Genomic DNA, 130,425 nt, shown 5'->3' with positions numbered 1-130,425 from the left:
AGAGTGGTCGCCTCTTTGCCTGGGCCGATGGCATCCATCTCCTCCATACCCAAGCCCTGCTTTACCGAATCCTCTACAGTGTCACCAAAGCAATAGCAATCAAAAGCGGCCAACCAAGGGAAGAAGTAGGCGCTGAAACTGTCGACAATGACCGAGTCGATGCCTGGACAAAAGCACACCGTTCAGAAAGGATCTTCTACTTCGAAAATGAGGGAATAGTCGAATATGGGCTGTACATGCCACCAGCCTCTCTCAACCGGAAATGGCTTGATGAATTCAAGACAAAGTTTACACAGCAACTACAATGGTCAAAAGATCATTTGAGGAGCCTTTGGCTTGATCCATTCTATTTCCAGCAATGCGTCGATGAGCAATTTCAGCAGCACTACGGACACGTATCCGAGCAACCCCAGACCTCCGTCCACCATGTTCCGAAGAAAGCAGCAATGGCGGTGTCATACCAGGGCGAACTTCCTCATTTTTTGGCACGCGACATTGACGCAAAGAAGAGTCTGATCAATGACATCATCAGACGCGTCGTTCAGTGGGCTCTATACGAAGTCGAAATGTGGCAATGCCTGGTCAGCAAAATCGATGCCTTGTGGAACCTTGCTCGTGCCAGCGGAGTTAACCTTTGGTGCTCAGAAGGTTCCCAGCGTCTAGAAATACCAGACGATCAACCTAAAGTGAAGGAGGCCTGGGTCGACTTGGGCTTCCATGCACGTTGGTTTGTGGAGCGTCGAATAAACCACGTCGTCGGCCATGGCGGCTTGTTTGCCAGCGAAACAACCCGGCATCTCTTTCGTCGAGATACTAGCTGGCCGAATTTGCAAGTAGTCAAGGATGATTGGGACCTACCCAAGCAGTATGCCGGTACCAAGATAAACTTCACTGTAAGGAACCGCGAGTCGGCAGCACACGGGGACGCAATGGACATTGACAATAACGACATGAACGAACCTAATATCGAAATGTTGGATAGTCCAACCTGGTGGTCAATCAAGAATGTCCACACCGGACTTGCGAGCAACTTCAACATTGGGACCATTGGCTTACCGAAGCTCATCCGGGCCTTGCGCACGAAGCTTTATGAGCGACACACAGCACTCGGGGCTCAGACGACAGTCACAAGAGACTATGAAGCTATACACTTGACGGGCCTACTCTGCCATCACATGCAACTTGTACATCCATTCGGACAAGATCTCCTGGATGCCAATGGTCGCAGCACGCGGCGCCGTGAAAGTCCAGTAGGCCCCTTTCTCATTGGTTTTGACGACGTGCCATTCGAGGATCTTGTGCAAGAGGAGACGCTGAGATACACACAATGGTTGCTCGGGGTCGTCTACAAACCGCATGGAGACAAAGACTACGGCCGGCATTCGTTGCTAGCTCAGTTGTGGGTGAAGAGCTTTTGGCAAGAACTCTGCAACGGGCTTGTAAAGTCGACCAAAGAGTTAGAGTGGGAGGACTCAGAGGAGTCGAAGGAGTCGAAGGGTTCGAAGGAGTTCAAGAAGTCAAAGAAGAAAACGAGCCCTGCGGGCGGTGGTAGGGGTGGCGGCGGTATCGTGAGGCACGGGAGTAAGAGGAGCAAAGTCAGCAAAAATGCCGCGACGCCAAGGTATTGTCGACCAGCCGGTGTTCAACGATATCTCGCTGCCGAACCCCCTGGCAAAGTCGACTTGGAACTGAAACGGCCTTGGTACGATTGCAAGAAGATCTGCGGAGAGATTATGACTGTCGCGCCCCCGAACCACTGCGAACCTTCCCATTGGGACTCTCGTCTACCCAAGCTCGTAGTGGTGTCGACTCCTGAGGATAAAGAGGCAGAAAACAGGGACGAGACGGACAAGGTCACGATAAGCAGGTCAGTTTGGTCGACCATAGAAAGTATTTGGAACCACGGTGAAGGGTCCGTCGTCAAGAGGAACGTGTTTGAGCTCTTTAGCGCGTTCAACTTTTCCCGCCAGACCCAGGAGGGATCTCGCGAGAAGTTCAGCTGGACGCCCCATTCCGCGTTCCCGGAACCGGCTGGAGCGAATGGGGAGCCCGAAGCGGCAAGTATCACGATTCACTTGCCGCACGGTGCCAACGCAAACATGAGAAACCAACAGCTTCGGTGGCTTCGAGAGGCATTCGCCAATATGGGCATCACGGAAGATACTATCAAGAAGTACTACTATTGCCAAGGTAAATTTGCAGCTATGTGGTTTGGAATTTGAACAAGGGAAAGAGAGGGCGAAATCCAAGGCGTCGTGCCATGGGAACTTTGGATATCTTGAGTTTTATGAGTTACCTCGCGCATGGGGGTAGACTAACGATGGAGTATTTGTTTTTCGACCAAGACTGACGTCCTCTCAATTTTGCTACTATTTGATACTGTCATGTTGAATCTATTGAATTCCCTCCCAAGACAAGCCTCTCGTGCATCACCAGGTGACGGACGGCCCTTGCCTTTGTTGCAAACTTTGACTATCCCGATCCCATCCCATCAGTACGGTGGACCTCAAATCACCCTCGCCGGTCCCTCAGTCGTCACACCGCCAGACCGGCCCAACTCGTTCCCAACATCTCTGTTATCCTCCCCCGTCCCCGCCGCAGAATCACCGCCAACGCTGCCCCGTACGGCGGTGGTACTCCGTCCTCTGCGCGGTCCCAGATCGACGGGCACGAGGACGCGCCGCTTGACGAAGCGCATGTACAGGAGGAAGCAGAAGAATAGGAATGCAACGACCATGTAGAAGGTAAGGATGCCTACCAGGGCGTTTACGCTCGAGTCGCTTGCCATTTTTGGTGTGGTTTTGTTGGAGCTTGTGATGCTGATGAAGATGTTGGTTTCAATGTCTGAGGGCCTTGATAGCACTGGTTGAGTGGTGGATGTTTCGATGGTGACTTTCATGGCCAGTTGATAGTCGCCTTCTTTTATACAAGTCGAGGTGGTCTCGTTAGGTTACGTTCATCACGGCCAAAGGCGCTTGTCTTGATCGGTGGAAGTAGTGAATCAGCAAGCCCACGCAGCCAACCCGGCGATGGACTGTACCCAAGGCAGTCGCGTCAAGATGCGACATCTCGACGGGCAGCATACATGTCGAGCGCCGTGAATCATTCTACATCACACGGCGAGGAGTAAGGACCGACTTTCTTAAAGATGTCAAGCGATTATGATTATCAGGAGACTATCCCATATGTGACAATACCGAAAACCCAGATCCCGAAGCCATCAAAAGCAAAGCGAAGGGTATAATGCTATGTGCAGCCCACCAGAATGTTGTATCCCCGTTACCTGATTCCCCGAGAACCGACCTGTCCCGGTCTGTACCATACCAAAGACACCTGTGAAACCTGTGAAACCCGTGTATTCTCCGTCGCCCTGTCCGCACATTGTCCGTTCCAATTCCCTCCTCCTCTTCGACCGTCTTCTAGAAAGTCTTACATGATTTGACTGGCCCCAGTCCAAGTTCTCCCCCGTTCTATCCCAACCCCTTTCCCCTTCGCGCCAGTAAAGATAAATGCATAGATAATATGAGATGTATGGGAGGTAGAGAGAGAGAAGGAGAAGGAGAAAGATAATGAAAGCGTTGTATAGGATATGTTGGGTGTTGTGTTGTGTTGTGTTCTGTGAGGGAGGGTTCAGAGCAAGGAGTGTCGTTGCAGCGCGAGTGATGTGATTGTAGCGATGTGGAGGTGATTGTCGTGTATGGTTGAGATTGCCGAGACGTGGTCCAGATAAGCGACGTCAGGTGCCCCGGCGGGCCGCGTGAATGTTGCTAGCAAGACACCGAGGGGGTTTGAAGAGGCGGAAAAAGTCGTATTGGTTATAATGCCGAGTCGTTGGTGGGGTAGTAGTGGGCGGTCCTCTATGGGGGAAAGATGAGCGAAATGCAACCGAGTCTATCACCAAACGAGCCGTAGACAAACACCGTTGTATCCTTTCTATGTGGGCAGTGGGCAGCTCGAACTGCAGTCATTTCCTGAAACAAGTATGAGAGTGTCTCGGGCAAGGAGGCAGACAGATTGGTGGTGTGGGAAATCGACGCCAAGGTGGTGAGCCAGCCCCAGGCCGCGAGAGTACGCGTCGTTAGCAGCGTCGCGGTCGGAGTTGCATCAGTCCGCGCCCCCGTCTTTGCCGATCTTGGGGTCAGTAGCGAAAGTGCGCAGTGGAGGGTCGGACGGGCTGCGTGGAAATAAACTCAGCCGCGCCACCCGCGTTTGCGAAGCGAGTCGAGAGCCAAGGCATGCCATGAATGCTGTGACGGTGGGGGCTGCTACTGATCTTTGCCCGGGAAACAGATATCCTGGCCAGGAATATGCTTCCTTGTCTTTTTCGTGACAGATGAGCCGGCTCGCTCTTGGTCGTTGATTTAGGGGCGCTTGCTTAGACTTGGAGGCCATGTGAATGGCTCGGGTGAGCCCTTGAAACCCATGTATGGAACACGGGAACGCCAATGCACGACCGAAGAGGCCCGGCGGGAAGGCAAGCGAGTGGTCGAAGACAAGCCGGTTGAAAGACGGGTCTGGAGAAGACAGAGTAGTGTCTGGCATTTTGGAGCAGGCGGATAAGGCGCGGTGTCGTTCGGTAGCTCCTTGACGCAGATGATGTACGTCATGCAGGCCGGACGGATACAGGCGACCCCTCCAAGAGACGATCACCAGATACACCCCCAACCCATCATGCACCAAGGAAAGAGCTACTGATTGGCGACGTTGATGGTCGAGGCTCGGATCCGTTATCCAAGTGCAGGCGGACAAACGCGGCGGTGATAGGTGGTCTAGAATCGTCCCGTCATGGATGATAGACAAGAGTGTGACCAGAGAGGCAAAGTAGGCGCCGCTTGCCCCTGCACTGTTTGCACGTCGTGACAATGCGGTGAAGGTCTAGAGAGGGGTTCATCCATACTGAAAGCTGTCGAAAAAGAGGGAAACATCGAAAGCTTCCCCGCCTCCCAGAGCATACATAGAGGCAGACTGAGAGAGAGAGACGGGGTGATAGGCTCCCAGCTGAGATGGCGAAGGAGGGGGGAGAGAGAGGGAGGGTTGAGGATGGTGCGTCGGAGGAAAAGTGGCTCGTAATCCCCAAGGACGATGCCGGGGAGTGGAGCTGGCGGTGCCGGTCGCTGAGCGGGGCAGAGGTGATTCGCCGACTCCATCTAAATCGGGAAAAGTGGATTCGATTCCGGAAGCCTCCATTGGTCTGCGCCACAGCAGCTGACAGCACCTCCGGGGTCTCCACCCATCCACACCAAAAGTCCTACTCGGTAGTAGTGTAGATGCTCATGCTCATGCTCAAGCACCGCACTGCTCCCAGTGACAGTCAACCCGGGACCAAGACGAGGAGTGCGACGGACAGATGCAAGTGTGTGACCGGGGGGGGGGGGCTGCACGACGCGCCGCCGCGTGGCGCGCGGGCCGCGGAGGGGGGGCGGGGGGGGGGGGGGGGGGGGGGGGGGGGGGGGGGGGGGGGGGGGGGGGGGGGGGGGGGGGGGGGGGGGGGGGGATAAACCCGTGGACCCCTACACCACACCTCCATCTTCCTCGTGCAGCCTGTCCAAAGCCGCAGCCTAGCCATCCCCAATCAAGTCAACGACGTACGACTTGCTCTCCGACGACATCTCTTGATGCTTCCCTTCCCTTTGTCCAGCCCTGCTCTTGTTCCCGTGTTTCGCTCACGCGGTTGCCCTGTGTCTCCAAGCCCCTCCCGTACCCCTCGACCCTGGTCCCAAAGTAGTGACTCACTCCATCAATTCTTGACCAGACTTGTTGTGTTGCTTCCGGGACATCACGCTTGTGCCTCACCAGACGCGAAGCACCTTGCCTCCTCGGCCAGGTCGTCGTCGCTCACCTGGCCCGCCGCCTGTCAGGCACCCTCGCTCCCACCTAGGCGCCTCCGCGGCGTCAAGCCCGTTGCGCCCCGTCCCCGTATCCGCCACCACCGTATACTTGGTGACTTGGGGTGTGGTGCGCAGTCATGGACTGATACTGCTCTGCATAGGTAGTTGGTGCATGCATCGCTGGTATCGTAGGATCCCACCGTCCAGGAGCTGAAGGCGGTGTATGCTGGTTTCCCAGCGGTGTCTGGAGCCCGCCGCCGTATGAATGGCTCGTCATCGACCGACTATCATAGCTGCTGACAGCTGGTAGAGGTGCAGCGAGGCGTAGTCCAGATTGCCGCGGCGACACTGATGTGAGTGCGGGAGAAAGGTTGCGCGGTGGTCCTGTGGAATACGCAGGCCAGCTATGCGTGCTGCCGGTGATCGACCGCGGTGAGGTCAACCCTTCGTGGTGGTGGACTTGCGATGGAACGCCATAGGCACTGACATGGTCTGATGCAACAGTTGGGGCTGGCGGCGTCGGGAGCGGCGGGGGATACGCGTTGACCGGTGTGGGCGTCAAGAGGTGCGAGGCTGGAAGAGTCGATGAGGGGCTAGCGCTGTATTTGCCAATGATCTTCTTCAGCGCCGATTCCAAAATCTTCCACGGGAAAACTTTGACGTCCTTCTCAATGTTCCTCGGCTTCGGGTTCGGGAATCCCATGATGATCTTGAAGAATTCCTCCGAGTCGGCCTTGGCCTTGCTGACTGTCAAAGGCCTGAAGCCCTCGAGGTTGCGGCGGATGCGGTTCTTCTCCTCCACAGTGAACCTGGCTGGAGCAACGACAAGCTGTTCCAAGAGGTAGATAGTGTCCACAGACGTGACGTAACACTCGTTCTTCTCTGCCCACCAGATGCAGCTGATGCAAATACTGTTGGGTGGTCTCTCATTGACATTGACGGGTCGGAAGGTTGCCGTGAGCGTCGGTCCTGTCTGTTTCTTGCTGAACATGACGATGCGTCTTCGGTTGGACCACTCCTCGGGAGACCATTCGGTAGACATGGTATCGAGCTTGCCAACAATCTTTAGTTGAGCCTTGTTGGAATAAGATCCCCAGTGGTTGTAACCAGACTGCTGTCCGCCTCCCGGAGAGCTTGGGATCGAGCTGGTCCTGACAAGCAGAGGCATCGTGGCAGATGGCATCGGTAGCGGCGTCAAGCTAGGACGCGAGATCTGCGTGTGCGTGATGGGGGGGCCGGGCGTTCGTCCGTATGCCTGCCATCCGGCCATCGGCGGCCGCAACGGCGGGGGCACCGCTCGGGCGTAATGCTGCTCCGGGAAGGAGTCGGTTCGGTAAGCACTGAGCATGTTGGTATTGTTGTTGTCTTGCGAGAATGAGTTTCCATAGGGAGACTGGGCAGGCTGTTGCGGAGCTGTTGCAAAGTCGTACGTATTTGTACTGGCTTCGTTGCCGAGCTGAGTGCTTGCTGACCTGGGGGACTGATGTTGCTGTTCAGGTGACTTTGACATCTTCCTCGTGATGTTGTCTGAGCTAGCACCTGGGCCTGCTTCGTGATATACAAATTGACCCGCTGCCGCCTTGAACACTTCTTCGCCGTTCTCTGTTTCAATCAGGACCAAAACTGGCACGTTTTCGCTGGCACAGCTGGTGACCACAAATGACGGTGCATCGGCCGAGACAATGAACATGTAGCCGTTGCTGTCCTGAGATTCTTTGGTGGGTTGTGCCTGCACCTTGTTCGCGCCGAAAACGAGGGAGTAGAAAGGCGCCACGGTGAGGAGATCGTATGGCGAGTTGATCTTGACCTGCACTTTGGTGCCCGCCATTCCAGAACTTGGTTGACATGATACCACCGATGGACCTACACTGACAGACATGTACGAGCCCACCGCACTGTTGGCGGCAAAAGCTTCCTGGTTCATCTGGGCTGCGGTGAGCTGGCCTGCACCGCCGTGCTGCGCAGGGTAGGCTTGCGCTCCATATTGCTGATACCCGGCATCCTGATACCCACGGGACGAATCATACCCTGCAAGACACACGTTCGTGTTAGCCATAGCACTCCAACTGGGTGGATTGCGCCAAAACGCTCATGGGAACCGAAAAGATCACACAAAGTCCATCAAGCTCGCCTTGACTACAGAGAAAAAAAAACGTACCGTGGATTGGGCCTGGCTGTTGCTTCCCGTAGTGGGACATGGGGAGGAGACCGCCCGGCGGGGAGTCGCCCCGAAGGTCTCCGTTGGCCCTTGCGACTGCCTCTTCGTACTTGAGAGTCACCGTTTCTGGCGAGTCAAGGCCTTCCTCGCCGATGATTATTGGCCTTTGCGGGTGGAAGTCGGGCTGTTCTCGGTGAGGTACCCCTCGTCAGCTTTACCGCGCTCTTCAAGATAGCACGAGGCGTTGTCGAGTGATGCGGCCAACAACGTCTCGGGGGTGGCTCAACTCCACGTTGAGATTGAAAGTTTTGACTCACCTCGAAATGCTTGTAGGAAGCACACTCAAACTTCGCAGCAGACATTCAAGCTGTAGAAGAGGGTGCACTTGGGAAAGGATGCGTGATCTGGTGTCGGGGAAATGCAAACCACTGTTTCGGGAGCAGTGTTGCAACGACAGGAAAAGAGACTATGGCCTTGTGGGACCGTCGAGGGACAAAGGGAGGAAGGGAGAGATATGTCTTGAGATTGCTGTGATTAGAGTCCGGGCGAGTTTTGTTGAACAGGGCAAGGACAAGTGCGAGGGAAGGGAGAATTCCTAGTAGAGGAACGTCAGTCTCAGGATATTCTCCCGGCAGGATTGGTTTGAGACACCGTACTCAGATATGTGGATGGCGTATCCGAGCTGGCTGGTGGCGCTAGGAATTTGAGAAGATCGGCTGCTGTGATTATTGTGGAGGTTCGACGCGACTGGAATCGAGGAGCGAGCTGTAGAGGTCGGGCCGGGTGATGATACCAGGTTGAGAAGAGCGAAGCAAGTTGGAGAAATGGAGAAAGCGGGAAGGCTGAGAAGATACCCAGGAGCGGCAATCTTAAACCAAGCTCAGCTCTTTGAGGGCAGATGTTGCGCGAAGTGAACTCAGACCGATGCACCTGTCATTGGTCGCCGTGGCGCTGGCAAACCGAAATCTGAGATCAAGTTTCGGGACGACCCAAGAATTCCAACGCGTTGGTAACCGACTGAAAGATGCCGTGCTGGGACTGTTCATTGGCACGCAAGTCAGCCTGAATGCTCCCAAGGTGGAGCGTTGATGCTCCTTCGCAAGAACTGCTGGCTGGGGACGGCAAGATGCAGCGAGTGGCATGACGGCTTCTTGCTGGAGTTCGTGGCCATGCAACAGCTTGCAGGCAGAGGAAGGGATCACGTACTCAACCGTCTAGGCCGGGGTGTTCGCCAGTATTGTGTCCAATCAGGGCTAGAGGTTGTTGACAAACAGACTGAATCCGTTCACTATGCCAGAGACGTGGAGCTGAACCGTGCTTCGTTCGTTGGTCCTGTAGGCTGATGGCGAACCTGTTCGTGAGAACAAGAGAGTTAGAAACAGGCGTCCTTTGAAGGAAACAAGCTCAAAGATGCTGCAGCACTCGTGCGTTTCTTCGGCGAGAAGAGCAGTAGATTTGCGAGCGAGGTCCACCAAGCCAGAAGTGCCCGAATATCGGCTGTGAGGTTACTCACCGGGCATGAACGGGGTAGGCGAAGACAGAAATGGGGAAACTAGAAAGAGAGTAGGAGATGGGGAGTAAGAGGGAGAGACGAGACTGGGACTCAGAAAGTCAGACTCTGTCGCTGATTTTGTGGCGGGGGTGAAGGAGGTAGATGAGGAATGTTGACGAGGTACGGGGCAGTGGTGTTGCATTTCTCGCATACCCAGGTCTGTCTGATGGAGAGAGAGAGATAGCAAAGCCAGTCTGTCTCCCTGCAGGCCAGGTACGGTACGTGTGTTATGAGTGTTGAAGGGAAGACGACGACGACGAGTCTGTGGCGACAGAGAGGTTCGGCCGGACAGATCCACACGGGAGGGAACAGGGACCTTGGGAAGATGGATATTGCTTTTGGTCTGCTTGCCGCACTAACAGGAAGCTCACGTACCAATAGCTCCGTCTTGGGGATCCCGACTACCCTCCCTTACAGTAGTACCCCTCGTCGTTTCTTTTGGAAGAGGGCTCTGCGTCCTTCCCTAGCCAGTGGAGATAATCTGGTCCACGAGTAGCTTTTGGCGGAGGAGGAAGAAGCGGGCAAGGAGGGACTCAAGACCGGGTGGCATTTGTGGGGATGAGGGGAGGGGGGTGTGTATGGTAAGGGTACCTAGGTATCCGTACAGGAAGCAACCTGAACGTGGTTATGGATTCTTGTAGAGGACTGGCAAGGCTGGGCAGGGATAGGGACCACCGTTGGAGATGCGAGGTTCCAGTTGTCTTATGAGCAACAAGGTCTCATTCATCTGAAGAGAAAAGGGTGGGGAGCAGGAGTCAGTTGTTCATTGAGGAAGGGTGTTGCGCGTGTTTGAGTGGCTGTAGGTATTCGTGGATGGTGATGATGATGTATAGGAACCGCTTCAGCTGGCAAGAGTTGGCATGCAGTTGGGAGGAGAGACTTGCTTCATAGAGAATTTGGGGGTGTGGCAAGGGAATAAGGCTGTCGCTCAAGTTGGTGAATGGACTGCCCTTTTCTTGCTACCCAGACACCGTGGATAGGTAGCGTGGTAGCTTAACCAACTTGTAGCCCAAAGGCAAGACACGGGGCTGTAGTGTCAAAAGTGAGAAGCAAAAGAAGAGCGAAAGGTCTCTCATGCAGGGAGACTGAAGGGGAGAGACCGTTCGTAATAGGGAAAGAAGGAAACGGCCGTTGCAGGAAGAAGAAGGGGAATGACAAATGACAGGGAACATCGGGAAGCTCAGGGCGAGGGGCCTGGATCCATAGATGGGTAAGAAGAGGGCAGAAAAAGAGAGAAAGACTGAGATTGAGGACAGGAAAAAGGAATTATGGAGGGGACTTACTCGTCAAGATCGACCGTGATGAGCGGCAGCGCAGGAGAGGCAGTACCAGGGGATTGCTAGGTAAGTAAGGTACCTTACGTACAGATGATGTACAGCACAACCAAAAGACTCGCAAGAACAGGTGTTTCTATCCGCAGAGAGGTTTTGCGGTGTTGGTAGGCTTGGCGGGAAACATATAAGCAGTGAGGCGATCACCGCTTGTCACTTGTTGCTCGCGATATTGGAAAGATGCACGCTTATTAGGGCGGGAGAAGCTTCAGATTGACTTTTGCGTTCGGACAATAGAGGTACTGAGAAGAGAGGAAGCGAGAAAGAAAAGAGTGTGTGTGAGTGTGTGTGTGTGTGAGAGTGAGTGCGTGAAGGCGTGAGTGAGAGACAGACTGCGGGAGGGGGGTATCGTAGAAGAGAGTGAGAGTGAGAGTGTGAGAGAGGCTTGAGGCGTGTGTCGATCAACCGTAGATGGGATTTGATGTCTGCGAACCACGGATTAGCGTACTGTGATTGGCCATAGCTCCTGTGAGCAGCTGCAGCAAACCCAATGAGCGGGAGGGTTGGGATGAACGAGAGGAATGGCTATAGACCGACTGTGGCATGTGGCCAGGGTTAGGATGGACCGGGGCTCATCTAACGGCATGGAGGGGTGCGGTAATAGTGTGTGCAATCGGGATACAAGCGGCACGCTCCAGTGTCACTGGATCTGGCTTGGGATACTACCGACCGGCTGAGCCCTTGCATGCGTCCGTCCGCACCCCCTCAACCACCGGAGACCTTGCACAAGACCTGTCAGGCAATGTACAAGTGCGAATATACACACGAGGGATACCCCAGGCTAAACCAACCCGTCATCCAATACAAACCCTGTGTGCTCGTGCCTTTTGAAAACAGGGGGGGGGGGGGGGGGTTTGGGGGGGAATAGGGGGGGGGGCGGGGAGAGGGGGGAAAGTGGGGGGGGGAGGGCCCCGCGAGGTGGGAGAGGGGGGGGGGGGGGGGGGGCATTTGGGGGGAAATGACGGGGGGGCCAGACGAGAGGAGAAGATATGAGAGTGGCAGTCCTCCGTACAGTGAGAGAGAGAGTGTGTGTGTGTGTGTGTGCGAGAACTCAGAAGTGCATGAAGCAAGGTTGGTGAGCCCATGCCACAGATAGCGTAGCTGAAAGAGGGCACATTTTGCTAACATGGCACCATCATCATGGACACCTACCAAGGAAAGGCACGGGAGCCGGTGGAAGATCAGGTGTGGGGAAAAAAAATGGAGGAGATCGGGAGATCCGCATGGAGGGATGCAGCAAACCTGGCTATAGAGAGATGAGACTTACATCTGATTCAAAACTCAGAGTGAGATCCAGGGACCGGACCGGCTTAGACCTGATGTCTCTCACGATCGTCTTTGAGATAGGTATCTGGTCTGCGGCCTGCCCACCTCTAGCTAAGTATATCCGTAGATAGCGTACGATCAGCGTGCTTTCTGGAGGCTGAAATCCAATGTGCCAATGTCTGCGCCGGTCGAGCGTACAACAGCCAACAGCAGGGCCTGGGAGCGTTGGGTTTGGCCGGTGTCGTCCGCGGCCGAGATGAAAGCCGACGGAGATCTATGGAGATCTTGAGCCCAGCAAGGTATAATACTCCTAGGTATCCGTATCCGTACAGCAGGTACACTACTGGTACGGTACTGCTTCGCCTCGACCGAAAAAAGGTCGTTGGGGGTCAAATTACTCGTCGGTGTCGCTTCGGCTGCTCGGGCTTCCGGGGCGCATCTGCCAAATGACGATCTCTGATGCCGCTGCGGAGTGGGCGCAAATTGTCCCGACTGGGAGTGCTGTCAAAAAAAAAAAAAAAAAAAAAAAAGTCGCGATAAACGGTGAGGTACGGAGTACTCGGTAATGTGAAGAAACCCAGACAGAATTGCTTTGCACCCCCTGAATATGCTTATTTCTTCCTTCGCCTTGGTCTCAGAGGGTCGATCAATAACGCGTGATACTCTCTACCGGTAGCCTGTATTAGACAATCAAGAACTAATCAAGGGTGCTGGTGAAGATGGGGGTTCAAGCAAGGCTTGCGCTCTTCTCTGTTGCCGTATGGGTAGGTAAGTACACTTACGACACTGCCTCTCCTCTGAGCTGAGGTCTGCCTCTGCCTGTTGCCTGTACGCGAGCGTCAAGAAGACGCCGTGGAGTTTCTGTGCCTCACCGGGGGAGGGGGGGTTGAATCTCGGAGCTTTCCTGCCCTGCCCCTGGCATTTGCTGCCCTGCCCTGCTCGTTTCTTTCTCGATGTTTCCTGTCACCACTAATTGGTCAGCCCAATTGCTAATAGTGCAGGTGAAGCACTCGGCCCCGGGGGCGATCAGTGGATTCATCCTCCCGCTGGAGAATAGCGTGATTGTAACCTCGGCGGTGACAGAGAGGACTGTCGGGTCAAGTCGTTGTTTGAAAATGAGGGGAGCGTGTGCTGGAGACTTGACGACACTGATCATGTCAAGAATTGGTTGGCGATGCGCAGATGCACAAGGCATCGAAAGAGGTAGAGGCGGCGCCGTGTTGCTGCCATCTCAACCTCTTGCTTCAACCTTGGCTTCTTGATCTTCTCCCACTGCAGCCCATCGCAGCCCAGCCAAGCATGTTTGCAGGGCCAAGCCGGGGTTTCTCTGCCTTCAGTGGTGTGTTGACACTCGGGCTCCCCTCCATGTTCCCTACGCATACACTACTTGACTACCGCACTACACCCCCTTGCAGCCAGAAGGAGGCAGCAATGCTGCACTAGAGGCTAGAGACGGGATGATCGACGGCGGGAAGCAAGCCAGGCGACGACGCCTGTCGGATGGTCCAATAAAGCTAGGCGGCTTTGCAGACCCGGGCAGTCGACTGAGATCAAATCCCCGTCATTTCTGCCCGAGCAGGGCCCCCCAGCGCAGCTGAACGAACGCCCTGGTCGATATGCCTCCACAAGGACCCAAGTGCGTGAGTATGTATGTGTGCGTGTGTGCGTGCGTGTGGAGGGAAATGTTTGGGGGTTCCGACCAGAGCTGTCACCGAGGAGATCATCTAGTGAGCTGTACTGCCTAGGCCACTCTGTCGGTCGACGCTGATGAGGTTCAAATCTGGGCGAATCGAAACCCAAAACTCACCCATCTTGTTGTGATCCGTCTCGGACTACGAGCCAGCACTGTGTGTGTTTCCCAGGACTCGAAAAGCCATGGCAGTCTCCCGTGTAAGCCTTGACGGCGGGGGGCGGGACGGGTTGGCGCCATGACCGGCCATTTTATTGCTTGGGTAGAGCAGCGCAGTCAAAGATGGCTGGCTCAGCCGCCGGGGGAACGTGGAAGGGGTCCAGAAAAGAGAGTTCAAGACTCACGGCACAGAATTGGCAAGGCCTGGCGTGGCCTGGCGGCGTGGGCCTGTGAATTGGCGGCCGTCTTGTACGGGAATAGGCGGATCTGTGTCTGGCTATCTGCCCGCCTCCGCACGTCAACTCAACTTCTTTCCGTAGCGCCCGTGTCTCGCTGTCATGTCAGGCACAGACTTACTGTTCACAACCCAATTCCCCTCCCCGTTGGATGGGCCTTCTTCACGAGGTGCCTAGTGGGCTGGCTTGGTGGACTTGCCGCTGTCGGTTCGTTCCTAGTGGTTGTCGGAGAGTCAACAAGCGTGAGACTCGTGTCTGAGACGACTGCACCTAATTCCAATTGACGGGCGGTAGCTTGGGGTGAGATGGGAAAGGCGGGCGATGCCGCAAAGTGAAATGCGATGGGTCGATGACAGCCAGCAGGGGGGTGTGGGAGTTGTCGACGATGACGATGACCGATACCAGTTGGTGATGAAATCAGGACGGGTTGGGCTCCAGCAAATAGAGATTCCAGTGACCGTGACTAGTGTCGAATGGTTGGCTCGCAGTGGGCAGGCGATGAGATGGCTCAACGTCGACGATAGCCTGGGAACGGTTGCGGTCTTATATTCAACGTGGGTGGTTTTGGAAAGGTTGGTGGCTTCCCGCCGCGGCGTCCTCGCTAGACTCGGTCCAACATGGCAAAGATACAAATCGATGTCTTTTCGAACACGTTGGTGTAGCAAAGTACGAGCTCAGAGCGAGTACCGACGAACGAGCAGATGGCTGCATTCGCGGGCGACGCGAGAAAATGGCACACGGCCGCTGTCTACAGGCTCGAAGCAATAAGTGCCTGGCCTTGGTTGCAATTCTTTCGGTTGTCGTTGGTGCTTGCTTGGCTTACTTGGGTCCATGGGGTTTGTGTTACCAGCCCGACAGTCGGCCAGACGACATCTCGAGAGCGACCGTTCCGGAAGTGGAGCGGGCAGCCATTTGCCCATACTGTGTTGGGTGCAGTCACGGCCCCCATCCATGCCATTGGCACTGAAAACTAGCATCACAAAAGTGAGGACGTCCCAGTCCTGAGGTCCGGGGAGCGATGTGTGCATTCGTGAGGCAAGTCACACAACCTAACACTGCACAGGCACGCATCTAGCGGCCAGCAGCGGGTGTTACAGGAATTGATCTGGCGAGTTGCTCCTGCAGAAGACACAGTCGGCGACTCTCTTCAAGTTGAGTTGAAGAGATATTGAACGATAGGCGGCAAAGAAGGTGGCTACAATGACCCCCTCACAAAGCTTGGCTCGAGGCGCCCCTGGGTTGGTCGCCAGGACTAGGGTGACGACGAAGATGGTAATTCGTGACGGTAAGGCGACGACTGACACCGGTAGTGTGCAGAGTAGCGCAAGTGAGGCGGATAGGGCTCGTCTGACGGTCAAAGTTTGAGAGGGCCAACTCGAGTTGCCAAGATGGAGGCGACAGGACCATCAAGGCGAGGGTTCCTTCAGGCTTCAGGGGGCCAGGAGTCATGCCGTTGCCATGTTTGATGGACAGCATGACGGGCGAGCGAAGCTGGGCTAGCAATTGCAAGGCTAGGTACGGAGTAGGTATCGGGGCGTATGATTCGTACGTATGCGTACTTGATAGCGTACGTTTGGTCAGATAGACCAGGTTCAAAGCCTCGTGGGATCATTCCATTGCCCCCTTTGGAAAGACTCGGGTGTTTGGAGAAGACTGGATCGACGGCTAAAGGAGGATTACAAGGAGAACCCTTGTTGCAGATCTCGCAGACAGGCGGTGCGGCGGTGGTGAGCGGTAAGCACCCAATCTCTGGCTCGCGAATGCTGTTGCTGTGAGGTTGTGGGCGACATTGAAGGGGGCGGAGGGGGCGGAGGGGGGCGCCGAGGTAGCTACACCTACTTACTGCGTAGTGGCAGACAAGGCGGCGGCAGATGTAGGTACTCGGTAAGGTAGAAGCATGACAATTAGAGACGCATACGGCCGTGATGGCGGGGACCGTGAGGGAGGTAGGCGTGGTAGTTAGATGGTAGCGGAGCGTTGGAGTCTCAGTCTCAGTCTTCCATGTTGGTAAGTAAAGTGGTGAGAGGATTGAGGAAGAGGAAGAGGAAGAGGAGGAGCAGGAGGAAATGGTCCCATGGAATGAGCCACCATCCATGCCGTCTGTGTTGTGTCCCGTCTAAGGTACCTTATCGTCCATCTCGCTACCTTAGTGCGCGCGGGAGGAGAGCGACGGCGGGCGGGAAGGAGGAGGACAGACCTCTTCCAAGAATGGACGGACCTGCCCTGACCTGCCCTGACCTGAGGAACAAACTCGATGTACCTACCTTACCTGCCTTACACATGGAAGTCACGTCGGAGGCCGGGCCTTCCCTCCAGCCTCTAGGCACCTCTGTATCTCCCTCACTTCCATTCCCAGCAGTAAGGCAGGAACCCTGTCACCGATCTTTCCTTTCACGCCTTCCACATCTTCCATCTGAGAGCAACTGAGCCATCAAACATACCTTACACAGTACCTTAAGGTAGGTACGGAGTAGATAAGTAACCTACCTAAGGTACTCCGTAATGTACCTAAGGTAGGGAACCTAAGTAAGGTACCTGGCTTACCTAAGGTAGGTAAAGTCCCGGCCGCACCAACACCGCCCCCAAAGCCCCGACGTGGATAGCGCAAGGCAAGGGCCGCTGTCAGTCTGGTCCCGGCGGATTTCCAGCAGACATCAGGCGAGGTTCAGCGACCATGTGCCCTAGACTGCCATGGCGGCGCTGACTGTGCCGATAGTAACTCGCCTCCGTCCACTACCTACCTTGGGTAAAGTACGTAACGGACTGCTCTCTGCCTTACCTTGAGCTAAAGTAGGTAAGGAACAAAAGGTGAGAACAGTACCTTACCTACCCGTACCTGCTCAAGGCCGGTAAGGAAGGCACTCAGCGAATCCCTACCTACCCAAGGTACCTACCTAAGTAAGGTAGTAGTGAACCAAGACGTATCGATGTATGTACATTGCGAGGGTAAGGTAGGTAGTCATCTATGGAAGCGCGGGCAGGCACGCCATACGACGGCTTCCCGGTCTTTCCTCCCTGCCTCACTCCCTTCCTTCCTCGAATCTCTTCACCTTTCCACGCCATGGAAGGAAAAGGCCATGTGTCTAAACAGCCAAGGTACCTTAGATACTTCTCTCAAGGGCAGGAGGATCCCAAGTCAGGGTACCTGCCCAGTAAGATCTCGCACTTTTACATCCATGTGCCTCAGGTTACTTACTTCTGTGAAAAGTTGTCCGAAAACTATCTTCCTCCCTCACGGCCACCCTCAACCCAATATCGTCCTCCACCATAACCACCACGAGCAGCAACGCATCATCACCGCCACAAGTCCAACATCTGATGATTTCTTCCCCCGCTTCTGCCGCTAACACTTTCTTATTCCTTCATCGAGTCCCGTCCTGCAGGTCCCGGAGAGTAGGGTCCCCCCTGACATTTCCTCCTCACTTCTCGCCATCCTTTTGCGGCTTGCCCTCCAGTCGCCTCATCAAGCAAGCAACCAACAAGCTTCAACCATCAAGCTTTACCTTGGGCACTCTCCTCTCTGTTCATCTCCCTCTGCTGCTGCTGCGCCGCAACCTGCATTCTCCCTCGCCTGCTAGGGAGCGTGCCTCGCTAGTGTGGGAGCCAACGAGCCAACGAGCCAGCGAGCCATTCTCTGCAGCCCGCCGTTTCGATCCTCTTCCACATCCGACTTGCTGCTCATCCGCCTCCGCTTCGGCTACACTTGCACTTTGCTTGCTGGAAAAAGCATTCATCCCGAATTCGCCAAAACACCACGAGCCTCGACTCCCTCTAGAGTCTAGAGCGTCCTCCACGGGTACTCCACGAGGTCGACATGCCCCTCGTTAGTCTACCTCGCATCGAGGCGCCCAGCTAATCCCTCGGGTACTACTCTGTACAGGGCCATCCATGGACGGATCCTCCCGGACCCGTTGTTATCGTCATCATCTCGACTCCATCACGCTGTTCTCGTCGCTCTCTTCACCTCCCAATCCTCCCTGGCTCGCCATCTCTCACTCCATCCTACAACGCGAAGCCGCATGCGTGCTCCCTACTTACCCATGCACACCATGCGACAACGCTACCTAACACGCCGTCTTCTTCGTCTACTGGTAGGTATTCTATACAGTAAGTTAAGGTAGGCAGAGTCTGCGTCTGCTTCTGCTTATGCTTATTGACCTGCCCCAAGGGCTATTTGTACGTATCTCGCCCAACACAGTCGGCCGCCTTACGGAGTATTCCTAGGGCAAATACAATGCCGGCACCATTCGCCTACGGCCGTAACCATCGACCTCGGGCGCCTCCCTCTACTCGTTTAGATAGCGCCATCCACTTGCCATGCCTAGCAGGCTCAACACCATCATTAGCAACATTGGATGGAAGCGGACGAGACGCAGGCCACAGGCTCTGCCGTTCATGCTCCGGTCGGCCAACTGTCCGTTCATCATGGCACATCCGCCTGATGCCAATACGCTTGCGGGTGCGGTTGCGGTTGCGGTTACGGGTGCGGTTACGGGTGTGGCAGGTGTCCAATCATGGCATCACACCTTGGCTCCGACTTTGGCTCGCTTGGCTTGTCTCTCGCCACGACATTTACCATGGCCCTGGAAAGCGTGGTCTTCTTCTACCTTAGTCCAGCCAATCTCGCGCGACACACACAAGCCCACCTTGCCTGCCCTCTCACCGACGGTCTCTCGCTTGTTACCGTTTTACCACTTCATCTTTGGTGCAACTTTGCCCACTTGTGCCCTGGTACAATCTTCCCTAACGCAATCCACCTGCTTCGTCCTTGTCACCATGTCCTATCCGCCCGGCCATGTCTTTGATATGCAAGTCATCCCGCCAGGGTGGGAAGGGGCAGACAATCGGTACCTTGCCTTCATTGCTGCCTCGAGGCCCGCATGTTGCAGATTCGCTTCCGAGAACTAAGGTAGGAAACTCGACATGCTGATTTGCGTGATGCGAGACATTTCTACTCGGGCCCACCTCGTGGCCGTAACGGAAGGCCCAGGACCGTGGATCCAGGACATCATGATGAATATTTCCTTCTATTCTCGACCATATCAGTTGAAGGCCATGGTACGCATGATGTTGTCCGTAGTCCACGGTCACGGCAACGGGGGCGACGCTACGTGAGCACTCGAGGTAATTAGATGAGGCATTCTCTAGGCTTTGGCAAACAGGACAGAGCCGTTGCTTGAGAGCCTAAACGCGAATTAGCGCTCCCCCGAACCTGGCAGCTGAGCCCCTCAAACATGCTACCCATGGGCCATTCCTTACCATGTCTTGGGTTGCGTCATCTGAGATAGCGTTCACCAACAACGATGCCGAACAGGTTCAAGAGAATGGATTGCGACCCTGTTGCTGTCGACCGCCTGTCCGACCACAGGCCAATGTGCGGGAGCGCGTTGCGGCACTGAACGCCCTGTTTGTTGAGACGGGGCTATAGGCATTGGGAGTTACCTAATCCGTTTTCCCAGAAATTCTGTACCTACTCCTTGATTCGCATAGCAAAGTGCCTTGCTGCTGCATGCATAACCATGGATACGCTACATTCCGGTATGGTGAACTTACCAAGTTACCAACTGAGCTCTGGAACGACGTGTTTAGCCGCAAAAGCGTCTCGGCGGGGTGAGGGCGATGATCGCGAGAGAGAGAGAGAGAGAGAGAGAGAAGGTCTCACCTAATAAGATCATGCACCTCCATATTGGCCTTGAAGCAGATCTTGCGCTCACCCTCGCAACACCCTCGTCTGATACGACCGCTTTCTTCAACGCCTGCTACCATCAAACTGCTGTGCAACACCATTCTCCAGTGCGGGAGGCGGCAATGTGGTTGATCGTGCTCGAGACACCATGATTGGTCTGTGTTCCGAGCTGAGCTGGGAGAGAGTCGTGGTTGGTATGCCGAGCATGCGGCCTTGTGCCACAGTCATGTCGTTTGGACAACTCCCTGGGGCTCAAAAGAGAACCTTGCTTGCTCATCCATGGTTACTTTCAGCTCGGTATGTTGGTACAGTCCTCGGCTTGCATACGGATAATGGCTGCTGCCGTGTCTTCACTCTCGCTAATCTACTCCAAGTATGGCCTTGTTACCAGCACAGCAGCCACACACTTCGGCATAACCACGTCTCTGGGTTCTTTCGCGCTGTTGCCAACGCTCTTGGCAGCCTCACAAAAACCTCCAATTCATGCAATGGCGACCTTGTTTGTCACATGACGGCATGTAGAGGTTGAGCAACCCTAAGCGAGAAAGTGAGCCATGGCCTTGATTTTCCTGCTCCTTCAAACTTGTTATTCAAGAGACGGCTGTCATAATCGGTATCTGGGCTCGACGTACCCAACAGCAGAAAGACGTCGGACCTCAAAAAGGCAGTATACAACTTACCTCGATGGGACCGTTTCCTTTACGCCACAGTATGACAGCTTGATCATTACCTCTCATGCGCACTCGGCAAAAGACGTTATACGACGTGTGCCCCGGACTACCTGTGCGACCTTGTTATGCGAGTTCAGCCAATGCACTGATTTGTCCACGAACCAGTCCTTCGGATACTGGTTCGTGGATCGAAGACACCAGGCTCGAAAGACTTGTCTCAACTACCCGCCCCTAACTGCTGGATCTGAGGGGAACTTCGTGCTGCTTGCCGTCGAATAAGGCACATGCCGGGCGCACACCTCAAAAGATCAATACCAACTTTATGCTCAATGACTGCAAGATTCAGGCGCTTCGCCAGCTGTGTTTTGCATATCAGATTGCGTGCGCAATCGATTGTTGGGCAAAGTATCCTATGTATCTTCAAGTCCTCGACTCAATTGACGCTGCAGCATAGCACTGCTTTCTCTGGGCAGCGCCATCTCACATAAACTTTGTTGATGCAGCAATTCCAATTACGACGCGCGACAAGTCCCCGGCAGCATTTGGACTTAGCACTTGACTTGTCGCCTGTCGTACCGGACGAGATTATCCCTGTATTCTGGCTCTAATCGGTAACGGCAGCATCATCTTCTCGACGCGATTCTAGAGCTCGTGGTAGAACCCGTGATTCCAGACGACTTTGAGCGGGCGCCAGGATCGTAGCACGACAGTATGGCACGCAAATGACCTGGTCGCACCGTTCAAGTCTCTGGAAGCTCTGCGGGTTGCCGTCAGCATACCTCATCTCGGTTTGTTTTTCCACGATCCTGCAGCAAGGCGTGTGCAACCAATCAGCAAAAAGAAAGGAACACAAGAGGAACATCTTCTGTGTAGATGCTCGCAAAGATGTGTTGCGTCGCGTTGCGTTTCCGTACTCTATACGGAGTACCGTGACTACCGTACCTCACTCTCGTTTAGACCTGGTCTGGTGACACGACCAAATTTTCTTTTACTCAGGATGACCATGCTGGCAATGCTGGAGTCGCCCCCGACTCCCCGTTCGTGTCATGTCAGTCGGCCAAGAAGAACTTTCCAAGATAATATGAGAAAGTGGAGAGATGTTGGAATAAGAAACGAAGGCGTTTCGTGGCGTTGGGCGTTACTGGACTAGACGTGTCGTGAGGAGCTAATTCAGCGTGGGGATGACCAGCATTCGAATTGTTTTGCGAGTCTATCGACCTATTCTGTCGCCATTTATGTGGCCCAAGACGATGCTAACAGGCTAACCGGATAGCTAGCTCATCTACGAAAGTGTCATTGTCAAACTCTAGGCCTCCCTGTTCGGTAAGTCGTGCCTCTAGCGACGGGACATCATCAAGCCCGTGGTTTACGCAGCCAAGGGTGCCACGGGCAGCCGCAGCGCCAACACGGCTTGGCTCATTGCGTTGGACTGTGGACGCAGTGGGCCAAGGTACGGACACAGTTGATTGCGATATCTTGAGCGACATAGCACTAGCCTGCCGTGCTTCCAGATCTTTCAGGATCCCGGTCGCTTCTTCCCCTCGACTCTTCAGTCTCACTCTCATGTGAATATGGGGGTTCACGAAACCCAATGGCTTGGCTTGGCTTACCCGTGAAGTTGCCGCTCACAATCTCGACTGGGTCTTCCTCTACCGCACACTTTCTGCCATCCACGCGCGGCGTGCCTGGTGCTATTGGTCCCGCGTTGATAGCTCATTAGCCTCACCGGTTTTTGTTTGATTTGCGACCACGTGGGAGGAGTAATGATCGCCAGGACTAGCCCCTCGAGGGCTACGTTTCGCGTTTCCGTCGTGCCCAGAATGGGTCGACCTCCAATGATCCAGAGTGCTTCAAATTCCAGGCCTAGTCGAGCTTACAATCACGCGGGAGAAGCGGGCAAATTGCTCTGGGATGGTCGTCGCTCGAGACTACCTAGACGAACGACCAACCTAGTCAATAGTCCCTCGGGAACGGGTGACCAGCGACGACGACACAGTAGAGATCGACGACAAGCATTACCTTGCCTTGGCTCTTGGGGACGACTCCATCCGATCGGCCCAGAACTGTAAAAGCTAGGGTGCAGGGGGGAGAAAATCTCCCAACTCACCGTTACTTTGGGGAGGGGCGAGCCAAGACGGCGAGCCTGCCAGTACATACTTGTAGAGCATCATCAGGAATAGGCACAATGCGCAGGAGACGAGTTCCCCCTAAGCCGCCCCTGGTGGCATCTGCATGTTCCCGTACACCGACACAGGTTTATGGCAGAGAGCGGTGGGAAGCTGCATCATCTCGAGCAAGTATGTTCATCAGATGATGCAAAGAGCTTGAACATGCGGTCCTTGCTTGCCGCGCTTCACGCATACTCCACCCTCATCGACTGCCGACCTGACCTTGCGGCCGTGTCTGGCTGATGGTTCACTTCCGATGACGGAACAGATGGTTGCCGCTCCTCAATATAGACTGGAGAATCGAGACCAGGAATATCTACCCAAGATCCGTGGTACGGGTCCCCTTGAGCCAGTCTGCCGCCCCAGCTGCTCAGCGCGACATCCGAGGGCGGGGGATACAAAGTCGGACACCAACTCAACACATACGTCTACTCTTTCTTAGATCCAAGGTGGCATGCCTAGCTGAGGCGCAAACCGCGCTCGGTAGCCCTGCCACTGCCTCCCTTCTGGGTGGGGGCTGGATGACACCAAACGAACAACGGGATCTACGGAGTACGCGATGGCGCTTCCTAATTTGACGCGTCCTTCGAACAGACTGAGTCCGGGTAACCTAAATATACTGCACAGTATTACATGCTTTTTCTGGCTTCCTTTTGGCTGCATGACCTGGATGGAGACTCTGCACAACGGTTCGGTCCCAGCACGACGGCTTGGGCGATGTTCTCCAGGGAAGATACGAGTCTGACGACATTGCTGCAAGGCATGCCACTCAATCCCAAACCGCACGACCTTCGTACCTCACCATCGCGCCTTTCCATGCCTGCTAACTCATACGAGGTATCACTGTCCTCTGTAGCGCAATCGGCTCTTTGGTGGTCGAAAAAGTATAGCATGGGTCACCGTGGCTCTCACAACAGCCCTCTGGGCTCTACCACCAATCTCTCGGCCAGGCATGTCACCAACACCCTGCAGGTCTCGATCAGAGTCAGTCTCGCTCGTAAAGGTCCTCTATTGGTCCAACCTCTTATGACCACCTAAGCCCCGAGGGAGTGAGGCGTTCTGCTGTGCCCTCGCGGCGATCCCACTCCTGGTTTCTTTTCTCTCGCTCCTTGTCTCTCCCTCACACCTTCTCCTCATGTACGGATGTACCCGAGAACTGTGACCTTCCACAGAGCAGGGAGTTGATCTTAGACCAACTCGAGGCGTGGTATTTGCGAAGCTCAGTGGGGAGCCCCAGGGGGGGCGTGGGGTGTGAAGAAAGCAGCTACCTTATGTTACTGCAACGCCTCGGGCCACATCTTGCAGCCTCTTTAGTTTGCTTGGCTTCTCAGCAGATCAGACGCTCCTCACATCTGCAAGACCTGTTGACAAATTCTCCTCAGGGTTGTGGCTTTTCTTGGAAAGAGGGGCTGACTCGTTACTTCAGCTGTCGACTGAACGGCCAGGCACTTTTGCGGGTGACACTTGATCAGGGACATCGACTGCAGCTCGTCCGTATTGTGGCTCAACGACATGTACCCCCCTCGAGCGCGATATGGCTCTAGATTGAAAGCCTATGGAAGTATTCTTTCCAGGAAACCTAGCAACAGCCCATGACTTTTTCGTCTCCAGTGACGGCACTTTACTGTGAGATCTTTCCATGGAACGTTTCATGGCTATGATGTTCCCATATCAGGATGCCGATCCGGCTTCATCACCTCCGCGGTTTCCAATCGATCGAAATCGCCAGGGCTGACTGGGCGAGTGGTCGAGGGATGAACATCGACAAACCCGGGGGGGGGTTTACCGCTCACCTCGGCCAACCTTTCATCCTCTGACAACGGAGCTCTCTCCTCTTTCTCTGGAGGCCCCTGGAGGAGGGACGACGTGACGACTTTTGTCCGGGGGCGCTTCGGGATCGAGACACGACATGCTTGAATAGGCGAGTCCGGATGCTCGGCGGATCAGGGGCTCGGATCACGCTCGTCCCACAATACATGTAGGCTGTTCCGTCAAATTGGGTCCAAGGAAGACGCAAGAAAGAAAGCGAGAGAGGGAATAGCTTCCTTGGAGTCTCCGTAGAGTACCATGTTCATTGCACCCCGGATCATATCGACGCGCACTTCGCCTGTTCTTGCCTTGCCTTTCTTGATAATGGCATTGTTCACCACGGTGAATCGGGTCGCAGGGTTACAGGTGAGTTTGGAAAGCGTAGCTCAGAGTCAGGTGAAGAGGGGGTCAACAGAGGCCCCGGACATGATCGGAGTGATATTGGCTCCCTACGCGGGGCTTCTGTGGTCTCTGCTGGATAGTCAGGTTGTCTTGGAAAGGGTGTTGTTTGTTGGGCTTTAGCTTTGGGCTCCTGTCGTATGTCGTAGATGTTGTCTCGCAGCGGCGACGCCTGGAGGCTTGGGTGAGTCCGTATGTGCCGGTCCGAGCCCGATACGACTGCGTCTGTGGCGGAAGTTGAACCAAGGCAATCTCTGTGGACGTTTCTCTTGGTTGGTGTCTGTTGATTTTTGAGGTCATTGTCGTCTGATAAGGGAAGAGCTAGGCTTGATGTTGAAATCGCCGTGAATATCCAAAGGGATTTGGTGTTGCCTTGCATCGTGTAGTAGATGAAGACGTTGCTTACTTACTTCGTCGGGGGAATTCTCACCTCGTGGCCCCTATTTGCAATTTTCTCCTGACCTTGAAGTGAAATTCCAAGTAGTTCATAGATTCTTCACTTGATTTCACTCATTACTGGAAGATATGTTGGCTTTTGAGATTCGATGATGTCACCTGCCAATGAGTTTTGAGGAATAAAGATGATGTTAAATGACCTTCTAGGTTTATCAGAATCCGCTTTCTAATTTCCTCTTCTCGTTTGAAATACTCTTATCCCTCTATAAACGCAATTATATTTCACAGGATTGATGTTCATCTCACATCTTGATCCATTTCCACCTCGATGATCATAATAGAGCGATCGCTGCCGTTTCCAATCATCCAAGTTTTCCTCAGCTTCCACGTTGAAGGTTCCAAGTCACTTCAAAGTTCGTCCTTCACAGCTCTTTGCGTACGGTCATGACTCTTAGCCTTGAAGCCATCTCCAGGTTGCGCGATTCTCCGTAAACGGAATACCTTGGCCGCATGGCTGGGCACCGAAGCCTTCAACACACCTCTGGCCTCGACTTCGCCAATCTTTTGGCCAAACAGCCTCGGGTCCTCCTTCTCCAGACCGAGGGCATAAGGCGTCTCGGTAGCATTATACCATTCGGCATCCCGTAGAATCTTGGCCCGCGCGTCGTGGCTCTCGGCTGCGAATAACGACTCTGCCGTCTCCGTAGGCATCCTATCGGCCCAGAGATCGTGAACAGCCCATTTAGACTTGACCTGCGGCGCCGAGCCACCAGGCCCATCTGCCACGAAGATCTCCGCGAGCGAGGACTGCATTTCAATATCCGCGCCGGCGGCGTTGAGCAAGATGACGACCTGGTCTCCGTTCTCCAACCGCCCACTCCAGACCTGTGCTTCAGCAACGCCAAACTCGTCCGGAACCAGATCCCCTCCGACATCCCTCCTCACCCTCAACGCGCTGCGGCCGTGAGGATCCTGACTGATGGCGATGATGGCCGGGTTGTTGACAATACTTAGCGCCTCGGCGGGCATATCCCGCAGATCGTTGCCGAGCATCAGCGGCGACTTGAGGGCGGCCCAGAGGGCGAAGTGCGCCTTGTACTCCTCGTCCGTCATGCCGCCCTGGCCGACCTCGAGCATGTCGAGGTCGTTCCAGCCGCCGGGGATGCCGCGGTCGGCGAAGGTGGCGACGCGGTTGATGATGAAGAGGACGGAGCAGTGGGTTCCTGGCGCGACGCAGAAGGGGTCCGAGGCCTGGTTGCAACTGCAGAGGTCGTCGGGACGGGTGAAGGCGTCGTAGATGTCGCCTGACATGCGCCATGCGTTTGAGATGGACATTCCCCACTGCTAGAGTGTTAGTAAAACAAATACAGAAGTCATAGACATGTGATGGTAGCGAACTGTGTGAACGTAGTCTTCGCCCCAGTTGCAGAGACTTAGGGCGATGGGGCGGCCCGTTGCGTTGAGGGCATCAGCCATGACTTTGAACCTATTGAAGGAGATTTGCGGTGTTCCCATGCGGCCCATATGGTAGCAATTGTCGTATTTGAGAAAGTCGACGCCCCATGACGCGAAGCTCTGAGCATCGTCGTGTTCATGATCGAGAGAGCCCGCTGCCTTGCGTCAGTATTGTTCATCAAAGCACCATCGTGATAGAAGCGAAAATGAGATACTCACCAAATCTGGCACAAGTCATCTCGCCAGCACTCGAGTACATGCCATATTTGAGTCCCTGGCTGTGAAGATGGTCCGAAACGTATTTCAGTCCGTTAGGAAACTTTACGAGATTTGGCTGGAGCTTTCCCTTGGCATCGCGACCATTCTCATCTTGCCAGCAGTCATCCAGTACTACGTGATTGTAGCCCAGATCACGGAGGCCCAGGCTGACGACACGCTCTGATGTGCCCAGGAGGAGGTCTTCGGAGACGTCGCATGCGAAGGCATTCCAGTTGTTCTGATGATTGTAAGCTGAAGTCAACACTCCCGAGCAGGTTCTTGTAACTTACCCAGCCCATCGGAGGTGTATCGGCCAGTCCATTGCTGAGAGCGGCAACCCGTCCAGCGGTTGCGATCGCGGCCGCAAGACTGAGCGGTTTATATGACATCTTGTATTCAAAGTTCGGACGGCAGAACCGAAAACCGTCTCTACCTCACTCTCAAGACTTTGATAGGAGCGACGAGAACTCAATGTCGGCACCTTCTTATACAGATCATAGCATGGAGAAAAGTGGCATCGTAGATCCATTCAACCCCGCCATCGTGGCCATCGCACGTTCGTTCTCATGCGTCGCTCTCCGACTTACATGATGCCCGTTCCCGCTGCCAAAGTGAGGGGCTTAGAGGGGTCGACATCAGACGGTGAGGTCAAGCCAAGACGAACATGGGGCGGAAAAGTCGTCGAGTTTCCCGCCTCTTCTCCGCAGTGTTGCAGCAACGACCCTCTCGAGTCATGCAGGCGCACCCGTCAGCCAACCGGCCTGGACGCCGATGGGACGAAAATCACCGGCCGGAGAGGAGACATCATCGGAGGCCAAGACGTACCCCGCCACTGGGCAGAAGATGTGTTGGTTGAACGGTGTATTTCTCGGAGTCAGAACATCGCGACTTACCCCTGTCACGAAGATGAGCCGCTTCGGGAGTTGCTTTGCCTGTCACATGTTGCAGCAAACATACTATTCAAGTCCACTGCACTGACATAATTGTCTCCATCACCGGGCCAAGAGTCCGGAAGCGGTTTCCCAGCTACGCTACACAGGTCCGGCACCCCTCACCGGGGGCCCGTCCATCCACAATGACTCCATCGCCTCCCCGTCTCCGCGTTCCTTTTCTTCCATTGGCTCCGCGAACTCAACCAGGAACCTCAACATCCAACGGTCCAGAACGAAACTCGTGTCGATGCTCGTACGTGCCGTCTGATGGAATGCTCTTAGACGGCTGATGGCCCGGTCAGTAGTAGGCCAGTAACACCGTAGCTGCATCAGCAACTCGAAATTTCTCTCCAGGCGCCTCCGAGCCACACTGATATCCGCCTCATCCCCGCTGAACAAGAGTGTGTGAATCTGTACCGTCGACGCAATGACGAGTACATGCGCCGTCATCGTGTACCGCACGTCCGACCCGGCTGTTGTCTGGGCGCGGTAGACCATGTCACATAACCGAGCCGCGTGTTCCTTGCAGCGCTTCGCGTACGAGTCCCTCCTTGCGACAGAGGCTGAGGCAGTGGGGTTGATGGCTGTCGTCGTCGCCGCGCCATAGAGAAACTGGTAATACAAGAGCTGGCCAAAGTGGTAGTAGCCTAGGTAAACGGCCGCAAATGTCCGGCCCTGGCCCCGGGCCGCAAACCAGGCAAAGTTTTCCGGGGTATCACGCATATTCGCCGGGAGTGCGGCAAGCCAGTCTTCCATTCTTATGCTTAGAGACTCAACGCCCTGCTCGAGGACATCCCAGGTAGGATTATCCGCAACGCAACGCTGGTTAAAGTCGTTGACATCCAACAGGATCCTGTTGAGTCTCACCATCTGCGAGAGGAGTTGAGAGCTTTGAGCGGCCGATGCCGTACCCGTTACTCCGGGTCCGCTGCGGCTCAACGAGAGAAACGGTAGATCGTCCATCGGCAAGGGGATATCGGATCTCGCCGGGAGCAGCTTGGGTAACTTCACCGCAGTGGAGGACCACACGTCGATCATGCAGAGCGACCACTAGACTGGGAACCGACCTGTCAGCTTTGAGTTCGTGCCTTGCATAACACAGTTACAGATGAACGTGGCCAACGGGTAAACAATGGGAATAGGAGGCTCAATCATACCCCGTATGTTGATCTCTCGTTCCAAGAGACTGGTAGCCGGTCTTCCTGGCAGGTCCAGCAGCTGCGCCATGCGGCATGCGACGCCGTAGTAGATGTTTTCCGATTCTCCATCGCCATTGGCAGTCAATGCTGCCCCTATCAACACGCAGAGTTGTATCGTTGGGAGAGATACATCACGTAGGTTTAGAAGTGCCTCGGCAGCTCGTATGTAAGCATGGCTTCTGTCTCGGGGGTCAACATCTGCAAACTCCGGGTCGGTTGAGAATCTACGGTATCATTAGAGTTGTGGTTTATCCCATCTCATCGGATCCACTTGTCCTGCCTGGCAGCATACGAAAAGACGCACCTCGCAGATAGCGCGCAGATACCAAAAAGGATGCTGGGGTGCACTCGGTCGCCGAGTGCATCCTCAATGAAACTCGGCCGATGGAAGAGGGAATGGAACTGGTCATGGATGTAGTCAAAGTAGAGTCTGACGAGGTCCAGCCGGACCGGCAGACTGGGCAGTGCGGCGGCGGCATGTGAAGTGGTCTCACAACGGGTGCACCAGCCACCACTTTGAGATGCAGACGATGCACTTTCGGCTGCTGCGCTGTGACTACTTTGCTGATGTACGGATAGGTTCCGCTCTTCTACCAGGCGTTCTTTACGCTGATTCTCTCGTTGCTCATCGTAGCCTCCCTCGGGCGGTCTTTGATCGCATTTGATGCCCCTCTCGTTGCAGTAAACGCAGTCAATGAGGCCCTCGCGAGTTTGACACTTACGCCTGCGGGCCCTAGGTCATTTCTCGTCAGATCACAAGGCGGCATGAAAGTGCCATGAAAGGTCCAAAATGGGACGAGTATGTTACCGGCACGCAGCACAAGCCGAGGGTTTCCGCATGCCAGCGGGGCTGGGAATCCCCTCGGACTGAACACCGCCCTTTGGTTGCGTATATGTCGTGGTCTTGTCCGCAGCAAGAAAAGGAAGCAAAGAAGAGGGGGCGATTGCAAGCAGCAACTAAAAGAAGCGCAATACTCCGTCAGGAATCCCGATTTCTTCCAAAGATGACTAGGGTTGTATCCCACCACGCGGTGGTTACCCGGCCGAGTTGGTTCGACCGGGACTCGAGAGACTCAAGAACCCCCTCCCCTGCCGGGCGGTCTACCACGGATCGGGAAAAGGCGGCGGGAAACGTGCGGAAAAGTCGCTCAAACCTTGCCCTGGACATCTGATCGGTGACACCCACAAGCCGTTCGACGAATGATCGCGTCGCTTTGCTTCCCCAAAAGTCCCGACCGACCCGTTGCTCCTAACCCCAGAGAATTCCCCATGGGACCCTCATATGATACAGCAGACTTTGAACTTGTTGTACGACGTTGGCACGTTGGTTACTCGAAACGTCTGATTGCCAATGTTGTCCCCTTCATCTTCATGGGGTTCTCCGCATTGCCTCGGCATTAAAGTGAAAGTGGTTGGATTAATCTGATGTTGGGATTGGTCTTTCAGAGTTTGGCACTCTCAGAGTCGCCAAGTCCCTCAAGTCGTCCCGTGGTAATGGTAGGTTGCAAACGGCTTCCCCGCCTTCACTTTCTATAAATGCGACCCTGTGTTCCCATGTTGTGGATGGTTCTGTGAATAACCTCATTCGTAGTCGCCTAGGCTTCAGGTGCTCTCTTGCAAGAGTCTTCAGCATGGCTCAGACAAAGACTGTGGGCGCCGAAGCGGTGCCAACCGTCAGCCACCATAATGACAACAACCCTGGTGAGGCCATCACGGCCATGCAGAACGAGCGCCAGATGAGCGTGAGGGACTCGTTTCGCTTCTGGCCTAAAGCGATTCTCTTTTCCTTCATCATCTCTCTAGCCATTATCATGGAGGTATGAGAATCTTGGAGTAGTTCAAAGCAAGAGCGCGACTGACTTCTTCAAGGGCTATGATACCAACCTCATGAGTAACTTTTACGCCTTTCCGGCTTTTATGAAGCGGTACGGCGACCAAGTCGATGCCAATGGCGACCCTCTAGTCTCGGCTCGCTGGCAAACCATCATCAACAACGGCACCCAGGCGGGCTCAATCCTTGGTCTCATCCTCAATGGCATCATCACCGAGTGGATTGGCTACAAGAAAACCATGATTGTCGCCATGGTTGCCATGATCGGGGCCGTGTTCATCCCCTTCTTCTCCAACGGTCTCCCAATGTTCTTGGCTGGAGCCTTGATTCAGGGCATCCCCTGGGGTATCTTCCAAACCCTCGCCGTCACCTACGCGGCTGATATCTGCCCCATGTCACTCAGAGGTTAGTCGTCTGTCTGAGCACATCTGGCTATACTCACCTATTAACTTTAATGGCAGGATACATGACGTCTTGGGTGTATGTTTGATCGAACCCTCTTCCCAAGCAGTCTGTCAGCATTGCTAACAAAGGCCTCCAGAAACATGTGCTGGGTCATCGGCCAGCTGATCAGCAGTGGCATGCTTCGAGGGCTTTTGCAAATCGACAATCAATGGGGATACCGCATTCGTAAGACAACCCAATTGACCTTACCGTTATGAGAAATCATTGACTCGAACTCATCGCAGCATTTGCGATCCAATGGGTCTGGCCCGTACCCATCATCATCGGCACGCTCTTCGCCCCCGAGAGCCCATGGTGGCTTGTCCGCCAAAACCGCCTCGAGGACGCGCGCGAAGCAGTCCGCAAGCTTACCTCTCCAAAGAGTGACATTGACTTTGACCTCGACGCCCACATCGAGATGATGCGTGTGACGAACCAGTTTGAGATCGAGGTCAGTTCGGGCGCTCACTACTGGGACTGCTTCCGCGGTGTCGACCTTCGCCGCACCGAAATTGCGTGCATGGTATGGCTGACGCAGTCTTTCTGCGGCGTGCCGTTCATGGGCTACGGCACGCAGTTCATGATCAACGCCGGCCTCAGTTCCGAGAATGGGTTCACGATGAGTTTGGTCCAGAACTGCATCGGTCTCATTGGTTGTATCATTGCCTGGTACATCATGACTCACATCGGCCGTCGCACTCTGTACCTGGCTGGTCTATCGGCCATGTTTGTGATTCTTGTCGTCATCGGTGGCATCGGTATTCCGCAGGACGCTGCTGGGTTACCAGCGCGGTCATGGGCCGTGGGAGCCCTCATCATCGTGATGCTCTTCTCCTTCCAGCTCAGCGTCGGTCCCTCATGCTATACCTTGGTCGCGGAGATGCCATCTACCCGTCTTCGTGTCAAGACAGTCGCCCTTTCTCGCGCCTTTTACAATTGCGGAGGCTTCATCGTCAACGCGCTGCAGCCAAAGATTGTGGGCAAGAATGACTGGAACTGGGGAGCCAGAGGCGGCTTCTTCTGGGCCGGCATCACTGTGCTTTTCCTTACGTGGACCTTTTTCCGTCTTCCGGAGCCCTTTGGTCTTACATACTCGGAGATTGACTTGCTCTTTGAGCACCGTGTTGGCGCTCGTCACTTTTCGCAAGAGGCGGCTGACTCTCTACGCCCGCAGCTGGAAGAGGTCGCCAACCGTCATGAGAAACTGGCTGCTACGGTGAGCCATCAGGAGGCATAGTCGAATGAGAACTTTGATCACGCTTAATGAACTTATCGTCCTTTGGGCAGGAGCAAATCCTTCCAAGTATTGTTCAGTAAAGAGGCTTAATCAACAATGCTCCAGTCTAATCGATTATTCCTACTAAATCAAATCTCTCATCGTAGCTCACTTTCATGCATGATGTAAAAGTATCTTCGTAAGAAGTCAAAGTCTGCTTCCTGCTATCCACTGACGTGCCATCCTAGGTTATAGCAAGACGGACCCCAGGATAGTTGCACCAATTCATTGTACCACTATGTGCGCACTTTGTCAAAATCTTTGCACCGCAAAGCTTCAAATATATCATAGTAGGATCTGAGGCGTCCTCCAAGGCCCTACAAAGTTGGCCATGCTCAATGAAGACAGCTTAAGGAGCCAGGCTGATGCAGCCGTTGGTGCTGTCCTCCTGGAAGATGCCGCTGTAGACAATGCCCTCATCGATGCCGTCCGGCTGAAAACCATTCTTGGTGATATCGCCCTGACCTCCGACGGGCTTCTTCAAAATACCAAAGTGGTATTGACCTTGACCCTTGATATCGTTGATCTGGGGTTCCCCCTGTGCCTCCAAGTCGTTGTTATCGGTCGAGTAGAATACCTGGACCGTGCTGAACGAAGTGTTAGTATCCTATAACGCACTTCAGGCTCAGAAAGGACTCACTTTGCGGTGAAATCCATGGTCACAGCAAAGTTATGAATGGTGTTCTCCGCGAAGGGAGTGCTGAATAGGACAGTAGGTGCCGGCTTGGTGTTGACATTGCCAAAGAGTTGCAGTGTATCTGGGTCGACCGTTGCGTCGCCGCCGAGGATGGTGCCGGTCTTGAGCACAACTTGATTTGTGCTGAAATCATTACTCTCCAGGAAAGCTAGCTGATACTCGTGCGAGAGATTAAGGGGACGCTGGACATCCTTCGAGAGACTGAAATGCAACGTCTTGATGCCAGTCGTCGACTCATCCGTTCCCGTGTTGGATGATGGGATGAGCTCAGCGCGACGGAAAGCTGTCTGCTTGTTGAAGATTGACTGATCGCTAGTATAGCCGTTAGCTGAACATACCTATGATGATCCGCTGGGGCTGAACCTGACCTGATTGTGACTTCAAGGGGAACGTTGTCGTTGCCGTCGAATGGCGAGCTGGCTTCATTAGGCAATTGCAACACTTTGCTGAAGCTCAAGCCAGCTCCAAAGACATTCTGAGGACTGAAGAGATTGTTCTCAGCATCGAACGCTTCTGCCTCGGTTCCGGTTGCAACTCTGCCGTCAAATTGCAGAGTACATTGCTGAGCCACTGCCACTGAGCCAAACGAGAGAAGAGTGAATGACTCGTAGTACCGCATGATGGAGAAGTGACGTTGGACCAGCCTAGATCGAAAGAGTGAACAGATAGATTTACAATGGAAAGAAACGAGCTGACATTGAGCAATTAAGAACAACACCGTGAGATCGCGACGTGCAAAATTCGCAGCGGCACGAGGACAGCCTTTAAGTAAGTTATTCAACCACTTACTTGCTGGCTAGTGTCTCCGGCCCGGAGGGACCATGAGATGCACCGATCGCCGGCGATTCATGCGCTCGTGCCAAGAGTTTGAACGTGTTCGTCGTGTCTTTGGATTCGACATCAAGCGAGCTGAGGCCTGTCAGACCCTCATCCAGGTCCCGTTCTGATTTCAAACAAGACACGGCAACTAAAAGAAGGTCCAGACTGAGGAAGGTTTCTCTCTCAGGCCGGTGTGATCGGGGAGGACACGGGCGGAGTTTCTAGTATTAAGGTTAGGTTGACGTGAATGGCAGTTGGCTGAGGCTCAATGGGCGGATGTGAAGACGCCTGTCAGGACTATCGCAAGGGTGCGCGCCGGGGTGATGGAGATCAAACGAAGCCGTCACAGTGACGATACATACAACGCTGGCATCTCCCTCAACGTCTCGTGATATTCACGGAGCGGAAATATCAGATGGATGAAGCCGGAAGCTGTCGGCAATATGAGATGAGAGCGGGATCCTTGCGCAATTGACTGTGTACCTTGTTCACAATGCGCGTGTGTTGATCGTGCGTACCGTGCTCCTGCCGGCTTCGTCTCATGTATTTACATGACGCTCAATCCAACGGCTTAAGCACATTGCCGGTGAGATGTCATTTCCCCGCATCGCTCAACTTTTTGCTTCTAGAAGAACGTGAATCTGGGTATCATGTCGATCATGCCACCCCGAGACGGCTGATCGGTTGTGATGGATGATCCGCAGATAGCATAGCTGGTGAAGCTCATCGTCGTCTAGCGATTGCGTTGGAGATGGTCCCGTATGAGAGAGACTTCCCATGGATGGACAGCCATCAATGCAACATTATCGGGAGCCTGGCTTCCGTAAACTCTGTAATCTCTGAAAAATGTCTTTGGCCTAGATCAAAGTGCTCGTCGAGCCTCATGAGAGCATCGCCAGATTTGAGCGGTAAAAGAGGACTGAGAGTCAACAAGGTTTCCAGCAGTGACGGTAGACAGGTGACAAATGTGTTGACACCCCGGCGCATGGGCAAGGGCATGGACTCATGTCAACATCGACCACGTTCAGCCGTTGAACCAAGCGTTGTAGAGCAGAGGCGTTACCCTTTCTCTGATTTGGCTTCGGGATGGAAAAGTAAGGTAAGAGCGATAGCACCTACAATTGATGGCGATGTTGGTCTGCAACTCAGCGTTTTTGACTCGCTCTGGGTACCTTAAGCTTGAGGTTTGGTGCGTCGCAGCCTGCTATACTGCTTCCCCTCTCGCCCCAACGTCTCCTTCTTCTGTCAATCTCAGACATGGATAGCGATTTGAAAAGATACTAGCAAACTCATTGAAGCTTGGTAAATAATACCTGAAAGAGAGTAAGTGTCATTGAGTGCGTGGGCTGAGGGAAGTGCACAATTCCCAAGTGCCCAGGTTCCTTATCCGATAGAGACTCTTATCGATAACACTATCCTTATCTTTATCGCCCATTAGGTAGTGGATCTCGGTGATCTCACTAAGGTGAGGTTAGCGATCTGGGCCGCTAACGCTAAGCTGTTGGCGTCTTTGCTGGCTGGGGTCTTATTCTTCGGGGCGGTCGCGGTTCACAAACAACATCTGACTTCACCAGGGAACCTTGAACACGCCTTCGTGTGGTCAAACTCCTCAATTGCTCCTCCCCATTGACCACCCGGCGATTTCTTTAGACCGCAACAATCTCCGTCTGCCTTGCGCTCAAAAACGCAAAAAGTCGACAGCATCTATAGCTTGGCGGTTAAGCTTTCGAGCTTTGGTCTTCCCGAGCACCTTCTGAGACGCGTCTGTTCATGTCAAGCTTGGGCCTCGACAGTCGCCTCGCCACAACCTCGAAGTCACGTTTTTCTCGAGTTCGCGACTCGACGCGGTTCCGTCAATTGGACATTCGGAGGCTACAGTGAACACGGCAACTTCGTTCTTCGACCTACGCCGCCGACATCGAGACTCGACGAGCAGGTCCTGGTACCGCGAACCCTGGTCTGGCACCTCCGGCCCACCGCGTCTGCACCGCTACCAACCCCTTCCATCACCGCGTCGCCAGAGACTACGATCCCAAAGAAGACTGCACAGCTGTCCACCACGTTCAAATTCCGGAAGCTGGAGAAGATATAGCATTTGCGTCTCTCCCGACGAACTCTTGAGAAGTCCAATCGACTGGTAGCTCTGCCCTCCTCAGCTGAGCCGAGTTAAGCAAGGGCTTGTAGGTCCAGACGCCACTATACGTCTGAGGCGCTAGACATCTGGACTTCACAGCAAGCGAATCTCTACAGCCGGTATCCGAAATTCAAGTCGTTCTATCTCTCGCGCCGAATATATGTCGGCGGGGTCTGGCGCCCGAGTCGCATTATTGTCAGACGCGCCTCGGCCATCAGCATCATAATAGCAGTGTCGAACTCCACTCCAGAAAGTCCAATGTGCCAACTCTAGGACGCCTTCAGTATGCCTACCACCCAGGTCACCCCGACAGAGGATGTTCTTCTGCAAGGGATCGCCGACTCTCTTTTCAAAGCACGAAAGGTTGTGGTCATTACTGGCGCAGGCATCAGTACCAATTCGGGCATTCCTGTAAGAACCCACGCCGGAATGGCTCCTCAACCCATGCTAATAAGTAATGCTTAGGACTTCCGAAGCGAAAATGGGCTTTACTCCCTGATTCAAGCCCAGTTCGATGCCGCGAATCGTGTGGACGTGGTCGAGCCGAGGAGTTTTGGACCAGCTGATGCCGGTCGCGAGGAACGGGAACCGCCTGCGAAACGGAGGAGACTTTCGTTCGAGGATTCCGGTATTTGCCTAAGCGACGACTCGCAAAACTCAACCCAAGTTCAGGGAAGCAATCATGCATCCGCTTCGCAGGGCTCCGACTCAAATACGGCGAGGTTTACTGGGCCCATCACTAGGGCTAGGTCGAGGGAATCAACCGTCGATGCTAGGAGTACTAGTACCGATGATGCACCCGTTTCGGGTGGCAGGTCTACCTTAAGCGGATCTTCAAGGAAGAGCGCAAGAGCTCAGTCTTCGCCCCCAGACGAAAGCCCTAGGAAAGACCTGGCCGCCAGCAGACACCTAGGCTCGGTGGAAGCACACCAAAAGCCCAGCGACAGAGCTGCCCGCAGCTATCTTCGGAGGAGGGGACGATCTGCAAGCCCGTGTGCCCAGCGAGCCAACGCTTATCAGGCGAGCTCTGCTGAGATGCGCAAGAGGTCTCTGTTGACTTCTACCATTGCCTCCGTGCAGGGTTCGGGGAGCATCGAAGCCGCCAGTTCGACTTCAATTCCGACTCTGCCGAGGGCGACGTTCTCCAAGGATAGCGAGCAGCTGGAGGAGAGGAATACGATTCACGTTACGCCAAAAACCTCGAGGTTCTTCTTTAGCTCCTCGCCTCTGTCATCGCCACCTAGTGCATTTCCGCAAACGCCTAGTTTCTTAAGAGACGCGAGCCGCTTCACACGATCAACTCTACGACAGCAACCAATGGGTTTCAGTTCCTCGCCATTGTCGTCGCCTCCGCCAGTTTTGTTCGACCCCTTTGAAGAGCCTTCATCGTCAACTAGTCGGCAGACATCGAGTGCGGCTAGCAGCACCGCATCTTCTGAAACCGATGAAACGCTTCCGTCCTCACAGCCTAGCAAGTCGACTTTGCCCAACATCAAGGGCAGGGATCTATTTGATGCCTCTATATGGGCGGATCCCTTGAGGACATCAGTATTTTACACGTTCGCTACGACGCTTCGAGAGAAGGTGAAAGATGTCGTGCCAACGGAATCTCATCACTTTATTGGGCATTTACGCAATCGGGGGAAATTGGTCCGATGCTATACGCAAAACATCGACCAGATTGAGGAGAAGGTTGGGCTCTCCACCTCGCTCCAGGACGGACCGGGGCATCGGGGTCGCTTCTCGAGGAAATCTGTCGGGGCTGTCTTGGCTACGGCGGCAACTGGAGGCTCCGCAGAGTCTATCTCCGCAACATCAGAAACGAGTGATTCGAAAGATTTGGAGGAACCAAAAGTGCCCGATGGGGTCGGAGTCGCGGATTCGCCTGAAGTGACTCCGTCGGCCGAGCCACAGGTCCAGCAACCGGCTGACAAGAAGTCCAATGGCGTGGAATGTGTTTTCTTGCACGGGTCACTAGAGTCTCTTCGGTGTTTTCTCTGCGGGAAGATTTGCGACTGGGATGAAGCCGACAGATCACACGAGACACTCTCTGGGCGACAGCCCGAGTGCCCGTATTGTGCCGGAGCAACGGCGGCACGGCAAGAGAGGGGCAAGAGAGCGTTAGGCGTGGGCAAGCTGAGACCAGATATCGTCCTCTACGGCGAAGAGCACCCGAACGCCCACCTCATTTCACCAATCGTCACCCATGACTTGGGATTGTCCCCGGATCTGCTTCTCATTCTCGGCACGTCATTGAAAGTCCATGGCCTGAAGATCCTTGTCAGGGAGTTCGCCAAGACCATTCACAGCAGGGGCGGCAAAGTCGTCTTTGTCAACTTTACGAAGCCTCCGGAGAGTTCGTGGGGGGATATCATCGACTACTGGGTACAGTGGGACTGCGATGCATGGGTTGCCAACCTGAAGGAGAGAGTGCCCTTGCTTTGGCTGCCGCCCGGCACCAAATTACCAAAGAAAAAGAAGGAGAGCAGTGAAAAGACGAAGAAACGTCAGAGCTCTACAGAAGAGAAGCCGAAGGTGGATGCTGCGAAACCATCAGCAAAGCCACAAGGGAAACCGTCTACCGATTCAGCCCCAGGTTTGCCGGCAGAGTTGTCGCACGACTCTCGATCAGTGACGACAACGAGGCCAGAGAAGGCTTGCAAAGCTCCGAAGCTTGACAAGGTAGTGAAGACCGAGCTTCTCACGATGCCGCTGGAGGTTGCTGCTCCTCCCAAATCTACACCCCAGAGGCCAATGGCAGTCCGTGATGACAGAACGAGCGCTGCTTGGGTGACATGGAAGGTGATGGCTGAACTTCGCCGCATCGTCGGCAGCATGACTCCGACGACATCAACATCCCCTACGGCCTTACGTGTCGAAAAGCCAAAGATGAGGAGATCGAGAAAGTCAGCACCAGCTGCTCTGTCACGACCGGCTCCTGTTCTTTCAGACCAAACAGAAAAGAGCCTCGAGCTAAGACCAATGATGGCACAGGTCGGGCAGGAGACTGGCCAGACAGAGGTGGCTCAAAACGAGGGTACCGGTGCGCAAGTGGCCATGTCGGACGCAGTGGAAAGCTCAATCTTTGCCGCTGTCAAACTCAATCCTCGAATGCGGAAGCGAAAGACGATTGATGGCGAGGAGATTTTCGTGCCCGGTATGCCACGGCCAGTCGCTGCCAAAGCACTCCCACAACCGACTCCACGCAAGATCAAGGCATCACACGCCAAAGAGAGGCCGGTCATTGTGTCGCCCAAGATTCTCTCCGACATCCAGCGTCCATCCATGGACTCGCTCAGGTTGCCACCACTTCAGACAACCAAGGCGCCCGCCGCCACGCCGTCGAAGCCTCAACCATTGGAGCCTCTTAGCTCCCCTGCAGGTCCCCTGTCAGCCATCTCGTCCAACACGCAGACCCGGGTCGACACACGCATGGCGAACCCTTTCTTTCTGTCAGATCCCCTCTTGTTACGACTCATCCAGGCCCCGGAATGGACCCCTCCTCAAAGCCATGGTTTCAAGCCCACCAAGGCCGAAAGAAAACCCAACAAGGATGCAGACGCCGCTATGGCGTTGCAGGATCTCAAGCAAGGATAAGTGTCTGGGTCACTGCAGCAAACACACTCTCCGATACGGAGAGAGCATTACATATAGTTTATGGATAGAGGAAGCGCTGAATTATACCCCCGCGGTGGACCGTATTTCGTATATCGTACTCCAAAATCGAGGTGCAATCGACATGTATGGTTCGTGACTCTTCACAGACATTCTTGACTCGTCCGCAACCGTACTCTTTCACAGCCCGTGACAGATGATCTCGTAAGACTCTAGACCGAGGGTCTTGACGCTACGCCCAGTCCAGGGCCCTTGCAGTAGGGCATCCATCGTCTGCATTGTGAACAGAGCTTTGCGTGCGATCTGGCGTGCCGTTGTTCGAGAAGGCTAGTCCCAAGTCGGGACGCTGTACATGCCCAAGCGTAGAAAAAAAAAACATCCAAGCCTAGCGGGCGAGTCAGGTTATGTTTTTCTTGTTGTTTGGGCCCTTGATCTTCTCTGGGAACAAGAAAAGTGTTTCTTCTAGAGCTTGGTGCCAGTGTCGCAGGTCCACGTGGAGGAGCTTATGAGGCTGGGCGTCAGCTCCATACTTTTAGGTACGTGTCGTTGAACATTGCAGGTCACTTAGTTGTCACTCTCTTGTCAGAGATAACACAACTGGCTGCCAACTCCAAGTTGTTGAAGAATGGCGCGCTAATATGGGGTTTAGGCTGTCTGGAACCACTTAGCAGTCAATAGTCTGCAAGGCAATGGGCGCCAATCTTGTTGCCACTCCAAGACGACGATATCACACGCGTGTGAGAACCAAACAGTCGGTATCTCTGCGATGGCGAGCCCTACCTTCAGGGATCCCTGGTCCGTCAAAGTCCAAGGATCTGGCAGGTCGTGAGTGAGCGCCAGATGGTCCGTTACATCCCGCTTAAGCTGGATCGCAAAGTGGTAGCTGAGCCATCGCGGGCAGACGGAGTAGACCCCGACCAGCTGCCTTACGACTTAAGTAAGGGCTCTGGCGAACGCATTGATACCAAGCGGGGATCACGAGAGATGCGAGCTTTGGGACTCATGTACGATGTGTATTCTCCGAGACACGAACAACATCCGTGAGATCGCGGTGCGGCTGAAGTTCGGCATGGAAGCCTGGGGTATTCTTCAAGTCGGTGACCCGAATCGTGGGCCGAGAGTGCAGTAGGCTCGGCCGGCGCACGTTCTGGCAGATTTCAGCTCCGCATCTGAAGCCTCATGATGGGCCAACAGAAAGATGTTTCGAGAGGCGAAAGCTCACATTAGCCGCTTGATGCTGCGTGTGGAAGCGCATAAAGGGTCCAGAACCTTCAGCCTTCGGGTTCGCAACCTTTACGAAGGGTGCGTAAAGTTTCCTTGAACCTTTGGCCTGGATGTGTATCCAGTCGGTCTGCCCGCTTCGAGTGCCGAGCCTTGCATATTGATTCGAAGCGGCCATCAGCTATCACGCCATCCAGGGCAAGGTTCTGCCACAGCCTTTGGGTTCCTGAACCATGATTTGCCTAAGAGCGAGAGCGGAAAGAAACAATCCACAATGAAGCATCTCAAGGGCGCGACTAGGATAGTTATCCCAGTAGCCCGAAAGAGTCTCCAGCTCGTCGGGCCAGGCAAGCATGGCAGATGACTAGGCAACTTTCTCCAAGCTTACTTCGTTCTCCACCTGTCGATAATGGAACGAAAAGTAGCCAGATGTTGTTGACTGGACGTTGATTGCCAGGAAAACTGCTGAACATGCCGGAGACGTTATTGTACCACATCAGATACACGTGGTGGTTCGTCAGGCAGTTCTGCTGGTGGCTGCCATGGTTCGAGCTTTTGCGTTTTCGGAAGACTGTCCCTTGAGCGAGCGAGCTTCCAGACCATAGCATCCTAGCCCATAAGATAACCGAACCTAGAAAGATTGAAGCTGGAGCTTGCTGGAACACATGAGACACGGGACAAAAAGAAAGTGTTTGGCGAAGAAGCAGCGGGCGAGGAAAGAGCGGTGGCGTTTTTAGGGGAAGCTGGAAAAGCCGGAGGGTGTGTAAGAGGGTGTCGAGTGGTTAGTGGTAAAGCAAAGTCGAGATAGTATTATTAATAATTAGTAAGGAGGTGTGGGAGGTGAGGAGTCGTTAACCGAGAAGGCTTAGTGGAAGCCGAGACGTCATTCGCTCCCGGAGCAGGAGGAAAGGGCGGAGTGGTGGTAGTGGATCCCGCTAGAAGCACCGGACTTGCGCCCCGTCCTCCACAGGTAGCTTCCACCTTCTCCAACACAGACGGGGGCAAGAACTAGTACGGCAGACTACAAGAGGCACTCCGCTAAAACACTTTTTTCATATATCAAAGCAGAAATCGTATTTTACGGTCACCCTACTACCTAGGATAGGGTTTAGATTAGTATAATAACTTATAAATAGGGGTTATAAAGATTTATAGCTTAAGAAATATTTTAATTTCGTAATATATTAAACCGTATAGTAGTATATAAAATCGTATAATATTATACTTTAATATAAAAGTTTTTCTTTTTTTTATAACTTTATTATAAAAATAACTACTATTTTTTACTTTCTTATAAATAAAAATTACTTTTTACTTAAGTTATTAAACTAATAGCTCGCTTATAGATATTATAATATAGATTTATAATAACTTCTAGTTTTTATATAAAACGTTACTAAACTAATCGACTTTATAATACTTTTTTATAAAACTATTTTAAAATAATTAATTAATAATAATACTCGTATAAGCTCTGCCCTTTTTATATAATAAGAACGTATAAACGTATAAGCTTTAATATTAATAAAATCTCTTTTTATGGGCTTAAAAGAGCGGGAATAAAGTATTTAATAAATAAATAAAAAGCTAAAGTAATCGCTAATAATTAATATCTTTATTATATTATATAACGTATCCTTTTTTAAAAACGAACTTAATAGTTTCTAAATAATAACTTATATTAACGTCTAAGTTATTAAGAAGTTTATTAAAAAAGTTTAGTTTAATCGCTTCTTAACGTTTATTTTATATTAAAATATAATACGATCTATTATTTTATATTTTATAATAAACTAGTAAATTCTTTTAATAAAATAAATAATATTTCTAATTAATATAAAAAATCCTTATAATATTTTAAAATATTATAAAGTAGCGTACGAAGCTATAAATTCAAAAAAATTCCTCTCTAAAGCTACGATCTTATATATAAAAAAAAATTACTAACTTTTTATTATTTCTTAAACTAGAATTAAGTCGCTAGTTATTAAACCTTAGCTAATAAAAAAAAGAAAAAGTCGTATAAAGCTAATTATAACTAAAACTTTAAGCAAAACGACGTATAAAAATATTCTAAAAACACGGCTTTTAATAAGTATTAATATTAAACTAATAATAAAAATTAAAAAGGAATTATTAATTAAATAAGAAAAGAAGATCGTTAAGAAAGAAGTAAAGGCTAAAAAAAAGGTTAAAAAGGATAAAAACGATAGGAAAAAAGAGATTATAATAGTTCGATAAGAAAATAAAGTTTACAATAGTAAATAACTTAGTATATTATAAAAATAAAAACGAGCATTCTTATTAATAAATAGTTTAAAGTAAATTATAATTATATTTATAATTCCTCTTCGTCCTTAGTATTGCTCGTAATTACGAAGCTATTTAATATTCTAAGATTAATTCTAAAGTTTTTTAATCTCTACTTAACTTATATAATACTGCCCTATAGTTTACTAAATAAAATAACTTTTAATTAGAGCTTATTGCGTATATATTACTTTAAATAAATATGAAAATATTAATACGCTTTAAAATAAAAATAATTAGCCTTACTAAACTTCGTATTTTTAGCTAATATAATTAGGGAGCCCTTAATAATTAAAGTATAAATTTATAAAGTAGCTTAAAGAAGATATATATTTAGATTATTATTATTCTAAATAGTATTTAATAGTTATTAAACTTAGTTTTAGTTAATTAGCTATATAAAGTCTTATATAGTTCGTAACGTAAGTTAATAATATAATTATTATAGCTAATTAGAAATAACATAAGGGCGACCTTTTTAATAACGAATTCGATAAGAGTTTTAAATTTATACGAAGTTAATAAAATTAGAACGAATTAGTAGTATATACATAAATAGAAGTATAATTTAGTTAGAGAGTATATTTATATAGAATAGCCCTTAGAACTTAAGTAGTTAAAAATATTTTTATAAACGTAAGTATACTTATATATACTAAGATATATATTACTTACTTATTAATATACTAATTTACTTTAATAAAAACGATTTTACTAACTCTTAATCTTAACGTTATAGATATTTTTATTAAAGATTTAGTAATTACGGAATATAATTAAACTTTTTATTATTAAATAGTATTATAAAAAATAGTAATAAATATTAAATATAAGAACGGTTTCTTTCCCTCGGTTTAAATAAACTTATAATAATATAAATCCCCGTTATTAAATAATAGTAAGATATTATATAAGTACATTCCGGGATATATAAGTAGAAACCCCTATATAGAACTATATAATAAACCGCAAATAAGTATTAATACTAATATAGATCTTAAATCTAAATAGTAAAGACTTATCGTACGTATTTAAAGACTAAATATAATTTAGTTTAGGAATCGTAAACCCTTTATAATAATACCTTATTTTATTTAACCGATCTTAAACTTATTATAAAAAGGTTTTACGATATATAAAGTATAGTTTATCTCGGCTAATAATATAAGCTTATTAGCGAACCTATATATAAAAATACTCTCTATTATACCTTTTAGTATAGTAAGTAACTTTTAGTATACTAAAAAAGAACTTTTCTAATTATTATTATACAATTACGAGCTATTTTAGTATTTATTGTTATTAAAGCTAATTCTATTAACGAAGTATTAATAATCCTATAGTTATAATTATAAATCCTTTAGACTAGAGTTAAAAAAGAATATCTTTATCGTTTAAGTATTATTAGAAAAATAATTCTTAGATACGAATTAATAGATCCTTAGAAAAGACCGTACGCTCTTCTTATTATAAGTCCTATTTTATAAGTTAACGTTCGAAAGTTCGCTTTATAATTTTAATATTAAAAACTATAAAAATATATATAATAATTATATTATAGGTCTAATTACTCTCTAACTTTATAATAATTATCGTTTAATATAGTAAAAAATTAATACGCAGTCGTATTATTCTAAAAAAGTAATAATATATAAAATAAGAAACCAAAAAAAAATTTCAAATAAGAGGTAAATATTTATATATAATTATAGTAATATATAGGGGTATCTTTTTACTTATAAAGTCTTACAAATATATATATAAAAACATAAATACTTACGGGGATCTATAACGCTAAAAAGGATAGAAAAGTATATAACGATAATATATAATAAATAAAAGTTCTATAATTTTATTAAAAGCGTTAAACTTTAAAAAGAGCTTTTATACGGTTGATTACGGCCTTTTACGGGCTAAACTAAGCGTGTATACTCTAGCTTATAGTTAATAAGTACCCTATAACTCTATAAGGGCCTTACTACTTAAGTATTAAGCCTAACCGTACTATATCCTAATATATACCTATATAAACTCCTATACTATACTATATAAAAATATTAAATTAATTACTCCTTATTTAGAGTTTATATAAGTTAATAATGCTCTTTATAATTTTATATATTATTATATATACTCTCTTCGTTATTTTTAGCCTACTTAGCTACTTATTTAAAAGCTTTTATTATTATATAGAGGTATATAGCGGGGATAATACCTAGAGACTTAAATAGAGCGCTAATACGGACTTTATTACGGCCCTTATAATTATAACTACGCTTAATAACCTTAATAAGTATATTATAAGCTAATACGAACTATTAATAAACTATAAATAAATATAAAGTAGTATAGGGTAACGTACGAATAATAACGAGAAGTATAACGAGCGTATACTTATATATAATAAATATATAATTATAACTAGAGCAGCCCTTACTTATAAAAATAATATAATTAATAAAAATATCTTTACTAGCCTTATAATAGGTATATAACTCGGTACTAATCTTAATATTACTATATATAATCGTCTAAATAGTATTAATAGCCTAAGTACGAGTTATAGTAATATTTAGGGGTATATAACGGCTATTCTTAATAATCTTAAAGTTAAGCTTAATTTAATACTAAGGCTAAATTATATAGGTTAGTATAATAATATTAAATAATATAGGGTAATATATACTAACCTATATAATACTAAGGTTATAGATTTAATAAAAAGTCTTTAAAAAGGAAAATAAAGAGCTTATAAATAATATAAAAATCCGTATAATAAAGAAGCTATTATATAAAAATATACGTACTAATAAAAAAATAAAAAGTTATTTTATAAAACGTAAGGTTATTAGGGTACTACGTAAGTTAGTATACGGGGACCGTTAGGAGCTATATACCCTTAATACGAGCCAGAATATTATATTAAGCGCTTATTATAAGTATTATATAATATACGCAATTATTAAAAAAAGGAGTATCCTATACGAAATTATTAGTATATATACGTAAATAGTTAATACTAAAAAAAAAGTAAATAAAAAGAATTAAATTATAAATAGGTATATACGCGTAATTATACTTATAATTGCGCGTATATTAGCCTAAAAAAAAGCACAATTACTAATTAATAAAAATTACACTAGTAATTGCGCATAAAATTACCTAATTATACTTAATTAATATTTTTAATTAGCAAATTGCAAATATTATACTTATAATTACGTATATAATTAGGTAATAATAATAAAAATAAAATAAAAAAGGGTATAAAATATAATAAAGTAAAATATAATCGCTAATAAGTAACTATAGGGGTATAAGCGGATTACTTACCTTACTTAAAAAGTATTAAGTTAGTTAAAAAAAAAAGAAATTAATTAGTAATAAAAATTAATAAAGAGGATATACCCCTTAGCTACCCTATTTTTACTAAGTAATATAATTACCCTTATATAACTACTATTACTTACGGTTATAAGTAATTCCTTATAATAATATACGGGATTTATTATAATATTTATTTATATATATAAGAAAGTCGCGCTATTAATACTTAAAATTTATAGTAGCCGTAGGTCTATTAAAAAGAACGGTTTTGGCAGAGTGCCTCTTGCAGTCTGCCGTAAACTGGGGAAATTGGCGCTTATCTACGTACCTAGTAAGGCAGCGAGCCACCTTCCCCCGCTACGAATACCTGCCTTCCTTCTGTCTAAACTTATGTGTAGGTACCTGCTACCTGCTACCTGAGCCGAGATTGCCATCCAGGTTCCATTCCATTCCCTCGGGCAGGAACTGCCTCGTTGGTGGCTGTTGGGATAGGTCCCTAGGTACTTTACGTGGCGTCAAGGCGTTCCGTTTCTTCACCGAGCTCTTACTTCCTTTTCTAAGGTAGGTACCTGAGGTGAGGTGGTCCATCCAGGATCTCGCCTGCATCTGCACCTGCTCACCTTGGCTCATCCATCTGAGCAGGACAAGGAAGGAAGGGACGATCTTGGATCTTGATGGCGATCCCTGCCTGCCATTGCACTGCGCAAACTGCACAAACCCTTGGCCTCACGGGCCAACTCGCAGTTAACCTTGTTCCGTTCCAGTTTACTTTACCTAAGGCAAGGTGCCGTAGGTAACCAAATTTCAACTTCATTTGACCGCAATGTGTCACCTCGCCGGCTTCCGTCTCCTCTTCGGCCCTGACTCCGGGCTCTCTCGCAGCTTACTACCTCAATTACCCATACAGACTATACCTAGTGCGACCAATTCTGCAAATCCTATCAGTTGACAATATCAACATCACAAAGCATGGGAGGTAGTGTCTCTGTTTGCTACCCTGATCTGGGCATTTTCGAGCTTAGCCGGATAAGCTCCTTTCTGAGCTCCATTCCCCATCCGGCACATGGCACTTGTCTCTTGTGGAGATCTCCATTCAAGATGGATTAGCATTTCACCATACGGATATCTGCATACGAAGCATATGAGTACTTACGAGGAATACGCCCCGTGTGGGATGCCTCGTTGGAACGCCACGAGTCTCACCTGTCGCATGTTCTTTCAGCAGAACCACGAGGGTAGGCACCATGAGGCCATGCCTTCCCACGCCCTCCCGTCTAGTTGGACTTGTTGATGGTGTCTTCGACAAGTATGGGTTGATGGGAAACTTTCAACCGAGTCGTCAGCCATCCATACATAGGGTTGGCAACTCTCGTCATCGAGATCGCGGATCACAACCTCCGGTGTAACGCGAGACAGACAAGCCTCAGAGCATAAAGAAACTGTCTCTGCTATCCCATTCCTAACGGCCTGGGGTCCTTAGCCAATGCTTGACGCCCCCGCGCCCTCGTCGACAAAGAAGAGGCAATCCAAAAGCATACACATCTGTGTCTTGCCGCGTAGTGGCCTTCGCACACGGCAAAGGCAATAGACGTGGGCATATCGAGAAGTCGCAATTGCCGCTTCCCCTCCAGAATTCGATCGAGCGATCGACACAACTCACCAGGCACGCCGGCTTAGCCAGGTCAACACTGCCTGCTGTCTCACTTTAGACAACACCAATGGACAACAAAACAATGTGGTCGTTGAAGTGGTCGATCATCACCGAATCCGGCGATTTCATGGCATCCGCTGGTGTTTGGTCCCTGGAAAACATTAGTCAATATCACCACAGTTTGGGGAACCCTCAACGTTGTTCATGGTGAACACGATTACCGCGCGATTTCGGTTCACCAAACTTTGCGAATTGCCTTCCAAATTTACCATACATCCGTGCGAGCTGCAATTCTTCGGAGCGTTTCCATGACGTATTGGCAAATGGCTTCTCGCGCTTCTCGGCAGGCATTGTCCGCTTGAAGAATCACAAGTCTCCGCATATAGAGCCGCTGCGCTTCTTGACACTCTCCTGAAGACGCTAGCGGACTCTTTGACGCTGGGCTGGGACCGCAAGCTCTCATTCTCTGCCTGCGCTGGATGGCGCTTTGGCTCCTCGAAGCACTTGTGGGAGCGTCTTACCTACCTTAGTCTCCCTCTTCTCTGCCACACATGGTACCAAAACTCTCACGCCTGGACGCTTCAGGAGACCCGTCTGGCTGATCGGATTTTCCTCTTGCTGCCGCTTCAAACATCTTGTCAAAGCTTAAGCAACACGGGGCTTGTTTTCCCTTTGTCGTTCCGTTAACAAGCGCCGTGTTCTGGATTGTTTTGCATTCTGAAGTATCGACAGAGTTGCTCTGCCTGCAGGGGGGATGCTTCGGTGCATACCAAAATCTGGGGCTACGGAAGATGCGGAAGACCACGGAGAGGCGAACGACTTACATGATGGACAGGACGGGTACTTGAAGAGTACTTGTCGAGGTGGAAGAAGTGCCCACCACTTCAAAGTCATAGGCTCGCCCGCACGAACGCCTCAGGGTTCTTCCAGAGCCTTGCTATTTCTGGACTTGTAGGCCCTCGTCCTCAGTCATATCTCAACCCTCGTCCGCCTTGGGAACGCAGCTGTCCACGTTTGGTTTTTACATCTCAATCGATCCATCTCGGCTTGCCAGGTCGTTGCTGACACTCCTCGTCGTCCTTCTGATTCGTTGTTTCGCTTTTCGAGCATTTTCTTTTCGCTTTGCCGATTGGGCCCCCAGCTGCTGCTCCGGCCAGACGTATTCTCGGATCGGCCACCCACCACACCAACTCTGGGAATATTGCTCCTTGCGTTGAGCTGATACGCTTTTGGGTGGTCCACCTCTGCATGGGATTGGACGCCTCAGTCGAACTGGCAGCCCGACACTGATTTTCGAATCCAAGACGAACGGAGCCCACGCCGCTTTACTATAAAAATGGTCAATCCTAATCGATGGTCATGGTCGGCGGGGCCACGAAGAAGTTCAATCCGAGGGGATGCGGTGAGCAGCTCTCATCCATTAGCACGTTCTCCCGACAAGCCCATTTCGTGCGAGGTCGACGTCCCAAACGACCAAAACCTGCAGGGTGGCGGCGGCGCTACCAGTGTCTCATCGCGCCGTTTGACCAAGAATCGGTGGAGCTGGCGGCCAGACGCAGCCATATCGGTGACCCTGGAAGATCAACCAGAGACAACACAGGGCGAGAGGCAAGACAGGGAGCAAAACTCGGAGCAAGTAGACACATCAGCAAGCAAATCCCGCCGCTTGTCGAAACTGATCAAAAAGACAAATGCCGCTCCTGTTTCTGCGTCTCGACCAAAACGGAGGCCGACGTCCATGATAGCACCGACAAGCTCTTCTTTCGGAGCATCACCTTCTTATTCCCACCCCGCTTCCCAGGCGGTGCTGAAGCACATAGCGGCCGAGGAGGATCAGGATCATTCCTCTCACGCAAGCCCCCTTCCAAACCAGCCTGCCACAGGGGTCAAGAACAAGCTCAATCGCTTTCTCGGTCGACACATCACCACCCGGCAAGTTGACAAGAGAGCTGTGCTGGTGCAACATCAGCATCAGCAGACACAAGGAGATCCGACACCGCCGCCATCCGGACTACAGCAGGAAAAGCAGAGACCCATGCCGATGCAACCCCCGATGCGCCATCGTCTCCAACTCCACAATCCCCAGAACACGCTTCGGGCATCGCCAGCCCCCCCTGTCGCCCACATTCAGACTCAAGGTTACACTGACAACGGTCGTCTTGTTGCACCGCTGCCAGGGCTTGACGAAAACTCGCAGCTGCAGCTGCCGCCAGCGACAAGCCGACCCGCGACTGTCACGGGTCCAGTACCGGCAGCGGCGCAAAGTCTTGGTACTGGTACCTCACCGTCAATGACTGCCGCACCTCCGGCAGACGAGACAGGGTTGCTGAACCGCCTTATGCGACGACGATTGGTTTCCAAGGACAAGGACGCTCAGAATAAGAAGACGTCGATTTCCGCCGGGAACGATCATACAAGTTCGTCACAGGGCTTCGACCAGCAGCGGGCCACGGAGCAGCGTGAGACGCAGACAGGGCCTCTGCTCATGAACCCGCTCATGTTGAACCCGTCGCACCCAACACCTGCCGAAAGTGAGACTGTCTTGGATGCGCGAAGAGGCTCTTTGAAGTCTGCAGTGCCCCGATTCCTACGTCCCGTCACACTACCACACCAAGCACCCACGAATGCGACTCAGACTGCCGGCGCCGCCAACTCACCCAAGCCCAAGTCGCCTCCCCGACAGCAGTCAACCATGCAGACCTCGAGTTCTGATACGGCGACACAGCTCAAGTCGCGATCCAAAGCGAGTTTCGGAAAAAGATTCTGGTCAAGATCCGGCGCCAATGACTTTGGAGAGGACAACGTGACCAGCACCGAGACACCGGCAACAGCATCGGCGCCGCGAACGGCCTATGTTCCTAAACACGCGGCGGCTGACTTTTCGCGTACGACTTACACAAATACGTCGCGCCACAATCGCCATAGCTTTTCCTTTGGTAGCGACCCGGACAACGGCGCTCAAGCACTGGCCACAATAACGGCCGCCTCCTCCAGGGTGAACGAGCCGGAGCAGCCTCTCCACAGGCAACGGACGCCATCCGCAGAGACTGCCGAGAAGCGCAGGTCACGGGACATGTCGCTGTCCAAGTACGAGGCGCCGCCTCCCCACGAACTGCACCGGCGTCTCGAGATTATTAAGAGCAGCGAAATTGAAGTGGTAACCACTAGGGAACCGGTCGCGATGGACCCCTTGCAGCAGCAGCACAGCCTGTTGCAAAATGCTTCAAATACATCGTCGGCGAACGGCAAGGCTCCAGCAAGACCTCACTCTCGTCCATTATCATCCAAACGACACAGCTTCAATCTTGTATCCGACCCATACGCCAGAGACCTCACACCGCCAAAGTCAATTTCTCCAGTCGAGATGGAAGCGCCATTTGACCCGCCAAGCCAGCCAGAGCAGCAGCAGGCGCCACCATCAGCACCGCCACGGCCTACCTCGTCTCACACTCGCCCGCCATCCCGACAAGAGACTCCGCCTCAAGAGAGTGGTAGCCGCGAACCGACGGATTATGAACGTTTCGTGGCAGAGGCAGAGATTGCGGAACGCGAATATCACGCCCAAATGTGGCGAAACCTCGCACGGCGTTCGGGACACTACGGGTACAGCGACAACCCCTGGAGCACGACTCGACAAGCGGATGCTACTGCTCCTGCTGGGCAACGCAACAACAAGAGAAGCAGCGCGCAGTACTCGACGGGGGCTGGCAAGCGTGCAAGCATGATGTCGTTTGGGGCGGCAGACGACGAGCGCAACCTGATCTCGTCAAGCTTCTACGGGGAGGCGCCACGCAAGCCGAGTCTCTCGCACAGCGCTAGTGTAGGTGCAGACGGGAAAAGGGGACTTCGACACCAGGGGAGCGTGTCGAAGAGAATCTCTGACTACATTAAGCCACCAAAGCCATCCCAGCAAGCCACTTACGAGGATTGGCCCTCTGGACGAGCCAACCGACGAAGTGTCATTGCTGGGATTTCTGAGTATTGAAGAATGAGACATGATGGAGGCGTTTGCGGATAGAAAGGATCATTGCCTTTGGGGTGCTGGATATTGATTGCATACCACAGTAGAAGGGAGAAGGGATGTTTTATTGGCTTGGCGCAACATGGGCACCAAGACGACGATTTCCGCGGATGATATACCACGACATAACTATTTCCTTACTTTTTTGTATCTGAGGGTCAGCCTCATACCAAATAAAACAAGATGCCAATTACAGTGGGTTCGTTGCATGAAGTGATGTAAGGTAAAGGTAAGGTAAGGTAAGCTGTCCTGTATCGGACGGGAAGCGACGGAGTATCGGGGCCCTCTATCGCGGGGCCTTTCGGCGGAGTTGAGCGGCGGGGAAAAAGAGGGACGGCACGGATCAACCTCGCACGTTTGGATTGGATGTGAGGAATCCATCACGGCGGAAATCCAAGGTTAAGGGGGCCTGGGACTGCCCAGATAGCTTAGGTAAGACAAGTAAAGAAGGCACGAAGGATTCCAGGTAGGTACCTTAGGTAGCAGGGTCCACGTACGCTGGTTACTACGTACCCCACGAGCCACTGAGAGCAAAGGATGAGTGGGCACATCAGGCCAAAAGAGCCAAAAGAGCCCCCTGTTCCATCAGCTCTGAGGCCTGTGAGTGGCCTTCTCCAGGTACCCAGCTTCCCAATTCGCCATCGCGAAAGAGAAAAAAAAAGTGACAGATAACCACCATCGGGCTTTTTTTATTTATTTTATTTTTTTAAAAAACGTCTGTCGCCTTCGGCTGAATTCTGCTTTCCGCCGCTCACTTCTCCGCCGCCAACGACGCGAGACCCCACAGTAAGGAAGTAGTAGCAGTAGTACCACTGGTGCACCACCACCACTACCACCACCACCAACCAGCCCTGATTCTGACACGGGTCACCTTTAACATCTTCACATCGCAACATCTCTTTGTTGTGCTCCATCTGCATCAACCAGGAGAACCACTGTCGATGCAACAAGGGACATAGCATCATCCGACAACCAACCCGCCCTCTTTCATTTTGTCCGCCGTTCTGTCGCTTGATCCACGATATCGCGCGCAATCGCCCACCATGGCGCCCCTCGTGGACAACCCCCAGATCAAGGTGGCCGAGCTGTGGAAGCCTTTACCGACATACTTCCACGCCTACGTCTGGCCCTTTGCCATCATCTGGCCCATCTTCCTCCGCTACTACCTTACCGCCGAGCTCTACGAGAAGCACATCGCATCCGAGGAATGGACCTTTGTGTGGATCGGCTCCATCGTCACCCTTCAGTCCCTCGCCTGGCTGAGCACTCACTGGAGTGTCAACCTCCAAGCTACCTTTACTGCCACCCGCGCCAAGTCAATTGACGAGGCCGAGCTCGTCAAGATCATTCCTGTCGCCAACGCCGGCTCTGCCGAAATCTATAAAATCATCCGCGACAAGGTAAGCCAAGCCCAAGCCCCTTGCGAACAAGCGAGCCATCCTGCTCCTCCTCCTTCTTTTCTGCTCTCCGCAGTCTGACTGACCTTTGCTCTTTCACTCGTGCAGGTTGGCGGCAAGATCAACACCACCTTCTTGTTCCAGAAGCGCCGCTTCATCTACTTCCCCGAGGACAAGTCCTTCCGAACCCTCGCCTACGATATCGATGCCGAGCCAAAGCCCAAGATCGGACGCTACCAGCAGTCCAAGGGCATCACCACCGAAGCCGAGCTGAAGAGAATCGAAGAGCACTATGGCGCCAACGCCTTCGACATCCCCGTTCCTACCTTCACCGAGCTCTTCAAGGAGCACGCCGTCGCACCCTTCTTCGTCTTCCAGATCTTCTGTGTTGGCCTGTGGATGCTCGACGAGTACTGGTACTATTCGCTCTTCACCCTCTTCATGCTTGTCGCTTTCGAGAGCACCGTCGTTTGGCAGCGCCAGCGTACACTCAACGAGTTCCGTGGCATGAGCATTAAGCCTTATGATGTCTACGTATACCGCTTGGGCAAATGGACTGAAGTCCTGAGCGACAAGCTTCTGCCTGGCGATCTCGTCTCCGTAGGACGCACCAAAGAAGATAGCGGTGTCGCCTGCGATATGCTGCTTGTCGAAGGAACCGCCATTGTCAACGAGGCCATGCTTTCTGGTGAGAGCACCCCTCTCCTGAAGGACTCCGTACAGCTTCGCCCCAGCGACGCCCCCATCGAGCCCGAAGGCCTTGACAAGAACGCTTTCTTGTGGGGTGGTACCAAGGTTTTGCAAATCACCCACGGCAACCCCGATGAAGAGAAGCCCAAGCTGGCATCCGGCGTCCCTCCTCCTCCTGACAGTGGCGCCATGGCTATTGTCCAAAAGACCGGCTTTGAGACCTCCCAGGGCAGCCTTGTCCGCACCATGATCTACTCCACCGAGCGTGTTTCCGCCAACAACGTTGAGGCTCTGCTCTTCATCTTGTTCCTCCTCATTTTCGCCATCGCCGCTTCCTGGTACGTCTGGGACGAGGGTGTCAAGAAGGACCGCAAGCGCTCCAAGCTTCTGCTTGACTGCGTCTTGATCGTCACCAGCGTCGTTCCTCCCGAACTGCCCATGGAACTCAGTCTTGCCGTGAACACCAGTTTGGCAGCCCTGGCCAAGCTTGCCATCTTCTGCACCGAGCCCTTCCGTATTCCTTACGCTGGCCGCATTGACATCGCCTGCTTCGACAAGACTGGTACCCTGACCGGCGAGGACTTGGTTGTTGAAGGTATTGCTGGCCTGGGACTCGGTCAGGAGGGCACAAGCACCCCTCGCGAGGCCGACGGTGCGCACTCGACCATGACCCCCGTCAACGAAATCCGCCTGGATACCACTTTGGTTCTCGCTACTGCCCATGCACTTGTCAAGCTTGACGAGGGTGAAGTCGTTGGCGACCCAATGGAGAAGGCTACTTTGACTTCTCTCGGCTGGACTCTTGGTAGAAACGACACCCTCGCCAGCAAGCCCACCACAGCTGCTACCACTGGCGTCAGCGGAACTGTTCAGATCAAGCGCCGCTTTCAATTCTCCTCCGCCCTCAAGAGACAGAGTACTGTTGCCACTGTCAACGGTGCTGACAAGGCTGGCAACCGGATCCGTGGCACTTTTGTCGCTGTCAAGGGCGCTCCTGAGACCATCATGAAGAGACTCTCCGTTATCCCTGCCGACTACGAAGAGACCTACAAGTACTTTACCCGACGCGGTTCCCGTGTTCTTGCACTCGCCTACAAGCAGCTTACTGTTGATAACGAGCTCGGAGGTAGCAAGATCAACGACCTTAAGCGCGACAACGTCGAGTCTGGACTCACTTTTGCCGGTTTCCTGGTTCTCTCCTGCCCTCTCAAGGATGACGCGAAGCAAGCTGTCCAGATGCTCAACGAGAGCAGCCACCGTGTCGTCATGATCACCGGTGACAACCCCCTTACCGCTGTCTACGTTGCCCGCGACGTTGAGATTGTTGACCGTGAGGTTCTGATTCTCGACGCCCCCGAGGACAACGAGGGCGGCGACAAGCTTGTCTGGCGCAGTGTTGATGAGAAGACTATCATCCCTGCCGACCCCTCTAAGCCTCTTGACCCCAAGATTCTTGAGAACAACGATCTCTGTGTTACCGGTTACGCTCTGGCCAAGTTCAAGGACCAAGTCGGCTGGCGCCAGATCCTCCGTCACGCCTGGGTTTACGCGCGTGTGTCGCCCAAGCAGAAGGAGGACATTCTCGTTGGTCTCCGAGACATGGGTTACTATACATTGATGGCTGGTGACGGAACCAACGACGTCGGTGCCCTCAAGCAGGCCCACATTGGTATCGCTCTCCTCAACGGCACTATGGACGACTTGACTCGCATCGCCGAGCACTCGCGGAACACTAAGATGAAGGAGATTTACCAGAAGCAAGTTGACCTCATGAAGAGGTTCAACCAACCCGCACCCCCCGTTCCCGTCATGATCGCCCATCTGTACCCTCCTGGCACTAGCAACCCCCACTTCACCAAGGCTGTCGAGCGCGAGGCCCAGAAGAAGAATATCACCCCCGAGGAATGGCTCAAGGCTAACGGCGTCAGCGCCATCGAGACCGTCACTTCCCCTGGTGCTAAGCAACTTCTTAACAACAACGATCCTAACGCTGCTCGTCAGGCCAAGGCTGCCGCCAACGCCGCTAGCTTTGCCGACAAGATGACATCCAGCCTGATGGAGACCGAGATGGGTGATGATGAGCCTCCTACGCTGAAGCTTGGTGATGCCTCTGTCGCGGCTCCTTTCACCAGCAAGCTGCGCAACGTTATTGCCGTTCCCAACATCATTCGCCAGGGCCGCTGCACACTCGTCGCGACCATCCAGACATACAAAATTCTCGCTCTCAACTGCCTCATTAGCGCTTACAGTTTGAGTGTGTTGTACCTCGAGGGTATCAAGTTCGGTGACGGACAGTACACCATCAGCGGTATTCTGATGAGCGTGTGCTTCTTGTCCATCTCTCGTGCTCGCGTTGTCGAGGGTCTCTCCAAGGAGCGACCCCAGCCCAACATTTTCAACTTTTACATCATTGGTTCGATTCTTGGACAATTCGCCGTCCACGTTGTCACTCTCATCTACATTGCCCGATTCTGTGACAGACTGGAGCCGTAAGTTTATCCTAGATACTACGTCTGCGAAGCAAACACTGACAGTGCAACAGCCGCTCCGGTGACGTTGATCTTGAGGCCGAGTTCGCGCCCAGTCTCCTCAACAGCGCCGTCTACCTGCTTCAGCTCATCCAGCAGATTAGCACGTTCGCCATCAACTATCAGGGACGTCCTTTCCGTGAGGGTCTTCGCGAGAACAAGGGCATGTTCTACGGTATTGTCGGTGTTTCTGCCCTGGCCTTCTCCTGCTCCATGGAGTTCATCCCCGAGATCAATGAACAGATGAAGCTGGTCCCCTTTAGCGATGAGTTCAAGATGACCATGACGGGCATCATGGTTATCGACTACGCCGCCTGCTGGGTCATTGAGGTTGTTCTCAAGAACCTCTTTTCCGACTTCCGCCCCCGCGACATTGCTGCTCGCAGACCCGAGCAGCTGGAGCGTGAGCGCGTCCGCAAGGCGGCAGAGCAGAAGATCAAGGACGAAGAGGAGGAGAAGAAGGCGCAGGAGAAGGTGGCCGAGTTTGAGCGCAAGGTGGAGGAGCGCCGCCAACAGCTCGAGGCATGGAGAACGGGCCGACAGAGGCAGTAGATAGATGTGTCGGGTTTAGACTAATTGTGTAACCAAAACAAGTTAAGAGACGCAAAATGCGTGTGGAGAGATGTATGATAGAGAATGAGCATCATGATATGTGCATACAATACTTTGTCGCAGTCCGAGTTTTGGAGAAGCTGTGTCTTGAAATCCTTTACAACCGGACCTTCATCAGGTAACCAAGACTTTTGTTTGCTACACAAGAACCATCAAAAAGATGTAGGAAGCCTGCCTTTGTCAGGCGCTATTTGCAGGTAGGTAGATCTTGATGACTATCTACGAAGCGCTCACGCATGCACGTCTTTCAACAGGGAATAGTCGGTGTAACGTAGGGGATGTCGGATCACGGCATGTTAAGGAATAAAGTTTGAAGTCAAGCGTGTTTGAAATTTTATGGTACAGAGGCAGACGCAAAGTCGATGCCACGAGTAGGTAAAGCACGACTTTTGGTGTGCGCTTCTGTGTCTACCCGTCATCCTTTTCTTTCTTTGCCAGTCGGATTGGACTGGAAAAAAAAGGTAGTGGAGGATGTGATTTTGTTTTGTTTTCAACTCTGCTCAACCTGTTTGTGTAGGTTTCCATCTACTACAACACGTCCCCTAGTTTACATGAAAAGTGACACACAGAAAAGGGTTGCACTTATTTGGGGGGGTTGGAGGCGACAAAGGCAACACCCTTGGCAATGTTCTTCTTGAGGTCGGCGAAGCAGGCCTCGAGGAGCTTCTCCTCGGCGGCGTCAACCTTGCCGAGGGGAAGGATCTTCTCGACACCGTTGGGGCCGAGCTCGACCTTTGAGGAGAAGAAGTCGATGCCCTGGTCCTTGTAGAGGGGGGAGTCGACAAAGGTGGGCTCGACGATGCCCTTCTCGCCGTGGGAGGCGCGGAGGAGGGACTCGGCCATGCGGGCACCGGCGAAAGCCATGGAGAGGGTGGCGGAGCCGGCGCCGTCCTTGGCCTTGACGACCTCGTCACCGCCGAACTGGACGCGGTTGACGAGCTCGGCGTTGGAGGAGAGGTCGGGGTGGTTGGACTGGGAGAAGAGGGGGACGATGGTGACGCCCGAGTGGCCGCCGACGACGGTGATGTTCTCGTCCTTGGGGTCGGTGGACTTGATCTCGGAGACGAAGCGGGAGGCGCGGACGACGTCGAGGGTGGTGACGCCGAAGAGGCGCTTGGGGTTGTAGACGCCGTGGGCCTTGAAGACCTCGGAGACGATGGGGACGGTGGAGTTGACGGGGTTGGAGATGACGAGGATGTTTGCGTCGGGGCAGGACTCGGCGCAGGCCTTGGCGAGGTCGCGGACGATGGAGGCGTTTGTGTTGAAGAGGTCGTCGCGGGTCATGCCGGGCTTGCGGGGGACGCCGGCGGGGATGAGGACGACCTCGGCGCCCTTGAGGGCGCTGGCGAGGCCGGTGGCGGTGGGGTCGTAGCCCTTGACGACGGACTTTGTGTTGACGTGGGAGATGTCGGCGGCGACACCTGGACAGGAGTCAATTGGGTGTTGCTGGAAAGGAAGATGGAGATGGACTTACCAGGGCCTCCGCGGATATCGTAGAGGGCGAGCTCAGTGACTCTGGGGTTGAGCTTCATGAGCAGGGAGAGGGGCTGGCCAATACCACCGGCGGCACCGAGAACGGTGACCTTGGAGAGCTATAGGCATGTTGTCAGCTGAATGGTCTTTTGGCTGTTTCCATTGTATGTGATGATGCATTTGTGTCTGTTGACGTTGGATCATGACGAAGCTTCATAGCTTGTGTCTCCCTTCAGTTCCGTGCCCCGAGGTCGGCTTTTCGGAGCTATGGAGAAGAGAGAGAGAGAGAGAGAGAGCTCTGCTTTGATGCGCAGCCAGATAGGAATTGGGAGCTAAAGGATGACTTACGCTTCTCGCCGAGGCGGAGAACATGCGGCGCTGGACGAAAGACATGATTGCGACGAGGAGGGGGGGGATGTGTAGTAGGTAGATGGTACACAGTTAAGATGGATGAGGGAAGAAAAAAAGAGCAGAGGTTTAAAAATTTATGAGGCGCGCGAAATAAGTTGGCACACACCTCTCACACAGCAACAGCGCAGCAGCGGAGGACAACAGGACACTCAACAGAGAGCACACACGCACCACACGGGAGCCACAGACAGTGGATTGACGGGGGCCCGGGAATGGCAGGATGCGGCCCTGCGAGTGGGTGGCCATTAGCACTACTCTCAGAAAGGGCCCACCATCCACTGTTTTCCCCCCCGTCATTCCCGGCCTTTCTTTCCACACCTTGTCAGCACCTCAGGTTCCATTTCTCGGCTTCGCTCTTGTCTCTACCTTTCTTAGCTTAGCTGTGGTTGTTATTACTACCAACACTCCAGTGCTGACTGACTGACCGGGACTTGCTTTCCTGAGGCTACAAGGTGCGAGTGATGTGATGGATCACGATGCGACCGCCAGCCAAAAAAAAAAACAAGCAGGAAAGAAACCCCACGCCAATTCCAATTCGGGTCTAGCGTCACGGCCACCCGGAAGACCACGGGGAAACGCCGGAGAGGATACGTACTCCACACATCTCTGCGGCACTGCGGTGCATTCTGTAGCATCTTTTTTCTCCTTCCTTTTCTCCCTTCTCAGCTTCCCATCGCCGAGCTTGGTCCCCGACCATCCACTCTCCACTGCTACCACTCAACCCCGAGAGACGCAGTCGACTCTGCCGCACCCGTTAGACGCCCTCGGATGGATGGACGGACGGTCTCATCATGGCACATGCTTATCTACCCTACGATTAGGTACCTTGCTGTAACCCATCTGTCGTAGTGTATATGATAGATGATGTATCCCGCATCAATACCTACATCCCTCGACCCGAGGTTACGGTAAAGCCTGCTGAACTGTACTCCTTCTCAATTACCACCATTGTATGTATGCTCCCTAATGGAAGCCAGCCAACAGACGCAATGGGTGGACGGGATCTACCCACAATGGCCTCACTCTCGGTTCTGCATCCCTGGGATCCCCTACCATCCGTCGGAGAACATGTTACACTGTCCATCAGAACCGCCTTGCTTCATGTGACATCTTTCCAGACAGCCTTACGCGACATATGCATGTCTTCCCTGGCCCTACCCATGAAGCATACCGAGGTGGTACTCCCTATGTATACTACCTACACATACTCCGTACTCAGTGCAGTTGGGGAAGCCGGAACACGCCATCTCACTGGTGCGCATACTTGCTTCCATTTCTGCGTCGGCGAAAAGGTGCTTCGAAACTCTCAAGACACCGCAACCGGCGCCGACTCATGACCTCATGACCCCCCAGTCTTGTTGTACTCCGTACGGCCCGCGCCTCGTAGCCGGCTTCCACCCGGCTCCGACTGGCACCTCCCGGTCTGTGACATCTGGTGATAACATGGTTCGAACTGCCGTAACCTATGATAATAGGTCATGCAAAAAAAAAAAAGCCTATGCCTTTGAAATTCCTCTTCAACACTTGAGATGGACAGTAAGTATGGTTCAACGTAAGACTTTCTTTGGGCTGAAAGGAAGGTCTTTTCAATTGTGCCACGTTGTACAGTATCACACGACGGAATTCAAATGCAAGCAGACTGGCAACATAATGATAGCCTGATGAGATTCTCTCATTGTGATTTTGTCTGTATACATAGGTTCGAGTCTGAATAAGACTTAGTCAGCATCCAAGGGTTCATTCTTACACGCAGGACTGAATGCTTTCCATAGGTAAGCTTTGATAAATAGGTCATGCTTTTCAAATGACATGAGAATTTTCGAGTGTGAGTTTAGCGGCATTTGGGTCACTGAGTAGGATAGTAACCTACAATAATCGCATTGGGAGATGAAATACAGCTAATATCCAGTCCCTCCATCTTATCATCAGAGTGAGATATGTTCTCATCACGCCGAGTGACTCTTCGACGACAGGCAGTGGGGGTTGCCGGCCGACCACAGCGCTGACCCCACCCTAACTTTGACAGTCGCGGGGAGCTGTGGCGCTAGCTTCCAGGAACATCAGCTAAAGAAAGAACCCGCCACTTTTGTCAATTTCATCATCATCATTCTCAAATCTGAATTGCTGCGAAAGCTTCACAACTACACCCTTTCCCTTGCCCCAACAACTTCCACCACGGTCCGAAAAGCCGATTCTATCTCGACGTAGATACACTTAGGAAGAGACGTCAAACTCCCAACATGTCTCTGGCGCAGCTCTCCCGCCTGCTGCCCCTCCCTGAGGACGAGCTAAAGCAGATGCTCGACTACGCAAACACGCTGTCGAAATCCGAAGCCGCAAACCACTTCAACGACTTACTGGGCGACTCACCACAGGCCGTCGAGTTCATTTCCTCCTTCAATTCACGACGACAAGAGAAAAAGACCCCAGCCCCAGCGCCGCAATCCAGTTCGACCAGCTCCAGTGCCCCGGAGCCTGCTCCAAAGACGTCACGGGGACCCAAGAAGAAGAAGGCAAACATACACACACCGGCCGCGAGACAAATCGAGGCTGCACCTCCCCCAGGAGCAAGCTACAATAAGAAGTCACAGGAGGACGAGTGGTATGGAGGGAAGAAGCCAGCTCCGGCGGCGGAGAGCAGCGGCAGCAACAGCATCAGCACCGCCTTCCCGCAACTTGGGGCCCCGTCGTCGGGTTCTAAGCAACCACCAAAGAGTGCTACCCCTCCTCCGCAGCAGCAAAGAACGGCCGGAGGCTACCTGATATCCGATGTCAAGGCAAAGCCCAAGTCGAACCCGGTATCACGATCCTCCACCCCCAAGCCTACGACGAAACCTACAAAGATATCGATTGCCGGAGGTACGCCAATGGCAGGTGCATCCACGGCCCTCAACGATTTAGACGCGGCTATTAGATCTTTAGAGCTGACGACGAACCCGACAATGGGTGACGATCCGAAAGCAAGGAGGTGCAACTGCGTTGCTACACGGCACCCGCTGCAGACGGCGGCGCCCAACTGCCAGTCGTGTGGCAAGGTCATTTGCGTCAAGGAGGGCCTGGGGCCATGCACATTCTGCGGCACGCCTCTGCTGTCGTCGGAGGACGTACAGGGCATGATCAGGGAGCTCAAGGCCGAGCGAGGAAAGGAGCGCATGGCTGCGGACAGAGATGCTCATAAGCGGGCCGAGGTCAGCAAGAAGCCGGCGCCATTTAGCCAGAACAAGATGTCCGAGGCGGAGGCCAAGGCCAAGGAGCACCGGGACAAGCTATTGAACTTTCAGGCGCAGAACGCGCGGCGAACGACGGTCAGAGACGAGGCGGCAGACTTTGATGTCAGCGGAGCCATGGCCGGCAGCGGAGGCAACATCTGGTCGACGCCCGAGGAGCGGGCCAAGGAGCTCAAGAGGCAGCAGAAGATCCTCCGCGAGATTGAGTGGAACGCGAAGCCCGAGTACGAGAAGCGGCGGCAGGTGGTCAGCATTGACGTGGTGGGTGGCAAGGTAGTCAGGAAGATGGCGGCTGTGGAGCGGCCGACGACGCCGGACGAAGAGGATATTGTTATGGACGAAGTTGAAGACGAGAACTACAGCCTCACCAGTCAACGGCAGGGTGGACAGGGCGGTGTTGGCGGCGGCGGAGCCTTTAGTCAGAACCCTTTGCTGGGAGGACTGATCAAACCGGTGTGGGATGCCAAGGGAAAGGGAGCGCAGCTGGAGGGTCGCAAGGACAGAAAGACGCAGTGGAGGAGGGTACAGGATGACTTTGGCGACAACGAAGCGGTGATCTTGGATGGCGGGGCGCATGGATACTCGGCGACGGGTGACGAGCCAGCGTGTGGTTGAGTTCACGGTTCAATGACTTGTCGTGGATTGGAGTGGAGAGTACGGGAGTATTAGAGGACCCTCAACAAGTGGTCAACTGGATGATTGGGTTAGAGTCTCTTACAGATGAGACATGAAGACATGAGTAAGCATTCCTCGGGGAGTTGATGGATTTGGACAAAGCATTGTGTAGCGGTGACGGAGATACGCTCGAGTGTTTGCATGTAAGGCATGATTGGGGGCATCTTATATGAGACTTAGACTACGGATACCTACCTTGCTAAATCTACCTTATTCAGAGATGGAGATGCTCGGTTCACATCTGGGCTTGGGCAGCAATGCTTCAGCTTCAGGGGTATCCGTTCAGTGATCCAATCACAGACAAAGAAGAGGCCTGGAACAGCAGGTCGGTCTTTGATGAAGAGCAAACATTGTATCCGGATAGAGGATGGGTGCAGATGTTCAGGGAAGTGTGGTGGTGAGGTACCGGGATGGGGAGGGACGGGAGGCGGTGGTGGTGCGGTGATGATGGTGGAAGATACTTCGGTACAACATCATGTGACTTCGTGTCTTTGACCTGCTGAGTCAGGCCGAGCGGGAAGCTGGGCGTGTCGCAGTTGCTCGATTTTTGCCGCCACCACTGTCCACGTCGCCTCGGTCGGGGTGTTTCTTTTGATCTGGCAGGCGCGGGCATCGACTCGCCCCGTGTACCTGCCTACCTTACCTTCCGTTACTGACTGGCTGAATTCTGACACGAGTTTCCATTGCATCACACTTTCATTTTTCTCGTCTTCATCATCTTTAATTTTCTATTCTCTCTGTAGACTCTATTTGCATCCTCTTGCGTGACCACCGAACTGGGGTCCCCGTCTGTTTAGCGAAACGAACCCCAAGAGCGTTAGGTCAGGACGACTGGGAGGGGGGAATCCGCCATTGTTACAGTGGAGAAGCCGCTGCAAGACACAGCCGAGAGACACTGGAGTTTCTCCCCCAAGGGCCAGAACAACGAGAACAAGAGTCAACAATCCACGGAAACACACACGCCCACACACACACACACACACATCAGACGAGACACACCTGGGCAGAAAAAAAAACATACGGGGACTTTCATTGTGAAAGAGAACAACCGACGGGAAGGTAAGCCAGGTGGGCGAAAATAACGCGACGCAGACCGCGTAAACCGCCCTTTTCCTCCTCCACCCCAGTCATCGCTCCTCCAGGCTCCCCGTTCCGTCTTCCATCCCCCCGCCCGTCCATCAATTCCCCCCAGCTAATTACCTATCGTCTAACTACCGTCTTACTCTTAGGTGCCCGCAACCGTTAGCAAATGCCTCGACAGCGGACAGCACCGCCTGTGTGACCTGCCTAGTGTTGTCCGCGTACCTCACCTATCTATGCAACTGGACCACAGCCCACCACCACCACCACCACCACACTCAACTGCACCGCACTGTTCCTCCACCACACCGCACACCCGATCCTCGTCGCAACCCTCACCCGTCACCTCGGTCACTCCTACACCTCCGACCACCAAATCTCTCTCTCCTCTCCCCTCGCCGGCCCCGTTACCGTATATCGTCCTGATCAGTGTTTGAATACACTCTCCAACATAGTCGGTCTCTGCGTCCGTCCGCCGCTCGAACCCTCCGTCATCACACTTCAGTCCGGCGCATCACCAATCTGTCCGCCCATGGACTCTGCCTCCATCCCGCCCCGGCTGGGCCATATACACGAATCCGACCGACAACACCTCAAAATACACTCGCCCGCGGCCCTGCAAGACACGGGATTGCTCCCGAATAAAGCCGCTCGTCGTGCTCTGCAGCCTTTGGCCCGACCCCAGCCCGTCGCCTCCCCCGACGCGCTCCCCAACGACAAAGCCGCATCTTCCTTGGGCGACGCGACTGCGAATCACCACCACAATCTCCATAGCCACGCCCACGCTCACCTTCACCCACAAGGCCAACAACCCCAGCCCAGCTACCAGCAGCCTTCACAATCCTTTTCAGCGTCAAATCACCTTCCTCGCATAGCCGATCACCATCCTCCCAAAACCGCCTCAATCGCTGCATCCTCCGCACCTTCTCAGGTTAATCCATCCACCCACCAGCGACCGCTCCCCTCCTCTGACTCGCAGACCTCGAGCCTGTCCGCCGAACCCGCCAACGTCTTCACGCCGCCCGCCAGTCAGGGTGACATGCCGGGAGGAAGCCTCAACGGCCACGATTCCAGCCAAGAGTCACAATTACTTCAATTATCACATATTGCCGCCGCCCAGGACAAGCTGGCCGAGGACAATGTAATGGCAACGGCCCGGAAGCGAATGGCCGACGGTGCTCTCAAGGAAAACACCTCTCCAGTTCGGATGGGCCACTCGAGGAACACGAGCACCGTCAGCATGGCCTCTACTACAGCCAGCAGTATCGGTGATGTAAGTCGGCACGCGACACTAAAACAAAGATAGCATGGCTGACCCAGAATGTATAGTGGTCCAGCGACCTCAAGACGCGCCTCTCGTACGCAATGCTCAAGGTCAATCACGGCTGGCAATCACACTCCATTGATGAAGTCGAATCCATGGCGTCCCAGGCCGCCTCGCCCACCTCAAGCCATTCCACCTTGCACGGCCGCCAAGAGCTGTCTGCAAGTCCTCGCGCCAATATGGCTCGTTATCAACCCGTGAGCGCCGCCACCACCGCAAGCTCTGGTCCCAGCCCTGCAACCTACGAGTCCTTCTGGAAGGAGGGCCAAAGATCCACGCATGCCTCTGCCTCACCTCCCGCACCTGTCCAGCATCAAAACGTTCCTACACTTGCACCGCCTGCTCCGATTCAGCCGTCAAGGCCAATCGGGGGCCATAACCCGCGCCGAAATTCAAACCCTCGCTACACTCCGACTCTTCTCTCCCACTCACACAGCGCGTCACCGCATACCCCTTCTCAACCGAACAACAACGCGACGCCAAATCAGAGGTTAGGCCGGACTCCACTCATCGACCCGATTCTCTTCTCACCTCATCAAAACGTTAGAGAGCAGGATGCCATCGAATCACTACTCTTCATGAGCAGCCCCGGAAACTCGGCCAACATGAAGCACAACTACTCGTCGTCGGCAGCCTCGAACTTGCCTGGTCGCCATGCTCTGCCAAGCTCACAACCCCGGAAAAGTCTGCCCTCGCAACGGCCCCTGCCGCAAAAGCGTGTGGGTTTTGAAAAGAGCCCTGGAGGTATGACGGCAGTGAGCGATATGGACATTGACATGGACTCACCTCAATCACGAGGGCCGATGAGGAGGCGAATCAACGGAAGTGCCAGCTTCTCCGGAGGAACCATTGGTAGCACTCTTCGTCCTCAACTATCATTACCAGCGGCCCTCGGCAGCACCTCGCGACCACGGCCTCGCTTAGCGGACGCAGACATTGAGCGGATGATTGATCAAGCAGCGCAAGCGGGCGACAGCTCTGACGACGATGACGGCGAAATTCAGATTCCAGGGAGAAATCGGCCAGAAGGGGCTGTAGGAGTATGAGTGCCGTGTTTTGTCCTGTTTTCTTTCGAATTTCTTCGCATGGATGATCACCCGGGGGATCTGCATTGCTTTTATTTGGATTGCATATACACACGCGTTTTGGCGCCGGAAGAACCGAGGTTGCAAGGTTCCTGGGCGAAACGCGACGATGATGACGACTTTCTTTTTTGCTTTCTTTGGGACACATATATACACCTGCTCATTGGATACTCATCGCCCGAGGTCGGGTTCTCAGTATTACACGGGCATTTAGTTGACTGTTTTTTTGCCCGTCTTCTATACCAGGGAGGGGGCTTCATTCAGGGAGCATAAGGGGGCCTTGCACCTCTGACGGAGTTTTGAATCTTGGAGTTCCTCTTTTCAGGATGTTATATGCATTGCATGGCTAAGGCCGCGAGTAGCATCACACACGCATAGGATGGTGACCCTTTGGTCACCGTGCAAAACGAAAGCAAATTATTGGTTTGTACAAGTCTGAATTTACACGCGTCGTGAGACGCTTAGAGGTATCTGAGTAGGCCAGCAAGGCCGTCGATATCGGTTTCCCTGAATATTCCCATGTCAAAACGTCCACCTCTTACTTCTCTCTAATGCAGTAGCCGTGCAGGTATATAGTAGACAGTAACATCATTACGAGTAAAGCCACACCAAGAAACGCCAGTCGTATCCAAATAGTCATCAATCCATCCGAGTCTCTCTACCAGCCTCCGTGGTGGCCATGATGTCCGTGGTGACCGTGGTGACCACCCCCGTGATGAGGAGGCCCGCCGTGGTGTCCATGCTTCTCACGTCCCATCAACGAACCGACCAGACCGCCGAAGCCACCGGAAGAGTGGTGGCTTCCGCCGTGGTGCGGCGGACCGTAGTGGTGGCCTCCGTAGGGTGGCGGGGGAGGTCCGCCGTGATGGTGGTGGTGATGACCTCCGTAGTGATGGGGAGGCGGGGGCGGAGGAGGCGGCGGGTGGTGGTGTCCGTGATGCCCGTGGTGTCCATGACCGTGGCTGCTGGAGTGATGACTCCCGCTCAACCTGTGCTCCAGCTTATTCGCGACCACGGCGCCGCCCAGAGCACCCGCCACCGCGCCGAGTTTCCCGCCGAGGAACTTCTTTCCTGCGTACCCTCCTGCCGCGCCGCCGCCGATAGTGGAGACGAGGCCGCGTTCGCCTTCTTGGCCTGTGCCGAGTTGGGCGTCGTAGCCTGGTGGACCGGAGGATCGGGAGCGGTGGTGGGAGGAGGAGCCCGGGAGGCCGAGGGAGGAGAAGGAGGAGTGAGGGCGTTCTGAGTTTGCGGAGCGGGGGCGGTAGCCTGCGCTGTCTATGAGGGGGCCCGCGGAGAGGTGGCGGGAGGAGGAGCCGCCTCCTGGGGTGTGGGTGTTTTGGCGGGTGCCGCCGTAGTAGTCTTGTGCTGACATTTGTGGGTGCTGCTTGGTTGTGTTTGGTGATGATGTTGTGGTGTGTGTAAGTGGTTTTGTATTCGCTTCTCGAGGTTTGAGTATAAGTGGCGAGTTTGTTGATGAACAGGATATTTCCAAAAACAAATGGGAAGGGAGACTGGGGGATACCGGCCTTAAGTAAATCGGTCGTCTGAACAGGTTCACAGGGGAACCAGTCCAAGCTGGGGGGTGAGTGATCAAGGCATGACTGTGACTTTGAGAGAAACCTAAGCTTCGCGACGAGGATGGATCCCGGGAGCGGCGCAAGGTCGCGCTGGGGCGGAGTTTTCGGGCTTGGGGTGGGTGGTGGTAGGGAATTGCGTAAGGCGGCGGCCCCTCTTTTTGGTGTCACTTCACATTCAAAGAGGTACACCTTACTCCGTACACACTGGCTCCCGCGTCCATCCCTTCACGGACACTCCACATGGTCGCCGGGGCTCAGCGCCCAACGGGTTGATATTACACGTAATTCACGATGGGCAGGTCATTCTTCTCCGCGGGGGATGGTTCGAACACGCGTTTGATGTGTTCGTGCCTTGGCCGTATCGTCTGGCGGCACTAGTGGGCGAGACAGATGGTCATTATGCCGAGTCTTTGGATACCGTCACGGGATCCTCACGGAATGTACTTCTGCACCACGTTCTGCAGAAATGTAACTCTGTATGGAGTTTGAGGGATGGGGTATATTTGTGTGGGACGGAGCGTCTGATGTGAGAGAAGAATGTATGCTCGTCATTGTTTGCCCCGACATTATGCCTTGTGCCTCGACCTTACTCTCAGTTTGTTTGTTCGGATATACAGGTACAGACGGGAGGGGACGCAAGGTAGCGTTCCATCTGCAAACACACCTTAATTTTTGCTTATTCGCGGATTGTGGATTACCGGACCTGCAGACGGCAGATTGCGAACGCACGGCAGATTCCCACAAGGCGCATGCTAAGAATATCGAATCGGTGCTGGGCGAAGTCGGCGGGGGAGATGCGAGATTGCCGGCTGGGGTGCGACAGGGTGCGAGGCAGCGTCAATAGTCGATAGGGCAGACTTTTGGCGAGGACTGAGAGTGGGTGTGAGCACTGAAAATAAGGACTGAGGACTGAGTATGAGCCTGAGAGTGAGAGTGAGGATGAAAGTAAGAGTGAAGAGTACGGAGGTGCGTCCCAATAGTCATAGCAATTGCTGCCAAGCCCTCGACCCATAATTACTATTTATTTCGACTAACTAGAGGCCACGGATTATTCCTTCCCACTTTACTTACTTTCCCCCCCTACCACTACCCATAGTAACCACTTCAACCTATATACCGCTTTTTTTATAATTATCATAAGGCTCATAAGGGTACTAAAACTACTAAAACTATTAAAACCGCTATATTACTACTTATACTACCCTTTCTTTGTACTTTAATATAGATCTTAAAATACTAATAAAAAAGAAGCTAGATCTAAGTATTAAAATAGTAATTCTTATTCTTTAAAGTCGCTTAGTTAAGTAAATTACTAAATAAATATCTTAAGCTTTAGAAATTCTATTTCGAACTATTTATAACGTTTTTATTTATATAAAATAGGCCGGATTTAACTTAGCCGCTCTTACTTTCTCACTTTAGCCTAATTATTATAATAATACCTTTTAAAATAGCTACTTAACTAAATAAACTAAAGAGGTTAACGATACTATTATTTATAAAGTCTATTATAACTACTATAAGTATAAAAAAAACTATATTAATATAGTTAGAGACTTACTAAAGGACGAGGGTATTAATATTTTTATTACGACTATTTAGTAAATCCTTTAATATTATAGCTTTTATAAAACTAAACTAACCTATAAGCTAGGCTTAATAAAAAAAATATAATAAGAGCGATTTAAGTAATACTTCGATTACTAATATTAAACCCTTAATAACTAAAAACGGGTTATATAATTAAATAAAATAGTAATTACCCTTAACTACTACCGTAATAATTATAAGCTCTAGTATCGTACTAACGAGGCTTATACTAAATAGTATATATAAGAGAGGTAAAAGGGTTATTCCGAATTTATATTTTAAAAATATTTTATATATAACGAAAAAGGGCCCTATTATTATTAAATTCCTAAGACTATTACTAAGAAGAAGGCTACTAATATAAAGATTACTAAGCTTAATATAAACCTCGAGCCCGTTTAATATTAATAATAGGAGCTCGAGAGTAATATAAAGTAAATAAGCTTATAGAACCTACCGGGCCGTAAGCCCTAATTTAATTAGAATATAAAATTAAGTAAGTTAGTATAGAATAATAAGGGCGGAATTAATTAATATAAATATTTTAAAGAGATCTTATTACCTAAATTATTCCCTTAAATTAAAAGATTACTTAGTAATTCAATTATATAAGAGGATAAGGTACTTATTTACGACTATTATTTTACTTATTATATATATAGCTTATTTAAAATTATAAAGCTTCTCTAGCTAAGTAATTTACCTAACCTTAATTTTATTAAACCTTATTAGTTATAAGTAAAAAAATAGATTACTAAAAAGGGTACGCTTAGGTCCTAAGTAAAAGTAATACGTCGTTAATAAGAGTATTAAAAAGTATTATTACTAAAGTAGATCTAAAAATAAATAAAAAGGATACCTTATTATATTTAATAAATTATTATTTTAGAGAGTAATAATAAATATAAAAAGGGTCCTTAAGTTAGAAAATACCGCTATACGACCCTAAACGACTACTAATTAACCTTAATTAACGCCTTTTTATTATAAAATTAACGATAATTATAGTGGGCGGTAGTGGCCTAATTCTGCTACTTATATATACCCTAGCTAGCCCCTTGTCGACTCCCCTGCCTGTGGCAGGGGTTGGGCTTAGCAGCAATTACCATGACTATTGGGACGCACCTCCGTAGAGGTGAGTGAGTTCGGGGGAGGCGGTGCGCTCAGGTTCCACTTTCCCTTTCGGGATGGACCATGTCACCCTCCGTCCCGTGCTTCGGGTCTTCGGCGTTAGGGGTCCCAGTCGGCGAGTCCGGAGAGCCACCGCGATTGCGTCCTCACCTTTACTATCGTCAACCACCGCCTCTCTCTCTCTACACTCTACAGAATACATTTCACAACAGTCGTCTTCATCAACAACGTCATTCTGAAGCTCCGTGAGGCTTCAAGTACCTCCGCAATCGGTCTCGTCATCTTCTACGGTTCACCTCCGCTGCGCCCTCGGCTACACTCGCATCTTGACTTGAGATTATCCCCAGGCACAAAACTTACGTGGGAATAACCTTCATCCCAGCTCAGCCTCACAGACACCTCAGACCGCGCCCACTGCCTCGCAGACGCAAATCAGCCCCGGGTCACTTTGGTTTTGAAAACCTTCAGATCACATCATGTTTTGAATGCAATACCTTATTATTTCCGGTTCTCGCGCTTCTTCACGGCTTTAACAACTTCGCACTATAAGTCTGTAGACTGGCCGTACTCTACCCAGCAGCCAAGACGGCAGACACGGCTCCACGGCAGCAAGGTTCGCCCGTTCGTCGCCGACTCATGAGAAGCATGAGCCCAGTAACATCCTAATCTGCCCAGATTGAGGCCCACCCCGCTATCTTCTAGAACATGTCGAAACATTTTCTAGGTTCTTGGAAAGATGCCCGAGCCTCACTCGCGGCGCGCTGGAGTTTGGAGCAGGGATGGGACTCTAAAGTCTGAACCCGCGCCACAGTCCACATCGGCATCTCGGAGACTTCGCCCACATTCCCGAACGCGAGACGGCGAGAGCCCACTGCCGTGGCGGAACCACGACCGCTCCGCCGCATGTTCGCTTCCGCCAAGCCACTCTTCCCGTGTCACCCGGCCCGACGTGGATTGAACTGCGCCTAGTATGTCAGTGGACTTGGAACCTCATTACGCCTCACGTGAACATCCCGCCGGCCGGGCCTCAATTCAAGGTACTGCAGTTTTTGTTGCAACATTATCGTCTCATTGCATCGATCAACATGCTATAGACCTACACGGACTCTAGGACACGACCAGGCTTCCCTCCAACGCCAGGTTTCTGCTCGACGCTCCAACCTTGACGGTAAACGTACCCGCCGGCACAACCCAATTCTGGCTTGCGACATCCCAATAGCTCAGGTCTTTCCTTCTAAGGTTGAACGTCGCTACTGCTGATTCGCCCTCGCCGAGCCTCAACTTCTCGAATCCGCGGAGCTGCTTCGGCGGAGAGAGGGGCGCGCCGGCCGGGAGGGTAAGGTACAACTGCGCGATCTCGGCGCCGGCGATGGATCCCGTGTTCTTGATGGTCGCCGTTACGGTGGCAACGACCTCGAAGAGATCGGCACGGCCACCGGGGACCACCTGGCCGACGGCCGGGCCGGAAGTAGCTGTGGATGTGACGCTGATGTCCGAGTAGGTAAAGTTGGTGTATGCTGCATGTTTCATTAGCATGGTTTTCAAGTGAAGCATCGACCCTCCTCTAGAGCACAAAAGACTTACACAATCCGTAACCAAACTCGTACCGCGGCTCAATGCCAGCCCAGTCAAAGTGGCGATAGTCGATAAAGATGCCCTCGGCAAAGTTATCCTCGAGCGTCTTGGACACCGCAGTGCCGTAGTCGGCGACACTCTTGCCAATCGTATACGGCAGCTTTCCGTTGGGGTTCGTCGCGCCCCAGAGGATATCAACCAGCGCATTGCCAGTCTCCTGCGACCCGAGCCCAGCCCATACAATGGCCTTGACGCCGGGCTGCGCGAGGATCGTCTCGAGAATGATGGGCCCGACACTGTGCACCACGACCACGACATTATCGTTGACCGCCGCCGCGGCCTTGACGAGCTCGTTGCCGTTGTGCCACGGGTCCAGCGTGTTGCGGTCGCCAATGTTGCCGTCGACGGTGATGTAGCCCTCGCCCGAGTCCGACGTGATGAAGACAAACGCCGCGTCGGCGCCGGCGGCCGCGGTAGCGCCCTGCTGCGCGTCGTCGGTGCTGCTGGCGGATACCTCTGTGCCGTCCTGCTGCGCGCGCTCCCGGATCGCGTCGAGGGGGGCGACGAGGTAGGGGTAGTCTACCGTTCCGGAGCCCCATCCCATGCCGAGGGTGCCGTTGTTGCAGCTGCGGTCGTAGCAGGCGTTGATGCCGGCCGGGTTATTCACGGTCGAGGACCCGATGACGGCGATCTTCTTGGGCGCCTTGAGCGGGAGGATGGCGCCGTCGTTCTTGAGCAGCACGATGCCGTCCCGCGCCGTGGCGCGCACGTTGTCTTTGTGCGTGCCCTGGACGTTGGCCGCGAGGTTGACGGGCGGGTACTCGCCCTGGTCCTGGCCGAGGAGGTACCATGCCGCGAGGATGCGGCGGACTTTGTCCTCGATCGTGGTCAGCGAGACGGTGCCGTTCTCCACGACCGTCTTGAGCTGCGGGCCCCACCACACGGAGCCGGGATCGTTGTTGTAGTTGGCGCCCGGCATCATCATGTCCAGCCCGGCCTCGGCGCCGCTGACGGTGCCCGTGGTGGCGTACCAATCCGTCATGACGTACCCCGGGAAACCCAGCTCTTCCTTGAGGAGCTTGGTCATGACGGCGTCGTTTTCGCAGGCCCAGGTGCCGTTGATTTTGTTGTAGGAGCACATTACCGAGGCGACGTTGGCGTGGACGGCCTCGGCAAAGGGCCAGAGGTAGAGCTCGTGCATCTCCCTGTCGCCGACGTTGCTGCTGATTGTCTCGCGGTTGAGTTCCTGCTCGTTGACAATGTAGTGTTTTGCCGTTGCTTGGACGCCCGAAGACTGCATGCCCTCGATAGTCTCTCTGGTTGCGATGCCCATGAGGTACGGGTCCGGGCCGAAGCCCTCCCAGTTTCTACCGGCGTTTGGTGTCTATTTAGATTCAGTCGTCAGCCACATTCTTTTGAATCGCAAGTACGGGGTCCCAGAACCTACTTTACCCAAAGCACCACACGCAGGGCCAAGCATAACATGGACGCCAACGCCCCTCGCCTCAGCAGCCTTGAACGCGCCCCTCTGCCGAATTAAATCGACGTCCCACGTCGCGGCCGCCTGGATACCGGGCACGAACGCCGTCACGCTGCTGGCGTAGCGGACGCCGAGAGGCCCGTCCTGGAGACAGAGCGAGGGGTAGTTGATGGAGGACGCGGGCGAGGTATTACCGACGCAGAGCCCCTTGCCCCAGCCGATACCCGAGACGATACCAATCTTCTCGTCGAGAGAGAGCTTGGCGATGGCGGCTTCGGCTTTGGCGTAGGCTGCGTTCCATTCCGGGGTGCGGACGGGGCTGCCACCTCCCGTGGAGTTTTGCGCGCTGGCGAGGCAAGCCGCTGCGGCCAGCAATGCGATCTTGGGGAGATGCATTTTGATAAAGGAACGTTCAGGTCTGTGGGACGGATGGTGAGAGAAGCGCAGATGTGTGCGGCCGGGGGTCTTCGCCTGTATACGTCCCCGGAGGCCTGAAGCTCATGAGCCTCTTGGGAGCTTTCCTCCCCGCTTGAGGGGCAGTGACGATCCACACCGTTCAGTAAACCAGAGGTGTCTGGCCAAGCTGCCGAGGACATGGAGAAGGGGAGAGAGGTCGTCATTCCTGCAGGGTCAATCTGCGTGGATTGGGCCCGGTATGTCCCTGTGATCTCATGTCCCGCGACAAGGACATGTATGGTTCCGTGGCCCAGCGGTTGGCATAGTATAAATTGCCAATTGGCCCCCTTCATGTCTTGGCCCTGTGCGTCTACATTAAGGGGGCAACTTTAGAGTTGAGCCGTTCTCCATACTTTTGAGTCGGGATGTTCGGTAGTAGTATCCAGCGGCTTGGTATTGATCATCCCTTCCCAACATCCATGGTCGGTGATTATTATTCAGTATAGGTAGTATTCGTTGACCACATGTTTTGTGCGTTCATCCCATAGGAGTAACCATGGATATGTGCCGCTAGAGAACTGTGGCCACATCGCGGCGGCTGCTCCCCTCCGGTTTGGAGAAATGGGAGAAGATCGTCCCGGAACAAAACGTCGGACTGCGTTGGTCTCTCAGGTGACATTGACATTGCCGTAGGGTTACATTCGATCTCTTGGAAGCCGGGGCATGAGGCGATGTACATGATGGGCACATGAAAATGAGGGGAAAACTCCAACTGATCCACGGTCTTTTCAGTCTCGTTCAAGAGTATTCCCGCGAATGGACACCCGTTCACAAGACGTCGGGCCGTCTGCCGCAAGACCCAATTGCAATAGAGCGGTTATTTTCTATTGTTCTGAATTGCCGTACACCATTAATGACTATTCGCTCGAAAGCGAGTCCGGGCCATAGCCGGTTGAATGTCGTGGCCCCCTGAACGCAATTAAATGACGTTGTGAATCTTAACTTATTAAATGCCGGCCCGCTTGCAACCCCGCGTTGGGATGGCCGCTCGGCGGTCGCTTTTTGGAGAACCCGGGGGTGAAGGGAACGGCGGTGGTCGGAAATTTGAAGCTCCCCTCATTTTTTTCGCCCATTCCTGACAATGAAGAAGGATGAACTCTTCCGCGTACTCATGCTGGCATCTCTGACGCAATGCCAATGGTTTGTCGACTGCTTCGTAGCGAAGTGCCTCATCCAGGTCCTGCTGTGTTACGCTTATGATGTTGTTTAAACTTGGCTGGTAGTTACACACAAGCTGGGCTGCATGCAATAGAGCACGAAATATACTTCAGGTTAACGAGAAAGGAGCAACTGGTTGACTCCTACTCGGAGAAATTCTCCCAGACTCCCAGGTGTCTGCACCGGGAACGCAAAGACGAACACCAGCTTTTAAGGTTGTGCGCATGCTCGGCCGAGGACTGCTAGTAGTGTCTGAAATGTCACTCACGCACATAATCATTTGGACCTTACACAGCAGAGCAAAGAGGAGAAGATAAAGTCAATCGAATAGGAGTTCTTCCATGAAACAACTGCCAGTAAACCTAGTTTACTGCCCCTGAACCATGTGTCGTTGAGTTAATTGTGCATTAACTTTTGGGGATGAACATGGATGGGTGACGCACCAAAAGCAATGAGCCAAACGGTGCTCAAGGACCAAATTGAGTAAACAGTGACACTCAATCCCGACTAAATGCGCAGAAATTGTCCCCAAAGAGTGAAGACTGGATGGAGAATGCAACTAGAAAATTGGCAAAAGGTTTTTGAAGATGCGGCCAGTGTGGATTGAACACACGACCTTCAGATCAAGTGATTGAAGTTGACTTCAGTCTGACGCTCTCCCAACTGAGCTATGTCCGCCACGATCTTCGATGACACTCCCACTTGTTTATCGTACTAAGAATGTAGGGCGCCAGCCCCCAGGCGACAAAGTTGAATCTCCCGTTTCGCTGATGTTGAAGAAATCGCGGAAGATTCTTGCAATAAGAGGTCTCAATCGCCATTGAATTCAGCAAGATGACCAACACAAACAACCAAAGAGTTGCAAGTTGCCCTGTCACCTCTGTAGTCAATTCGAGTCATATAGGCGCCCCACCGCTTAGTGACACGCTCGCGGAAACGATCACTAGGATAATGTTGTTGAGAGTCATAACTTTATTAGAATTTTCTGCGGTAAAGATAGAACTAGGCTGCACGGATAGTCTCAACAGATACGGATTCTTTACGAGTTCCCGATAATCCCAAAGTGCTCGACCCAAAGAGCATCTGATCCGCCGACTATCGGGTGGTTTCGTACATCAACCGCCATGCCTCCGTGTTCGTAGGACAATTGAGCCCGCCGGAATCTGACATGCTTGTCAACATGTAGTTTCAAGATGCACGAGAGGATCGTGATCCTGCACATGTTACAAATCAACTCACCACTAGAAACGGCAAACCTGCCATCCGCTCATCCCAAGCCTCGAGAAATAAAGGTGACTCAGCCAAACAATCTTCGGTTAGACTCGGTCGGCGCATGATAGCTCGCAGTCGTTCCGCCCTTCACTACGCTCTAAATTCCGCTAGACCCGTCCTCTGTACATAGTCCGCGCCCTGCGGACAACATGCAGGAGTATCAAGCGGGTGCTTCAGCGGGTCACCTGCGGGCTAACACTCCGATGGGCCCATGCTCCGGGATGCGGAGGTGGACGCGGCTCGGCTTCCGCTCTTGTTTGGACTTAATCTTTTGTCTTGCATGGGGTTGATAGATAAACCATCAACCATTTGTGAGTCAATGGCATCTTGAGGTACGACTCACATTCGAGAGCAATATTGGTATAAATCACATTGAATAGGACATTGTTAAAAAGTCAATTGATTCAGAACATCTTCATCTTTGTTCAATTCGTTCTCATTCATTGAGAGGCTTATCATTGGAAAACTTTCGGCATCGCTTTACCGATACATCATCACCGACATTACCATCTCCACTCCCCATCCAGAACCTCATTCATCATGGGTGAGCTCGCCGAAGAAACAAGCAAGCTCCAACTCGGCTCCGTACCGTTTGGCAAGCAGATGTTGAAAGAATTTCTCCATGACCCAGCTTATCACAACATGAACAATGGTATGGCATTCCCAACTCAACCACATTTCATTCCCCGTTCGCTAACATAATAAACAGGCTCATTCGGTACTATCCCACGCCACATCCAAAAAGTCCTCCGTTCCTACCAAGACGAGACCGAGGCCCGCCCAGACCCCTTCATCCGCTGGACCTACCACGACCACCTCCGCGAATCCCGCAAAGCCGTAGCAGACATCATAAAGACCCCGCTCGACAGCACAGTCTTCGTCCCCAACGCCACGACGGGCGTCAACACTGTCCTCCGCAACCTGTCCTGGGAGGCCGACGGCCTCGACGAGATCCTCTACTTCTCCACAATCTACGGCGGCTGTGCAAAGACGATCGACTACATCGTCGACACCCGCTACGGCCGCGTCTCGGAGCGCGGCATCCCGTTGACGTACCCGATGGAAGATGCCGACGTCGTAGCCGTCTTCCGCTCCGTCGTCGCACAATCCCGCGCCGAGGGCAAACGCCCCAAGATCTGCCTCTTCGACGTCGTCACCAGCTTGCCGGGAATCTGCTTTCCCTGGGTCGCCATGACGGCCGCCTGCCGCGAGTTGGGGGTGATGAGCCTCGTCGACGGCGCGCAGGGGATCGGGATGGTGCACCTCGACGTCGCGGCCGCCGACCCGGACTTCTTCGTGTCCAACTGCCACAAGTGGCTGCACGTCCCGCGCGGGTGCGCCGTCTTCTACGTGCCGGATCGGAACCAGCACCTCGTGGCGTCGACGGTGCCGACGTCGCACGGGTATGTGCCGCGGTCCGGGCAGGTTCGGTACAACCCGCTGCCGAAGAGCAAGGACTCGCAGTTTGTGACGAATTTCGGGTTCAACGGGACGTTTGATAATAGCCCGAACATGTGTGTCAAACACTCGATTGAGTGGCGTAAGAGCCTTGGTGGAGAGGACAAGATTCTCGATTACCTCCAGACACTGGCCAAGAACGGCGGCAAGAAGATTGCTGCGATCCTCGGGACGTTTATCCTGGACAACAAGACGGAGACGTTGACAAAGTGCGCCATGATCAACGTTGCGTTGCCGATGGTGAGCGGTCCTGATGCAGAGTCTGTCTCGGTGGGTTCTGATGGCACGGTCACCGTTCCCGAGACGGAATCTGCAGCCGTGGGCGCCTGGCTTGTATCCAAGTTGATGGGTGAATACCAGACCTTCCTGCCTATTTACAGGCACGATGGTCGTTGGTGGGTCAGGGTGAGTGCGCAGATTTTCCTCGACGAGTCCGATTTTGAGTGGACCGGCAATATGTTGAAGAGTCTGTGTGAGCGCGTGGGCAAACAAGAGTACAAGACGGAGGAAAGCAAGTAGAGTGAAGGGACGCGGGGACGTTGAAGGGAAAAAAATGTTTTTATATCACAATGCCATTCATTTACTATGCCGGCTAGAGAGCTCAGAGGATATCTAAGCTAGAATGAGGTTCACAATGTAATCCTGCAAAACATCCCTCAGGGGAATATAAGACAAAAAAAAGATCTCTCTGTAGTCGATCGTCTCAGAAGACGCCCATGACCATGGCGATTAACACGGCTTGGAGGACGACCATTAACCCTCCCTTGGCAGCCGTCAACCTCTCACTACCGGACGTCGAGCCGGCGTTGTTGTTCATGTTGTTCTCCCTGGACATCAAAAAAAGTGAATCCTAATGCCAAAAGAAGTAAAGTGTATTCACACGTGTGTCAATGCTTACGCCGCTGCGCCAGCGCCAGTCGCGGGTGCTGCCGCCTGTTGGCTGTTGACGACGTGCTCGGCCATGCCGAGGGACATGTTTCCACCGTTGAAGGCAACGAATTGCGACTTGAACATGATGTCTCCGTAGATCTGAAGCTTGGAGGTGGTTGCCTGGAGGCCACCGAAGCAGGCTGGATGGTGTTAGTTGCTGTTTGGAAAGGGTAATGGTGCAATGTGTAACTTACTCTGAGCGTCAACCTGGGCAAAGTTGATGTCGGCACCCTTGACACGGGCCATGTAGACACCGCCGATATCCATCATGAGATCGGGAAGCTGGGCGTTGCAGGGGAAGGTGATGCCGCCGACCTGCTGGTCCTGCTTGGCACCCTGGACCTGCTGGTAGTAGGCCTGGACCATGGGAGGGTTGGCGAGGATGAGGGTGGTGCCGGTGTCGGCAATGGCCTGAGCACCGGCGGTGCCCTGCTGGACCTGACCGCCGGCAACCTGGAACTTTTCACTGCTGAACTGCCAGAAACCGCTGGTGGTGTTGACGGGGATCCAGGCCATCTGGCCGGTGAACTTGGAGCTGTCGATGCGGCCAAACTCGTAGGCGCCGACGGTCTTCTTGCGGAGATCGGCAGTGAAGACGGGCTCGGCAAGGCTGGGCATGACGTTGTCGAAGAAGGTCTTCTGGGCCGTGGGCTTGACGGTGTTCAGCTTGGAGAAAGCAAGGCCGAGAAGACCGTTGTTGGCGGTGTCCTGGACGAACTGCTGGGAGACGGCGGTGGCCATCTCGACTGCCTGCTCCTGAACGACGGCGCCACCAATGTCGACGACGTCGGTTCCGACGACACCCTGAGCTCCGGAGCCATCACCGTAGCGGATGGAGAACTGCTGTCCGGAGAGCATCTTGGCGTTCGTGCTCTTGGTAGGGTCGTACAGCTGGTGACCGGTCTGGGACGTGGCGTCGAGCATGGAGGTGAAGACCCACAGATCGGAAGAACCACTGTCAAAGTCGACGTTGACGGTCTGGCCACCAATCTTGATGGGCGAAACGTACTCGACGTCGTTGCGGATCGGGGTGGCGGTGACGAGACCGGTTCCGGGTTGTCCAGCGGCGGCGGTCTGGTTCGTGGCGCCAGCGGCGAGAGACTTGAAGCCCTCGGCCTTGACGGGCTCAGGACTGGGGTTCTGGGCCGCCATGGCGTCCATGGCATCCTGCAGGCCCTGCGGGATGGGCATGCTGTACTTGCGGTACGCCTTGATCAGCTGTCTCGGACCATTGTGACCGGCAAAGTTGTCGTTGGGCACTCTGGGGACGAGGAAGTGTCCTCGCTTTTGGATATTAGCGCGCTTCTCGACCGGGGAGGCATCGGCAAAGGTCGACAGGAGGCCGTAAAGGACCAGCGACCGCAATGAAGTTGACTCCATGTTGATTGTGATGTAAAAAGGACGTCCGTCACCAGGTAGACAACTCTATGAACAGAGAGGATATAAAAACAGGCCACACCAGGCGGCTCTTTTGCTTGTTAATGAAAAGGACGAGGAGCTGTCACCAGGGAGCCCTCAAAAGTGTAAAATGGAGAATTAAACAAGAGTCGTCGTGAATGAACGGAACTGGTGACGGGGGCGGAAGAAAGGAATAGAGGATGACCAAGAAGAGAAGAGTAACCCAGGTCGGAAAAGAAGAAGAAGAAGGTGGTGGACAAGGCCGGGTTAATGTTCAAAGTAGGAAAGTCAAGAGATGGCGACTGGCCCGGCTCAGAGAGCGAGGATTATACATGTTGCAAAAATGGGACGACGACGTCGTGCGCTTGTTGCTTGGAGGCTCCAGGCGAGCCAAGTCTCAAGTTGTGATGCCCTGGTCACAGATTGTCCCGCTCAGCAAGGGGGCGTGCGCGTCCATGTCAAGCCGGGCCAACCCTGTGATGGACGGATCTGGCGTCGAACCGGTCGAACCACTGCAGAGGTTCTGACTGAGAGCGAAGGCGAGGAGGAGAAGGAGGGCGAAGCCTGAAGGAGGAGGACCAGGGGAGGGTGTGTGCGCTTCCGCCTGGGATCGGGGTTCCCTCCCGTCAGTCAGGACCCAAGACATGAGTTGCGGCAACGAGGTGGATCTGGTAGCATGTTTGGAATTCTGCGAATACGTCGAGGAGAAGATCGGTCACAAGCAGGGGAGTCCCCTTACCCCACAGTCGACAAGGCCGTGATCCAGAGCAGGGATATCGGTCGATCGGTGCCGGGAGGCTAGCGCAGGGGAGGAAGGGGAGGGGGGGGGGGGCAAGGGGAAGGGGGAATGTTGAGCTGTGGGTGGGTGTGGACGTGGATGGTGTGCATCTGTCTCTGCGTGGCGGCTCTGACCTTTCCCATGCTCGCTTTCTGTTCGCAACTATGCAGAAGCCCGTTGAGGTAGGTCTGAGTGAGAGCCAAGAAATATCGTGCTTCGGATGTAAAGTCTCATGAGCCATGGAAACTGGCGAGCCGTTGATCTGAGGTCTCAATTAGCTTATTTCGACCCATTTAAGCGTGGTTGATTTGGCAGGTTGACAATGCGATGTGATCCCGGTCCCTCTCTCTAATCACAATAGACAATCAGTAGCAACACCACCACCATCTCAGTCTGGTAAAGCACATGTACGTTTGGCGCCCGGCAGCGAAGAGAAAAGCAGAGACGGTAAGACGGAGGGCGCTGTCAGATCTCCCCTAGCGCCGACACTCTTTCTCTGCCACAACTTACAAGGCTTAAGTGCCGTAGGCTACTGCAAGAAAGACACAAGCTCGCCGCAGCCAAGCGTATGCTAGTCGTCGGGCGATGTTCTCGGGACCAGCTAGCCGGGCCGTTGCATTTAGACGAGTCCTGGTGCAGATGGCCAGACAAGTTGTTCGTCACCCCCTTCTCCACTGGACGGCGATGGTGAGCCGAACTTGGTTCCGTTGGTCCAGAAGTCTAGGTCAAGTAAGCGTGGCTAAGCATTTAGACGACGTAGCAGGTAGATGTGGTGGCCCACGCATGTTCCCCACAGGCCTTATTCCAATTATCAAGTTGGATGCTGGATGCTGGATGCCGGCAAGCTGTCGAGTTGGGGCGGCTTCTCATCAGACAAAACACTGACAAAGAGGATGGCGGATATCCGACGAAGGGTCAGAGAAAGAGCAGTAAAGTCAAGCAGCCAGCCTCAGGCGAGGACTGAGTAGGGTATGGAACTGGATGCTGCTGCTGCTGCTGCTGCTATTCTTGGCCTCAAGCGTCAAACGGGTAACCCTTCCACGCCCTCGAGAACGAACCGGGTGTCTAGCCCTACCTAGTCGGTTGGAAACGAAAGGCAAAAAACTAGAGAGGGAGTTTTCTTTGACTGATAGGAAGAAAACAGCATCATCCCCTCTTGGTAATTCAACATCAGGGGGGGAGGGGTCTCTCTCGCAGGGGAGGGGGGATCGAGCGCGGGAGAGCGGCGAAGGATGGGCGAGCGAGCATTCGACGGTGCATTCGAAAGAGAAAGGAGGAGGACAGTATCCCGGGTGAATCTCGTCATTGGACCCCTCTGGTAAGTCAGCGTTCGCAGTTGTTTCCGCTTGGCGTTTCAGCGATCCCCATGGTTGCTCTCCCGTCGCTAGCTAAGCCTCGCGGCGCTTGGCGCAGTAGCGATGTGTCTGCAATGTGACTGCTGGGCAAAGCAAGACTTTTTGCCAAGGGCGATCTGGTCCACGGCCTCCATGGCCTCCATGTTGCGGCCTGCTTAGCGAGCTAAGCTTTGGGATGTTGCGGAAGAGGGATACCGAACATAATTAGGTCGAGGGCCTCTTCCCTATCGGATGAAGGAGAAACAAGTGCCATTGCTGAAGCCAAAACTGTCATTGTTTGCGGACCTCGGACACGCCCCGGGGATAGGCAGGCACAGGCACAGGCACAGGCACAGTCGCTGTCAGACCGTCAGGTAGACGATAGTCCGCATTTCTTAGTCTATCGTTCTCGCGTATGAGTGTGGTACCTAGACAGACAGCTGACTGACGGAGCCGCCTCCCGACGCATAGCTTGGAACGAGCTCCTGTTCGACTAGGCCTCATCTCCCTTGATTGGATTCTAGTTTCTTTCTGACCATGGTCTCTGCGGAGAAACAACCCCTTGGCCTTGCGATGACTTAGTTCAGGAGAAGGCGGTTTGGGGTTTGGGATCTTTGAAAACGCCGGCGAAAAGACAGGGCAATATCGGCAAGGTCGCTGACGTATCCACGGGTAAACGGCGCGGTCAACATCGTTTCTGACCAACGCGTAGTCCGGGTTGGAGTCAGCGAAGAGAGACAACGGAGACAACGAGGCCCAATCGGTCGATGGTGGCCAGAGTTGTCCAGGCCAGACCAAGTTTCTCTCGGCGGCTGTTGACGCTGGCTGGCAAGCTGTAGCCATGTTGCCAGCCAGGCAAGGAGGCTGCAAGAGACTCTCGAGAGAAGACAACGGATGATGATGAGTGGACTCGGAGAAGCCCCAGTGCCCCCCAACCCCCTCCCCTCTCTCGAGTCTCAACTTCTCGTGAAGGCTCCCTCATTCTCCTGGGGGTCCTCGTGGATGGACGTTGAGTCCAGTCTTTCTGTCGAGTGAGTGGACAGGCTGACAGGGCCTGAAACGGTCCACTGAAGATTCTGAGACAGTGTTGTGCGGCGGGATCCCAGTAGTAAAACTCCGAGCGGCCAAATGTTCCGAGCGGCCCATGTGCCCCGGGCGTAGCGAGGGGTCCATATGCTGTCGGGTAGGTAGCGTCAAGTAGTGTAGCGCTTGACGCAAGGTTGCAAGGTACGGGTACGCTACTTCGTACGTGCAGCAGCAGGTGTAAGTACTCGCAGCGTATCATTTGGCATGTTATTGTTAGTGTGGCGGCGAGCCGGTGTGAGCTCTCAACGTCGACGTCCATCCATCCTCCACCACCACCACACCATCCCAAAGGGCAACAAGGACATGGCTTGAGCTGGAGGCCTTATGAGAGAGTAAGTCGACCTTAGTGGCTCCTGAAAAGGCGAGGTGTCGGTGTCGCAGAACATGAGGCCTCGTTGCACGATTTGCAATACTGTTTGTCCCGTAGAGAAACGAACGTGACGGCCTTGCTGGCGCTGAGCATCAAGTCATACCCGTAGATCCGTTTCCACTTCATGTTTTGCGACGACGGCTGACGCACTTCGCCTCGAATATTCGACGTTGCAGCCAGGCAGATCACCGCATCGTATTCCTCAGGGACCTTACCAGATGGACCCCGAGACCGAAGTGTGAAGAGGCGAGAGAAAGCTCTGGAGGGATGGGATCTATCCATCCCGGTAGCATATCATGTGCATCCATCCTATAAAGACATTTGCTATGCGCTGAGTGTGCACAATGTGTGGAAGTGGCATGATGACCATAGGGCAAGACAGGCAAACTTGAACTTGGGCTCGAAGCTAGGCCGTTCAATTTGCGAGAAAACGGGACCCTGCCCTGCGGCCACTACAAAGATGAGATCAACTATAATCGGTCTGCTGCCGTGAGTCGAGAGTGGACTGCCCCCTAATGCCCATCATCTGAACCGGCGCAGGGCCACGGGAGACATGGAAGAAAGTTGTCATGTCGGAGGAAGCAACTCTAAAAGCCAACCTAAAGACCGGTTGGACAAATGTAGTCTCCGTAGATACCTTGAACTAGAAAAGGTTGCCCTTTTTGCTCGGGTTTAGGCTCGGCGTAAAGATGGTTTGACGATAGTTAATGAACATGGGCGTGCAGTGCGGTGGTTGCGAGAGTAAATTGCCCAGTCTGAATGCGTACGGCTCAATTGGCAATCTCTGCATTGATTGCTGCCATCAAACGTCGAAAAGTCTACGAGACGGGCGACTCGGACACCGTCCTTGGCGACTTGGCAAGGTGAGTAACTTTGAGGGTAGTGTAATCACCGGTATATAGAGGTGGCAGAGTCGGGTGGTTCAGAGTCAGCCAGAGTCAGCAACTCGCAGTACACACGGGTTGTTAGCTAATGTCCGGGGCCACCACATCCGCTTACACCATCTTTCGTGTTCGGGAGTACCGCAGTAGCAATGATGGGTGCGCCCATTGCAGCCCGAGGATCTAGAGGTCATTATCTGAAGAAGAGGGGAACATGTGAGGCGGAGATGATGATGAAGATTCTGAGATGTGTTGGTATTTGACGTGATGACGGCACGCTCGCGATGAGGTCAGAGCCTTGGTTGAGGCGTCGAACAAGCCTGAACCAACGAGTCGGAAATCTAATTTCAAGGTACTTTGCAGACCATCTCGGGGATTGCGATCCATTTCGATACACTGGTCAGGGGAGCGTAGGCATAAGAAAGCTTGATCTTGCATATGTTGGCTAAATAAAGTGGGAGGGAGTGAAGAAACGGGCTTGCAGGACCGCCCACGTTAAGGCGCAAAGTATGTCTGAATAGAGCTTTTGGGAGGGGGGGAAACAAACGTACTGCGTAAAGAACAGACACGGCGACTCCATTAGACAAGCTTGGAGGATCGAATACCTGCGAAGAAGTCTTGGTGTTTCTGCCAAGCCGGATGATGGCCGTGGCGGTGGTGGAGGCTTGCCGTTTGAACTGGGGAAGATGAGCAGAGAACAAGTTTCGGCCTTAAAGACAAGGCTGGAGGAGAGGAAAGCAACGCTACGCCAAGATGGGCAGAATGACTAAGCGCAAGCTAACCTGGGGGGGCCAGATTGGGAAGACGCATGCCCCCACGTGATCTGACATGGTCCGTGCAGAAGCTGAGGTGGAGGCTAAAGTCCGGCTGGCACGGGAACGGAAGATCATGACCATCCACGTGCTGCCGTGACTAAGCGAGAGGAACCACCCGTGGGCACCTGGCTGGCTCTCTGGAACTGTCTGGACCCCCGACTCCGTCCCTCCGGCCCCTCTGAGCATAATCTCTAGCAGCTAGTCCTGAAGTAGACTAGTGCAAAGGGATGAGTCTGGTCCGGTCCAATACCGGGGGACTTTCGTGGCTGCTGTCACCATTGGTAAAGGCACCGTACCGTACCACTCCCGGCTGCCGTCTGCGAGAGGAGAACGTGACTTTGCGCCCGACTCGCTCCCAACTAACCAAGTCACTTACTATCTATCAATGCCCCGCTTCAACTCTTTTCTCCGTTGAAACTGTTGCTCTGATTATCCGTACAAAGTACGGAGTACCTTACCGTCTACGTCTGCGTCTGTGGATGGTTTCTGTATCTCGCCGGGTTCGTTCGTTCACGATTCAGCTCCAGCCGCCAGCCAGCCTCGTGCTTTTACCACAAAGAGGTGAGCGCAGCCGCAGACCCGTACGCATACCCGCCCTCCACCGCGCTCCAGGCTCCGCGACTCGCTCTCTCCTACCTTAGCTTCCTAGCTTCCTAGAGTCCCAGACTCTCCCAGAGTCTTGCTCCCACGTCCCAACGCACGTAACAACCTGGAACGGGGAACGAACCCACCGCCCACGCCTACAAGTACGGCAGAGACTGACAGAGACCAAAGTCACCAGACAGTTGGTTCTTCCCCACGCCCAACCCAACGTTCGTTCGCTTCCCACTCCCGTGCAACGCAAACTCGACGAACCTCCGGCTGGGTCTCTCTCTCGCTCGGTCACACGCCCACCCGACAACTCTCACCCAACCAAACCAGCCCAAACCGAACCTGCCTACCACCAAACCCGCCCGCCCGCACCGCACCGCACCGTACCGCTGCGCTACACGCCCCCCAAACCATCCGTCCATCCATTCATCCAAGGACCTTTGCGCGCGCCCTCTGTCTACTCCGTACTAATTTTTTTTTGCTGCTCCCCTCCCCTCGCCACCGTCAGATCCAAACATCACGGCCCTGGCTGCCCGTTCCATCTCCGAACCCGGCCCATATTGGATCGCGACTTCCGTATACGAAAAGTAGGGGTCCAAGACATTACCGCCGCATAACGACCCTTATTGCCGCCACTAACCATCACTACCACCACCACCACCGCCCATCTGTCCCCAACTGTCTGCCTGCCCCCCCCTTCGACGCTTCGACGCTTGGGGGATACCCTTATCCTCCTTCGTCCTGCTCGGCCACTACCATCCCTCCTCCTCCGCTCTTCGCTCTCCGTCCTCTAACCTCCCCGTTCCGTCTGCTCTCGTCGTCGACAAAAGGACTCAATGTCAGACGATGAGTTCGGCGGCCCGGATGGCCCACCCGGCAGCGCCGGCGGAGACCGCGACAAGCGTGCACCGCGCTTCAGCTGGACGCCCGCCTACGAGGCCACCTTCTTCCGATCCCTTTGCGACTCGGTCCAGCTAGGCTTGCGCGAGAACCACTCCTTCAAGGCCGACGCCTGGGATCGCGCCGCCACCGCTCTTCGCGAGAAGCACGGCGCATATCCCACAAAGAGCCATCTCGTCAACAAGTCGGATAATGCGCGCAAGAAATTTCGTCTCTGGCGCGGCCTTCGCGAGGACCCCGAGTTCCTCTACAACCCGACCACCCGTACCGTCACCGCGTCCGAGGAGGCCTGGAAAGCGCATATCGAGGTATGTTGGTGAAGACGTGCGCGTGCGCGCGCTAATCCACCTGCCCATCTTCCCCCCCGTATACCTCATATATCATTGTCGTATCGGACTTTTGTCGCTGACCCTTTCTCCGCAGAAAGAGCCATTATCGCGCGCGTTGCGTGGTCGGCCATTCGACCATGAATCGTTCATGGAAATCCTGTATCCTGACGTCGTCGGTTCTGGAGGTGCTCCTAAACGTATCATGAAGCCGAAGCGAAAGGGTCCCGATGTGATTCAAGGTTCTGAAGACCCGGATATGCCGGGCACCGCAGTCCTCGATCTTCAGGTTGAGCCGCCTTACGGAACCTCCTCACAAACGGGCATCAACCACCAAGTACAGCCTCGCGGCTCCGTAAGCCAGTCTCCCGTAGCACAAGTCCAACAACCCATGATACCCCAACAGCAACATCAGCCCCAGCAGCAGCAACAACAACAAATACAGCAGCAGCAGCAACAGCACCAGCAACCACAGCAGCAACAACAACGGCCCACTTCCACCGCGATTCCGCCTAGGACGCATATCGCAGGCACGAGCGCTTTGACGCCCCCCGAGGAAACTGCCACAGGACGCAAAAGATTTCCCCAGCAAGTGTCGACATCCGACACTGGCGGCAAAGCGCCGACGGCGCCCATGGGCCCACCGGCGCAACCGGCAGAGAAGCGCCGACGTGTATCAGGCTACACGAACCCCGCGCAAGCATCGGGGCCAGGCGCATCAAACAGCCACAGCCACAGTCACGGCAACGACGCCACGACGGCAAACATGGTCTCCGCCGGCAAGCAGCTGATGGAGGACGGGCTGATCAAGATCGCCGACGCTCTCCGCGGCCGGAGCCCACCGCGGTGGCCCGAGCAGGCGATTGACATCTTCTTCCGCGACTTCTCCGACGAAGACATGGACCTCCAGCTTAAGATTGCGGAGAAGGCTCTCGCGGATGACAACAAGGCCATGATCTTTTGCAAGATGTCGCCGGCGCTACGCAAGCACTGGGTCAAGCGCCTGAGAGAGCTGCACAACAACAGCCGCAACACGTAATGCCCTGTCGCTATGTGGTCTTGGGCAGCAGGCGCAAGAGGAGGAAGTGTAGGATTCGGGGTCGAGTACGAGCGGCGTTTCGATCGATCGATGTAAGAAAGGCTTTATCGTGTGCGTGTGTGTGCGTATGTGCGTGTGGGCAAAGCGGGCAACGGCTAAAGGCAAGGCTTAGGTTGGCTTCAAACGGTTGAACAGAAGACTGGGTTGCGAAGGGCGTTTTGCTACAAGGTGTCCGGGTCTGGAAAGGGTTCACAACGGGGTTGGAGGAGTTAGCAACCAAACGGCATAGCGACTTTGGGGTGGGGTTGATGTTGAGCTTTGGCTAAACCTACCTTTTGTTATTTTTCTTCTTCTTCGTTTTCCTCTTTGTCTTCTTCGTCTTTCTCTTTTTCTTTCCCCTGTATGATTTCTACGATCACCACCATAACATACCAGAAACTAACTTATGTGGAGGTTAAACCGGAGGCGGAATAGCAGACCGGGCGGACGGACGGTCGGTCTCCTTTCTTAGTATATTCAATATTATTGTTGATATTGCCATTTGGTGTGTGTGGTATAACCCAGACTCGGAATATTATCAATGTTGGAATCGCGGCGTGGTGTCGTGAGGTCATCTACAGTCAGCCAACAGGAGAAAGTTGTTTGAGCACTTCTTTAGAGAGAGCAAGCGTGTTTTGGAGGAGATTGTGTGTGTGCATTTCCATATTCGCCCCGAACGCCCAGTACATACATTACAGCCAAGAGCCGTTTATCCGACGTCGTTCGTTCGTAAAGACGCCATTACACGCCAACAAGCCAGCATCCGTGCAAACATGCCAAATAGAGAAGAGTAGTTTCCCAAGCTAGGTTAGGTAGTAGAAGAAAAAAAGAAATTCAAAGCCGCCTTCGTCCCCGACGCGCACTTGTCAGTCTATTTCTTGCCCTTGGTCTTGTACAAGTAGCTATGGGGAAGAAACAGTCAGTATCCATGCGCATAGCTCGTGGTCGCTGGGAACGAGAAAGTGAATGCTTACCTTCCAAAGATACCCTCTCCAAGACCAACAACACCAAGGATGCCCAAGCCCAGGCCGACGCTCTGCCACGACAGACGGCCGCGCTCGTAGAGACCCCATGCCTTGTATCCGAGGAAGGCGCTGAGGCCGACAACACCGACGAGGTTGGAGACGACGAGGGCGCTGGCGGTGCCGTCGGAGAGGGAGGAGAACTGGCGCTTGAGCCACGAGTCGGCCTTACGGGCCTTGGAGGCCGCCTTCTTCTTGGCGAGGTCGGCCTCGGCGCGGGCCTTCTCTTCGCGGTCGACGCGGTCGGCCTGGGTTTCTGTCTGGATCTCCTGCTCGAGGAAGTCGTGGGGGACGGTGTGTACGCTCGGCATGTCGACATCGACTAGGGAGGAGGTAGAGGCGGTGGAGTCGACGGAGATTTCGGGGGGAGGGGGAGCAGCGGCCTGGAGGGAGAGAAAGTTAGCAACGATACGTAGACGGTTGAGTGAGGGTTAAATGAGATCACGCGATCAAATGCAAGGAAGAAGAACGTACCTCCTCAGGAGTCTGCTTGGGGCCCTTGGCGGCCATGTCTGCGTAGGAAGCCACTGGGTAGTGTTGTTAGCATCGCATGCGCAACGTCTCCGGTATGACGCAACTTTGTTTACTTACTTGCGAGGGATGAGAGCTGTGGTTGGAAGAGAAGCTTTGTGCTTTGATGTAGGCAAGGTAGGTGTAGGAGGCGGTTGGGGGTATCAAAGAGGGAGGGAGAGATGCAAGATGTGCGAGGTGTAAAAAGGTGTGTGGCAGATCGACAGGGTGACGCACGAGATGGATGAATGGGTAGGAGTTCCTTTTAAGAAGATGCAGTCATGTGAAATGGGGGAAAGGAGGAAGTCGGGAGAAGCCTGAGGATGGGAGGGAATTTTGAGGGAATGGTTCCGTCAGGTGGTTTGACGGGATGGGATGGCGCACCCCCGCGAGCGCTTTCCTTGATCTTGGTTGGCGCGTAGTGGCCTGGAGACCCAATGACGTATGACGTATGCGGCTCGGGAGCTTGGGACAACCTGATCGCCCGGCCAATCACAACCCTGACAGATTTCCGCTGTGGGGGGTATCTGGTTCCTCTGCACCTGCCGGGGAAAAAGTCGGGTCCTGCCGTCACAATGTTGGCCAGGAACAATGTCGTGCACCGGGGCATCCTCGGATGGGTCCTTAGGTAGTATGTAAGGTGCCTTAGCCGTCGGTGTGCTGTCATTATAGGTAATAGGTACATCTGGCCATGTTATTCGTGCTCATGGGGACCGTGAGAGTCATGTTCTGTATTCTTGGGCAAATTGAAGCTATTCCTACTATAACTATGATCAAGAATAATACTGATCAATACTCAAAAGGAAAATAAACGAGATTCTTGGGGAGTCCCTCAGAGAAGTGTATGTCTATTGTTCTTTTTCTTTTGCTTCCGTACTGGTACACTGTGTACACGATTATGGTACATGAAATACGCCTGATTTTCCCCCGTCATGGTTTCATTAGCCACGCCGTACGCTCCGCAACCTGCAGCTGCGACTTCGCAGTCAAGCGTTCGCTCCTTCTCTCCCACCTTTCACTCTCCAATCCTGATGATAGCTATTTGTGTGTAAATTGGTACAGAAAGCAGGAAACTCTCTTGTTCTTAGATGTTGTTCGCCGCAGTCGCATCGACGGCCTTGTTGTTGGGCTGGGTAAGATCAACAGGCTCAGACGAGGGAGCCGCAGGGGCCTTGGGCTTCTCCTGCTTCTCGGCCGGCGCGGGCTTCGTCTTCTCCGCCTTGGGCTCGGGCTTGACCTCGGCCTTGGGGGCCTTCTCCGGGGTGTCGGCCTTGATCTCCTTGGTCTCCTTCTTGATATCCTTGTTGTCCTCCTTCTTCTCCTCAACGGCCTTGGTGGGCGGCGCAATCGCGGCATCGGCATTGGCGTCGAGAGCGGGCGCGGCGGCGGCGGCGGCTTCGGCTTCATCGGCGCCCTCGTCATCGGCCAGCTCGTCGCCGTAGACCTCGGGGTATTTCCTGAAGCACGTCTGCATTCCCCTGAAAATTCCAGTTAGCACTCCTCACACTACATCTCGTTTCCTCATCACCCCCTAATACGTACTGGAACTTCTCAATGCAGTCCATGCCCTTGGGCTCCTCCTTTGAGTAGACGAAGCAGCTAAACGCAGCCTTGAATTCCTCTCCACAGGGGCCGTCAGCCATGCCGCCCAGGCACGGGCAGTCCCAGTTGATCTCGCCCGTCTCGGGGTTGAAGGCACCCTGCTGATCCGCCTCGGCCTCCAATGCCTCAGGAGAACCGGGGGCGGGTGCCGGACTTCCCTCGGTGGCCTCACCCTCGAGCGCAGCCTTGGTCTGCTCGCTGGCTTCTGTCGGTACGGGGGGGGCGGCGGCGGCGGGCTTGGCCTCCTCGGCCTTTACGATGGCTCGCTTGCGCTTCTCTTCGACAATGGCATCGACGGTGGTAAGATCGGACTCGGAGAATTGGGACGGGGCGGCGATCGTTTTGGCTGTTGAGCAACACATAGTTAGAAACGATCACCTTCTTCTAAGCATCTCTTCCTTCATCGGCGTGGGAGACATACGGATGGGCTCCTCGGCAAAGACTGGACTTGTGTTGTACCAGTAAAGGGCACCAGCGGCAAGACCCCATCTTACTGCCGCACCCTTCCACGTCCTGGGCTTGTCGGCGGGTGCTGTTGAGGCGAATCGTCTGGGAGCTGCGCGAAGTGCCGACTGTCGGGCGGCGCTGAGGGCGCGGGGCGCCGAACGCATGCCGCTGCGATACATTGTGTGTGTGAATGTATTGTATGTAGGAAAGCTGAACCAAAGGAAAAAGGGATGCGGGTGCAATTGCAAAAGACAAACGACAAAGGGGAATTAGAGAGATGGGCGGAGGGCGCGGGTTTGGTCGTAGCTTGCGAGCTTTCCAAGCGTTACTGGTTGGTAATCCTGGATGGAAAAGAAAATTGAAGCTTCGATGGGCGGATTCTGCCGGAGTTTTAGCGGCGCATTATCGCTCGATTGCGCTGGCCCAAGCCTGTCACGCCCACCGACGCCCGCCACGCCCGTCCGATGCAGCCTGCAAGGTCCGGCCGATCGGACGGTCCAAAAATCCAATTAAAATCTGAGGGACTCGACGCTTCATTGGCTGCTGATGCCGTGCACCACTTTCTGCGAGATATTCCTTTTTAGGCCGGTGACACTGATGACTGCCTACGCCTGCGTAAGAAACGCATCATGGACAACTCAACCTTGAATAAAGTACCTGATGCAAGTTGGTGATACAGTATTGTTGTCCTCTCTCTAGTCTTCAACTTTGCTACCTGAGCGACAATCAAGGCAAAGTCTGACACGTCTGCACTTTTCGAGAAGGCCACTTGTATTTAGAGATATCCTTGTCTTTCTGGCTATCTGACCCTCTGACTGAGGTAGTTTTGTGCTGAGATAGAGAGAGACCAAAGAGACAGTCTTCAGTATGTCGCCAAGTTTCGAGTGGCGGCCGATAGGTCTCCTCCGCGACAAGAAACCAGAACAACCAAGCACTGTCGACTTTTCTCTCATTGTACTCAACCAACCTGTGAGGCAGACGCCAGTTTTTGACTCACTATGGGCAAATGGTACAACCTTCTTGGACTCGTTTGACCTGATCCCATGCTGACTCTTCATGAAGCCCTCACACGAGTTGCTGCAGATGGCGGAGCAAATAGGCTACACGATCTGAACAAAGCAGCTGAGGCTCAATCCCGCCCTCCATACGTGAGTGCCAGCATCTCTCGTCATCACGATGACACTGTCTGACTCATACAGAACAACCTCGACGTTATCATCGGGGATTTGGACTCACTCCTCCCCTCCGTCAAGGACTACTACACAACGCTAGAAAAGCCAGCCCAAGTCATTCAAGATCCCGACCAGTACTCAACAGACTTCGCCAAGGCCGTCTCATGGATTCGGTCAAACCACGGCCCCGAGACTGACATCGTCGCTCTCGGTGGACTAGGTGGCCGCGTTGACCAGGGTCTCAGCCAGGTGCACCATCTATACCTCTTCCAGCCGGGCCCAGATTATGCCCAGGGCAAGCTGTACCTCGTCTCCGGCCAGAGCCTGACCTTCCTCCTCAAGCCCGGCCACCACAGCATCTGGGTCCGCGAAGACGGCGAGGACGTCTTTGGCAAGCACGTCGGCATCATCCCGATCGGCGGGACCAGCTACATCACCACCAAGGGCCTCGAATGGGACGTGGAGAACTGGGAGACCAAGTTTGGGGGCCACATGAGCACCAGCAACCACGTGCTGCCCGAGACGAGGGTGGTCGAGATCGAGACAACCGAAACGGTGCTTTTCACCATTGCTCTTGTGGGCACTGAATAAACCAAAAAAGAGGTCAAACGAAAGAGAAAAAAAGTCGACCGTCGCTTGTTGTACAGTGAGAGCTCCGATGATGACAAAAAGTTTGTATGGCGCATATACTGCAGCCGACTCTCCAATGCCTATTGCCCTGCTTATTGCCCGGCGTTGTTTTCTCGTCTCTGGCGGCGCGACTCCAAATGTGATGTGTGTTTACCGTAAAAAGTGTATGCACGCCCAGCAGAAGAGGAAGAAGATGATGACGCCGGCCCAAAAGATCCACTTGTCTTCCTTGGCGCGGCGCTCAATCATGCGAATGGTGTCGCCAGAGATGCCCAGCGTGTTACCGACAGAGTAGAGCCTCTTTTGGGTGTTCTTGAGCATTTCGCGCTGCGTTCCAAGATCGCCTAGTACGGCTTGCCCGCGAGCAATGTATTCGTCCAAGGCTGAGTTGGTGCTAGCAAAGAAGTTCTGCTCTCGCAGGGCGTGTTGTTCTCTTGTGACATCGTTTCCGCCCATGCTCAGCCCACCGCCGCCGGCCTGACCTGTCGAAGCCCCTCGGCTGTGGAATTGGGAAGACTTATTGACGTTGGCGTAGGGGTTTTCGGGGGTGGCTGTGACATATGCTCGACGCCCTAGCAGCTCGCCTCGATTATTGTTGTGTGCGGCTTCTTCGCGAGCCTTCTTGAGAGAGTCGACCTGAGAGCGGAAATCGGAGAGGTCATCGCGGAACCGTTTCACTCGTTCGTAGGCTTCTTCTTGTTTCTTGGGTACGAGCTCCTGGCGAGCTAGTTGGTTGTATTCGTCGACGGTCTTGGAAAAAGAGGCGAGAGATGCAGACACATTGCCAATCTCGGCGGGGGTCAAGGCAGCTGGTTGCGCAGCTGAGGAGGACAGCTTCTCGAGGTCGTTGCGGATGGCCTTGCTCTGGCGCAGGGCCGAGTTGTATTGGACGTTCTGCAGCTTGTTAGTACGGCGCATCTCGGGTTTAAGGTTAGGAGGGAGTCTGCACAACTGACCATTTTGGGCTGATATGCGACAGGGCACCGAGTCTGAAGATGTGTAGGGTAGTTCTCGGGACAGGAGAGGTTAAGAGGGTAGATATCGAGAGCAGCTCTTGAGTGAATGCAGGGTCTTGAGGTCTAAGGTAAGGGACTGCCTGAAGCCCGACGGAGCTCTGGACACTTCATGCTGGAGCTCCCTCCCAAAAGTACAAGGGTACCTCCAAGTCTCCAGGTGGCTTCTCCAAGAAAACACGTTACCGCCTTCCCAATCGATGACAGAGCTGTACGTACTGTGTGTACGTACAGTGTTGAAATTTCCCGAAGACGGTCCGCCCCATCCCGGAGGTGCCTTCCTCCCTGGCTCCGTCCTCCTCCCTCTTGGCGTTCCGTGTAAGTTCAAGTGTAACTCTAAACCTTCAACTTCACCTCGATATTCCATCGCACTCATCACATCATGTTGTTTTTCAATGACCATGACACGTTCTTATGGCTGAACTTTTCTTCTTCTGCTACCATCGAATAGACGAGACAACCATGATTACATGCCTTTGCCGAGAACGGCCCGCTCAGCACTCCGTTCGAGGGCTTCGGTCGAGGTCCGCGATGGATAAGTCACGCGGTAATGTGATTATCGCCGGGATCTTACGCTTTTTTCTACTTGGGCTGCAAAAGACCCACGGGGCACAGATTGACTAAGACAGAGAGATACCGAAGTCTTATTGTCCGCTAGCCTGATACTGTCGCAACTCCCAGCCGACGCTCACTCTTCGACACACGCCGACTCGGCACCGAGTATGCATTCTGACAACGATGTCGTATTAGTTCCACCGAACGAGCGGTGATCGATTACATCTGCGCCCCAAATACCCCCAAATGGCCCCAAAGCCCCCAAAATGCCCGATTGTGCCCCAATGACTGCCTAGTCAAGCACTTAGCCGCAGACGGACTTTTTTTTATCATAAGTCCTGATCTCGGCAATAATATGTATATATCAATACATTTGCCCCAATGACTGGCATTCCTCTTACTGCACTTCTCATCATCAGGCTCTGTATCAAGGCTGGCCAAGACTGAGATCCAACATCATCGCCAACAATGTCTCGACCAACGAGTCCCACGTCTTCAGACATGTCAGCGCCACCGGTCGACTCTACTAAATCTACAATAGTGGACGAGGAAGCAGCTACACCGCCAGAAGAACAACAGCCTCCACCATTTACAGTTTATACGACATGGGAGAAGCGGCTCATCGTGCTGGGAGCCGCTCTGGCTGCCTTCTTCTCGCCTTTCACCGCGCAAATCTACCTTCCCGCTCTGACTGTTCTCGCTCACGAGTTCAACGTCTCCGACTCGGACATGAACCTTACCCTGACGACTTACATGATATTTCAGGGAATCGTGCCTATGTTCATCGGTTCTCTGGCTGATCAGAGCGGCAGACGCCCTGCGTATGTGATTTGCTTCGTCGTCTACATCGCGGCCAACATTGGCCTTGCGCTCTCGCAGAACTTTGCTTCTTTGCTCGTCATTCGCTGCATCCAGTCTGCAGGCTCTAGCAGCACCGTTGCTCTGGCCTCAGCTGTCGTGGCAGACAGCATCACATCGGCTGAGAGGGGACAGTACGTTGGTCTTACTGTTATACCCATTGTGCTAGCGCCCGCACTGGGGCCAGTCCTCGGTGGTGTTCTAGCACAGTATCTTGGATGGAGATCCATATTTTGGTTTCTTGCCATTCTGGCCGGTGTCTTCTTCATCGTTCTTCTTCTCTTCTTCCCAGAGACTTGCAGGAGGATTGTGGATGATGGCTCCGTGCGACCGCCAAAGCTCTACCGAACCGGCTTCCAGCTTATCAAGGACCATTACAGAGCCAAGAAGGGAGATGGAGCGCCGGTGACGAGACAAACAACAGGAGCATCAAACACTGTCAAACCAAGTCTCAAGTTCAAGATCAACCCGTTTGAGTCACTTCGTCTACTCTTCGAGAGAGAGCTTGGGCTACTTCTCGGCTTCAGCGCCATTGTCTTTGCTGGGTTTTACGCTATCGCCTCTTCCATGCCGACCCAGTTCCAGGAGATCTACGGTTTCGACAGTCTTAAGGTCGGCCTCATGTACCTGCCCATGGCTGGCGGCTCAGTCGTGGCTGCCTTTCTTGTAGGACCTCTAATCAACTGGAACTACCGCCGGCATTGCAAGCGCCTTGGGATTCCCTACGATAAGTCTCGTCAGCAAGACATGACTGGGTTCCCCATTGAGAAAGCCCGCCTCGAAGTCGGTCTTCCGCTGCTGTATCTCAGCTCGATTCTGCTGCTCATCTGGGGTTGGGCTCTACACCTCCGGGCGCCCGTGGCTGTGCCATGCGTGCTGCTCTTTCTCTTCGGAGTCGGCATGATCGGATTCAATAACACGACCAATACGCTCATCATTGACATCCACCCAGGTAAAGCCGGGACTGCGACGGCGGCGAACAACTTTACGAGGTGTCTACTCGGCGCTGCGGCCACTGCAGCGATCATTCCCATGATTAACGGGATGGGCGTGGGCTGGGCCTTTACTTTCCTGGCTCTTCTCTATATTGTCTTCAGCCCTGCATTACTGGCCATAATGTACTGGGGCGTGAAGTGGCGTCAGGACGCAAAGGACAAGATCCTCAAGAAGGAGAGCAAGAAGAGCACAGCATGAGATTGTGATACTATATGAGTATGAACGCGGCCTTCAGTGATACCCTTTTAGATAGTTACTCGAAAACACCTCTAGCAATATATGTAATGAACTGTAGTTATAAGAAACTGACTCAACATCGCAACGCTATATAGCTATTGAGTTAAAAACGTTGTTGGTGTGGTTTCCTCGTGGCGGTTGAACCCCGCATATTAGGCTAACTCGACTTGCACCACGCCCTTCGGCGTCATGTCAAATTGATTCTTATCGCTCAGCTGAAATAGGAAGTGAGACCGGTAGCTCAAGTCAAGCTCCGTACCTCATTTCTTCATCATGTTTCAACGCAATTCGTCGAATATCCCCTCACTCTAAACGTGGCTTTGAACAATTCACATTGCAATGAGTGAAGAACATCCCCAACCCACCGGGTCTGCCCCGGCAACAAAGACTCTCACGGCCCGTTGCTACTGCAAAGCCGTCCACTTTACCCTCACTCTGCCCGCCTCCTCCCTCCCCCTCAAAGTCCACCTCTGTCACTGCAGCATCTGCCGCTACACCCACGGAACCCTCTGCATCTTCCACGCGCCTCTCCCATCCGGCGTATCCCCCTCCTTCATCGCCCCGTCTTCGCTGTCATCCTCTCTCACGGCCTATCGCCACGCGACGGCCTCGAGCACACGGTACTTTTGCAGTACATGTAGCTGCCACATCGGAGACGTGGGCGTCGACGACGACGACTGGGTTATCTCGGCGTCCATCTTTGATGCGAACCAGGATGATGTACCCGCCGTCTGGAATGTACGGTCTCATGTCAACACGGCTTCCGCGCCGGGCGGAGGATTATATGAATGGCTCCCAGCGGTGAACGGCAAAGAGATGGACATCTGGAACCCTAAGAAAGAAGAATCTGAAGCCACAACGTCGACAACAACACATGGGCGAGAAGTCGGCGTAGACGGCGAAGAGGTCCTCCGCGCGCAATGCCATTGCGGCGGCGTCTCCTTTACAATCTCCCGCCCCAAGGCCTCCATGCTCGAGGATAAAGCCTACGAAGCATGGCTCTCGCCCGTCGACTCGCGAAAGTGGCCGGCCTGCGTAGACGCCTGCGACGACTGCCGTCTTCAAACGGGAGTCCACGCTATAGCATGGGTCTGTATCCCCGAGAGCTGCATCATACCCTCCGTGCCCGAGGGCCTCCAGCTCGGCGGGACGGCCAAGACGTTCAAATCGTCTGAGAACGTGCGGCGGTCGTTCTGCGGGACGTGTGGCGCGAGTGTGATGGCGTATTTTGGGGTGGATGGTAGGAAGCAGGCGAATGGAGAGAGGTTGGTCAATGTCGCTGCTGGAATTTTGAGGGCGCCTGAGGGGTGTTTGGCGGAGGAGTGGGTTACGTGGAGGACGGGAAGGGTTGCGTGGGCGGACAGCGGGATGAGATATGATGCTGGGGTGACGCAGGGGTTGGGGGAGGGTATGGCGAGATGGGGGAGGGAGAGGCATGGCGAGGCTTGGGGGTTTAATATTGGATGATGTCTGATATATCCTATCGACTCATGGTTCTGGTATGTTGTCCTCGTTCCTCTCGTTTGCAGCCTGTGAGAAAACCACCCTACAAAAGTCTATGCAAGATGTCCATAGGTCTCGCTGACCCTCTCTTTCTCCCGCTCCAGATATTCGTCAAAGGTCCCCAAGGCAACTCCCCAGCTTCTTGTCCCCTCAATATCAGCAAACTGATCCATGTCACGCATAGCCAGCTGTCCAGCCAAGAACGGGTTCCCTCCTTTCTGCGCCTCAACCTCCTCATCAGAGAGATAGACGGCCTTGATGTCCTTCCCCGTAAACCTCGCAAGTTTCCCCATGATATTATCTGCGGTGAGGAGCTCCGACGCAAGTGAGATCTCCTGAGTGTTGAACTTGACAGGATCCCGGTACGCCGCCAACGCAAACTGTCCGATATCGTTCGGGTCCACCGTCGGCAACTTCGTCTCGGGCGTCAGAGCTGTTACGAAGCGCCCTTTCTTGGCAAGATCCGGGTACACGGCAGCGATCGGGAGGATGTAGTTCGCCGTAAAGTTCCCGGGTCGTAGGATCGTCCAGTGCTCGAAGCCCGCTTTCCGGACCTCGTTCTCAATAGCCTGCTTCGAGAGAAGGACCATAGCAGTGAAGCTTTCGGGATCCCAGTACTTGAGCTTCTGGGGAGCATCTACCGAGAAGCTGCTACTGTAGATGAAGTGTGTGGCGCCTGCCGCCTTCGCAGCGGCCATGATGCGCTTCGCCGTCTTGAATTCCCAGGTGTGGTCAACGAAGTCGGGCATCAGGTTCAAAAAGGCCCCTGTGATGCCTTTCATCGCCTCCTCGAGGGCACCTTCGTCGTCGTAGCCTCCTGGGGTAAGAGAGGCGCCGAGGGAGGAGAGGGCTTTGGCGGCGGGAGAGTCTGGGTTGCGGGCGAGGGCGTGGACTGCGATGCCGGCTGCGAGGAGGTTTCGCGCGACTGAACCGCCGACTGTGCCTGTTGCGCCGCTGACGAAGATTGTGTGTTGAGACATTGCAGTATGTGTGTGATGTCGAAGTTGGATTGATAAGTTCAAGTGAAACGTGAGGGAAGAAATGCGGTGAGATTCGATTGGAAGAAGATATTGTGATGAGACTGCTTGATCTGTAGCAGGTCAGAACAGTTCTCTCGGCGCTTTATATACTCACGATATGATAGCGGTCATGCCGGATGATGAGAATCCATGATTGATGCCATCAATTCGTTGAAGGTCTCATCGCGGGAATCCTTCAGCGACGCGTCACCGGCGACGGGACGCCGCCAGCTTCGCTTGATGGTATTGATCGCACATTATACATGGCTGATTGGCTGTAGTGATAGGTACTTTGGTGTTTCTTGCAAATAAGGACGCAGACAAAGAGTATGAAGGATGAAGGATGAAGTGGGAAATGTTGGCGGAATCCCGCCAGATTAAGTAAGCTCAAACTGAGCAGCGCTGACAACGTCTCAATCAGATCCGTTCAGCGCTCACCTTCAGTGCTTTGACACTCATTCAATTTGGTTGGAAAGCTTCCTCGAGGAGTGTGACGGCATAACCTATCTTCAATTAGACAGTCAGATTCAGATATCCTTTCACTCATCAACGGGGGAAATCAACGCGGGCATCGGCCAACATGTCAAACTCATTCTTTGAGCGGGCCAACCCGCCGCCACGGCGGAAAACATGTACAGCCTGCACCAAAGCCAAGCGCAGATGCGACCACGGCCAACCCGCATGCTTGCGGTGCTCGAGGCGGAATATCGCCTGCGACTACTCCGCTCCGCCAATCCCGATCAGATCAAAGGCGAGCAATCGCGATCTCGTTGTGCGAGCCCCGAAGCCTCGGCGACAGCATCATCAAAGCAGTGCAGCTCCAAGTCCCGTTCCCCTCCTCGACGACAACGCTGGCTCCAGCGCTTCCCTCATCCCTTGGTCCCAGAATCCGGATCTTTTGCCTTTAGACATGGGAGACTTGGAAGATGCCAATTTTGATCTGGCCTTTGACGAACTCATAACCAGTGACGCCTTCCTCGAAGGGGCCTTGATCGCTCCTCCCCTCACGCCCAAGCCAGACGATATGCTTGTCCCATCTTACGACTCTGCCCCAGGCTCACTTGAGAGTGTGATAGCCAACCGTCTTCAGTATGCCCTTGATGAAATTGAAAAGGTTCCGACCACGGTGGTGATGGAGAACCAAGCTCCGTGGAGCCATCCCTGTTTGTATCGAGCCCACATGCCCCGAGACATGCAAGGTAAGTAGCTCATGTCGCCCTCGCCCAAGTCCACTATCCATGGGAAGAATCTGACTGTACATTCACCAGATGCTCAAGCCTGCTGCGCTCTTTACATAGCCAAGAACAAAATCAACTCATCCTTCGTCCTACGTACCATCCAAGCCAGAGCTCACGAGCTGCTCGCCTCGCCAATGCCTAAGAACCGCCTCGACATTCTAGCTCGCTTCCACGCCATTCTCCTCTACCAAATAATCCGCCTGTTCGACGGCGACATCTCCATGCGGGCCTCCGCTCAACACACCTTATCCTCTCTAGAACACACCATACTCGCCCTACTGCCGTTTGTGAAGTGGGAACCGGAACAGCCTGCCACTGGCCCGGCCCAAGACTACACCGCATGCCCGACCAAGGACTTTTGGCAGGAATGGATCTTCCAAGAGTCAGCTCGACGTACCATATTCTTCACCTGTTTCTTCCTTGTTGCCTATAGTGCTCTGGTCGGCACGCTTACCAATGGATGTGAGGAACGATACGTGTTTTGCCAGTCGTGGACCATGTCCGCTCATCTTTGGAAGGCGCCTACCGTAGTTGACTTTGCTGTTGCTTGGAAGGAGAAGCAGCACCTTGTGATTACAAGCCAGGGCTTTGAGGAAGCCTTGAGGGATGCTGCTGCTGATGATATTGACGCGTTTGGAAAGATACTCTTGGTCAGCGCGTTGGGCATTGAAGATGCGAGGCTGTGGTTTTACAACAGGGGCAGCTCTTTGTGACGGCGTTCCGGAGCATTGATAGATGGCAAACACGGCTCCTATGAATTCCACAAATTCTGCAGATATCGCAAGTTTCACTGTTCATGAACATCACGAAATGGAAGTCAAGCTTGGTTGATCGCAAATTTGATGTGTCTGATACGACTGTCTGTGGTGAAGTCCCCTAGCTCTCCTCCGATATTACCTCCACCACCCACAGACTCTGAATTTTTGAAGACCCTTGTAAACGCCCAAAATGCAGCTAGAAACGATCCTTCAATGGAAAAGTAATCCTGTTGATCTTGCCGATACCATCCACGGTAGCCTACCCCAGGCCCAGAAAGTGAAATGATGATTGGCGACGATCCTTCAATGGAAACGATTGCCTGATGATCATGCCTGATCATGCTGCTAGAACCAATATGGCCCCCTCGGCCCCGAAAAGAAAAAGAAAAAGAAAAAGAAAAAGAAAAGAAAACCCGATGCCCATACAGCTTCCTTCCACCTAGAGTAAGGTTCTCTTGACCAGTAGACTGTGTCGCCCTGCTCGTAGGAATGAAGCAGTTCAGTCGAAAGAGTTGTCGGAACTAGTAGCCTTCGTCGATCTTTGCATAATCTCTCCGCTCCTTTCTGCTGGGTATGTTTCTGAGAGTATCAAGAGAAGGCTGGCCATCTCCGCGTCTCAGGGTGAACTTGTGGTAGATGCCGCCTTTGTCGTTTGTGGCCTTGCTGTAACCGACAATAACATAGAGGCCATCGTAGCGCAGTCCGACTTTAGGCGCGTAAGCGGAGCCGTTATTGCCCTTCTTCGCCTTGCGAAAGACACGGACAGGAGACTGGCGTTCCTTGGAAACCAAGAGAGCTGCATTGCCCCGAACGGGCGGTCCGACGGGAGTGTTTCTCGATGTGTTATCAAGTGAGTTGCTTCCGCAGTAGACAATATCGTCACCACGGTCGACGTCGATATCACTGTACTTCTCTGCCATGATGATGGAAAGGGCAGGGCCCGGTTCGCCATTTGGCCCTCTCATGTACGAGATGCCCGCGTTGGACTCGCCATGTCCGCCGTACCACATCGCAGACAACTGATTCGGAAACCACTGTCCAATTGCCAAGCCATTGTGTCCGAGAACTTTGGCTGACCGTTTGTGTTCATCGTAGGCAGGATTGAATGCTTGCGTCTTGCTTCCTGGTCGCAGGCCGAGTCCATGCATGATGCCCAAGACACCCCAGATGGGATGGTCGCGGGGAACAGGCTTGACACCATCCGCCGACCTGTTTGTCGAAGAGTTGGGCCTGGTTGATCTGGCGGCGGTCGACGAAGTCGGAGCTGGGGTAGGCGCGAGGGTGGGCAAAGCCGGTCGAGGGAGCTCTAGAGGCCGGTCGGACAGGGCGTTGAGCCATTGGACAAGGTCTCGGGCGCTGTTTTTCTCTGGCCCCAGAAAGAAGCGATGTCTCTTCTCCTGGAGACCCTCTGACGGCGTCTTCATGATGATCTCGAGCTTCCTCTTGATGGCGAATCTTGCCATCAAGATCTCCCGCGGCACCTGGGAGGGGAAGCGCGACCAAACCTCACTCAGCCATCGTATAAAAAGGGCCACAACCCTCCGAGCATCGGCCACCTCAACAGTAGCAATGGTGCTCACTGACCTCGCGGCCAGTGAGAGAAGGCTAGCGACCTTCCCCTCGAAGGTCCTGATAAAGGCGGCTACGTCTCCGTAGCCGGAAGGTGTAGGAGGCAGGCCTGAGCCTACCCCCCCACCTCCACCTCCGAGGCCACCATTGCCACCAGCACCTAAAGAAAGGCTCATGTTTCTATTCCCTGTTTCCCATAGTAAGTATCATGGACGAATACGAGCGAGCGAGAGCGAACGCATGACGAGTTGCAGTGATGATGAAGAATAGAGAAAACAATAGAAACAACAAAGGCAAAGAACATAGAAGGGGAAGTGACGAGTTGCAGTGATAATGAAGAATAGAGAAAACAATAGAAATAACAAAGGTAAAGAATATAGAAGGGGAGGTAACGAGTTATAGTAATGATAAAGAATAGAGAGAACAATAGAAATAACAAAGGTAAAGAATATGGAAGGGGAGGTGACGAGTTGTAGTAATAATAAAGAATAGAGAGAATAATAAAAACGATAAAGGTAAAGAATATAAAAGGGGAGGTAACGAGTTATAGTAATAATAAAGAATAAAGAAAACAATAGAAATAACAAAGGCAAAGAATATAGAAGGGGATGTGACGAGTTATAGTAATAATAAAAAATAGAGAAAATAATAGAAATAACAAAGGCAAAGAACATAGAAAGGGAGGTAACGAGAGATAACAAGGGGAATGAGGGAACTAGTAAAAATAACAAAGGCAAAGATCATGGAAACAGAGGTAACAAAAGATAATAAGGAAAAGTAGGGAAATAATAGAAACGACCAAGGTAAAGATCATAAAGCGACAAAGAACGAAGGACAGGGAAAACAATAAAAACGATAAAGGCAAATAGTATGAAGGGACAAGTAACGAAGGATAAGGAAAAGAATGAAAACGACCAAGGCAAAGATCGTAAAGGAAGAGGTGACGAAGGGGAACATCATGAAAAAACAGAAGAAAACAGAAAACAGGAAGACGAACTTACGGAAGGGGGGTTGTCTTTGGTGTTTGGGGCTGAATGCTTTCCTTGTCGAAGAAAGCAAGCTGTCGTTGGTGAGAAGAGAAAGCTGTCGTAGTTGGATGGAGCTTGTGATGTGGTTGGCAGAGAGAAGAAAGAAAAAAGAAGTTGAAGAAAGGGAAGAAGAAGAGAAGTTGGTATAGGGTGGAGATTGCTGAGAAAGGGCCGGATTTGAGGCCAGGTATCGAGGCATCTATCTACCAAGTTGTGAGGAGGCGAGAGCTCTCGACTGGTGCAGCCGGAGGTGATGGTTGACACAAGCCGGGCCCGGGAGGTGTGAATGTTCGGCCCCAGTGCCGCAAAGTGGGGCCGAGTCCGACCGGTAGTTTCGAAACAAAACCCAACGATTTAGGCAGAAACGGGGCGGTCGTTTCTGCCGACCAAGGCAGATGGCAAGGCGGTTGGAGGGATAATCCGAGGGAATGGAATCAGGCAGATTCCAGTGGAGGGTGTGGCACGTCTGGTCTTCCAGGAGGCGTGAAGAGACCCGAGTGCTGGTGTTCACCGACTTGTCTGCTCAAGAGCGTGTGGTGGCTTGTTGGTGACGATCGAGGGCGGGCAGCTTACTAGGGGTATTTGGCGACTGGTTCACACACGTACGAGAGGTCTTGAATGGAGATGGAGAATTACTTCAGTGCTCTACCTCCTGATCAGGTACCTATGTAAGCCTGATGAGGCGAGAGATCGAGTTCAGGCCCTCTGAAGGTGATCTTCAATCTGTTATTTGGTATGGAAGACTTCTATGTAGCTTGGACAATTCGGTCGGATAGCAATGTGTCAAGGCGTCATGTTTATTGGAACGAGATCAATCTGTCGTCCAGATGCTTAGATACTGTGTGCGATTCGCACTTGGCTCCCTTTTGATGCAGCAACGGTATAATCTAGCTGCTTATGTGGTCGGCGTGCGCCTTCCAGGCTTTGGTTTATGACATATGTTTATGAAGTGTCCTTACGGCATTTATTTATGAGAGTATGTCCAGGAGGGCGTAATTGGGAGACGCTTTTATTTTACGGTTCTCTGCTGTTTATGTGACCGACAGGGCTGAACGCCTGGTCAATGATTCTCTGGTATTCTGCTGGAAGATGGTATTTGGGTGGCAGATTAGCGAGTGTTTCTCAACTTAAGGGAATTAGTCGTGCATATCATGGGACGCCCAAGTCAATGCTTAGTCAACTCTTTCTTAAGTGATGATCAGTGTATGTTAGCTGCTATGTGACTGGGTGTTGCGATGGGATGGAGGATTAGCTTAGGACGAGCTGTGCGGATGATGGCGCCTTTATACCTCACAGACGGACACACCGGAACTCCGTCGCTATGTGTCCTAACGAAGAGTACATGGTGTATTTTGAAAGGAATAACAGGGGTCAGACCTTTCTGCAATGGAGAATTACATTAAAGTTTTTTCTAAAAGTTACAACTGTAATTCTCAAGTTTACTTTTCAAGTTTTACTTGACTGTTTGCGGACTGGCTGCTGAGTTTGAGCAAGGATTCTGCAGATGTTCAGCCAATCGAAACACAGCGGACTATCATTCTCGGACAGCGCAATGCGACGTCCCCCTCAGCAGAGCTGGCGATGTGCTTTAACAGCTGTACTTTACTGGGATCGTGCCTTGATTACATTTTCAAAAAGTAATTCTATAATTTTGGTTAGTTGATTTATGAAGTTGACGGGGCTTCCTCAAGTGCTGCTTCGACTCTACTCGATCGTATGATGTTTTGCTCTACAGTTCCTATGTTGCTTGCCTCTAATTACCAGAGAAGAATATGCTGCGTTTTTGGCAAGCTGTATATCTTGACTGAACGAATGAGGCAGGTGCTCTACAGCCCGAGAAGGTGCCTGCCCACTCGACGCAGTGATGTAGTCTCTAAGGTATTGAGAATCGCGGAAACTACTTTAAATCCCTGTTCAACTCGATCATAATATTCAAGTGGCATTCATAAGGGCTAAACTATCATCACGCGGCATAATGGTATGAAAGTTGATACGAAGACATCACCTGGCTGGCTAGCACCTGACTTACCATCAATTGCTGTGCCGCACCAATCCCGCCGAAGCCTGTCTACGAAGACGCCCGACCAGCAAGTGAAATACTGCGGCTTGGCTGCTCTAGCACAGCTACACGATAGGGCAACAAGCTTGGCTAGAATCCTTCGTTCGATCAGGGCATCCGTCACCGCACATAGAGCGCCGGAGTTTCGTGCCAGTTGCCGGAAGCGAGCGTCAGCAGATTCTGGCCGTAGTATATGCAGCTTTTTCTTGGATGAAGTAGGCTAACTTGACCAGCCGTAGCCACGGCATCGACATTTAGGTACATAACTAGGCGCGAAGTCAGCGTACTCAAAACATTCTGCGAGGTTTGCGACAATTCACTACTCTCAACACCAAAGGTTCTAGCTAACGATATCCGCCCATAGCGACTCTTCACAACCATGGCCAGCACCCAAGGATCTCAACCCGAAACCAAGAGCTACACCCTATCCGTCTTCAGCCAAGAAACCCTCGTCGCCTCCGACACCAACTCTCTCCACCCTCTCACCCGCAACGCCGAAGACCCCTCCGACCACCCCCTCCGCGGCACCGAACCCCAGCCTGCCCGCTCCGATAACTACCACTACGTCTCTACGCGCGTCGTAAAGGGAATACCCAAAGCCAAGGCGCCTGCTGACACGATGAGTGCGTTGAGCAAGTTTAAGATGATGTTGAAGCCTCCTGTCGTGAAGGCGGTTGAGGCTCTGCCGAGTCATGAGGGGAAGTCGTATCATGTCGACGAGGAGGGGCGCATTATTGAGACTACGGTGAGGAGAGCAGGTGAGTGGCGTGACATGCTGGTCAGCTTCTTCATGTCCGTGCTGACATGGGTGGTTCTAGGTACATCGCGCAACGTCTTTGCTAATGGCGATGGTGGCGGTGGCGGCGGATCTTGAAGGGCCTTCCACAAATCTAAGCCAGCCAGAACCAAACCTTCTGCAACAGGTTCTTCGGGATCGGCTCCTCGTCGAGCTCCGCCATGGCTTCCATCTCGGCAACGCCGGTCAAGACATCTACGTCGGCCACGTTGCGCGCTATCGGCGTACGGAACCAGATCTTGTGTCCAATGTACAGCACGAAAAAGATGGGCAGCGTAATGTAGGCAGCCAGGAAGTCCGAGACGCTCCAGTGGCCAGGGAAGAAGACCTGGAAGCCGTTGGTAAGGGTCAGGATGATGAGGAGACCGAGGATAAACCAGGTAAAATAAGGCTGGAGGGGCGTCTTGAAGGGCAGACGGTGCATCATGTTGTGGTAAATCATAGCCTTGCGGAAGCGGAGGTAGGTGATCATGACGACAATCCATGCGATAAAGCCGGAAATGGTGCTAATGTTCATGAACCAGGTGAAGACGGTCGAGGTTCCGCTGCTGACGGTGAGGTAGGAGAGCAGAGCAATTGACCAGGTGCCGAGGACGGCGGTGTAGGGGACACCACGCTTGGTCGTACGGGCGAAGAAGCGAGGGGCCTGCTTGTTGAGGGCCAAGCTGTAGAGGATACGGCTGCCGGAGTACAAGAAGGCGTTGCCTGCACTCCACGCACTGGTGAGAATGGCGGCGTTGATGACGTGGTTCAGACCACCGATGCCAGCACGCTGAATTCCGATAACCCAAGGAGAAGCAGCAGCGTTGGATGTAGGGCTGAGGAGTCGCTCGTCGTTCGAAGGGGTGATGGCGCCAATCATGAGGGAGCCGAGGCCGTAGAAGATAGCCAGACGCCAGACGAAACGGCGAGCGGCCTTGGGGATGTTGCGACGGGGGGCAACGGTCTCGCCGGCCGCGAGTGCGATCAGCTCGGGGGAAGTGATGAAGGCGAAACCGGCACGGACGAAACCAGTCCAATAGGCCAAGAACTTGCCAGTGTTTCCGCCGACGAGGTATGGTGTAATTGCGCCAGGGTCGTACCAGTAAAGGAAGCCAATTCGACCTTCGTCGGGGGCACCGCCGAGGATGATGACGAAGCTCACCATGATGAGACCCAAGATGGTGATGAGCTTGATACTCGCAAACCAGAACTCGGCCTCACCAAAGATTTCGACAGCAAAAATGTTGAGAGCGAGGGTGACGAGCAGGATGATTGTGATCCAGACGGCCGAGGGTACGGGTGTTTTCCAATAGTCGAGGAGGATTGCGCCGGCCGAGGCCTCAGCGCCGACGAGCATGGCGTATGCGTACCAGTAGTTCCAACCGGCAGCGAAAGCCAAACTGGGCTCGACGAAGCGTTCGACAAAGTAGGGGATCGAGATGCCCTTGAGCGGGAGGTAGGTGGCCATCTCTCCGATATTGTTCATGATGTTCCACGCGACAATCATCATGGAGAGGTATCCCATGAACAGCGGCGCGGGGCCAACTGCTGAGAGGATACTGCCTGAGCCGACGAAGAGACCGGTTCCGATGCTGTAAGTACCTGTCAGTTTGCGATTACTTGAACCCAATTAAGGGCATGCAGAAACGGCGGAAAACATACGCGCCACCCAATGCTAGGAACTGAATGTGTCGGCTCTTCAAGCCACGCGACAGCTGGTCGTGCGAATTGACGAGATCATTGGGGTCGTTGAGTGCGGCGAAGTTGACGTCGCGAGGGTAGGATTCCCCATTGTGCTTGGACTCGACGTCGGTCAAGGGACCGCCGCCTCTGTAATCTTTGTCCGCAGACTCCATTGTCGAATGGTAGTTGTAATCAACTGACCTCGACTCTGGTTTGGGCGAAGAAAAGAAAAAGAAGAAGAACAATTGAAGGGAAGAGAGTTTGCGATGTGGGCGGGCGGGTAGCAATGGTATATTAGTACGGCGACTTTTTTTTTCTCTGGTCGCAGGCAAGGCTTGTCGGTGGGCGTCCCCGGCGCAACCACGGAATGATTCTAGAACGCGAAGAAGAGAACGACGCGAACAAAGGGCCAAGCTTCTGGCTGAGGGGGGAATGGCTGCAGTATTATGGAGTCTGGGCGATGGGCAGCATGGCGAAAGATTCCCGTCTGTCGTGAGACGGGCAGCTTACACTACACTTGTACGTAGGCCCCATGCTTGACCAAGCAACGGAAGCTGCCTCCGTTGGTTTCTGCGAGCGTACGGATAGTCCAACCCATTGTTTCTGCCCGCCGCGCTCCCACGCTGATGAATCAACCCTTGTGGAATGCCGACGTGACGTATTGATGGTACGCTGTGCTTTCTGCGGCGTGGGTACGGTACTAGGTATTCGACAAACTGACTGACTCTGCGGTATCTGCGTGTATGCCCAGGCGCGCGAGCTGCAACTGAACCCTTATTGGATGTTGTTTGGAGGCGAGAGGCGCAAAAGGGCTTCTCGGCACTGACTGGTGCAGAAGGCGGGCAGATCCAGTCATGGGGAAGAACTAAACCGAAAGCAAAAACCTGGCAGTCCATCAGCTGTTTCTGTGTGGTAACGTTTTCATGGCGAACCCATGGGGTAAACTCGGACGGAAGGCTTATCTACTTGGCAATCCACACGACATCCACACTCGGCCACACATTCGGGCACACCGTATTGATAAGAGGCTAACGTCCGAGGATGGCACATGTTGTTACTGGAAATGAATTGCGGACAGACTGAGAACGTGAGGAAAACGGGTGGTTAAAGTGGTTGCAGTTGTCACCGAGAAAATCTGCGGTCCAAATTGGAGGCTCAGGCAGAGACGGGAATTGGAGTCAGCAGTACGTACCTCCCGGAACAACTGCAAACATCCAAGCCGCAGCTTACCTAAGACTACCTACCTTACCGGCACTTGAGTACTTGGGCAAAAGGCCCCATATCACGTGGTTGCCTGTGCGCGGCTGCATCTCAGATTCCTTCACTTCGAGTGACTCCACGACGGGGTAAACACCGATGGTACCCGCCCTCGTACCAAACTATCACGTAAACTTTTCATCTTTTCTCCAGAGTCCCTTGAAGTTGGGCAGCACAAGCACTCGCCAATTCCCATCAAATCGCGCAAATTCCTAGTTGCAGTGTGTCACCATCCTCGACCTGGCCTCTCGGTCCTGGGGAAGCCTGTCAGATGTCTGATTGGATGTTGGGAAACTTGCTCCGAACGACATTTCTAAACACCGATGTTGACCTTTACCAAATACCCGAACCGCAAAGTAGTAGTACGAAGACATCGCGTCTAAGTCTGTCGCGTTCCTGGAGCTCCCTTGTGCCGAACCGCGCCTTCGATAAGGATCGCCTGACCAGCACGCAATAATTGAGACGCCCACTTTTCATAAGCCCGAGTTTGAAGACAATGTCCCCGGAAGGCTGACCCCTGTGCCGCCCCGGTCGATACGAGACGAATCCTACTGCAAGAAACATGCTGTCGGCGTTCGCGAACATGATTCAACTTTGTCATTTCTTCAGAAGGGACCTACAAAGCTTATCAGCCTTGACCGGGGAGCTGGAAAGGGTAATTGAGACCGTCCATCTCCAAGTCTACCTGTCCCCGTTGTTTGGTACCCTTGATGCGGACCGGTGGAGGTTCAAAGTTGCCGTTTCCCCCGCATCCAGCTCGCCGGCCAAGAGAAACGGAAAACTGATCCGACGCCAGCTCCTTTGACTAGTGCTTAGTCGGCGACCCATCCCGATCCCGATCCCGATTTATAAGTTTTGCTAGCTACGCGGTGGCTCAACATCGTCGTTCTTGGCCGCTCAGAGATACGAAATAGCCCTATGAGCATGTTTGACTCAAACGCTTTAGTCCCGGTGTCAAATCTGCATCACACACACGATAACGACGGGGCGAACCCCGTCCAGGCTTCCACATGTCCGTTACGCCTTGTGCGCGCCCTTTAATCACACGTCCCCCATGAGAAAGCACGCCACTTTGCAAGTCTGGGTCCGGAGCCCCGGATTCTGAAGGCAAGCTCGAGACTCATCTCGGCCAAACCATAATGGTGGCGGATCCCTTGGTGGTACGGAAAGTTGGGGAGACGAGGTCCAACCTGACAATTTTCATTTCCATTACGTTTTGGTTGCAAAAGCTATCGATCCTCTCTCTTTCTTTACCCACATTCGCCCGCCCTTTTCTTCAGACAACTATTACACCTCGACAACAGCATTTCCGTTGATCTGAACATCGAACACATTTTCATCTCGGTATACACAAGTTTCAAAGAGCAAGCAAGGCTACGGCACCAGCAGCCATTGCCTGAAGGATCGAGCCACCGTGGGTGTTCGCTGCGTTCACCGTGACCGGGGGCGACCGGGCCGTGGTACTATGTGCGGTGATCGTCGGCAGTGTAGCAGTCGTCGTCGGCGTGTTGGAAACAACCGGAGGTGCCGGAAGAGAAGTGGTCGGTTTAGGCACAAGAGAAGTCTCTGCTGAGGTGCTCCCGATTTCGGAAGTGAGGGTGAAAGTCGCGGTTGAGGTCGACGCGAAGAAGGACGTGGACGTCTTCTCGTCCGGAATCGACTCCGTGAAGAAGAGGGTAGACGTCACCGTCGAGCCGGGTTCCGTGTTGACACCGCCCGGACCGACACATTGCTTGCCGATCGGACAGCACGCATACTGGCCGTTGTTACCGAGCCAGCACGTGGACGTCAAGGGGCAACCGCCCTGCTGGTCTGGGCAGCAAGTGTAGGTCAAGGGAATGCAGCCATCGCCGCAGTCTTTCCGGCCAGACTCGCTGCACGGGATCTCTACAATCTGGCGCTTGAGAGGAGAGAAGGCCTCTTCGGCGAGAGCCAAGGCTGGGAGAGCCAGAACAAGAAGTTTCTTGAGCTGGAACATGTTGGTTATGAAAGCGAGTGTGTTGAAACGAGAGTGAAGGGTTGCTGGTGAACGTTGAGCTGCTTGATGTCCAAGATGGCCCAGCATCTCCCTTCTGCTTTCTCTCTCGGAAACCTCATGCTTAAGTACACGGCACACAACATAAGGCTGTGATATTGGGCCCTGTGCTACTCCTCCTCGGAGATGCAACATTTCAGCTGCCACACTGAACGGAAATGAGCAGCCAGCAATTACGTGGTGGCGTCCAATTGAAGGCATCACCGCAGTGTCATACAGCAAACTGCATCTTTCTGTTCCTGCAGCTAAACTAGCCCGCGATGTCAGCGTCCTTGCTCAAGTGGCCGTTGAGCAAAGTTAGAGGAGGTGATGGTGGCGTCGGGAACTAGGGTCTGGGGTTAAGCAATTGCTTATTTTGAGAGCTCAGCTTTCTTGTGGCTGCAGGTAAGCTCGGGGAGGAGTTACCCCGCGCACGTCGATAAGCTCGATCTCTTGAAGTTGTCAGGCTGAGTGGCTAGGCTGATTCGAGGAACACGATCAAGAAGATCATCAAAACCCCAGACACCGGGTTTGTTCATAGGAGTCTGTCTGCCTGTCAATCCGCTGCCAGCACTGCAGCCAGGACTTAGCTCCTGTCGGTTATGCATTGTTGCGGCAGGCTGTGAGCATGGTGTCGTGCTGCCGAATCAGATTTAAGCTTGTTTTTCAGCTGCCGGTAGCTAACGTTGTTTTAATTTGGCTATGGCGAGTGGCTTGCAACGTCGTTGTCGTGTGAGCCTGAATTTCCCTCCAATTGGCAATTTCAAGTGATGCTTCCTGAATCCCTCTTCCCGCCCTACAGAATTTAATTTACACATCAAGAACGATTAGACAAAGGATACCATATTGTACGTGGCCGCTATAATGGGGACCAGATTGCATCTCGATATCTATCGATCTTGCGATCACTGACCCAGCGTTGTGCGTTGAGATTTCACCTGATATCATACGTCTATAGAGCCATTTCAATCGTCTTCGGGCTTCGAAATCCGTCACTCGCTGCCTTTGCGACCACGATGAATGCAAACAATAACACTGTCATTTGCCCATATCACCCTACTCGTTAGCCCACACATGCGGGCGTCGTGGCACAAATCTCGGACCATGTACACCCACTCCGCCTCAGCCACCTGCGCAAGCAGACTCAAGACAGCCAATGAAATACTGAGGACGATCAGACAACTACATGAGGCCGTCGTTAAATATGGTTACTTCATATGACTGTCTTAAAGTCCAGGGGTCTTTCATTTGTGGGTTGCCCCTGACGCCGATGTGCCTTAGCCTCGAGATGACGGGCGCTCGTGTTCGACTAGCTCTGCATCTTACTTTGCCTCACGCTGGATTCAAAGTTTCTGGATGGGCAATTCTATTGTGGGATTGCGAGGAGGGAATCCTCCTCTGGCCTCGTCTTCGTGTTGCGTACCGCAGATGTCGATCGCCAGTGAGTGATCACTGTCAACACACCTCTCATTCGTATCATCCGCCAGCAGAGGCTACAAATGAACAGCGTCAGCACTAGATTCAGGCTGAAAGTAACATCCCTAGAGATTCACCAAGGTGTATTAGAGACTGAAGCTGATGTGGCTTTCCAAGGCAGAACTGCACCGGGAATGAAGTTGATCTTGCGCATTACCTCGATACCCAACTAGACATATAATTGACGAATTTATGATGAGTGTAGTTTTTGTACATCATATCCTGGGAAAGTGTTGTGTCTTTAGGGCTCTACCAGTCTATCACATTTCCAAAGTGGCTGGTTACAGCCAGTCTTCACTTGGCCTATTGATGTACGCTTAAGATCTTCCTCATGGTGTACTAGTAGAATTCCACAATAGCAAGAAAAGCAGTCACATGCTGTCGAAAAGAAAATCTCATCAATCTCCGACCTTGATCACGAAGTAGCTTGGAAGATCTGGATCTCATTCCGAACTAGGAACGGCGGGCCTCGGATGTGGGGTCCCGGCGAATCTAAACTCGGCGCCGGATCCGCAAGCCGAACGCTTCGGAAACTCGGCACGGTCCGCCCAAGCAATGCACTAATGACGTCCTTGCCGCTCTCCAAATCCCCATTCCTTTTCTTCTTCATTTTAAACCTCGCGCAAAACATTTGCAGAGACCCCAAGCCAGGCCAAAACCTCCACCATTGCCAAGACTCGACCTGTCACGCCAATCAAATTTGCAATCCGCAAAGGCTCTAGGTTTTCATCGTACCTTTGTGCCCCGTTCTATCACCATGTCCGGAGCCAGAGCCGTCGTCAAGACGCTGGATCATCTCGTTCTTACCTGCGCCAGCGTCCCAAAGACAGTCCAATGGTACACCAAGTACCTCGGGATGAAGGCAGAAACATTCACGTCGCCGTTAGATCCATCCGTCCAGAGGCACGCACTGAAGTTCGGCACGCACAAGATCAATCTGCATCAGCAGGGCAAGGAGTTTGAGCCAAAAGCCAAGACGGCACTGCCAGGCACGGCCGACCTCTGTTTCTTGGTGGAGGATGGCACCAATCTTGAGGAACTGATCAAGGGCTTCCAAGGGGACGGAGTTCAGGTTCTTGAGGGAGAGAAGGTGGTTGCGAGAACGGGAGCACAGGGTCCCATCCAGAGCGTTTACGTGAGAGATCCCGACGGAAACTTGATTGAGTAAGTACTTCTCAGTGTTGGATATTGATGGTACCTCACGGACAAGGACTAACACTCACATCCGCAGGCTTTCTCACTACAAATCATAAGTGATCGTCTACATTATCTATCTGTACGAGCATTTGCATACTTAGACCATGAGATCTCCAATTATATGCCAACACCGGAAATGTTGAAGTCTGAAGTGAGAGCGATGATTATTAGTTGCTAAGAATGGACTGTTCGTTCTTCGCCTTTTCTCGCTTCTCAAAGTGTCTGATTATGAAGATACTCGAAAGCTCCAAAACGCTCACTCCACACATGACGGAGAACCCCATGTGGAAGGACGGTGCATATTTACCCACATCGAGAATCACAACTGCAACAATTAGCGTCTTTTCAAGATGTTGAGGGCAAGATAGTTGCCAACCTGGAACCCATGCAATGAAAGCTTGGCCTAGGGTCTGTGCAACCCCAATAACGATCGCACGCTCCTCCATGTTCTTGTGCATGATCTCAATTGCCCAGGCCTAAGGTAGACGACATCAGTATTGAAGAGGCAGGAAAGCCGCAGAAAGAGTGGCTCACGTAAAGGACCGGCCAAAAGCCCCACGAAGCGGCGTTGATAACATATCCGACAAAGGTCAACGCGTAGCTTGATTCAGCTGCAACCATGATCATGCCAATGAGGTTGATGGTCTGAGTCTTGTCAGCGAGATCGGGATGCCGATGTTTCATGTACTAACAGCTGGAATCAGTAAAACCTGCCACCTCTTCCCCAACCCATCAGAGAGCCAAGCATATAGCAGAGTGGTCACGAGACCGACGGCTTGCGCTGCAGTAGGAAAGAGGTTGATCTGATAGACCGTAAAGCGGTTCAAGGACTTCAGCCAAACAGAGAAGTAGTTAAGGGGTTGTGTGACAACGCAATGGCAACTGCGAGTTATGTCAGACTGTTCCATACTGGGTATCATGAGAGGTACGGAGAACTCACATCAATGCGAAGCTGAAGACGTAAATGGGCCAGTTCGTGAAAATACCCAAGACCCTGGCTTTTGTCAAAGGCTCGGGTTTGCGCCGATCGATGGCTTCCATCCTCGCGATATGCTTTGCCTGCTCACTCGGACGCATCCAGCGAGCCCTTGTGATATGAGGGTTATCAGGGACGGCGAAAAATCCCCAGATGGGAGCCCAGATCGAGATTATGCCACAGAAAATGAAAAGCCACCGCCAACCTGGGAGGCCGCCGGCTCCATTGAGACCTCGATAGATTGCGGCTTGGAGGTATCCGCTGAACATGCTAGCAGCATAGCTGGCCGAATAAAAGATTGAAATCCGCTTGGAGAGTTCTAAGGGACGAGGTAAGGACAAAGAAGTGAGTCTTCGCACAATGGATGCTCTTACCTCGAGGCGTGTACCAGCTTCCCATGATGGTCAGAACGCCGACGGCAAAGGGACTTTCAAGGAATCCTAGCAGGAATCTCATCGCTAAGACATGACGAACGTCCTTGACAGCGGCAAAACAAAATGTGACAATGGTCCAGAGAAACTCCGCCACGGGTAGGTAAATTGAGGGCCGAACTGGAAGATGTCAAGCTTTTGGGCTGTATATAAGAGCTGATTGCATTCCAAGAACCTACAACGAGTGAGCAAGAACTGTGAAGGAATTTGACCGACCAGATACCCGCAAGTAAAGAAAGTTTGTAACAGGTTGTACTCGTTGCCTTGAAAGTCGAGGTCTTCTTTCATACCGCTGACATACGCATTTGCTATTTTTGGTAAGAACTTCACACATTGTTTCAGTGTCCTAGTGCCAAGATTTGCCCTTACTGATGTTGCTTGAGTCGAGTAGCCTGACGAAATATCCAAAAGTAGCCCAGCTTCTGTCGTGAGCATGGTCAGCGCAGCTCTGAGCACATATTCAAAACATGGGATTCTTTACAATACGAAGAAGTCGAGGCGTTGCACAAGGCGATGTTCTTCTTTTGTTCGAGGACCATCCCATATGACACCGCTTAGGAGATCCCATCTTGATGACGAGGGCTCTTGAGGCCCAAGATCCTTACCAGTATCTCTTTTTGATGCATTTTTGGAGTCCATGGCAGTCGCAGGTCGTTAGGTGGATGGTCGCGGATGTAATCAGAAGTAATTCGCAATACTACTTACTTTTGTACCGACATGGTAGGGGCATCAAAAACCCTTTGTGTCCCTGCTGGTCAGAGCGAGGCTGACAGAGCACATTATCGGCCTGTTACCGAGTTCTCAGAACTGATGCAACTTTAGAACGAATGACAACATAACAAGGCAAGTGGGGGTTGATTGAATGGAGCCAAATCCTGGTTCTTGTGCACTCTTCAGGGATGATGTCTAGCAAGTCTCAGAGACCACCTCGTTCCCCTCTTTCATACGAATTATGGCCCTACTTGTACTTGTATTGACCTCCAATGTGGTCGTGGCGGAGATGTTTCTGGCCAACACCATACATCCTCTCACGCAGAGTGACTCCATCTCCCGATAGTCCGTCGTACCCGTATAGCCCTCTTCCGCGAAGCTCAGGCACTAGCAAATCTACCACATCTTTGAAACTCCCAGGGGTTGTGACATATCCAACGTTGAACCCATCTAAATCTGCAATCTTCACCCACTCCTCAAGGAAATCTGCAACACGAGCTGCCGATCCAACAGGCACAGGCCCGTTCCCGCCGATGGCCATGACTTTTCCGATATTTCGAGGCGTCCAAGCTGGAATGTCATCGCCACGGTATTTCAGACTGCTGACCATGGAGTGTACCCGCCCATCAATGGTAGCATCATCTGGTCTTATTTCTGCGTCTAAATCGTATTTGGCGAGGTCTATTCCAGCATTACCTGAAAAGAATGCAAGACCAGCTTCGAAGTTCGCAAATTCCAAGGCTTTGCGGTATTTTGCAGTGGCTTCTTCGTCTGTTCTCGCAATGACTGGTGTAATGACGGCAAAAATCTTGACACTACCAGGGTCGCGGCCAGCTTCCGCTGCTTGCTGACGAATGGCTGCTACGCGAGGCGCCAAGATGTGAGGTGAAAGCCCCGATATCATGATACCCTCTGCGTGTTTGGCAGCGAAAGCTATGCCAGCGCTGTGAAGGTTCAGCCGAAAGTAGGCGTGTGAATTGTATGGTTCGTACTTACGATGATGTCCCTGCTTGAAGCAGAAATGGAGTTCTTTGAGGTGAAGGATGCAGGATGTGAGGAGCATCCACATTGAACCTTGCCGTATGATGCTTGATCCAACGGATACGACTGGGATCGGCGTAGATATTGTTCGTTGCATCTTTCTTGAGAGCATCGTCTGCCCACGAGCCTTCCCATATTCTGACCTCTTAGCCTAGGACCTTCGTGTACACTCATATGACCTTACTTGTAGAGCAACTCCAAGTATTCATCAGCAGCGGCATATCTCTCATCATGTTCGACATATGAGACCCCGACCTGAAGAAAGTTATGCATGATCTTGAAGAGGAACTTCTTGCGGAGTCTGACTTACGGCCTTGGCAGCAGATTCCTTAAAAGAAGTGACGATGTTCCAGCCAAACCGCCCTTTGGTAAGATGGTCGAGTGTCGAGAACCTCTTTGCGACGACGAATGGTGCCTCGTAACTCGTACTGGTTGTTACAATGAACCCAAGTTTCTTCGTTACAGTTGCCATCGCCGTCACCGGCTACTCCTAATGTCAATGCATGGCCATCGGTACAAATGTTACATTTGTCACTTACGATAACGGGGTCGCCCATCGGGAACTGACAACTTGTCCGTATCGTTGGTTCAGCGCTTCCATTGTAGATATCGTGTTGACCATAAGTATCAGCCAGAATCAAAGCGTGAATGTCTCCCCGCTCAAGTGTCTGCGCGAGATTGGTCCAGTAACTGAGATCTCTAAATTTGTCGGCGACTTCATCTTCGCCCCTGCGCCACTGACCGAAGCAGAGATGGCTCGGAGTGAACATGTCAAATGCATTGAGTATAATCTGCCGCCTGGCAGAAGGTTCCATCTTGGCGGGGTAAGCTCGTGCTGCGCTGAGTCCAACTCGTTGGCGGAACTGAGCCGGTGCTGCGTCTGTTGTCAACTTGCCATCGGCGGAAGAGAGCAAATTTCCATTGATAACTCATTGCGCACTTGGTCTTGAAGGATCACGCAATTCGTCCGAGCCGATTTCGGCAGTAAGTACGGATGTTCGAGTTTCGCAATGTCTTATCAGAATTAAAACCCGGACAAGCCCGAGATTTAGTAAATTCGCAAGCTAGATAGCGTATGGCGTATCATGGAGAATTGATGCATCCTTGATTGTATGCTTGTCTGGAACCAATCGAGTCTTCCTTCCCCTCGAAACATATGCGAAGGAAATTTGTTTCCAAGTGTCTGCAGCACGCTGCATGCACAATCCTATTGCATCGGGAACAGGGGGTATTTGCAAGCAATAGTGATAGTTGCGTCATCCATGTGATACGCCGGTAATCGACGATAATGAAGATAGAAACTCAATCGCAATCCATACTTAGAGAAGTGTCAAGCATTGTCGTCTCGTTTTTGTCAGAGTGATCAACCATGGCTCCAGGCGCGATACTAGACCCGTCTATCGATGGTGCAAGTTCCCTTCCAGCGGCTGACAACAATATTCTTCGAACCATCGAACCTCATTTCTTGATAGAAGAGCATCCCATTGATGAACATCAAAGTGTCCGAGCTATTGTTGTGGGAGCCGGCATTTCTGGCATCACCGCTGCCATTTTACTTCCCGCGAAGGTTCCCAACCTAGATCTCATAATCTACGAGAGAAACGACGATCTTGTAAGTTGAAGGACAATGATATCACGAAGCACTAGTCACTGATACGCGAGGCAACGAAGGGAGGCGTCTGGCATACCAACATCTACCCTGGTGTTCGGTGCGATGTACCCGCTCACGCTTACCAGGCTACGTTTGCTCCATCGACAGATTGGACCGAGGCGTATGCCACCGGCTCTGAGATTCAATCTTACTGGCAAGATATTGCGGACAAGTACGACATGCGCAAGTATATCCGCTTCAGGCATAGCGTCACATCTGCGGAATGGTCTGAGGAAAAGGCCAGATGGATCGTCGAAATTCAAACAGACGACGGTGTAGTCACTGACGAAGCCAACTTCTTGATTACTGCCACGGGCCACTTCAGCGACCCAAAGCTTCCTCAGTATCCAGGAATCGATAAGTTTGAGGGCCACCTACGACATACCTCGAATTGGGACCCTAAGTTCGAGCCGAAAGGAAAGCGGATCGCAGTCATTGGAAATGGCGCTTCCGGATTACAAGTGCTCCCGCAACTGCAAAAGATCGCTGCAAGAGTTGATCATTATGCCCGCAACAAAACATGGGTTGCAGCACCAATCGGAGGAGAAGATCTGGCAGACTTTGTTGCAGAAAACATTGGAGACGCCCGGACAGACGCGGAGAAGTATCTTAAATTTCGGAAGGCTCTAGAGGCAAAGCTTTTCAGCCGCTTCGGCGGGATCTTCAAAGACGGACCTCAGAATGCAGCGGCCGAAGATTACATCAAAGAGCTTATGAGGGTACGACTGGGGGCGAATTCCAAGCTTGCTGACGAGATTTTACCTGAATTCCCAGTAGGCTGTCGTCGGCTGACACCTGGACCGGGCTATCTCGAGGCGCTGACTGCGGAAAATGTCAACTACATCACCGATCGAATCTCAGAGTTCACTGAAACCGGCATTCGGACTGTGGATGGTGGGTTCCAATTTCTGCTTATCTATGGAGCATCTTTCACTCACTCGGTGATTAGACACTCTTCGCGAAGTTGACGCAGTCATATGCAGTACAGGTCACGACATTACATTCAGTACGCAGTTCCCTGTCGTTTACAAAGGACTCGATCTCCAGAGGGCTTGGAGACCTGGCGGTAAACCAGGATTCCCTGACACTTACTTGGGAATGCTTGCTCCCGAGGTTCCGAACTTCATCACTGTACTTGGACCAAACGCCACAGGACCAGCCGGAACGCTGTGTCATGCGGTAGAGAACCAGCTCACATACGTTGCCAAGATACTTCGCAAATTTGCGACCCAAGGCCTGCGGACCATAGCTCCGACAACAGCTGCAACTCGTGATTTCCGAGCCTACACTGAAGCCTTCTTCCCGCGGACTGTCATGAGCGAGCACTGCAGCTCTTGGTACAATGGTGGGATCAAGGGCGGGAGAATCCATGGCCTCTGGCCCGGCAGTGCTGCTCATGTTGACCTGGTTAGAAAGGATCCGAGGTGGGAGGACTTTGAGTACACCTATCAGAACCCCCAGGGAAACAGGTTTGGGTGGCTGGGGAATGGCTGGACCAAGAAGGATGTTGCGGCTGCTCACGGCGACGCTGGGGTGGAACTAGATCTTACTCCTTGGTTGGAGAAAGGCGCTTTAAGTGGTGATATTGACCTTAGAAGCTACCATGAGAAATGGTGGGTGAGCTAGGAGTTGTTTCATCGTTGCACTGCACCCAAAACTGGGCATCTAAATTCCATTACCATTACGGATACTACTTATGTCTAGCTGCAAGAGCTCAAAGCTCCTGTCTTCTGAAACGCAACTTCGACTGACTGCTCGCCACCCAACTTGATATCAAAACTGGTGTTCCATCCATCAGCATCGACACTTCCACTGGCTGTATAGACGGACCACTGGCCTTGGTCCTCTCCAGTAGCTTGGAAGTTGATCTTCTCAACGTCCAGTCTGGGAACAATCACTCCCTGCCTACGGACCTCATGAACCAAATCCATAGTTAGGCCATCAGCGGTGGCGGGTACACGGTCCTTGCGAACAAGAGCTTTGACCGTGACCGGCAGCTTGCCATCCGCCACATTTCCGATGCAAGATTTAGACTGCTGATATAGGAGGACATCACTCATAGGATATCCGTTGCCAGCATTGTCGTACGTGATAGTCTCGTTGGTTGACGGCTTCGTAACGTGGATGTAGAACTTGCTGATGCCCGTGTCAGGGCTGATTGTGGTGTCAAACTCCCACCAGTGGAAGCTCTCCCTCCACAAGCCAGAGGCACTTCCACCCTGAAAGGTTGCCTTGCGGGTAGTGATAACGTTCGATCCGTTGCCGTTGCGGTCAGCGTACGTCAGCTGGACCGAGAGATCATTGGGGTCTCGGCCAGTGACTGCGGTGGTGCGGATGCGAATGCGGCCGCCAAACGACAGGCTGCCATCGTCTTTGAGGAAGAGCCCGCTGATGTAGGGCTTAATATCTGTGGCTACGATGGGGTCGCTGAGTTTAACGTTGGCAGGGACGGTATCAATCATGCGACTAAAGATGTCGGCGCAGGTAGTCTGGAAAGCATTAGGGTCGGCCATGGCTTGCATCGTCTTGTTTCCATCTGCAGCAAAGATACGCTTGTCTGAGTTGAGGGTGTCATTTGTGCCAACAACCAGAGGGTTCTTGGTTGTGCCATCCAAATATTCGGTCACGACGACGTTGTCGAACTTGGCAAATTCGGTGTCAAAGTGGGCTACGGTATCGTTGTTGGGGTCCGCCGCGACACCGACGATCTCAGGGAAGTCCATGCTGTGCACGCCTCCCAGAGTATGACCGCACGCCACCATGGCAATCATGTCGCTCTGAGAGAAGCCTGCCTTGGTGAAAGCCAGCTGGGTAGTGTTGAGATCGGTCTGAGGCTCAGGGACACCGGCAGGGCCGGCTTCTTGGGCGTCAATACGGCCGGCACGAAACGGGATTTGGATACCGCCGCACGCAAAGCTGGCGACGAGGACACTCATGGCCAACAGATCAGAAGCAGAGGCGCGAATGGAGTGAAAGCTGCTAAAGAATCCAAACGTGTTGTTGAAGGCGCCTCCAATATTTTCCGGGCGATCCAACTCGAAGAAGATGGACGCGTCTAAACCACCGGTACCGGCGGCAGCATCGTGCGTGGCCATGTCGTGGAAAGCGGCGCGGATCCATTCAGCAGAGTTCTGACGGCCGGGGATGCTTGTGCCGAAGCCACACGTAATGACACCTAATGAGTTGTCAGTAGCTAGTTGATAGTCGGTGGTAGAGAGACAACTGACCATCGATGAAGCCCCTGCGAAGGTATCCGGACTGCAGAGAGAGGTGATCCTCGAGCTCATCGTACTGAGAAGGCCAAACATACTCTGTCGCGGCGATGGACGCTAGAGCGAGCGTGGAAAGAATGCTCTGCTTCATGATGAGTGCAGGCCGATAGCGAACGACTGGGACGAAAGGCAGTTGCGCGACCAAGCATTCAGTTCATCTGACATCGTGCCAGCCCTCATTCACTTTATGGGTTTCCAGAAAAGCTCTTCCATTTCGGCAATGCGACGTTGGACGGGGCGACCCTTGGACCCTGCAGTGATGGGACGGAGACATTTGGGCGCTTGGAGGGACAAGATCTCGTATTCCTCTTTCCCACCAAGTTATTTCGGTTCTTTCCAATGCCGATAGCGAGGTCCCATCATCCCATCAGTTCCTACCGTTGTGGACCATGCCCAGATATGCTTGAAGTTAAGTGCTGGACTAGTTCATTTCCCGAGACTAGGCCTCCCTAGCTTATCCCCAATGCATCGTGGGGAATAGTCTCCTGCCCAATAAGGCAGCTGTAATTACCTAGCACACAGCCTGAAATACGAGCGACGTGGGCGACGATCAGCGCACCGTCGCAGCGTGCTGTTGCTTGTTCGTGTAAAGACGCTGCAGGGGCGGACGCCCTACCAGATCCGGATCACCCGACATGGAACTCGGCCGGTATCATAGCAAGAGGAATCCGAGGTATCATCCGACAAGGCCATCTGAGGAAGCAGTTCTTTCGAGACATGTACCTAGCTGTGCAAAAGCCGAAGGCTGGCAAAATAGGGTAGACAAAGCTGTTGTGGCTGAACGTTTGAACAGTTAGGGGATGTCTTCTGGTGCGGAAGTTACCCACTTTGTCCACACAATTTCGGGGCTATTAATAAGGTTGGCAGAGAACCTAACTTAACTGCTGAACGTCTCCTCAGTGAACAAAGTCACCTTGGCTCAGGGGTGAAATGTGCTGTGAGACTGTGTAACTTGGCGCTGACCAAGTCGCGTCAGTGTGAGGGTGACGGAAAAACAGCTGCCCGAAACCTTTCCTCCCGGCTCTGGACTTCTTCCGTTCCAGTGCGTGTCGGGATTATGCCGTCATCGAAGTCAATTAAGGAGCTAACGCTTCGGCGCTTTCGGAGCTTCCATTGGGAGTCCGACATATTTCCCGGTACCTTTATCACCTCTCCTTATATTTCAGCTTAAATACTACGTGTGTAAACATAACGAGTCAACATGGGCGACGCTTCAATCCTTCACATGCCGACGACCCTTATATTTGGGGGCAATGGCAAAACCGCCCGTCAACTGACAGCAATCCTTCGGGACGCCGATACCCCTCACACCATCTTCAGCGTTATCCGCAATCCGGAACAAATTCCGGACTTGGAAGCAATCGGCGCAAAGCCAATTGTCCAAGACATCTCTACAGCTTCCGAGGTCGACTTCATTAAAATCATTGAAGGCACCCGGCCCGACGTTGTGGTGTGGGCAGCTGGCGGCAAGGACCCCAAGTCCGCTGAGGCTGTTGACCGGGATGGAGCCATTCGCGCCATGGATGCCCTGGCCAAAGCCAACGTGGTCGCCAAACGCTACATCGTCGTCAGCGCCCTCGACGTCCGCGACCGAGACAGCAAGCCCGTCCCGGACTGGTATACCGATGCCGATGAGAAGCTCAGCGACCGCATGTGGGGTATCATCGGTCCCATTCTCCGGGCTAAGCTAGCGGCCGACACGGAGTTGAGGGTGGGGAATGCGGCTCGCAAGCTTAACTACACCATTGTGAGACCTGGTGGCTTGACTGAGGGACCTAGCACCGGAAAGGCACGGGCAGGAAAGGTTGGCACCGTCGGCATGATTCCCAGAGAAGATGTCGCCAAGGTCGTCTACGCGGCGATTCAGAATGAGAAGACCTACGGGCTGGCATTTGATGTCTTGGGGCCCAAAGAGGACAGCCCAACGATCAAAGAAGCTGTCTCACAGGTGGCAAAACATCATGAAGATACGTTTGAGGGTTATTATTAGGCAAAAAATCAACTGATGTATTCATGAATGTCTTTTTAAAAAGAAGATCAGATCTAGCACCACCTCAGTCTCGTAAGCTGGAAGCCAGGGCTCAACCAGTGGTTGCTTCTTCAGTCGACTCGGCCTTCAATGGCTTTCGACCGTGGATTGCCCAACTGTAGAATGTCAGTATCGAGAGAGAACTCGCCAATAGGCGCCGGCAATGGGGCATTCTTCTTACACCGTGAAGTAGGCATGGATACTTTTGTCACCAAGATCTCTCCGTGCTTCCATAGCAAGTACCATCACCTCTTCTTTTGTCCAACTCAGAGCCCGGGTCAAAGGTGCCATAAGGAATGCCTCCCAATTCATAGCCAGATTCTCATAGGTCCACATGCCGAGATCTTTGTAATTCCTGTCCTTTGGCCATGAATTCGATGGCCACTTATATCGTTCCAAGTGGATATCCTCAAAGCCGACCTCGGCCATGATATCAGCCAGCGACTTGATATCTTTGAAGGGGCGTTGGAAAAATTCTGCCGCATCCTTCAGTAGCCGCAGACTCTTCATCAGGGATGAATAGTCTTTTAAGGTGCCGTCGTCAGATCGGGGCTCGGCGTCGATTTCCTGGATTTCGAGATAACCGCCTGGGTTCAGATGACTATTGAAGAGTTGAGGTCAGACACAATCATCTTACTCAAAGTTAACGAGGTTTATGGACAACAGTACTCGAAACTTTGTTGGAAGTATGCTTTCCAATCATTGATGCAAGAGTCGAGTACACGGCTATGGATGTAGTCAAAAGGCCGAGAGTACGTCCAGCGCTCCTCTAAATCGTCGATCTCAAAGCGGACATTCGGAGGTACACTGAAGGAGCGTTAGTAAGCTATGGTCTCTGGCTTTCGAGGAACATTTCGACCTAACTCACAACTCTGGTTGGGCAGGAGACAAATCAATGCCGAGGACCTATGATATCAATGTTAGGAAAGCGCAAAAGATTTACCACACTCGTAAGTCGTAGAGGACTATGCAGTGTCGAACCTCAGCTTCAGGGTGTTCATCTCCGAACTCCATCGCCCAAATTCCTGTTCCTGTGCCGACATCCAATACTCGGCCAACTTTGGATCCGGGATCATTGGGAGGCGCTGTGCCCAGTCGATTCCCGAAAGTTCTGATGAACATGTTATGCTGTAGGTCTAGTTGCCGGATCTAATGTTAACGTGACAGGTCTATTGGTGCACCCAGCGGCGGGAGACACCGGAGAGAATAGCGCCGGGTTGCACAAACCAAGTCGATCGTTTTCTCTCTCGTCATTAGGGACATAATATTCTGCCCGAGTTTAGTGCTCCCACTCGGAAAGTTTCGGTAGAAAAACTCACTCCCGTCTTTGTACTTGTGATAAGTCCTGCCATTTTCTAAGCGGTAATCAAATATCGAGCTCGACAGGCTTGTGCTAGATGAAGCAACACTTTGCTAGGAGAGAAGTCAATTGATGGTTCTATATATCGCCTATCCAGGGCGGATCAGAGCAGGCAACATACGCTAGTAGCGGAATCATTATCGTCCGTGATCTGAAGAAATATACATCTCAGTACGCTCTACGCTTCCGATTTGTGAAGTATTACCTCGTCGGCAGCAATGTTATCGCGGTCTTCTATAGCGGTATTGCCTTGATTTCCGCCATCACCACGTGGCGGGCTCCTGCCCGCGATATCTGCCGTGCACATCGTTGGTAGTGTTGTTCTCACATGCGAGGACGCGGTTGTGCTGACGTGGGGGTGATCCCGGTGGATCGAGACAGTCGCGTCTGCAGGCGACCAGCGGCCAAGTGACAAACTTATCTGAATTAGAAATAAATAAGAACGAGACTCGACAGTAGCTCTGTCAAATAATATATCTCTTGCAGTGATTGACTAGGATGTGTTGTTACCCCTCTTCTTGGCTGGAAACTGGCATGCATGTTTGCGGCGAGCGTCCCATCCAACGCCATTTCCGAGCAGGAACCCCCCCGAAAGATGATATGATTCACATATCAGACCCCAGGAGTGGATCTATGGATTTACGGTCCTAGTCAAATCTACCAACCAACACTATCCTCAGGTTGCCCGCGGCTGGATCAAGGTATCTGACGATTGGGTCCTTCCAGGTGCGGCGCATGCTTCAACTATCAAAACTTCTGACCGGGAAATACTCTTAAAGTAGCGCAGTCCTTGGAATTGGGGGCAGGTGGATGATCACAGTTAACAAGAGGTGGGATCCAATTGCAAGATTCAAACTTTCCTGGCTGAAAACTCGGTGTTCTTACTGTGTAGCTAACATGTGAGCACGCACGTCCGGCGCAGACTTTGAAGATGATGGACATGCATGATGGCTACTCTGCTTCAACCATGTCTTGGATGATATTCCGTCGCTAAGCCACATTGCATACCAACCACATCCTCAATATCAGCTCAAATTTCAATGGAACGTTGCTAGATTAATTGGCCGCAACTTCCTCCGCAGTAGGCTTTCTACCGTAGACAGACCAACTGACCCGAGAATTAGCCAACTTACTTGTAACTAATGGAAGTGCCACTTACAAAGTCTGGTACGAGTGAATGCGCGGGTTCTTCATCTCGTTTCGGACTTCCATTGCAAAGACTGTAACCTCTTCTTTGGTCCAGTTATGGGCTCTCGTTAACGCACCTAGCATGAAACCTTCGAGCCCAGCAACAGAGTTATCGAGGTTCCAATACCCAAGCTCTTTGTGTTTCCTGTCCCGAGGCCACGGGTTGGAAGGCCACTTGAATACCTTCACGTTAATGTCTACAAACCCGGCGTCGGCCATGAGGTCTTTCAGAGTCGTGTTGTCCTGGAATGCATGCCCAAACATGACAGCCGCTTCGCCCCACAGCTTCGAGAACCTATTTAGGGCGGCATCGTCGGCAAGTGTACCATCATCTGACTTGCAGTACAGGTCGACCTCATTGAGCTCAAGATATCCGTTAGGGTTCAGGTTGCTTCGGTGGTGGCATGATCAGCGTAAATTCAGTTGGTCGAGCTATGCTTGCAACTTACTCGAAACATTTCTGGATATACTCCTGCCAATTACCAATGCTTGATGTCATTAAGCGACTGTGAATGTAATCGAAAGGTTGCAAGAAAGTCCACGGCTCCTCGATATCGTCAATCTCGAATGTCGCATTGGGAGGAACGCTATAGAATTGTCAACAACGCTGGTTTCAGGATAGAACCGGGTGGAGCTTACAATGCTGATTGAATGGGTGAAAGGTCAACACCAAGGACCTTAATAGAAATAGGTTAGTATTCGAAATATTTGTTCAGCAATTTTTCTAATTACCTCTGACTCTGGATGTTCATCTGCAAAGTCCATTGCCCAAATACCGGTCCCTGTACCAATATCAAGTACCCGACCGACCTTGATACTGGTGTCTTTCGCGTTCACTGGGGCACGTCCCAATTGGTTGTCGAAGGTGAGAATGAACATATTATGTTGAATATCTGTTAGACTATTAATGATTGCGAGTTGAAAATTCGTAAGCAAGCAAGACATCCATACCCAATCGTTCGTTTTTCCTGTCATCGTTGGGCATGAGATATTCTTGTCTACACTTAGCTTTTGCTCATTCACAATGAGGAGAGACAACCTACTGCCATCTTTATAGCCATGGTATGTTCGCCCATTCTCTGTCCGATACTGGAGAACGGAGCTGGTCACACTGGTGCTTAATAATGCGACGCTCTAGATTTTAAAGTTGTCGGATTAGAAGTCCAATTCAACCGCGGCATACAGCCGACTGCGCAGGGGCCAATTAGGGGCCCTATTTACGATTATTATAGCTGGCCTAACCTATAGTTAGAACCTCCTTTTTATACCTACTACGTAGATATTTATATAGTTTAATTAATCTCTTCGTTAACTACGGTTCGAACTAACTACTTTATAATAAGGATACTAATACTTATTAATAGTTAAATTTTATTATTATAAATTAATAAAATATTTTATTATATAAAAAAAACGACTTTTTAATACTATATAAGATAAAAGATTCGTACTAATTAACCTTATAAAAGTAAATAAAAAAAGAGGCGATTTTTAAATACTATACGGAATTAAGTAATTGTAGCCCTTTATTATTTACGAGAGGTCGACGTTTATTATATTAAATTACGTTAATTAATAGAACTATTTAAGTAACTAGCCTTTTATTATTACCCTAAGTAGCTTTTTTACTAAACGATTTTTCTATAACTAACCCATAATTAGAAATTAACTAGTTAAATTAGTAAAAAAAAATATTTATATAACGACTATCTACTTAATTAATTAATATAATAAACGAGCTTAATAATATAATATAAGAAAGTACTACGTAATTAAAAAAGGGGATTTTTAAATATAAATATTCTTACTTAGCAGCGAAAGTAACCCTATAGGAGTTATTAAACTAAGAGATTTATAATATATAAAAAAGTCTATTATTACGAGGATTTTATAAGTACGACCTTAAGCCCGTAATTTAAA

At 52.3% G+C, this 130,425-nt stretch overlaps 55 protein-coding genes and 1 non-coding gene across 56 annotated transcripts in view; 25 read left to right on the top strand and 31 right to left on the bottom strand.

Moving 5' to 3' along the window:
- Positions 1-2,222, top strand: part of CLUP02_15892 (uncharacterized protein) — a gene marked incomplete at both ends in the record, with an annotated part of 3,132 nt that extends 910 nt beyond the window's left edge. Inside the window, one exon of the mRNA XM_049294816.1 lies at positions 1-2,222. This exon is cut by the window's left edge and continues 910 nt beyond it. Coding sequence (XP_049151963.1) covers positions 1-2,222 — 2,222 coding nt within the window.
- Positions 2,223-2,506: 284 nt separating this feature from the next.
- CLUP02_15891 (uncharacterized protein) lies at positions 2,507-2,788 on the bottom strand (the record flags this gene model as incomplete). Its single annotated transcript, XM_049294815.1, has 1 exon — positions 2,507-2,788. One exon carries the CDS (start codon positions 2,786-2,788, stop codon positions 2,507-2,509), a length of 282 nt encoding a protein of 93 aa, XP_049151962.1.
- A 432-nt stretch (positions 2,789-3,220) lies between these two features.
- Positions 3,221-3,382, bottom strand: CLUP02_15890 (uncharacterized protein; the record flags this gene model as incomplete). The annotated part of the gene is made up of 1 exon (XM_049294814.1): positions 3,221-3,382. One exon carries the CDS (start codon positions 3,380-3,382, stop codon positions 3,221-3,223), a length of 162 nt encoding a protein of 53 aa, XP_049151961.1.
- A 1,505-nt stretch (positions 3,383-4,887) lies between these two features.
- On the bottom strand, positions 4,888-5,187 carry CLUP02_15889 (uncharacterized protein; the record flags this gene model as incomplete). Its single annotated transcript, XM_049294813.1, has 1 exon — positions 4,888-5,187. One exon carries the CDS (start codon positions 5,185-5,187, stop codon positions 4,888-4,890), a length of 300 nt encoding a protein of 99 aa, XP_049151960.1.
- A 705-nt stretch (positions 5,188-5,892) lies between these two features.
- Positions 5,893-8,348, bottom strand: CLUP02_15888 (uncharacterized protein; the record flags this gene model as incomplete). The annotated part of the gene is made up of 3 exons (XM_049294812.1): positions 5,893-7,856; positions 7,987-8,170; positions 8,304-8,348. The coding sequence occupies 3 exons, from the start codon at positions 8,346-8,348 to the stop codon at positions 5,893-5,895; spliced, it is 2,193 nt and encodes a 730-aa protein (XP_049151959.1).
- Positions 8,349-9,491: 1,143 nt separating this feature from the next.
- CLUP02_15887 (uncharacterized protein) lies at positions 9,492-9,680 on the bottom strand (the record flags this gene model as incomplete). Its single annotated transcript, XM_049294811.1, has 1 exon — positions 9,492-9,680. The coding sequence occupies one exon, from the start codon at positions 9,678-9,680 to the stop codon at positions 9,492-9,494; it is 189 nt and encodes a 62-aa protein (XP_049151958.1).
- A 5,749-nt stretch (positions 9,681-15,429) lies between these two features.
- Positions 15,430-15,696, bottom strand: CLUP02_15886 (uncharacterized protein; the record flags this gene model as incomplete). Its single annotated transcript, XM_049294810.1, has 1 exon — positions 15,430-15,696. The coding sequence occupies one exon, from the start codon at positions 15,694-15,696 to the stop codon at positions 15,430-15,432; it is 267 nt and encodes an 88-aa protein (XP_049151957.1).
- A 1,489-nt stretch (positions 15,697-17,185) lies between these two features.
- Positions 17,186-19,834, top strand: CLUP02_15885 (uncharacterized protein; the record flags this gene model as incomplete). Its single annotated transcript, XM_049294809.1, has 8 exons — positions 17,186-17,372; positions 17,429-18,028; positions 18,101-18,243; positions 18,445-18,479; positions 18,546-19,102; positions 19,166-19,331; positions 19,420-19,626; positions 19,711-19,834. The coding sequence occupies 8 exons, from the start codon at positions 17,186-17,188 to the stop codon at positions 19,832-19,834; spliced, it is 2,019 nt and encodes a 672-aa protein (XP_049151956.1).
- A 59-nt stretch (positions 19,835-19,893) lies between these two features.
- On the top strand, positions 19,894-20,418 carry CLUP02_15884 (uncharacterized protein; the record flags this gene model as incomplete). The annotated part of the gene is made up of 3 exons (XM_049294808.1): positions 19,894-19,949; positions 20,015-20,129; positions 20,200-20,418. 3 exons carry the CDS (start codon positions 19,894-19,896, stop codon positions 20,416-20,418), a joined length of 390 nt encoding a protein of 129 aa, XP_049151955.1.
- Positions 20,419-20,460: 42 nt separating this feature from the next.
- CLUP02_15883 (uncharacterized protein) lies at positions 20,461-21,065 on the top strand (the record flags this gene model as incomplete). Its single annotated transcript, XM_049294807.1, has 3 exons — positions 20,461-20,835; positions 20,885-20,958; positions 21,032-21,065. 3 exons carry the CDS (start codon positions 20,461-20,463, stop codon positions 21,063-21,065), a joined length of 483 nt encoding a protein of 160 aa, XP_049151954.1.
- A 765-nt stretch (positions 21,066-21,830) lies between these two features.
- On the bottom strand, positions 21,831-22,748 carry CLUP02_15882 (uncharacterized protein; the record flags this gene model as incomplete). The annotated part of the gene is made up of 3 exons (XM_049294806.1): positions 21,831-22,006; positions 22,188-22,268; positions 22,685-22,748. 3 exons carry the CDS (start codon positions 22,746-22,748, stop codon positions 21,831-21,833), a joined length of 321 nt encoding a protein of 106 aa, XP_049151953.1.
- Positions 22,749-23,561: 813 nt separating this feature from the next.
- On the top strand, positions 23,562-24,289 carry CLUP02_15881 (uncharacterized protein; the record flags this gene model as incomplete). Its single annotated transcript, XM_049294805.1, has 4 exons — positions 23,562-23,729; positions 23,792-23,994; positions 24,051-24,128; positions 24,172-24,289. 4 exons carry the CDS (start codon positions 23,562-23,564, stop codon positions 24,287-24,289), a joined length of 567 nt encoding a protein of 188 aa, XP_049151952.1.
- Positions 24,290-24,888: 599 nt separating this feature from the next.
- On the bottom strand, positions 24,889-25,332 carry CLUP02_15880 (uncharacterized protein; the record flags this gene model as incomplete). Its single annotated transcript, XM_049294804.1, has 1 exon — positions 24,889-25,332. The coding sequence occupies one exon, from the start codon at positions 25,330-25,332 to the stop codon at positions 24,889-24,891; it is 444 nt and encodes a 147-aa protein (XP_049151951.1).
- A 425-nt stretch (positions 25,333-25,757) lies between these two features.
- On the bottom strand, positions 25,758-30,033 carry CLUP02_15879 (melibiase; the record flags this gene model as incomplete). The annotated part of the gene is made up of 11 exons (XM_049294803.1): positions 25,758-26,690; positions 26,748-26,959; positions 27,024-27,300; positions 27,353-27,431; positions 27,650-27,665; positions 27,808-27,894; positions 27,956-27,994; positions 28,111-29,044; positions 29,126-29,417; positions 29,498-29,926; positions 30,002-30,033. 11 exons carry the CDS (start codon positions 30,031-30,033, stop codon positions 25,758-25,760), a joined length of 3,330 nt encoding a protein of 1,109 aa, XP_049151950.1.
- A 791-nt stretch (positions 30,034-30,824) lies between these two features.
- Positions 30,825-32,705, top strand: CLUP02_15878 (sugar porter family MFS transporter; the record flags this gene model as incomplete). The annotated part of the gene is made up of 5 exons (XM_049294802.1): positions 30,825-31,010; positions 31,063-31,429; positions 31,486-31,504; positions 31,566-31,654; positions 31,714-32,705. The coding sequence occupies 5 exons, from the start codon at positions 30,825-30,827 to the stop codon at positions 32,703-32,705; spliced, it is 1,653 nt and encodes a 550-aa protein (XP_049151949.1).
- A 388-nt stretch (positions 32,706-33,093) lies between these two features.
- CLUP02_15877 (uncharacterized protein) lies at positions 33,094-34,060 on the bottom strand (the record flags this gene model as incomplete). Its single annotated transcript, XM_049294801.1, has 3 exons — positions 33,094-33,331; positions 33,385-33,753; positions 33,810-34,060. 3 exons carry the CDS (start codon positions 34,058-34,060, stop codon positions 33,094-33,096), a joined length of 858 nt encoding a protein of 285 aa, XP_049151948.1.
- A 1,970-nt stretch (positions 34,061-36,030) lies between these two features.
- Positions 36,031-39,991, top strand: CLUP02_15876 (Hst3 protein; the record flags this gene model as incomplete). Its single annotated transcript, XM_049294800.1, has 5 exons — positions 36,031-36,074; positions 36,139-36,321; positions 36,451-36,589; positions 36,668-36,805; positions 36,860-39,991. The coding sequence occupies 5 exons, from the start codon at positions 36,031-36,033 to the stop codon at positions 39,989-39,991; spliced, it is 3,636 nt and encodes a 1,211-aa protein (XP_049151947.1).
- A 480-nt stretch (positions 39,992-40,471) lies between these two features.
- On the bottom strand, positions 40,472-41,838 carry CLUP02_15875 (uncharacterized protein; the record flags this gene model as incomplete). Its single annotated transcript, XM_049294799.1, has 7 exons — positions 40,472-40,511; positions 40,574-40,663; positions 40,722-40,941; positions 41,018-41,156; positions 41,232-41,411; positions 41,463-41,594; positions 41,647-41,838. The coding sequence occupies 7 exons, from the start codon at positions 41,836-41,838 to the stop codon at positions 40,472-40,474; spliced, it is 993 nt and encodes a 330-aa protein (XP_049151946.1).
- An 8,016-nt stretch (positions 41,839-49,854) lies between these two features.
- Positions 49,855-52,503, top strand: CLUP02_15874 (uncharacterized protein; the record flags this gene model as incomplete). Its single annotated transcript, XM_049294798.1, has 1 exon — positions 49,855-52,503. The coding sequence occupies one exon, from the start codon at positions 49,855-49,857 to the stop codon at positions 52,501-52,503; it is 2,649 nt and encodes an 882-aa protein (XP_049151945.1).
- Positions 52,504-53,582: 1,079 nt separating this feature from the next.
- Positions 53,583-57,706, top strand: CLUP02_15873 (uncharacterized protein; the record flags this gene model as incomplete). The annotated part of the gene is made up of 3 exons (XM_049294797.1): positions 53,583-53,939; positions 54,045-57,115; positions 57,169-57,706. 3 exons carry the CDS (start codon positions 53,583-53,585, stop codon positions 57,704-57,706), a joined length of 3,966 nt encoding a protein of 1,321 aa, XP_049151944.1.
- A 642-nt stretch (positions 57,707-58,348) lies between these two features.
- On the bottom strand, positions 58,349-59,632 carry CLUP02_15872 (malate dehydrogenase; the record flags this gene model as incomplete). The annotated part of the gene is made up of 3 exons (XM_049294796.1): positions 58,349-59,187; positions 59,241-59,358; positions 59,588-59,632. The coding sequence occupies 3 exons, from the start codon at positions 59,630-59,632 to the stop codon at positions 58,349-58,351; spliced, it is 1,002 nt and encodes a 333-aa protein (XP_049151943.1).
- Positions 59,633-59,870: 238 nt separating this feature from the next.
- On the top strand, positions 59,871-61,858 carry CLUP02_15871 (uncharacterized protein; the record flags this gene model as incomplete). The annotated part of the gene is made up of 8 exons (XM_049294795.1): positions 59,871-59,971; positions 60,095-60,335; positions 60,409-60,433; positions 60,500-60,942; positions 61,004-61,125; positions 61,188-61,195; positions 61,259-61,349; positions 61,624-61,858. The coding sequence occupies 8 exons, from the start codon at positions 59,871-59,873 to the stop codon at positions 61,856-61,858; spliced, it is 1,266 nt and encodes a 421-aa protein (XP_049151942.1).
- A 32-nt stretch (positions 61,859-61,890) lies between these two features.
- CLUP02_15870 (uncharacterized protein) lies at positions 61,891-63,492 on the top strand (the record flags this gene model as incomplete). The annotated part of the gene is made up of 1 exon (XM_049294794.1): positions 61,891-63,492. The coding sequence occupies one exon, from the start codon at positions 61,891-61,893 to the stop codon at positions 63,490-63,492; it is 1,602 nt and encodes a 533-aa protein (XP_049151941.1).
- A 1,309-nt stretch (positions 63,493-64,801) lies between these two features.
- On the top strand, positions 64,802-67,002 carry CLUP02_15869 (uncharacterized protein; the record flags this gene model as incomplete). The annotated part of the gene is made up of 3 exons (XM_049294793.1): positions 64,802-64,828; positions 64,886-65,905; positions 65,962-67,002. 3 exons carry the CDS (start codon positions 64,802-64,804, stop codon positions 67,000-67,002), a joined length of 2,088 nt encoding a protein of 695 aa, XP_049151940.1.
- Positions 67,003-67,041: 39 nt separating this feature from the next.
- CLUP02_15868 (uncharacterized protein) lies at positions 67,042-67,601 on the top strand (the record flags this gene model as incomplete). Its single annotated transcript, XM_049294792.1, has 3 exons — positions 67,042-67,254; positions 67,420-67,464; positions 67,521-67,601. The coding sequence occupies 3 exons, from the start codon at positions 67,042-67,044 to the stop codon at positions 67,599-67,601; spliced, it is 339 nt and encodes a 112-aa protein (XP_049151939.1).
- Positions 67,602-67,699: 98 nt separating this feature from the next.
- On the bottom strand, positions 67,700-68,413 carry CLUP02_15867 (uncharacterized protein; the record flags this gene model as incomplete). Its single annotated transcript, XM_049294791.1, has 1 exon — positions 67,700-68,413. One exon carries the CDS (start codon positions 68,411-68,413, stop codon positions 67,700-67,702), a length of 714 nt encoding a protein of 237 aa, XP_049151938.1.
- A 2,982-nt stretch (positions 68,414-71,395) lies between these two features.
- On the top strand, positions 71,396-72,297 carry CLUP02_15866 (uncharacterized protein; the record flags this gene model as incomplete). The annotated part of the gene is made up of 5 exons (XM_049294790.1): positions 71,396-71,481; positions 71,535-71,699; positions 71,765-71,817; positions 71,890-71,993; positions 72,064-72,297. The coding sequence occupies 5 exons, from the start codon at positions 71,396-71,398 to the stop codon at positions 72,295-72,297; spliced, it is 642 nt and encodes a 213-aa protein (XP_049151937.1).
- A 149-nt stretch (positions 72,298-72,446) lies between these two features.
- Positions 72,447-74,790, bottom strand: CLUP02_15865 (glycosyl hydrolase family 3 N terminal domain-containing protein; the record flags this gene model as incomplete). Its single annotated transcript, XM_049294789.1, has 3 exons — positions 72,447-72,856; positions 72,924-74,298; positions 74,362-74,790. The coding sequence occupies 3 exons, from the start codon at positions 74,788-74,790 to the stop codon at positions 72,447-72,449; spliced, it is 2,214 nt and encodes a 737-aa protein (XP_049151936.1).
- Positions 74,791-76,596: 1,806 nt separating this feature from the next.
- CLUP02_tRNA275 lies at positions 76,597-76,686 on the bottom strand. Its single transcript has one exon. It is a non-coding gene; the product is annotated as a tRNA-Phe (tRNA).
- Positions 76,687-77,820: 1,134 nt separating this feature from the next.
- On the top strand, positions 77,821-79,257 carry CLUP02_15864 (uncharacterized protein; the record flags this gene model as incomplete). Its single annotated transcript, XM_049294788.1, has 2 exons — positions 77,821-77,932; positions 77,990-79,257. 2 exons carry the CDS (start codon positions 77,821-77,823, stop codon positions 79,255-79,257), a joined length of 1,380 nt encoding a protein of 459 aa, XP_049151935.1.
- Positions 79,258-79,441: 184 nt separating this feature from the next.
- On the bottom strand, positions 79,442-81,048 carry CLUP02_15863 (eukaryotic aspartyl protease; the record flags this gene model as incomplete). The annotated part of the gene is made up of 3 exons (XM_049294787.1): positions 79,442-79,565; positions 79,637-79,808; positions 79,863-81,048. The coding sequence occupies 3 exons, from the start codon at positions 81,046-81,048 to the stop codon at positions 79,442-79,444; spliced, it is 1,482 nt and encodes a 493-aa protein (XP_049151934.1).
- Positions 81,049-81,463: 415 nt separating this feature from the next.
- CLUP02_15862 (uncharacterized protein) lies at positions 81,464-81,712 on the bottom strand (the record flags this gene model as incomplete). The annotated part of the gene is made up of 1 exon (XM_049294786.1): positions 81,464-81,712. The coding sequence occupies one exon, from the start codon at positions 81,710-81,712 to the stop codon at positions 81,464-81,466; it is 249 nt and encodes an 82-aa protein (XP_049151933.1).
- A 152-nt stretch (positions 81,713-81,864) lies between these two features.
- CLUP02_15861 (uncharacterized protein) lies at positions 81,865-81,987 on the bottom strand (the record flags this gene model as incomplete). The annotated part of the gene is made up of 1 exon (XM_049294785.1): positions 81,865-81,987. One exon carries the CDS (start codon positions 81,985-81,987, stop codon positions 81,865-81,867), a length of 123 nt encoding a protein of 40 aa, XP_049151932.1.
- Positions 81,988-82,076: 89 nt separating this feature from the next.
- CLUP02_15860 (uncharacterized protein) lies at positions 82,077-85,150 on the top strand (the record flags this gene model as incomplete). Its single annotated transcript, XM_049294784.1, has 16 exons — positions 82,077-82,111; positions 82,206-82,308; positions 82,395-82,531; positions 82,641-82,758; positions 82,813-82,905; positions 82,989-83,162; positions 83,293-83,342; positions 83,447-83,552; positions 83,703-83,840; positions 83,891-84,021; positions 84,084-84,209; positions 84,264-84,324; positions 84,456-84,596; positions 84,654-84,739; positions 84,815-84,932; positions 85,007-85,150. The coding sequence occupies 16 exons, from the start codon at positions 82,077-82,079 to the stop codon at positions 85,148-85,150; spliced, it is 1,761 nt and encodes a 586-aa protein (XP_049151931.1).
- A 548-nt stretch (positions 85,151-85,698) lies between these two features.
- CLUP02_15859 (uncharacterized protein) lies at positions 85,699-86,516 on the bottom strand (the record flags this gene model as incomplete). Its single annotated transcript, XM_049294783.1, has 4 exons — positions 85,699-85,812; positions 85,881-85,946; positions 86,067-86,192; positions 86,298-86,516. The coding sequence occupies 4 exons, from the start codon at positions 86,514-86,516 to the stop codon at positions 85,699-85,701; spliced, it is 525 nt and encodes a 174-aa protein (XP_049151930.1).
- A 1,241-nt stretch (positions 86,517-87,757) lies between these two features.
- Positions 87,758-89,186, top strand: CLUP02_15858 (uncharacterized protein; the record flags this gene model as incomplete). The annotated part of the gene is made up of 2 exons (XM_049294782.1): positions 87,758-88,129; positions 88,245-89,186. 2 exons carry the CDS (start codon positions 87,758-87,760, stop codon positions 89,184-89,186), a joined length of 1,314 nt encoding a protein of 437 aa, XP_049151929.1.
- A 910-nt stretch (positions 89,187-90,096) lies between these two features.
- Positions 90,097-91,367, bottom strand: CLUP02_15857 (uncharacterized protein; the record flags this gene model as incomplete). Its single annotated transcript, XM_049294781.1, has 5 exons — positions 90,097-90,127; positions 90,200-90,630; positions 90,722-90,774; positions 90,839-91,019; positions 91,125-91,367. The coding sequence occupies 5 exons, from the start codon at positions 91,365-91,367 to the stop codon at positions 90,097-90,099; spliced, it is 939 nt and encodes a 312-aa protein (XP_049151928.1).
- A 474-nt stretch (positions 91,368-91,841) lies between these two features.
- On the bottom strand, positions 91,842-92,985 carry CLUP02_15856 (CHCH domain-containing protein; the record flags this gene model as incomplete). Its single annotated transcript, XM_049294780.1, has 3 exons — positions 91,842-92,235; positions 92,300-92,705; positions 92,781-92,985. The coding sequence occupies 3 exons, from the start codon at positions 92,983-92,985 to the stop codon at positions 91,842-91,844; spliced, it is 1,005 nt and encodes a 334-aa protein (XP_049151927.1).
- Positions 92,986-93,673: 688 nt separating this feature from the next.
- CLUP02_15855 (thiamine pyrophosphokinase) lies at positions 93,674-94,569 on the top strand (the record flags this gene model as incomplete). The annotated part of the gene is made up of 3 exons (XM_049294779.1): positions 93,674-93,815; positions 93,869-93,954; positions 94,006-94,569. 3 exons carry the CDS (start codon positions 93,674-93,676, stop codon positions 94,567-94,569), a joined length of 792 nt encoding a protein of 263 aa, XP_049151926.1.
- Positions 94,570-94,758: 189 nt separating this feature from the next.
- Positions 94,759-95,526, bottom strand: CLUP02_15854 (vesicle transport V-SNARE protein; the record flags this gene model as incomplete). The annotated part of the gene is made up of 1 exon (XM_049294778.1): positions 94,759-95,526. The coding sequence occupies one exon, from the start codon at positions 95,524-95,526 to the stop codon at positions 94,759-94,761; it is 768 nt and encodes a 255-aa protein (XP_049151925.1).
- Positions 95,527-96,644: 1,118 nt separating this feature from the next.
- CLUP02_15853 (major facilitator superfamily transporter) lies at positions 96,645-98,228 on the top strand (the record flags this gene model as incomplete). Its single annotated transcript, XM_049294777.1, has 1 exon — positions 96,645-98,228. The coding sequence occupies one exon, from the start codon at positions 96,645-96,647 to the stop codon at positions 98,226-98,228; it is 1,584 nt and encodes a 527-aa protein (XP_049151924.1).
- A 378-nt stretch (positions 98,229-98,606) lies between these two features.
- On the top strand, positions 98,607-99,734 carry CLUP02_15852 (glutathione-dependent formaldehyde-activating enzyme; the record flags this gene model as incomplete). Its single annotated transcript, XM_049294776.1, has 1 exon — positions 98,607-99,734. One exon carries the CDS (start codon positions 98,607-98,609, stop codon positions 99,732-99,734), a length of 1,128 nt encoding a protein of 375 aa, XP_049151923.1.
- An 89-nt stretch (positions 99,735-99,823) lies between these two features.
- Positions 99,824-100,750, bottom strand: CLUP02_15851 (uncharacterized protein; the record flags this gene model as incomplete). Its single annotated transcript, XM_049294775.1, has 1 exon — positions 99,824-100,750. The coding sequence occupies one exon, from the start codon at positions 100,748-100,750 to the stop codon at positions 99,824-99,826; it is 927 nt and encodes a 308-aa protein (XP_049151922.1).
- Positions 100,751-101,369: 619 nt separating this feature from the next.
- On the top strand, positions 101,370-102,740 carry CLUP02_15850 (uncharacterized protein; the record flags this gene model as incomplete). The annotated part of the gene is made up of 2 exons (XM_049294774.1): positions 101,370-101,988; positions 102,058-102,740. 2 exons carry the CDS (start codon positions 101,370-101,372, stop codon positions 102,738-102,740), a joined length of 1,302 nt encoding a protein of 433 aa, XP_049151921.1.
- Positions 102,741-103,306: 566 nt separating this feature from the next.
- On the bottom strand, positions 103,307-104,530 carry CLUP02_15849 (YDG/SRA domain-containing protein; the record flags this gene model as incomplete). The annotated part of the gene is made up of 1 exon (XM_049294773.1): positions 103,307-104,530. One exon carries the CDS (start codon positions 104,528-104,530, stop codon positions 103,307-103,309), a length of 1,224 nt encoding a protein of 407 aa, XP_049151920.1.
- A 3,290-nt stretch (positions 104,531-107,820) lies between these two features.
- On the top strand, positions 107,821-108,315 carry CLUP02_15848 (uncharacterized protein; the record flags this gene model as incomplete). The annotated part of the gene is made up of 1 exon (XM_049294772.1): positions 107,821-108,315. The coding sequence occupies one exon, from the start codon at positions 107,821-107,823 to the stop codon at positions 108,313-108,315; it is 495 nt and encodes a 164-aa protein (XP_049151919.1).
- A 16-nt stretch (positions 108,316-108,331) lies between these two features.
- CLUP02_15847 (amino acid permease) lies at positions 108,332-110,075 on the bottom strand (the record flags this gene model as incomplete). The annotated part of the gene is made up of 2 exons (XM_049294771.1): positions 108,332-109,811; positions 109,882-110,075. 2 exons carry the CDS (start codon positions 110,073-110,075, stop codon positions 108,332-108,334), a joined length of 1,674 nt encoding a protein of 557 aa, XP_049151918.1.
- Positions 110,076-110,275: 200 nt separating this feature from the next.
- On the bottom strand, positions 110,276-111,744 carry CLUP02_15846 (uncharacterized protein; the record flags this gene model as incomplete). The annotated part of the gene is made up of 6 exons (XM_049294770.1): positions 110,276-110,355; positions 110,426-110,864; positions 110,961-111,056; positions 111,147-111,281; positions 111,390-111,423; positions 111,497-111,744. The coding sequence occupies 6 exons, from the start codon at positions 111,742-111,744 to the stop codon at positions 110,276-110,278; spliced, it is 1,032 nt and encodes a 343-aa protein (XP_049151917.1).
- A 772-nt stretch (positions 111,745-112,516) lies between these two features.
- Positions 112,517-113,137, bottom strand: CLUP02_15845 (GPI anchored serine-threonine rich protein; the record flags this gene model as incomplete). Its single annotated transcript, XM_049294769.1, has 1 exon — positions 112,517-113,137. One exon carries the CDS (start codon positions 113,135-113,137, stop codon positions 112,517-112,519), a length of 621 nt encoding a protein of 206 aa, XP_049151916.1.
- A 1,985-nt stretch (positions 113,138-115,122) lies between these two features.
- On the top strand, positions 115,123-115,902 carry CLUP02_15844 (biphenyl-2,3-diol 1,2-dioxygenase; the record flags this gene model as incomplete). Its single annotated transcript, XM_049294768.1, has 3 exons — positions 115,123-115,191; positions 115,287-115,813; positions 115,881-115,902. 3 exons carry the CDS (start codon positions 115,123-115,125, stop codon positions 115,900-115,902), a joined length of 618 nt encoding a protein of 205 aa, XP_049151915.1.
- A 111-nt stretch (positions 115,903-116,013) lies between these two features.
- CLUP02_15843 (DszA family Xenobiotic compound monooxygenase) lies at positions 116,014-120,269 on the bottom strand (the record flags this gene model as incomplete). The annotated part of the gene is made up of 17 exons (XM_049294767.1): positions 116,014-116,322; positions 116,381-116,491; positions 116,539-116,728; positions 116,787-117,141; positions 117,197-117,373; positions 117,433-117,577; positions 117,651-117,675; positions 117,735-117,866; positions 117,959-117,991; positions 118,048-118,134; positions 118,216-118,908; positions 118,961-119,143; positions 119,190-119,260; positions 119,316-119,489; positions 119,545-119,933; positions 120,133-120,188; positions 120,229-120,269. The coding sequence occupies 17 exons, from the start codon at positions 120,267-120,269 to the stop codon at positions 116,014-116,016; spliced, it is 3,171 nt and encodes a 1,056-aa protein (XP_049151914.1).
- A 105-nt stretch (positions 120,270-120,374) lies between these two features.
- On the top strand, positions 120,375-122,282 carry CLUP02_15842 (uncharacterized protein; the record flags this gene model as incomplete). Its single annotated transcript, XM_049294766.1, has 3 exons — positions 120,375-120,617; positions 120,677-121,550; positions 121,606-122,282. The coding sequence occupies 3 exons, from the start codon at positions 120,375-120,377 to the stop codon at positions 122,280-122,282; spliced, it is 1,794 nt and encodes a 597-aa protein (XP_049151913.1).
- Positions 122,283-122,356: 74 nt separating this feature from the next.
- On the bottom strand, positions 122,357-124,202 carry CLUP02_15841 (WSC domain-containing protein; the record flags this gene model as incomplete). Its single annotated transcript, XM_049294765.1, has 3 exons — positions 122,357-123,831; positions 123,884-124,010; positions 124,092-124,202. 3 exons carry the CDS (start codon positions 124,200-124,202, stop codon positions 122,357-122,359), a joined length of 1,713 nt encoding a protein of 570 aa, XP_049151912.1.
- A 927-nt stretch (positions 124,203-125,129) lies between these two features.
- CLUP02_15840 (NAD-dependent epimerase/dehydratase) lies at positions 125,130-125,918 on the top strand (the record flags this gene model as incomplete). Its single annotated transcript, XM_049294764.1, has 1 exon — positions 125,130-125,918. The coding sequence occupies one exon, from the start codon at positions 125,130-125,132 to the stop codon at positions 125,916-125,918; it is 789 nt and encodes a 262-aa protein (XP_049151911.1).
- A 91-nt stretch (positions 125,919-126,009) lies between these two features.
- CLUP02_15839 (methyltransferase domain-containing protein) lies at positions 126,010-127,624 on the bottom strand (the record flags this gene model as incomplete). Its single annotated transcript, XM_049294763.1, has 8 exons — positions 126,010-126,073; positions 126,139-126,558; positions 126,627-126,764; positions 126,826-126,863; positions 126,939-127,093; positions 127,277-127,370; positions 127,439-127,468; positions 127,523-127,624. 8 exons carry the CDS (start codon positions 127,622-127,624, stop codon positions 126,010-126,012), a joined length of 1,041 nt encoding a protein of 346 aa, XP_049151910.1.
- A 749-nt stretch (positions 127,625-128,373) lies between these two features.
- On the bottom strand, positions 128,374-129,004 carry CLUP02_15838 (uncharacterized protein; the record flags this gene model as incomplete). The annotated part of the gene is made up of 3 exons (XM_049294762.1): positions 128,374-128,407; positions 128,477-128,896; positions 128,955-129,004. The coding sequence occupies 3 exons, from the start codon at positions 129,002-129,004 to the stop codon at positions 128,374-128,376; spliced, it is 504 nt and encodes a 167-aa protein (XP_049151909.1).
- Between the last annotated feature and the right edge of the window lie 1,421 nt (positions 129,005-130,425).

Source organism: Colletotrichum lupini, chromosome 8, assembly GCF_023278565.1.
Source record: "Colletotrichum lupini chromosome 8, complete sequence".
Taxonomy (NCBI): domain Eukaryota; kingdom Fungi; phylum Ascomycota; class Sordariomycetes; order Glomerellales; family Glomerellaceae; genus Colletotrichum; species Colletotrichum lupini.
The sequence above is the reverse complement of the archived record's forward strand: the minus strand, read 5'-3'. Positions and strand labels throughout refer to the sequence as shown.